Genomic DNA, 144,179 nt, shown 5'->3' with positions numbered 1-144,179 from the left:
ACATATAGTTTATAGATGAGCTGCTGAAAGTGAGAGAGATTAAGAGGAAATAGTTTTCACTCTAACAAAATCTCTGTGGGATTTGAATCCAGGTCTGACTCACCCTAAATCTTTTCTCCTTTCACTCTCTTCATGCCTGTGCTAGGATTAGTGGGTAGAACATTCAAATGGCTTGATATGAGTCACTATGAAAAGACAGCTTTAGGAGAAAAAAAAAGAACTATGAGATTTTAAATTCCAAAGACAAGCCAGGTAAAAACCATACAAAGTTTCAACAATGTACTGCTAATTAGCTCTAATGCTTAGATCTAATGTGGGGTTTCTGAGGGTGGTGACATTCATAGATGACTAATTAACCTGGGCAGCAAATCTATTTCATTTGCTGCCATGACACAGCCAATCAAGACTGGCTTACTGTTTGCTCATTTGGAAAATGATTAGAATTCCCATTTAGACTTAATTACAGTACAAAGGTTGACAATTATCTTCTCTATAGAACCATCAGATGCTTCAATATCTCAGTGAACATGTGCCTGTAATTATGTATATAATTTGTCTAGCAGAAAATGTAACTCAGTCATTACCTGGATCTTATTCCTGTAATTAGGGATCATAAAAATACTGAATGGGAAAACTGGGTTGTTGGGATATTAGGACTATTACAACATAAAAATCTGTGTGGAGCTTTTAGCAGGAAGTCAGTAGCAACCAACATCTCTTGGATCGCTGCCCTCTATTAAAAGTAATTAGGAAGTGTAAGAGAAAGGTGAAAATTATGTTAAAGTGAAAGCAAAATACAACTGCTCTTATAGAACTCGAGCTGCAATTATCAAAAGTCCCGTGGGCACCTTGAATTCAACACAACTAAAACCATCTTATTAAACATCCCTTGCTTCTTCTCCCATGTTGCCTGTCTTATACAGTGACAGGACATTCAAGAATCATCTGTAATAATTGTTATCTAGCTTCTTCCCACCAGCCAAGTCTAACCAGTAAATATTCCATTCTCCTTCATAAAGTGGCAGGCCCATACTTCTGCCTTGATCATTGCTGTATGGTTTGTTTCATATGGTTTGTTTCATATGGTTTGTATTTACAAAGGGAAAATACAAATTATTTGCCTTCTCTGGCTTCTCTCCTCTGTTGCTCATCTCCCACATTTTCCACACAATGACTTTCTCTAATCACAAATTGAATTGTTTTATTCTGCCATTCAGAAGAATCCAGAATGTCCACCCTTTCCTAAACAGCACTTAAGAGAGCACATCAATTATTTTATACTTTGGATTCTGTGCTAGTGAATGCTTTCTTATCCCACTCTTCAATTTAGTACCTAAGGCAATGGCACCCCACTCCAGTACTCTTGCCTGGAAAATCCCATGGACGGAGGAGCCTGGTAGGCTGCAGTCCATGGGGTCGCTAAGAGTTGGGCACGACTGAGCGACTTCACTTTCACTTTTCCCTTTCATGCATTGGAGACGGAAATGGCAACCCACTCCAGTATTCTTGCCTGGAGAATCCCAGGGAGAGAGGAGCCTAGTGGGCTGCCGTCTATGGGGTCGTACAGAGTTGGACACGACTGAAGCGACTTAGCAGCAGCAGCTTCATCAGATGGGGCTTCTCTGATAGCTTAGTTGGTAAAGAATCCGCCTGTAACATAGGAGACCCCCGTTCAATTCCTTGGTCCAGAAGATCCCCTGGAGAAGGGATAGACTATCCACTCCAGTATTCTGGCCTGGAGAATTCCATAAACTGTATAGTCCATGAGATCACAAAGAGTCAGACACTACTGAGAGACTTTCACTTTCTTTCTTCAGATGACTTGCTGAATGTGTAAAGCAATATGCTCTTTAGTTATCTCTTGCAGCATAGCCAACTGCCCCAAAATTCAGCATCTAAAAGCAACCATTTTAATTTTGCTCATGATTTGATCATGAACATAGAAGTAGTTTGACTGTGAAGTCATTTCTGATCAACATTGCATTGGTTGAGGTGGGAGAATCTTCTTCCAAGATGGTGTCTTCACTCACATCCTGGAGTTTCAGAGCTCCTTGGTCTCTCTCATGTAGCTTCCAGTTCTTCAGGGTTTCTCTCCTTGGCTTAGCCTCTTGCAGCATGAATATTAAAGGAAGTTTCACTTTTTCCATAAGGGTTAAATTCAGAGAAACAGGCATTAACAGCTGAACAGCTAGTTTAGAACTATGACAGAAAGTGGCATGGCAACAGTTCTACTATAATTTAATGGTGAAAGTAGTCACAGAGCCCCTCAGATTTAAGAAGATGGAAAATAGATTCCACCCCTAAATGGGTAAAATGTCAAGGTCACACTGCATAAGAGAACATCGGATATATTTTTGTGCCCGTCTTTAGAAAATAAAATCCTCCACACTCATACTATCTCTTCCTTCTGAAATACCCATCACTCCAGTTTTATTCAACTCTTCCTTGCTTTTTAAGACTAATTACAGTGCTAGTTGCTCAACTTTGCTGTACATATTTATCTCTCCTGCCAGAGTATAAGTCTGAGGTCTTGTCTTGTCTACTTCACAATCTCTTGGATATAGCACAGAGCTTGGTACCTGGTAGACATTGAATATCTGTTCTATTGATCATGAAGCTAAGTGAAGAAATATATAAATGTTTCTATTAATAGATGAGTCCTTTATGCTTCATGTATCCCCTAGAACAAGTTTAGTACCTGTAGTTACCATGTTCCAAGATGGCCCCAGAGACCTCCACTTCCTGGCATTCAGGCAGTCTATATGACCATTAGAATATGGCAGAAAAGATGATAGAACACTCTGATAATGGGTTATACAAGACCCTGAAGTTTCTCTCTCTTTCTCTCTCTCTTTCTCTCTGTGTGTCTTTCTGTTTCTCTGCTCACCTTAGTAGAAACCAGCTCACGTTTTGAGTAGCTATATGAGGAAGGCCACATGGGAAGGACCCGGAGCTTCCCACTGACAACCCCAGGCAACAGCTTGACTGAAACTTCACAAGAGACCCAGAGACACAGTCAGAACCACTATCCAAGCTGCTTCCAGATTCCTGACCCTCAGAAACAGTATGAGATAATAATGTTTGCTGTTTCAGGTGGCTGTGTGGGGGGGCAATTTTTATGGAGCAATAGATAACTATTTACTAATAAGTACTGGCGAATGTCATTAAAAGTATCAAGAATGAGGCAGTTCCCTTTCTTTTCTTGGATTCTTGGCTAAGACATTTTGTTGTTATTAATATAGACATCTGGATGGTAATTCCTGCTGCTGCTGCTAAGTCACTTCAGTCATGTCCGACTTTGAAACCAAATGCCTGGGCTTTTTCTCAATCATGAAGAACCTCTCAGGTACAACCAAGAGAAAGCAATGATTTCACTTGCTGGAGTGAGTGTTTGTGCTAATTAGCGGCATGTTGAAGAATAGCAGGTCAAGTAGTAAATTTTGTGTACTTACTCTTCCAGCACATTTTCTTATAGAATGAACGTGATACCTTGAAAGGCAGCCTTATTTTCCTAATGCTGTATTTCAATCTCTAATTGCTAAACTGATAAAACTTCTGATTATTTTGATTGAAAATAAGATTATTTATTTTGTCTCAGTCCAGTTCAGTTCAGTTCAGTCGCTCAGTTGTGTCCGACTCTTTGCAACCCCATGAATCGCAGCACGCCAGGCCTCCCTGTCCATCACCAACCCCGGAGTTCACTCAGACTCATGTCCATCAAGTCAGTGATGCCATCCAGCCATCTCATCCTCTGTCGTCCCCTTCTCCTCCTGCCCCCAATCCCTCCCAGCATCAGAGGCTTTTCCAATGAGTCAACTCTTCACATGAGGTGGCCAAAGTACTGGAGTTTCAGCTTCAGCATCATTCCTTCCAAAGAAATCCCAGGGCTGATCTCCTTTAGAATGGACTGGTTGGATCTCCTTGCAGTCCAAGGGACTCTCAAGAGTCTTCTCCAACACCACAGTTCAAAAGCATCAATTCTTTGGCACTCAGCCTTCTTCACAGTCCAACTCTCACATCCATACATGACCACAGGAAAAACCATAGCCTTGACTAGACGAACCTTTGTTGGCAAAGTAATGTCTCTGCTTTTGAATATGCTATCTAGGTTGGTCATAACTTTCCTTCCAAGGAGTAAGCGTCTTTTAATTTCATGGCTACAGTCACCATCTGCAGTGATTTTGGAGCCCAAAAAAATAAAGTCTGACACTGTTTCCACTGTTCCCCCAACTATTTCCCATGAAGCGATGGGACCGGATGCCTTGATCTTTGTTTTCTGAATGTTGAGCTTTAAGCCAACTTTTTCACTCTCCACTTTCACTTTCATCAAGAGGCTTTTGAGTTCCTCTTCACTTTCTGCCATAAGGGTGGTATCATCTGCATATCTGAGGTTATTGATATTTCTCCTGGCAATCTTGATTCCAGCTTGTGTTTCTTCCAGCCCAGCGTTTCTCATGATGTACTCTGCATATAAGTTAAATAAGCAGGGTGACAATATACAGCCTTGACGTACTCCTTTTCCTATTTGGAATCAGTCTGTTGTTCCATGTCCAGTTCTAACTGTTGCTTCCTGACCTGCATATGGATTTCTCAAGAGGCAGGTCAGGTGATCTGGTATTCCCATCTCTTGAAGAATTTTCCACAGTTTATTGTGATCCACACAGTCAAAGGCTTTGTCATAGTCAATAAAACAGAAATAGATGTTTCTCTGGAACTCTCTTGCTTTTTCATCTCAATAATATTCAAATATGAATTAAAAATATATGATAATATCTGGAAAAGCTCTTATTTATATATACTTCTAAGAAATTCAACAGAGGATTTTTAAAATGCAGAATCATTTATGATTCCATATTTTTATATTCAAATATACCCCATGAAATGTTTATATTTAGAATAATTAAGCAAACCATAAATTAGAAACGTAACAAACATCATATGCACTAATTTAGTAATCCTGTTTAAACGAACCTGTTCATCTGTATTGAGCTATTCACTGTTAACTATAATTAGAAAACAAATACTCCATCAGTTTTGAAGTTTATAAATGATATCTTAATGAATTCTTGGTACCCTGAAAATATATAGTGCATAGTCACAGGTTATCTAGAAAATTGTGAAAATTTATACAGCATGTGGGAGACAAGTAGAGCTCAGAGAAAACTCATATGCCTCACTGTATTTATCACTAAACACAAAAGTCTAAACATCTGAAGTGAGAAGTTAGAAAAAAACAACAAAACGAACTGAAGGAAGGCAGAGGGAACAATAAAAACAATTAAGAAATTAAAACATTAGAAGTCAGTCTTAAGAAATAAAACTAGCAATGCTTAAATTGACTTCAATAGATTATTCACTAACCCATCAAGACAAAAATAAATACACAAAATAAAAAAATAGGGGGTAATAAGAGGAGAAGTCAAAAGAATCATAAAAATAGTACTACTCAACCTTAGCAAACAGATTTTAAAACAGTCATAAAATGGAAAATGTTTAGTGAAATTACTAAATCTTTCTACAGAAGGGCTATAAAACATAAGTCCAATTTCTAAAATAGATACAGATAAAAGGAGTCAAAAATTTCCCTGGGGAAAAATCAGGAGGATTATACCAACCTTTAAATAGTAAATAATAATAACAGTATTTAAATTATTCTACAGCCATAGATGAAGAAAAGATTCCAAATACTTCTTATTAAACTGGCATTTCATTTTTACTAAAGCCTGATGAAGGGTACACACACAAAGAAAAATATAGAAACATTTTAAAATAAATATTATAAAAATAAGTAAATAAAATAAATATTATAAATATCATACTATAAAATAGAATATCATGAAATATGTGATATTTGTATTTTTGTTAATATAAGTATTAACAGATTGCAGCAGTACATTTAAAAACAATACATAATGGCCAAGTAGAGATTATTACAGCAATGTAAGCAGAGTGAAACATGCAAAATCAAGAGTTCCCATCTGGTCTACATTTCTTTACTAAAACATGTGGCTGTGAGCTAACATTCCTTTTGCAAAGACAATAAGCCAAGAATTGTTCTAAATATTTTGCACCTATTAGCTTGTTTTATCCCCTAAAACATTTCTTTCCTCATTTTATAGATGTAGTACAATTGGTAAAGAATCCTCCTGCCAATTCAAGAAACGCAGGTTTGATCCTTGGATCAGGAAGATTCCCTGGAGAAGGAAATGGCAGCTCACTCCAGTATTCTTGCCTGGAAAATTCCATGGACAGAGGAGCTGGCAGGTTACAGTACATGGGGTCACAGAGTTGGACATGACTGAGTAGGAATAAGGATAAGAAAAAGGGTAAATGTGGCAAAACTGGCACAGAGTAGCTAAGTCATCTGCCCAAGGTCACACAGCTAGTCTGCTAGACCTGGAATATGATCCCAAGGAGTCTGACTCCAGAGACCATAATCTCACTCATTTTACACTTCTCTTCTCCATGGCCTAAATAAAGATATTTTTCCAATTTCCTAATGTTTATGTTACACACTGCACACGTGCTAGAAATGATTTGTAATTACATCATTGAATAAGGGAGGCTGATTATGTTTCTGCTGTATCTCAAGGGCCACGTGTGGTCCCACTGGTGCTGGTCCATGCAAAGCCCCTAGCACACGCATGGCCATGGCAAATCCTCAGTCAGTTTTGGCTGCCATCATGATTGTCATGCAAAGTTTGTTCCGTATTTACTTTTTAGTGCATCATGCATAGTATCATGAGTTCATTTTACATTGGGCCTAAGATGTATATTTCCCTATATTAAATGTGATAGGCTTCATCACTCCTCAAGAAAACCCAGTCAATGTGTTTGGAAAACATTGTTGTTTGTTATTCAGTCACTAAGTCATGTCTGACTCTTTGTGACCCTGTGGACTTCAGACGCCAGGCTTCCCTGGCTTCCCTGTTCTTTACTATCTCCCAGCATTTACTCAAATTTATGTCCATTGAGTTGGTGATTCTATCTAACCATTTCATCCTCTGCCACCCCCTTGTCCTTTTGCCTTCAATTTTTCCTAGCACCAGGGTCTTTTCCAATGAGTCTATGCTTTGCATCAGGTGGCCAAACTCTTGGAGCCTCACCATCAGTCTTTCCAATGAATATTCAGAATTGATTTCCTTTAGGATGGACTGGTTGGATCTCCTTGCAGTCCAAGGGACTCTCAAAAGTCTTCTCCAACACCACAGTTCAAAAGCATCAGTTCTTCAGCGCTCAGCTTTCTTTATGGTCCAACTCTTCCATCTGTACATGTCTACCGGAAAAACCATAGCTTTGGTTATATGGACCTTTGTCTGCAAAGTGATGTCTCTGCTTTTTAATATGCTGTCTAGGTTTGTCATAGCTTTCCTTTCAAGGAGGAAGCATCTTTTAATTACACGGCTGTAGTCACTGTCTGCAGTGATTTTGAAACTAAGAAAAGAAATCTGTCACTGCTTCTACTTTTTCCCCTTCTGTTAACCATGAAGTGATGGGACCGGATGCCATGATCCTAGTTTTTTGAATGTTGAATTTTAAGCCACTTTTTTACTCTCCTTTTCCATCCTCATCAAGAGGGTCTTTAGTTCCTCTTTGCTTTCTGCCATAAGGGTGGTGACATCTGCATATCTGAGTTTATTGATATTTCTCCCGGCAATCTTGATTCCAGCCTGTGGTTCATCATGTACTTCTCATGATGTACTCTGCATAGAAGTTAAATAAGCAGGTACTCCTTTCCCAATTTTGAACCAGTCTGTTGTCTCATGTCCTGTGCTAACTGTTGCTTCTTGACATGTTGGAAAAATTAAGAATAAAGAAAATGTAATACACACACACACAAACACACTGGAATATTATTTAGCCTAAAAGAAGGTTCTAATGTATTTTGTGACAAATGAATGAACCTGGAAGACATGCTAAGTGAAATAGTCTAAAATAGAAAGAAAAATACTGCCTGATTTTATTTATGTGAGAAATCTAAAATAGTCAAGAAGGCACGGCAACCCACTCCCCACTCCAGTATTTCCTGGAGAATCCCATGGACCGAGGATCCTCAGCTCAGTTCAGTTCAATTCAGTCACTCAGTCGTGTCCGACTCTTTGTAATCCCATGTATTGCAGCACGCCAGGCCTCCCTGCCCATCACCAACTCCTGGAGTTCACTCAAACTCACGTCCATCGAGTTGGTGATGCCATCCAGCCATCTCATCCTCTGTTGTCCCCTTTCCCTCCTGCCCTCAATCCCTCCCAGCATCAGTCTTTTCCAATGAGTCAACTCTTCACATGAGGTGGCCAAAGTACTGGAGTTTTAGCCTTAGTATCATTCCTTCCAAAGAACACCCAGGACTGATCTCCTTTAGGATGGACTGGTTGGATCTCCTTGCAGTCCAAGGGACTCTCAAGAGTCTTCTCCAACACCACAGTTCAAAAGCATCAATTCTTCAGCACTCAGCTTTCTTCACAGTCCAACTCTCATATCCATACATCACTACTGGAAAAACCATAGCCTTGACTAGACGGACCTTTGTTGTCAAAGTAATGTCTCTGCTTCAGTGGACTACAATCCATAGGGTCAAAAATTCAGACAGGACTGAAGCAACTTAGCAGTAGAAGTAGAATATAGAACGGTGGTTGTCAAGGCCTGGAGGGTAGAGGAAATGAGAGAATATTGCTCAGGGGGCACAAAGTTTTAATTATGCAAGATGGATAAGTCTGGAGATTTTATGGACAGTAACATGACTATAGTTAATACTGTACCGTACCCTTAAAATTTCTAGGGGAGTAGATCCCAAGAGTTCTCACCACAAAAAAAAAGCAAGTAAGTCAGATGATGGATTTGTTAATTAGCTTGGTTGTGCTAATCATTTAACAATGTACACATATATTAAAACATTAGATACTGCACCTTAAATATATACAATCCTTATTTGTCAATTATATCTTAAAGATGAAGAAAAAAGAATTATCCCATTAGATAGATGATAACTCCCCAATAAATGTGTTTTATGCATTCAGAAATGCATGCGTTTTTAACCTTCAGGATAAACCCATGCAATTTGAAAAGGCCAAAAGGCTCAGAATTATTAGAAACAATAACAACAACAACAAAACCCAGCCAACAAACAGAGCAGTTTAGGGCACTGATTGTAACCTGAACTTCCAGGTCTTTCTAAAGGGAAGGTGTTTTGCTCTCTACTGACCACCCTCCAGGGCATCATTCAATTCCAAGTCTCATTTTTCTGCAGGTGAATGTTAGCGTGAAGAGTGATGGAACAAGATTCCTGAAAGAGAAGCGCTTGATCCTTTGTTTTCATGTGATTACACGAGCTCTTACTGATATCAAGAGCTATCAACTGCACCCGATCATTTGTATTTGTGTCAGCTTTATCACATGACTTAGTGCTAATAGATCAGGATTTCAGGGCATTCTGCATTGGCAATATTCCTGGAAGGCGAGGGGGGATGGGCAGGCATCTACATACCTGTGGAAAGGAGCTAATTCATACCTCCTGCCTCCTAGCAAAGAATAAGCTCTGTCAAGTGTCTCTGATTACACCACATCATGTGACTCCTTAGTAAATAGCAATCAGTGTTGACGATGAAGGCTAACTCCATATTAAAATCAATTCAGAAGACCTGCCAGGATGCAGGAAATTGAAACTCCTTCTTAGTGTGAGACAGAATGCTGAGTAGTTAAACAACCACACAGGTTCCAGAGACGTCCCTAAATCTTCGCTAAGACTCCACACTCCCAAAGCAAGGGGTCCAGGTTCAATCCCTGATTGGGGAACTAGATCCTACATGCCACAATTAAGACCCAGGATAGCCAAATAAACAAACAATAAAAAAGAAACAGGGTAAATAGAAAGATTGAAAGACTTTTTAAGAAATCACACAGATTCCAAAGTATTACTTATCCAGGAAGTAAAAAGCAAAGTACCACATACACATTTTCAATATTCTAAATAAAGGCATGCATGCAGGAGGGGATATATATATATGTATGCAAATATGAGCATATGTTAATTAGTTTGATTGTATTAATCATGTGTTATATATGTGTGTGTGTATGTATATATGTGTGTGGGTGTATATATATATAACATACATAAGCACATGTCTTCAAACTTTGGCAAATGAATAATAAAACTTAAAAATCAAAGGAATTCCTTTAGTTTTTAGTTTTAAATCTGCCAACCAGAAACTATTCTCCTTCAAACAGCTGGAGAAGGTAGCACAGGAAATCGGTTCACAGTGTGGCATTAAGAGTCAGGCTGACTTCGTTTCACCTCCTACAAGCTGTGAGAGATTGGACAGTTATTTAACTTGAATAAACCTCAGTTGTCTCACCTGTGCAATGGGGATAATCATAAGCTCTCTGCCCATAAGGTTGTTGAAAAATCAAATGATACAGTACTGACAGAGAAGGGCGTTCCCGAGTGTAATCCACAGCCTGATGGTTAGCAGTTCACGATGACATGAGTAGAGAAGCTGAGAGTGCTCAGAAACTTTTATGGCAATTTGACAAAGTGATTTTATGTTTGTTGAATCAGATCATTTTTTAAATGAACGTGCATTTTGAATGCCCACTTTTTATTTCAGTTAATCTTTAGGAATTACTCTTAATTGTATTTTACAAAAGAATTGGTGGGAAATAGCAGTAGACTTGGTCCTTGACCACAGTTTGAGAAGCACTGATGCGTAGGACATAATGCAGTTGCTGGTCCATGGTAAAATGGTCAATAACACTGATTGTTATCCTGTAGAAGCTGTATCATCATACTAGTTCTAAGTTTTCCAGGAACAGTGTCAGATATGTCCTTCATACCTAGTCATCATTTTCAGCCCCGGTTGCAGCCATTGCTCTTGTGATCAGCATTTCAGGTACCCCAGCTTGCTTCCCACATGCTCAAGCTGACTTCAGCTAGGATGGTGCCCGTCTTGTTCCTCCAGCCTTCTCTGCTAGGGCTCCTCTTTTGACACCATGGCTTGTGATATCAGTTCAAATGCATCCAGAACTCTAAACTGCAAGGACACAGTGCTCTAACAGGTCAAGTTCTGCTTACGAGAGGGTAGCAGCTAGGTGACAAAATTTCCCCCTCTCTTTCCCCAGATACACTGTCCAAGCCTTGGTTGAATGGCTTCTCAGAGTCACAGGATGGAGCACTTGGTAGCTTCCAGTTCAGTCCCCCATCTTCAGTGCGCCCCCACTCCTTGCTGCCCCGAGGCATCATCCCTCACTCCCTCCAGCTAATGAGGAGATCCCAGGGAAACCCTGACCGCAGGCTCCTCGGGGAATGCAGGCCAAGTCAACCACACTCCACTTGGGGCAATGTCTAGGACTCTTTTTTTGTTTTATAGAATTATGCACATCTCAAGATCCTCAGATTCATTCAATCTAATCCCCTTATTGTACAGAAACTAAAATCTATTTAATTGGGCTCAGATGCCAGGCTTGTGCATAGAAGCTGCTGGATCTACTAGAGACAAGAATCCTGGGGCTATGCCCAGGGTTATGGTCCTCTTTCCACTACATTAGCAAAACTCCCATGAGCTGCAGAGTGACAAAGGGTCTTTAAAGCTATTTTCAATTTCAAATACATTGAAATGGCCACTGTTAGTAAACATCCGCAGACTAAGATAAACCTGACCTTACGTTCAGTGCTCATGTTAGTTTCCTAGGGCTGTCATAAAGAACGCATCATAAACTAGGTGGCTTAAACAACACACATTTATTCTGTCAGTTCAGAGATGAAAAGTCTAAAATCAAGGTGTCAGTAGCATCATACTTCCTAAGACCCTGTGTCGGATCTTTCCTTGCCTCTTCCTAGTTTCTAGTGGTGACCACATTTTCCCCTTGCTCTTTTTGTCTCCTAACAACACAGGTGCCTATCCACGTAGGGCATCCTGTGTCTCCTACTGCTGTGGAACATCTTTATCATGGTCATTTCCATGTTTGCATATCTCGCCAAAGCTGATTGGAGCAGCTCCTGGGTACACCCCCCCACCTGTGTACCTATCTGAGTCTCTTCACTGCTTCCTATAAAGCACAGTAGTCTTACTGGATGAACACTCACCCTAATTCACTACAATCTCATCTTAGCTTAATTAAATCTATGATAACCTCATTTCCAAGTAAGGTCATAGTCACAGGTACCAAGTGTTGGGACTTTATCTTTGTGAGGAACATAATTCAACCCATAAAAATACTCTGTAGCCAATATTGAGAATATTTACTCCTGTGATTTCTGATCCTGATAAGATGTGCACCAGGAGTGAGCAAACTGGTGAATTATTTTCTTTAGGATTAGATAGTTTATGCCCCAGGGTTAACAAGAAGGGTGTTCCTCCCTTAGGAGGGAGAAAACAGACTTAATCAGAGTCAATTCTAACACCTTTGGAAAAGGTAATAAATTCTTTTTAAATAGACCCATCATTAATGAGATGAGAAGTACCAAAATAAACACAGCACAACAAAGAGCTGCCTCTCTTTTGGGGAGGGTGCCAGGAAAGATTCAATAAAACAGATGCCATCGCCTCTACAGTGCTGTGCAGTGGGCCTGATCATCTTTCCAGGCTCCTGTAAACAGGTGTGGCCAGCCCTCCATGACATCAGTGCACTGCCTCCTTTGTCCTGGATCTTCATCACTCTGTCTTCACTAAGAGAAGAGATAATGCCTGTTCTTGCAGCTATTCATGAAACTGGGCTTGGCAGAGCAGCTCCCTGGAGAACCTGATAATTACCACAGTTGCTTACTTGGTATGATAATGCTTATGTCTGCTTTGAATGACAATCACTATAATTAATTTGTGAACTTCACCTGAGGTCAGCTTTCTAGGTATTTGCTCCCTCTATCAGGATGGGGGGCGGGGGGTGGGTCCTTCCCTGGCAGTTCAGCTGGTAAAGAATCTGCCTGCAAAGCAGGATGTCCCGGTTCAATTCCTGGGTTAAGAAATTGCCCTGAAGAATGGATAGGTTACCCATTCCAGTCTTCTTGGGCTTCCCTGGCGGCTCAGATGGTAAAGAATCCACTGGCAATGTGGAAAATGTGCATTCAATTGCTGGGTCAAAAGATCCCCTGGAGAAGGGAACTGCTACCCACTCCAGTATCCTTGCCTGGAGAATTCCATGGACAGAGGAGCCCGGAACGCCACAGTCCATGGGGTCACAAAGAGTTGGACACGAGTGAGCAACTTTTACTTTCACTTTTATCAGGATTAGAGGGTCACTGCTTATTTCTAACACATTTTAAAGGCCTTAGATGAGTTGGAACAACAGGAATTTTGGAGTCAGGAAATTTGTCTTTTATTATATTTTGGGCACATTGCATGAAGGGGTAGAACCTTAGTTCTCTAACCAGGGATAGAACCTGTGCCCCCTGCAATGGGAGCACAGAGTTTTAACCACTGGACTACCATGGAAGTCCCAGTTAAGTTCAGGTCAGTCATTCAGTCATGTCCAACTCTTCGGGACCAAATTGACTGCAGCATGCCAGGCTTCCCTGTCCATCACCAACTCCAGAGCTTCCTCAAAATCATGTTCATTGACTCGGTAATGCCATGCAACCATCTCATCCTCTGTTGTCCCCTTCTCCTCCTGCCTTCAATCTTTCCAAGCATCAGGGTCTTTGAAATGAGTCAGTTCTTCACATCAGTGGCCAAAGTATTGGAGTATCAGCTTCAGCATCAGTCCTTCCAATGAATATTCAGGACTGTTTCTTTTAGAATAGACTGATTGGATCTCCTTGCAGTCCAAGGGACTCTCAAGAGTCTTGTCCAACACCACAGTTCAAAAACAAATTTTTCAGCGCTCAGCTTTCTTTATAGTCCAACTCTCACATTCATACACGACTACTGGAAAAACCATAGCTTTGACTGGATGGACCTTTGTTGACAAGGTAATGTCTCTGTTTTTAAATATGCTGTCAAGGTTTCTCATAGCTTTTCTTTCAAGGAGTAAGTGTCTTTTAAATTTAAGGCTGCAGTCACCATCTGCAGTGATTTTGGAGCCCAAGAAAATAAAGTCTGTCACTGTTTCCATTGTTTTCCCATCTATTTGCCATGAAGTGATGGGACCGGATGCCATGATCTTACTTTTCTGAATGTTGAGTTTTAAGCCAGCTTTTTCACTCTCCACTTTCACTTTCATCAAGAGGCTCTTTAGTTCCTCTTCACTTTCTGCCATAACGGTGGTGTCATCTGTGTATCTGAAGTTATAGATATTTCTTCCGGCAATCTTTCTTGTGCTTCATTCAGCCTGGCATTTCACATGAACTTACTCTGCATATATTAAATAAGCAGGGTGACAATATACAGCCTTGATGTACTCATTTACCTATTTGGAACCAGTCTGTTGTTCCATGTCCAGTTCTAACTGTTGCTTCCTGACCTGCATACAGATTTCTCAAGAGGCAGGTAAGGTGATCTGGCTTTCCCATCTCCTGAAGAATTTTCCACAGTTTGTTGTGATCTACACAGTCAAAGGCTTTGGCATAGTTAATAAAGCAGAAATAGATGTTTTTCTGGAATTCTCTTGCTTTTTCGATGATCCAGTGGATGTTGGCAATTTGATCTCTGGTTCCTCTGCCTTTTCTAAAACCAGCTTGAACATCAGGAAGTTCACTGTTCATGTACTGTTGAAGCCTGGCTTGGAGAATTTTGAGCATTACTTTGCTAGCGTGTGAGATGAGTGCAATTGTGTGGTAGTTTGAACTTTCTTTGGTATTGTCCTTCTTTGGGATTGGAATGAAAACTGACCTTTTCCAGTTCTGTGGCCACTGCTGAGTTTTCCAAATTTGCTGGCGTGTTGAGTACAACACTTTCACAGCATCATCTTTTAGGATTTGAAATAGCTCAACTGGAATTCCATCACCTCCACAAGCTTTGTTCATAGTGATTCTTCCTAAGGCCCACTTGACTTCACATTCCAGGATGTCTGGCTCTAGGTGAGTGATCACACCATTGTGGTTATCTGGGTTGTGAAGATCTTTTTCGTATAGTTCTTCTGTGTATTCCTGGCACCTCTAATTAATATCTTTTGCTTCTTTTAATTCCATACTGTTTCTGTCATTTATTGTGCTCATCTATGCGTGTAATTTTCCCTTGGTACCTCTAATTTTCTGGAAGAGATCTCTAGTCTTTCCCATAGTATTGTTTTCCTCTATTTCTTTGCATTGATCACTGAGGAAGGCTTTCTTATCTCTCCTTGCTATTCTTTGGAACTCTGCATTCAAATGGCCATATCTTTCCTCTTCTCCTTTGCCTTTAGCTTCTCTTCTCTTCTCAGCTATTTGTAAGCCTCCTCAGACAACCACTTTGCCTTTTTGCATTTCTTTTTCTTGGGGATGGTTTTGATCCCTGCCCCCTGTACAAAGTCACGAACCTCTGTCCATAGTTCTTCAGGCACTCTGTCTATCAGAGCTAATCCTTTGAATATTTGCCACTTTCACTGTATAATTGTAAGGGATTTGATTTAGGTCATACCTGAATGGCCTAGTGGTTTTCCCTACTTTCTTCAATTTAAGTCTGAATTTGGCAATAAGGAGTTCATGGTCTGAACCACAGTCAGCTCCTGGTCTTGTTTTTGCTGACTCTATAGAGCTTCTCCATCCTTGGCTGCAAAAAATATAATCAGTCTGATTTTGATATTGACCATCTGGTGATGTCCACATGTAGAGTCTTCTCTTGTGTTGTTGGAAGAGGGTGTTTGCTACGACCAGTGAATTCTCATGGAAAAACTCTGTTAACCTTTGCCCTGCTTCATTTTGTACTTCAAGGCCAAATTTGCCTGCTACTCCAGGTATCTCTTGATTTCCTACTTTGCATTCCAGTCCCCTGTAATGAAAAGGATATCTTTTTTAGGAGTTAGTTCTAGAAGGTCTTGTAGGTCTTCATAGAACCATTCAACTTCAGCTTCTTCAGCATTACTCTCTGGGGCATAGATTTGGAATAATGTGATATTGAATGGTTTGCTTTGGAAATGAATAGAGATTATTTTGTCATTTTTGAGATTGCATCCAAGTACTTCATTGTGAACTCTTCTGTTGACTATGATGGCTACTTCATTTATTCTAAGCGATTCTTGCCCATAGTAGAAGATACAATGGACATCTGAATTAAATTTGCCCATTTCAGTCCATTTTAGTTCAGTTCAGTTCCATTGCTCAGTCGTGTCCAACTCTCTGAAACCCCATGAATCGCAGCACGCCAGGCCTCCCTGTCCATCACCAACTCCTGGAGTTTACTCACACTCATGTCCATTGAGTTGGTGACGCCATCCAGCCATCTAATCCTCTGTCGTCCCCTTCTTCTTCTGCCACCAATCCCTCCCAGCATCAGGGTCTTTTCCAATGAGTCAACTCTTCTCATGAGGTGGCCAAAGTTTTGGAGTTTCAGCTTTAACATCAGTCCTTCCAATGAACACCCAGGACTGATATCCTTTAGGATGGACTGCTTGGACCTCCTTGCAGTCCAAAGGACTCTCAAGAGTCTTCTCCAACACCACAGTTCAAAAGCATCAATTCTTCGGCACTCAGCTTTCTTCACAGTCCAACTCTCACATCCATACATGACTACTGGAAAAACCATAGCTTTGACTAGATGGACCTTTGTTGGCAAAGTAATGTCTCTGCTTTTTAACATGCTATCTAGGTTGGTCATAACTTTCCTTCCAAGGAGTAAGTGTCTTTTAATTTCATGGCTGCAATCACCATCTGCAGTGATTTTGGAGCCCCCAAGAATAAAATCACCCACTGTTTCCACTGTTTCCCCATCTATTTGCCATGAAGTGATGGGCCCAGATGCCATGATCTTAGTTTTCTGAATGTTGAGCTTTAAGCCAACTTTTTCACTCTCCACTTTCACTTTCATCAAGAGGCTCTTTAGTTCCTCTTCACTTTCTGCCGTAAGGGTGGCGTCATCTGCATATCTGAGGCCATTAATATTTCTCCCGGCAATCTTGATTCCAGCTTGTGCTTCTTCCAGCCCAGCGTTTCTCATGATGTACTCTGCATATAAGTTAAATAAGCAGGGTGACAATATACAGCCTTGACGATCTCCTTTTCCTATTTGGAACCAGTCTGCTGTTCCATTTCAGTTCTAACTATTGCTTCCTGACCTGCATATAGGTTTCTCAAGAGGCAAGTCAGGTGGTCTGGTATTCCCATCTCTTGAAGAATCTTCCACAGTTTATTGTGATCCACACAGTCAAAGGCTTTGGCATAGTCAATAAAGCAGAAATAGATGTTTTTCTGGAATTCTCTTGCTTTTTCGATGATCCAGCGGATGTTGGCAATTGATCTCTGGTTCCTCTGCCTTTTCTAAAACCAGCTTGAACATCTGGAAGTTCACAGTTCACATAGTGCTGAAGCCTGGCTTGGAGAATTTTGAGCATTACTTTACTAGCGTGTGAGATGAGTGCAATTATGTGGTAGTTTGAGCATTCTTTGGCATTGCCTTTCTTTGGGATTGGAATGAAAACTGACCTTTTTCCAGTCCTGTGCTGCAGGGTCGGGGGCACTGACTTAGGCCTGCACAGTACGTTTTGAAGGAGGTCCCTATTATTTTCATTACCTCCATCATAATTTGGTCTAGGATCAAACAACAGGGAGGGAACACAGCCCCATCCATCAGCAGAAAGTTGGATTAAAGATTTACTGAGCATGGCCCTACGCATCAGAACAAGATCCAGTTTCCCCGTCAGTTAGTCTCTCCCATCAGAGAGCTTCCATAAGCCTCTTATCCTTATCCATCAGAGGGCAGACAGAATGAAAATCAAAGCACAGAAAACTAACCAAACTGATCACATGGACCACAGCCTTGTCTAACTGAATGAAACTGTGAGCCACCCACCCAAGACAGACGGGTCATGGTGGAGAGTTCTGACAAAATGTGGTCCACTGGAGAAGGGAATGGCAAGCAACTTCAGAATTCTTGCCTTGAGAATACCATGAACAGTATGAAAAGGCAAAAAGATATGACACTGAAAGATGAACTCTGCAAGTTGGTAGGTGCCCAGTGCGCACCATTTCTTTCTCCAGGGGATCTTCCCAACCCAGAGGATCGAATCCAGGTCTCCTGAATTGCAGACATATTCCACTAGGGAAACCCCTCCATTTTAGTTCACTGTTTCCTAAAACATCTATGTTCACTCTTGCCATATTCTGTTTGACCACTTCTAGTTTACTTTCATTCACAGACCTAACATTCCAGGTTCCTATGCCATATTGCTCTTTACAGCATCAGACTTTACTTCCATCACCAGTCACATCCACAACTGAGTGTTGTTTTCACTTTGGCTCCATGTGTTCATTTTTTCTGGAGTTACTTCTCCACTGTTCTCCAGTAGCACATTGGGCACCTACCAACTTGCAGAGTTCATCTTTCAGTGTCATATCTTTTTGCCTTTTCATACTGTTCATGGTATTCTCAAGGCAAGAATCCTGAAGTCGTTTGCCATTCCCTTCTCCAGTGGACCACATTTTGTCAGAACTCTCCACCATGACCCGTCTGTCTTGGGTGGCCCTGCATGGTGTGGCTCACAGTTTCATTCAGTTAGACAAGGCTGTGGTCCATGTGATCAGTTTGGTTAGTTTTCTGTGCTTTGATTTTCATTCTGTCTGCCCTCTGATGGATAAGGATAAGAGGCTTATGGAAGCTCTCTGATGGGAGAGACTAACTGACAGGGAAACTGAATCTTGTTCTGATGGGTAGAGCCATGCTCAGTAAATCTTTAATCCAACTTTCTGCTGATGGATGGGGCTGTGTTCCCTCCCTGTTGTTTGACCCTAAACCAAATTATGGTGGAGGCCTTACCCATCAGAACAAGATCCAGTTTCCCCATCAGTCAGTCTCTCCCATCAGAGAGATTCTATGAAGCTGTCTATGAAGATAATAGGGACCTCCTTTAAAAGGTACCATGCAGGCCTAAGTCAGTGCCCCCAACCCTGCAGCAGGCCCCCACCAACCCACACCTCTGCCAGAGACTTCGGGACACTCATAAGCAAGTCTGGGTCAGTCTCTTGTGGGTTCACTTCTCTGTTCTCCTGGGTTCTGGTGCACATAAGGTTTTGTTTGTACCCTCTAAGAGCCTGTTTTCCCAGTCCTGTGCAAGTTCTGTAATCAAATCCCACTGGCCTCCAAAGTCAGATTCCCTGGGGGTTCTCAGTCCCTTTTTCAGCTCCCCAGGTTGGGAAATATGTTGTGGGTCCTGGAACTTTCTTAACAATGTGACAATTTCTTTGGTATAATTGTTCTGCAATTTGTGGGTTGTCTGTTCAGCGGCTGTATGGTGAGGTTAAAGGCGACCTCCTCTAAGAGAGCTTATGCCACAGGTCTGTTGCACCCAGAGCCCCTGCCCCTGTGGCAGGCTACTGCTGACCCAAACCTCTGCAGGAGACTCAAACACAGGTCTTGATTTCTGCCATACATCAACATGAATTAGCCATAGGTGAACATATATCCCTTCCTCTTGAACTTCTCTCTCACTTCCCACCCTTTCTTACCCTCTACATTGTTACAGAGCCTTAGTTTGAGTTCCCTGAGTCTCAGCAACTTTCAAATGTGCCATATAGTATTATTGACTATAGTTTTCATTCTGTACAGTATAACCATAACATTTTTTTTTCCCCAAGCTTTAAACTTTTTGTTTTGTATTGGGGTATAGCTGATGAACAATCTTCTGGTAGTTTCAAGTGAACAGTGAAGGGACTCAGCCATACATATGCACCACATTTCTTTTTAACTAGGAGTTTGTACCTTTTTACTTCCTTCACCCAATCCACCCTCCTCCCACACCCCAGCTGTTGGCAACCACCAATCTGTTTCCTAATGAGCTTGTTTTGTTTTGGTTTGATTTTGCATTATACGTATAAGTGAGATGGATTTCTCAGGTGCCTCAGTGGTAAAGAATTAGCCTGCCAATGCAGGAGACAAGGGTTCTATCCCTGGATCAGGAAGATCTCCTGGAGAAGGAAATGATAACCGACTCCAGTATTCTTGCTGGGAAGATTCCATGGCTGGAGGAGTCCATGGGGTTGCAAAAGAACTGGGCACAACTTAGTGACTAAACAACAACAAATAAGTGTGATAATACAGTATTTGTCTTTCTGTCTGATGTACTTCACCAAACATAATATTCTCCAGGCCCATCCATCTTGTTGCAAATGGCAAGATTTCATTTTCTTTTATGGCTGAGTAATATTCATGTGTGTCTTGTGTGTGTGTGTGTGACATTTTCTTTATTCATCTGTCAGATACTCAGGTTGTTTCTGTATCTTGACTATTGCAAATAATGCCTCCATTAATATGGGGTGCTTATGACATTTTTAGCTAGTGTTTTTACCATCTTTGGATAAAAACTCAGAAGTAGAATTTCTGGATCATATAAAAGCTCTATTTTTAATTTTTGAGGAAACCACATATTGTTTTTCATGGTGGCTGCACCGATTTACATTCCTACTAACAGTGTACAAGGTTTTCTTTTTCTCCACGTCCTCATCAACACTTATTTTTGTCTTTTTATAGTAGTCAGTCATGTCCGACTCTTTGCGACCCCATGGACTGTAACCCACCAGGCTTCTCTGTCCAGGCAAGAACACTGGAGTGCATTGCCATTTCCTTCTCCAGGGGGTCTCCTCGACCCAGGGATGGAAACTGAGACTCCTATGGCTCCTGCATTGCAGGCAGATTCTTTACCACTAGCACCGCCTGCGAAGCCCTAACACATTCTAACAGAGGTGAGGTGCTAGCTCATTGTGGTTTTGATTTGCATTTGCCTGATGATTAGTGATGCTGAGCGTTTTTTTCATGGACCTGTTGTCCATCTGTATGTCTTCTTCAGAAAAAGAAGTATTCAGATCCTTTGCCCATTTCTAAGCAAGTTGCCGTTTTTTGGTTATTGGGTTGTTAAAATATTTTGGCTATTATCTTCCTATTAGACATATGATTAGCAAATATTTTCTCCCATTCAGCAGATCACCTTTTGATTTTGTTAATGATTTCCTTTGCTGTGCAGAAGCTTTTAGTTGGAGGTAGCCCTACTGTTCATTTTTGCTTTTGTTGCCTTTGCTTCTGGCATCAAAGCGAAAAAAAAAAAAATTGCCAAGACCAATGTCAAAGAGCTTATTGCCTAAGTTTTTTCTCTAGAAGTTTTATGGTTTCAGGTCATTACCTCTAATCTTATATGAAACTTTCAGTGCTGATATTATTCCCACTTGTTAAATGAGAAACTTCAGAATCCTGAGATTAAATAACTTTCTGCCAAGTAAAAAACAGAGCTCAAACTATGATTGCTTGGCTCTAAAGTTCATTGTCTTTGCAACAAAGAATTCTGCTACTCCTGGATGAAGGCCCAAGATCCAGGTTTGGCGCACTGATTTAGAAGCTAAGAAAACTATTTTACCAGTTTACCCAGCATCTGTTAGACTCAGAACTCGTTGCTATGAAACTAATCACAATGGTTATGCATAAATCAAGAGTATACAATAACTTACACTGGAGGATGTAAGTATTAAGGCAACTGGTCTGAATCATTTGCTCAAGAAATCATTTCTCCTAGTAAGTCAACCCAGGAAGTAAAATAACACATCAGATATTTCTTTGTTGCACCAAGATCTAGATAAAAGGGAAGAGGACATTCTGAAAGAATATAATCGTAGCTAAGAACCCTGAATAATAATCGCATAGTATCTGGTTCTGAGTAGGTGGGAATGGCCCCCTAAGTCTGAGCATTTTCTCCCTTGGCCTGGACCTTCAGAACAGTGTCTGTGACAGTGCTCCATTTTAAATGCCCTCTCCCCCACCCCACCCCATCCAGGGCAGCAGTTTATTGTGAAATTAACATTACTGGGTTGATTTTTTGCTTGAAATTCTCTCCCTAAGGATTCCTGAAAGGCAATCTTTGTCTCTTTTGAAAACACAATAACTTCACATTGAGAGTCATTGGGATGGAAACATTGGTTCTGATCACTTTATAAAAATTGAATGACCACCAAGAACAGAAGAGAAAGATGCTTTAAAGTCCCATATGACCTTACCCATTAGAGGTCCCTGGGGCTGACTGATTAATTACACCAAGAGAGAGATTGCTTCTTTTTCTTCATCTTACACATTCTTCAACTAGGGGAAGAGAGGCACAAACATGTACAAGCCAAAGAAACATTTGGAAATGAGTTGCAACTTGATAGATGAAAAAAGAATAATTACTTGCATTGAGAATATTTGCCTTTCTGGCATATTAAACACCCATTAGAGCAACTCAGAGAATGCAAACCTCTCTAGAAAGGCTTTCTGATATTAGAGGGAAAAGGGGAGCTTGCTTTGTAATGCATTTTAATTTCACACAAAATTTCCATCAACAACCTGAATATCTAAAAGGAATTTGGGGTCATGCATTTGGGGAACAGGATTATTAATACAAATCTTGTGTTATCACTGACGGAACACAGACCCAAGGCTTTGTAAATCTAGCAGGAAAGGAGTCCATTCTGGGGCCTCTGTTGGGTGGTAGAGAAAGGGGCACAACTGGCTTTGAGAAAGGCAGAAAAGGTCCACTGTTCTCTAATCCTCTTCCACTTCCTTCAGATGGTTTCAATTTGCAAAGCAGCCCTCAGACTCTTGTGATTTTGCATTAGAGTTCAAGGAGCAAGTTCTCCTTCCTCTACCCTCATCCCCTCTTCTGATTCCAACATAACACATAAAACCTGCATTTTGACAACTCCTCATTTAATATTTTAAAAAACTTGTTTTACTCCTGGTTCTATCATTATGAATTGCATCCTTGTAGTCATGGACAAAAGCACCCTTCTTAGCCTCAAGTATCTTGTGATTAAAATAAAAATAACATTTCCCATGCCTAATCCACTGTATTTATTGCAAAGTTTAATGAATTACTGTAGGTGACATTTCATTTTACTTCCATGGAACTTTATTCATAACACATGGAATGATCATTACTGGCTTTTATATCTATTTATATCTATTTGATAGATAGGTATCTATCTATATCTATTTATATCTCTCTCCACATCTATTCATCCTTTTGTAAGTTAATTATTTCATGAACTTGCTATCTAACAGCTATGTCTGTGTCAGGAATTTTTATAGGCACTGAAGTCTTTTCTGATGTCTCCTCACGATCAATACATGAGATCCCCTGGGGTGATCCATACACTTTGATTACATGTTAGTTGCTCACCAAGTTGTGTTTCCAGTGGAGTTTCTCTCCTGATTGTGGCCCAGCTGCTATCTAGGCATATCTTCTTGACTGTCCTTCAAACTTATCCTGCCTAAAGATGAATAAGAAATGGCATAATTTTTAACCCATTTGCAAACTCTAAAAAGCAAACCAAAACTGACCTGAGATTTAGTCTAGACTTAGTCCTGCCTCTTACACAAATTTCCAGAATAAATCCAATGGCTATCATCTCTATCTCTTAAATATTTCTTGAATCTATCCCCTTCCATTTATTTTTATTATTACCACATTGATGCCAACCATTATAATTTGTTCCCAGTTATACTTGTATCCCTGCTCCAGCCTTTCCCATTGTAAACTCCCCACAGTAACCAAAGGGAATTTTCTAGTTTGATGGTGAGGGAGTGGGAAGGAGGATCGGAGTTGCAGCATGCAGTTCTGTGAGCAAAGCCATTACCTGGCAGAGTACCTGATGCTTGGCAGGTTCTCTACTCTGGTTTGTTGCTTTATCTGAAATGTAGAAAGGCATTTTGAAAACCACAGACTTCTGCAAAATTAAGCTCAGTATAACACATTTTAGCTTAAAGGTAATGACCTTTACTTCACTGAAGTATTTTCCCTTCCTTCCTGGATTAAGGCTGTGAACCATTGCCTTGTTTATATAGTCTCCTCAAAGGAACATCTAAATGTCAGGGAGAAATGAGATCTCAGCATATGGATGGAAATGTCAGCTCACAAATTCATTGAAATTGTTATTTCATTGGAAATTGGATGAATCTTATAAAGTATAAAGAAGTGCTAAAGTGTTTGGGAAATGATCATCTGACCAAGAGAAATCAAATTGAAAGTTCATCCTTGTAAGTTTTTATTGATGTAGGAAAACTCCAGCAAAATTATGGCCATGGTACTATGACTATAAGTTGACTTTTGAGACCTGCAAAGACATGGACACTGAAATATCTTATACAGCCCTCCGGAGACACAGTTCCCTGTATTCTAAATCTATTTCCTTATATTCTAAGTGTATTCCTTATTTAGATTATTTATTTACTTTGCTTGTTGCAGGTTCATGGAAATTCTTGAATTGTCAGATGAAACAAATTTAAAACCACACACAAGTTGAATCCAAGTCTCTACTGGAATTTACATGTCCAGCTTTGTGACATTGGTTTTCCTGCATCTAAAATGAAAACATTATCATATTTAAATAATTAGCACAATGAAGAATAAATGTTTTCTATGGATTGACCTAGAGAAACATCATGTTTGTCTTTAAGAACACAGATCTTAGAGGTCTTGGCCCATAAGGAATGCTCACTCATTATTTGAAGCATGAACCTACTTTTCTTTCAGCTCCTTAGGATTTCTGAGAAAGGATAAGAAATGTCTGTGCATACTATTTAATCCATGCTCCTTCATGTACACATTTGGAAATGAACTTCTTATTGTTTGGCTAGTCACTGGAAAACTGGTTGACTACTGCAATGTAAAAAAATAAAATTCAGAAGAAATTGAGGAATTGGGGGAGTGACAGAGTAGGATGGGTGTTTCTGGATAACTTTGGGTATCTGAAAGTGAAGAAGTTCACAACCTGAATAGTTATTTCAAAGTATAGGCCAAATCTCATGAATTCTCAGACGATGTTACTAAACTCCTATAACTCACGTAGCGTCAGCTTTGAGATCATCAAAAATGCATTCTGAGATTGAGCCTTTTAGCTGTTGAATTACAACATTTACTGAAATAAAAACCAGGTCTAATCTTTTATGTGAACATTATTATTATAACTGATAAAGAGTAAGATGGGCTCTCAGTGATAAATTCGGAAAGTCTGGGAGTATTCAGAGTTTTAGTGGCATGCTAAATCTTCAAACACCTCTGAAACGTCCACACATCCACACACTTGAGTCTTCATTGGTCAAAGAAGCAAGTCCTCTGAACTCATTAGAGAAACACTTTCCTCCTCACTCCTTCCTTCCTTCATTTATAGAAAAGTTTCCTTTCAGGTAACCCAGGCCAGTAAATCATCTTTTCATATGCTACCATAAACGGAGGTAGTAAAAAGAGAAAATGGCAAATTACAGGCTGACTGTTAAAGCTTCTGCACAGAAGCGACCACTATTCACGCTTTGACCGAAAACATCAACTATGTATGTAAAAAATACAATCCACAAGCCCCTTGCATCTGGCATGCAGCTTCTGATCGGACAAATGCTTTTGTACGTCTCCATTCTTACAGTTAGAAGGCGCTAGAAGTTTACTTTCATCTGACAAGAACATTAGTGTGTTCACCCTCTTCATTTACAGATGAGTTGTCTCTAAAACGGGATGCTATGAGACACTATCTCACAGTCCGTTACACTTTTACGCTAAATTGGTGAAATCATGCTGATAGTATATAGGAAATTATAGCAGGGATATTAGGAACCTTGTTGAAACATTTTTGCATTGCAAGCAGACAGGGGAGAAAAGGAAGAAGGACCAACAGCTACCACCCCTCATGATAACCAAGACCTAGAAGCAACCTGGGCTTCCCTGGTGGTTCAGACCACAATGGGAGAGACCTGAGATTGATCCCTGGGTAAGGAAGATCCCCTGGAGAAGGGAATGGCAACCCACTCCAGTATTCTTGCCTGGAGAATTCCATGGACAGAGCAGCCTGGTGAGCTATAGCCCATGGGGTCGCAAAGAGTCAGACATGACTGAGTGGCTAACACATGCACACACAGAAGCAACCTAAGTGTCTATCAGCAGATAAGTGGAAAAAGAAAATGTGGTACAAGGAGCTGTTTTCAATATCAATAAGTTTATAGTGATAAACTATAATGGAAAAGAATATGAAAAAGTATGTGTGTGTGTGTGTGTGTGTGTGTGTGTGTAACTGAATTACATTGCCATAAAGAAGAAATTAACACCTTGAAAATCAACTATACTTCAATGAAATAAATTGTAAAAAAAAAGGATGTGGTGTATATATATACACACAAAATGGATTATTATTCAGTCATAATAATAATGAAATAATGCCTTTTTCAACAACATAGATGGACCTAGAGGTTATCACACCAAGTGAGATAAATCAAAGACAAATATCATATGATATCACTTATATGTGGGATCTAAAAAAAATATACAAATGAATTTATTTACCAAACAAAAACAGACTCACAAACATAGAAAGCAAACTTATAATCACCAAGGGGAAATGAGGGGAGGAATAAATTAGGAGTTTGAGATTAACTGATACACACATTCCTCTCTAAAATTAGATAACCATCAAAGACCTACTGTATAGCACAGTGAACTATGTTTAGTATCTTGTAATAACCTATAATGGAAAAAATCTGAAAAAGAATATATATATATATAACTGAATCACTTTGCTGTACACCTGAAAGTAATACCAAGTTATAAATCAACTATATACTCCAATAAAAGAAATTTTAAAAAGCATCTACCACCTCTGCACAAAGTGTGAGGGTCCTGGAAATTTGGTGTGCTGTCTGACAATGGCAAGTGTCTGGAAAACCTCCTAGTTTTGAGTGGAATCTAAGAAAGAAAAGTCTCTCTGGATGGTCTAGGGCTTCAGTTCTAGTGACAGCACTAGCTGGCCATTTAGAGCTAAGTAGAGGCAGTGACAAGTGGGATTCTGAGCCTGATTCAGGATGCTCTGTGAAGCCTGTACTATTGGGTGAATCATGGAAGAAACATCCAGGGTTTGGGAGCAACGCTCTGTCATCACGGGGTAACTGTTTTGTGTGACACACTTTTTGTCTTCTGGACTCTGCCGGATTCTAAATTATTGAACATGATCCTCCATAAAGTAGGTTTTGTGTTACTCTACCTGACAATGAATTCTGGCCATTTGAGAAGCTGGCTGAATACCAGTGAGCATAGAGTGAGCAGAAGGAGGAATCAACCGTAGAAACAAGGAATGTAGTCTCTACACAAATTTCTTTCTTGATTTTTAAGTTGTAATATTTATTTTAATTAATCTATCTCCTCTTTCCCTATATTTCTGCTACTATTATATATCAATAGTGTTTGTGATGACAAAGTTAGCATTATTCTGGAGTTGTACAATATTTAAATGGAATACCAACAAAGCATGAGAGGGAATATCAAGCCGTAAAGTTCAGATGTTTTGCCAGATCTAAAACTCGATGAGATATTAGTCTGTCTCTACTTTTAGAATTAAATATTTTTAATTATCCATTTTTATTAGACATTTTAAATAGACATTTTAATGAACATTTCTAGATTTTCCTTAAGGAAGAGTTACCAAATTATTCTCCACTAACACTCTGGGCATTTCTTCTCATTTTTACCCTAACTTGATGTTAGCACAATTTAAGTGTTTTTTTTTTTTTTTTTAGCATATCATTATATCAACCTCTCCTTGTATTTGAGTCATGCTTTCCCATTAATAAGAGTTTATAGTTTAATGAAAAATGAGCACTGCTCTTAGATGAATCTATCTATAGAGATAATATAATTGACATTTAGTAATAAGTCACCATCTACCTATTCAAGATTACATTAGATGGATAGTCTCCTAAATTAACATGCTAAGTCACCTTGTCATACCCTTTTGCAAAATGTTTGATTTTATCCACTCAGTATTATTAGCATTTAATTAATAGGAGAGGAAATAATAAAGTCTTTGAAGGGAAGTATTTTCCCCTTTTGCAGTTGGTAGGATAGGATATTGTGGTTTATAAAGTTTGCTCTACCAACTATATTTAAAATGAATGTATTCCTCTTCAATTATGGTTTTACATATGATAGAAAGCTCTTGTAAGTGACCTTTACTTGACCATCTCCCAGAATGACAGGCAGATACTTCAAAGAAGGTTAGAGAACACTTCATGCCAATACATTGCTTTTCACACCAAGAGATAGTTTGGGAGTTTTGATTTTTCTCTTCCAAGGTTGTTTGTGGAGAGTTATTTGTTATTCTAATAACTTGATTTTAAAAAGTATTCAAAGTGATAAAAGTTGAATGTGGAAGGAAATTTGTTTTCATGAGACTAAGTTCAATGCTTTGGGAAAAAACCTGCCAGAGGCAGTTCATTAAAGAAAATCTTATTAAGTGTGAATGAATGAGGAAAAATTTAAAATCTAGAATACTTCTACTCCCAGATAGCTTTCCTCCTGTCTTTAAATTCCAAATATCTTTTAAAGAAATTGAAACTGAAGATCTTAATATTGAATAAGATCTTAATAATGAATGTTGGCTATAATTTACACAAAAAACCCTGACATCCAAAGGAAGCAACATGTATGCATGCACACACCCACACACGTCTGTCAAGCGGGTTCTAGTCCCGATATCAACTGTTGTGAAGATATGTACGCTGCTATATATTAATTTAAAGCACATTTTCCAAGTCATGAGCTTGTCATGTTTAAGCGATTTCTCACTTTATTCCAATTTTAAAATGAAACGACCAAACGCCCACCTGATCCAGTAATCTTGCCTGGGAAATCCCCTGGACAGAGGTTCCCTGGAGGGCTATAGTCTATAGTGTCACAGGAGTTAGACATGACTTAGCTAAACCACCACCAACCAAACCAAGTACTGCCCCAGTTTGATTATAAAGAAGTTTTCTACAGAATGGAGAAAAATCAAGGAGTGAATGCAGAATTCCAGTGCAGTGTATGACTTCTCAGCAATTCCACTTATATTCATTATTTCATGGATGTACCAAACTGCACAAATGCGTGCTCTAAAAATTATCTGCTCATTTTATTCTACCTTTACTAACACAAATGCAAGATAACTCAAAATAACATTTGGAGCGTTATTTTTTCACTTTATAAAAATTCACAGAAATCCTCCCAAATGTTTTCCACCTTCTCCATCCTTCATGCTCCACGTTCCCTTGTGTTGTTTTTCACAGAGATGAAAAATAGGTACTGAAGTCAAAGTACACATTAATCTGCATGGTGATTAACAACAGATGAGAATTCACACTGTCAAAAAGTCCTAGAGCCCATTAAAAAATTAATCCCAGAGAGACAGCTCTATATGTAGAGCAAAGCCCGTCTGTCTGGAGTATGTCTAGTTTTCCACAGAGAGAGTCCAGCTTCCTAGAAGCTTTCTTCCTTCCAGTACATTCACAAGGAAAACTGAACCCAAACCCTTCTAAAGTGCTAGTGTAGACAGAAAACTGCTCTTAGCATCTTGGCATTTCTCAAGATGGTCTCGACAAATGTCTCTCATCATTTAAACACTTACATGGTAAAAATACTTACTTAAAATGTTTAATGAGTGGCACTAGAGAAGGTACGGAGAAGGCAATGGCACCCCACTCCAGTACTCTTGCCTGGAAAATCCCATGGACAGAGGAGCCTGGTAGGCTGCAGTCCATGGGGTCGCTAAGAGTCAGACACGACTGAGCGACTTCACTTTCACTTTCCACTTTCATGCATTGGAGAAGGAAATGGCAACCCACTCCAGTGTTCTTGCCTGGAGAATCCCAGGGATGGGGGAGTCTGGTGGGCTGCCGTCTATGGGGTCTCACAGAGTTGGACACGACTGAAGTGACTTAGCAGAGAAGGTAATGTCAGCCCACTCCAGTATTCTTGCCTGGAGAATCCCATGGACAGAGGAGCCTGGTGGGTTAGTCTATGGGGTTGCAAAGAGTCAGACACCAGTGAGAGACTAAACAACAGCAACAACAAAAATAAGTAGCCACACATAAAGTGATCAAGAACCTTTTGGGATCATTTCTCTGAAGCATGTAGTCTCTGCACTCTTCTGATTCTTTTTCACTCTATGTAATTTTTACTTTCACATTTTCATCAATATTATTATTATTAAATATTTATTTATTTATTTGCCTCTGCTGGGTCTTAGTTGCAGCTTGCAGACTCTTAGTTGTGGGATATACTTCCCTGACCAGGGATGGAACCCAGGACCACTGCTTTAACAGCATGGAAGCCTTAGCCACAAAGCTACCAGGAAAGTCCCTTCATCAATATTATTATTATTGTAAACAAATATATGGCTCTTGAGTCCTAAATATAACAGCACTTATAACCTCATTTAAATTTAGAATTTAAAATATAAACTAAATGAGTAGTTTTTATTTATCAGTTCAGTTGCTCAGTCATGTCTGACTCTTTGTGACCCCATGGACTGCAGCATGCCAGGCTTCCTTGTCCATCACCATGTCCTGGAATTTGCTCAAACTCATGTCCATTGAGTGGGTGATGCCATCCAACCATCTCATCCTCTGTCATCCCCTTCTCCTCCTGCCTTCAATCTTTCCCAGCATCAAGGTCTTTTCTAATGAGTCAGTTCTTTGCATCAGGTGGCCAAAGCATTGGAGTTTCAGCTTCAGCATCAGTCCTTCCAATGAATATTCAGGACTGATATCCTTTAGGATGGACTGATTGTATCTCCTTGCAGTCCAAGGGACTCGCAAGAGTCTTCTCCAACACCAGAGTTCACAAGCATCAATTCTTCAGCGCTCAGCTTTCTTTATAGTTCAACTCTCACATCCATACATGACTACTGGAAAAACCATAGTTTTGACTAGACGGACCTTTGTTGGCAAAGTAATGTCTCTGCTTTTTATACTTTATAAATATATTTGTTGATTATTCTTATATTTACTTTAAATATTTACAATAGGTAGTTACTAGATATTTAATCACTTCAAGATCTGAAGAATCTTCACACAATATTTCAGGAATATTTCTGCTCTGCTGCTGGGGTCTTAGGTCCCATCTTAGCATTTGACCATCTCCCTCCTTACCAGACAGTAAAGAATCTGCCTGCAATGAGGAGACCCATGGACCCTGGTCTGGAAGATCCCCTGGAGGAGAAAATAGCAACCCACTCCAGTATTCTTGCCTGGAGAGTCCCATGGACAGAGGAGCCTGGCAGGCTGTGGTCCATGGGATTACAAAGAGTCAGACGTGACTGAAGCAACTTAGCACACACTCCTCACCAGACATGGGACTGGGATCATTTATCTCTTTTGAGTATGCTGGAGTGAGGGAGGAGGTAATAAATTAAAGATCCCAAACTAGCTGCCATTTTAACAAAGGAAAGAATCTTCCTTTTAACTAAAGGAATTCTTCAATTGTCAGCACAGATGGGTCCCAGATTGTTGTAGCGTCAAGAGAGCTGCTTAAATAACTCCTCTTCAAGCTACTGGCTCTTTAGTTACTGCTAGATCTCCTATCTGACCTGCAGAGTGCACATAAAAAGTGAGTTCAAGGGCCAGTCCTTGCTGGAGAGTTACACACAGGTTTATCATTGCTGAGTCTAATAATTCCAACAGTTTGTTTCTTCAGATCAGACCAACTATTGCTGTAGAACTAGGATTCTGTCACTCAAAAGGACCTCCAGCCACTAACTCATGGGACAGTGTAGGCATATAATGAAACTGCATCTTCAGAAGCTAGAAAGGCAGTGTGAACAGGCAAGGATGGTCAAGTTACCTATAATCACCCAGCAGCAGCAGCAGCACAAAATACCTTTGATTTTTATATTTTGACCAAGGCATTTTCACAGCACCTCTCTGAGCTGAGAACAAATGATATTTCCACAGTGATAAAGGTTTTGGAAACATCAAGACGAGCACATGCCAAGCTCTTCCATGGGAAAGCATGTGTGTTTGAAACAAATGGTCTCCTACCAGTAATTGGCGCATAGCAGGTGTTCAAAACTCTTTGTGTATGAGATTAAATGAAGAAAACTGGAGGCATGACAGAACCAAGCATTTTCCCAAATGTTTCAAGAACATTGGAATGGTAGAATTATTAACATAAAATCATTTTATAGTGTTGTTTAAAGATGTCGGTATATTTAGAAATTTTGAAAAAAGAACGAAAAGAAAGAAAGTCTTGTCAAAACAGTGAAGACATCTACAAATGTGGTTACATAATGTGGACAAACACAGAGAGAAACATGGATGGAAATGAGCAGTTGAAAAGAAACCAATAGTACATATTTCCTCTTCCTGTTAGAACACAAAGGAAAAAAGTAGATGTGACATCAGAATGGGCTGTTTTCATGTCAACTGAAAGCAAAGAGATAAAGACTTCCTTTGATATAATAAATATAAAAGGGCTTCTGCGGTGGTCCAGCAGCTGAGAATCCACCCACCAATGCAGGGAACATGGGTTTGATCCCTGATCAGGGAAGACCCCAGCTGCCAAGAAGCAGCTAAGCCCACGCACCACACCTACTGAGGCCCTAGCGCCCTAAAGCTCATGCTTCCCAACAAGAGAAGCCATCGCAATGAGAAGCCCGCACACTGCAGCTAGAGAGCAGCCCCTGCTCGCTGCAACTAGAGAAAGCCCTCATGCACCAGCGAAGACCCTGTGCACCCATAAATAGATAGATATTTTAAAATAATAATGAATACAAAAGTCTACAATAAGCCTGCATACATCAGATTTTTGCATCAGGCTGCCTGTCTCTTGAGGTTACTATAATACAATACCATAAGCTGGATGGCTTATAAACAACAAAAATTTATTTCTCACAGCTCTAGAGACTAGGAAGTTGAAAACCAAGACCCCTGCAGCTCTGGTGTCTGGTGAGAAGCCGCTTTCCAGTTCAGAGCCCTCTGTCTTCTTGCTCTGGCCTCACACATGGGGAGGCTGAGGGAACATTCTGGGGTCTCTTTTATAAGGACACTAATCCCATTCTTGAGGGGTCTCCCTTCAGGACCCGTCAAAGGTCCCACCTCCTAATGCCGTCACACCAGGAGTTCACAAATAATCAGTCTCTACTACCTTCCTAAAGAACTAAGAATTCTGAAGTTTAAGTCCTGGCTTTACTACAAGAGTTTTGGGACTGTAAGCCAATTGATTAAGGTTGTTTAGAAAGCAGAAACCTATTAAAATTTAAAATGAAACTTGGGTTAAGTCATATAATAATTTTGAAGGTGTGTATATATGATGTGTTTTCTATTAAAATATCTATATTCCTTTATATCTTGATCTATATGGTTAGTCAATCACTTACATAGACTAATTACAAATATGTTAGTAATTTTATGGGCTTCCCAGGTGGCACAGTGGTAAAGAATCTACCTGCCAATACAGGAGATGCAGTCGACACAGGTTTGATCCCTGGGTTGGGAAGATCCCCTGGAAGATGAAATGGCAACCCATTCTGGTATTCTTTCTTGGAGAATCCCATGCATAGAGGAGCCTGGTGGGCTACAGTCCATGGGGCTACAAAGAGTCAGACACAACTGAGTGACTAAACATGGTGTTGATATACCTCATTTTTTATAATCAACACAGAATTAGTAGAAGGCCAGGTTGAAATTGTATATAATTGAAGAAAATGGTATCAGTTCTCCTTTTCACTCTGATTAGTCAGGAGGCAAAGCTCTGATTTGACATTTAATGATATTTAAATTCTTAAATGAAGTTTGTATATGTTTAAAAAATGTTTATATGAATTTTCTTCCTCTTGTTAATTTCTACTGCATTTTATAACTACATGAGCCAATTTTTGTGTGTGTGTGCAAAAATACAACCACCCCAAATCTACAGAACAGTGTTAAACTTAACCATCATACTATGCCAAGAGCTCTTCCAACTTATTTTTTAACTTAAATTTTATTTTGAAACTACTGTGTGTAATTCAAATTTTTGTGGGATGACAGATAATGACAGTTCCTGTGTGTGAGGATTGCACTCTATTTGGGGTGACAGAATACAAAACTATGATATGGACTTTTGCACACTCCAGTGATTGATGTGGGTTCAAAGGGTTAGAGAAATTCTTACCCAATAAGGGTGATTAAATCAGGCCTAGTGGAATTAGACAAGGGTTGGGGTGGAAAGGAAGAGAAATTCTTGTTTGGAGAGAGTAGAAGAATGGGGATCAGTTTAAGTCTCTGCTGTGAACATGAGGAAAGCATTTTGGAGAATGAGAAACAATAAAATTTTGGGTGACCTTGAGATCTCAGGGAAGGTTTATACAAGATTTGCAAGTGAGGGCTTCCCCAGAGGTCCAGTGGCTAGGACTCCACGCTTCCACTACATGTTCCATTCCTGGTAGGGGATCTAAGACCCCACATGTCACACTGCGCAGCCAAAAAAAAAAAAAAAGGTTTGCAAGTGAGTTGGCTTTTTGGAGAAGCATCGTCTAGGATAGCTCCAGAAGAGCAAGGAGGCTCCTGGAAGCGGTGGAAATAGTAGCTGCCATCCCAGGAGTGTGTGTTTATTCTTAGGGTGATAGATATAACTGTCTTTTCTCTGGGAAGAGTTCATTGTTTAAAAAAGTCCTGCGAATTGTCAGAATACAATATACTACACAGAAGTCCTGTCATAACCACAGGGAATTAGTACATACACAGTCAGAAGAGTGAATAAGCAGTGTTTAGACTCATTCAAAATAAACAATCAGAAGTATTTTCCTTTATATAGAAGTATTCTTCAGTAATTGTAGTGATTATGTGCAAAATGGGACTCATTGACTTCTCAATTTTTTACATTTTTTTTCCTTTGTAAAGCTACTAAACAAGGAAGGGAAAAAATTGGGTTTGGAATAAGATGAACAAAACTTGAATTATTCTGCAATTAACTAACCAGTGAACCAAATCAAGTCACTTACCCTCTCCACATAGAATGACAACCTTCTTCACAGGATGCTCTTAATCATAGACTATTAGTAGTAGTAATAAAACTGGTTAACATTTATTGAATATTTAATAAATACCAGCTCATGTGAGGGCTTTTTGTGAAAATTAAATGAAATAATCTTTGTAAAATACTTAAGCTTTCTCAATAGATCACTTTTCAGGCATTAAATAAAACAACCACGTTGAGAAAAAAACTTGTGATTTTTAATATCATCTAGCAGCTTAAGTCCTTTTTATTATAGGGGACTGGAATGCAAAAGTAGGAAGTCAAGAAACACCTGGAATAACAGGCAAATTTGGCCTTGGAATATGGAATGAAGCAGGGCAAAGACTAATAGAGTTTTGCCAAGAAAATGCACTGGTCATAACAAACACCCTCTTCCAACAACACAAGACAAGACTCTATACATGGACATCACCAGGTTGTCAATACTGAAATCAGATTGATTATATTCTTTGCAGCCAAAGATGGAGAAGCTCTACACAGTCAGCAAAAACAAGACCAGGAGCTGACTGTGGCTCAGATCATGAATTCCTATTGCCAAATTCAGACTTAAATTGAAGAAAGTAGGGAAAACCACTAGACCATTCAGGTATGACCTAAATCAAATCCCTTATGATTATACACTGGAAGCGAGAAATAGATTTAAGGGCCTAGATCTGATAGATAGAGTGCCTGATGAACTATGGAATGAGGTTCGTGACATTGTACAGGAGACAGGGATCAAGACAATTCCCATGGAAAAGAAATGCAAAAAAGTAAAATGGCTGACTGGGGAGGCCTTACAAATAGCTGTGAAAAGAAGAGAAGTGAAAAGCAAAGGAGAAAAGGAAAGATATAAACATCTGAATGCAGAGTTCCAAAGAATAGCAAGAAGAGATAAGAAAGCCTTCTTCAGCAATCAGTGCAAAGAAATAGAGGAAAACAACAGAATGGGAAAGACTAGGGATCTCTTCAAGAAAATCAGAGATACCAAAGGAACATTTCATGCAAAGATGGGCTCGATAAAGGACAGAAATGGTATGGACCTAACAGAAGCAGAAGATATTAAGAAGAGATGGCAAGAATACACAGAAGAACTGTACAAAAAGATCTTCATGACCCAGATAATCATGAAGGTGTGATCACTGACCTAGAGCCAGACATCCTGGAATGTGAAGTCAAGTGGGCCTTAGAAAGCATCACTACGAACAAAGCTAGTGGAAGTGATGGAATTCCAGTTGAGTTATTTCAAATCCTTAAAGATGATGCTGTGAAAGTGCTGCACTGAATATGACAGCAAATTTGGAAAACTCAGCAGTGGCTAGAGGACTGGAAAAGGTCAGTTTTCATTCCAATCCCAAAGAAAGGCAATGCCAAAGAATGCTCAAACTACCACACAATTGCACTCATCTCACAAGCTAGTAAAGTAATGTTCAAAATTCTCCAAGCCAGGCTTCAGCAATATGTGAACCGTGAACTTCCTGATGTTCAAGCTGGTTTTAGAAAAGGCAGAGGAACCAGAGATCAAATTGCCAACATCCACTGGATCATCGAAAAAGCAAGAGAATTCCAGAAAAGCATCTATTTCTGCTTTATTGACTACGCCAAAGCCTTTGACTGTGTGGATCACAAGAAACTGTGGAAAATTCTGAAAGAGATGGGAATATCAGACCACCTGATCTGCCTCTTGAGAAATTTGTATGCAGGTCAGGAAGCAACAGTTAGAACTGGACATGGAACAACAGACTGGTTCCAAATAGGAAAAGGAGTTCGTCAAGGCTGTATATTGTCACCCTGTTTATTTAACTTCTATGCAGAGTACATCATGAGAAATGCTGGACTGGAAGAAACACAAGCTGGAATCAAGATTGCTGGGAGAAATATCAGTAACCTCAGGTATGCAGATGACACCACCCTTATGGCAGAAAGTGAAGAGGAACTAAGAAGCCTCTTGATGAAAGTGAAAGAGGAGAGTGAAAAAGTTGGCTTAAAGCTCAACATTCAGAAAATGAAGATCATGGCATCCGGTCCCATTTCATGGGAAATAGATGGGGAAATAGTGTCAGACTTTATTTTTCTGGGCTCCAAAATCACTGCAGATGGTGACTGCAGCTATGAGATTCAAAGTCTTACTCCTTGGAAGGAAAGTTATGACCAACCTAGATAGCATAATCAAAAGCAGAAACATTACTTTGCCAACAAAGGTTCATCTAGTCAAGGCTATGGTTTTTCCTGTGGTCATGTATGGATGTGAGAGTTGGACTGTGAAGAAGGCTGAGCACTGAAGAATTGATGCCTTTGAACTGTGGTGTTGGAGAAGACTCTTGAGAGTCCCTTGGACTGCAAGGAGATCCAACCAGTCCATTCTGAAGGAGATCAGCCCTGGGATTTCTTTGGAAGGAATGATGCTAAAGCTGAAACTCCAGTACTTTGGCCACCTCATGTGAAGAGTTGACTCATTGGAAAAGCCTCTGATGCTGGGAGGGATTGGGGGCAGGAGGAGAAGGGGACAACAGAGGATGAGATGGCTGGATGGCATCACTGACTCGATGGACGTGAGTCTGAGTGAACTCCGGGAGTTGGTGATGGACAGGGAGGCCTGGCGTGCCGCGATTCATGGGGTCGCAAAGAGTTGGACACAACTGAGCAACTGATCTGATCTGAGCAGCTTAAGAAAGGCATTCCAACTGCTCTATTTTTTTGCAGGCCACTAATTTCTTGAATTTGCAATCCATTCTACTTGAGGTTATTTTAAATTTGGCAATAGAGTTCAATTCATATAAAAATCATGAGATAGCAAGTCCAGGACTTGGTTTTCTCTGGTGCTTTATGAAGACCTAAAGATTTATTTATTTTTTTGTTACTTAATATGCATCTCTTTGATGACATTGTTATAAAAAAAATGATTGAAAGAGCCATAAATCTATCAGCAAAATAGGTTAAAACTTTGGCAAAAGAAAACTATGAACAAAATAGAGTGGAAATAAAGGGTTTACAAACGCGTGCCTGACCAATACAATTAAGAAAGCAAGCGTGGCAATAGTAATATTAGATGCACATTACATGAAGGAGACTCCCTAAGGGACAAAGCAGGAAACATAAAAGTACAAGAGCTTCTTATGAAAGAAAATGTCTCAGGTAGACACAAACTTTTACCATGTTTATGTATTAAACAGAAAGAAAATTTTTCTATAAAGTTAAGCAAATTTTTATATTATGAATTAAATGAGAAGTTTATATTTTGTTGCTATTGTTGAACATTCAGTCATGTTCAGCCCTGTGACTCCATGGATTGTAGCTCACCAGTTTCCTCTCTCCATGGGATTTCCCAGGCAAGAATACTGGAATGGGTTGCCACTTCTTTCTCCAGGGGATCTTCCTGGCCTAGGGATAAAACCTGCATCTCCTGCATTGGCATGGGGATTCTTTTCCACTGAGCTATCTGGGAAGCCCTTGTATTATATAGTCAACAATGTACAGTCTTTGACTAATATTCTGATAGTATTGGGCTTCCCAGTTGGCACTAGTGGTAAAGAACCCGCCTGCCAATGCAGGAGACGCAAGAGATGTGAGTTCAGTTCCTGGGTCGGGAAGATCCTCTGCAGTAGGAAGTGGCAACCCACTCCAGTATTCTGGTTTGGAAAATTCCATGGACAGAGGAGCCTAGCAGGCTACAGTACATGGTGCCACAAAGATTCAGGCGCGACTGAGCGCACACTGATAGTATTATTCAATTGATGATATTGATGTCATCCTATTTATACACACAAAAAAGCATACAATTGGTTTTCCAGAGACATGTGCAAAAGTTATTCATAGAACTGTCCACAAATAAAACCTTAATAATGCACAAGAGGAAAGACCAAAAAAAGTCACAGTTTTTCCTTAATACAATAAAACTAAAGAATCAAGAGAGTATATACATGGAAAATCTGAAACACTTCCCCCCAATAAGTCCAGGTTCAATAATGGATATAAATCATTTAAAGTAACAAATAGAAAAGCACCCCATACTGAAAGATTTGGGACACAGGTAAAATGTACCCAGAAAAAAAATGTTTTAACAATTTTTATTAAAATATTACTGAAGGCTTCTGACCACAGGAATGGTGGAGTAAGGAGCTTAAGAATCCACTTCTTCAGAAAAGCAATGAGAATATTGTCCAAAACTGTCAAAATCACCTTTTTGCAGAATTCTGGAAGTGAAAGAAAGTCTTGTTACAATCTGAAGAAAAATGGCTAGATTTTGGTAAGAACGATGAGTTGTGTGGCATTACATCTTGACCTAATACCATACTCAGGATAGATTTGAAAACCAACATCCTAAAAGCCATTGTAGGTACCTGAATGGGTTTGGCGTGCCCCAGACAGTCCATACCCAGGTAATCGATAATCATCACTATTTGACCTGTTGGGCAGCTTGTTGAAAAACTTCATTTTCAGAATTTATCTTTAATTGGCCTGATTTAGCTGCTCTGTCTGAATAGCCTTATTTGTAGTTCATTGATTGGAGGAAAAAAAAAAAAAGTGGCAATTGTCCATTGCAGCTGCCTGAGACAGAATTTCCAGTTGGAACTGACAAAGGCTGACCAAAATCTTAAAAGGAAAAAAGAGGAATAAGATGTCTATAGGGGACTTTGAAACGCTCTCATAAATTCCTGGAAATGTAATAGGTCACTGTACTAGTCAGGGCCCTCAGAGAAACAGAACCAATAGGAGATATATAGAGAGAGACAGATTTATTGTAAAGCATTGGCTCAGGGGATGATGGGGGCTTGGAAGTCCCATTACCTGCTGACTGTAAGTTGGAGACCCAGGAAAGCAGGTGGTGTGGTTGGAAAGCCTGAGACCCAGAGTGCAAATATTGTAGATTTCAGTTCAAGTCAGAAGGTCTGAGAAGCCAGAATTGCCCAGGGAAGATCAATATTCCAGCAGAGGAACATTTAAGTCATGTGTATAAATGTTAGGTAAGAAAGATTTTCTTAAGGAAGACAGGAAGCCTAGACTCACAAAGGAAGCTATAAATATACTTGATTGCATAAACAGTAAAACATATATACTGACATTAGCAGAACATAGATGAGCAAATCAAATGGATCTTCCGCCTTCCATCAAGCACACTCTCAGCCTACGAGAACAGCACCCAAATATATTGCATTCTTATTTTTGGTACTCTGGTGGCTCAGATGGTAAAGAATCTGCCTGCAATGTGGGCAACCTGTTTGATCCCTTTGTTGGGAAGATCTTCTGGAGAAGGGAACTGCTCCCCATTGCAGCATTTTTGCCTGGAAAATACCCATGGACAGAGGAGCCTGGCGGGCTACAGTCCATGGGGTCACAAAGAGTCAGACACAACTGAGTGACTATCACTTTCAGAAAGGTTACGAGTTAGTAATGTTTAGATGTACACTGGGCTTCTCTGGTGGCTCAGACAGTAAAGAGTCCACCTGCAATGCAGGAGACCTGGGTCCGATCACTGGGTGAGAAAGATCTGCTAGAGCAGGGAATAGCAACCCACTCCAGTATTCTTGCCTGGAGAATCCCATGGACAGAGGAGCCTAGTGGGCTACAGTCCGTGATGTCATAAAGAGTCAGACAGGATTGAGGGACTAACACTTTCACTTTCAGATATATAACAACGTGGCAAATATTTTCCATAGTCTGATTCTTGACATTGTACATTGTATTTTTTGCCCTATATGAAATTTTAATTTGACAGGGATTGCTTATCCAAAAAAATAGTAACAAATTATATTCTAATCAGTAAAACATCCGAGTCCTGAATGGACCTACATCCTCAATATCAGACTCTTCTTCAAAATCAAGTTAATTTGATATGTAAATTCTTATCTACCCCAGTTTTGATCTGCATTTTTTCAAATGTGAGCGAAGCAGTTTTTCATACCATTTTTGGCCATTTCAAGTCCCATCACTCATTCATTCAAAAATATTTACTGAGCATGTAGTAGCAGATAAAACAGTGGCTCAGAAATTGAAATGCCTCCTCTTGAATCCTGTCTCCTCTATTCTCTAATATATGACTCTGGCAAGTGATATCAGCACTGCATCTGTGCCTGAATGTCTTCTGTAAAATGAGGCTAATAAGACTATCTATTGCATAGACTGATATTTCGATGTCACCATATTTATACACAAAAAATATACAATTGTTTTTCCAGAGATATGTGCAGCAAGTTATTTATTCATCGAAGTGTTCACAGGGAAAACTTCAATAAACACACGAAAGGAAAGACTAAGTCACAGTTTTTCCTTAATACAATAACACTAAAATAAAGATATCAAGACAGCATATACATGGAGAATCTGAAGCACTTCTCCCTAAAAAGCCCATGTTCAATAATGAATATAAATTATTTAAAGTAACAAATAGAAAAGCACCCCATACTGAAATTTTTGGAACACAGCTGTATTCTGAAAAAAATATCTTAACAATTTTTATTAAAATATTACTGAAGGCTTCTGACCACAGTTTTGGTGGAGTAAGGAGCTTAAGAATCCACTTCTTCAGAAAAGCTATGAGAATATTGTCAAAAGCTGTCAAAATCACCTTTTTTCAGAATTCTGGAAATGAAAGAAAGTCTTGTTATGACCTGAAGAATAATGGCTAAATTTTGTTAAGAGTGATGAGCTGTGTGGTAGTACAACTTGACCTAATCCCATACTCAAGATAGATTCGAAAACTAACATTCTAAAAGCCACTGAAGGTGACTAAATGGATTTGGATGCCCCGGATACCCCATACTCAGATAACCAATTATCACTGTTTGACTTGCTTGGGCAGCTCCTCCAGAAACTTCATTTTCAAGGATTTATTTTTTATGGTTTTTTCCTTTTCTTTCTTTCTTTCTTTTTTTTTTTTTTTTTGCAGCCTAAATATGCTCATTTTCACTTGTCAATTGTACTTCAGTAAAGCTGGAGAAAAACACAGAAAAATCTTCCCGACCACCAGGGAAGCCTCATTAAGCACAAAGCTGGAGAAAAACATAGCATTCAAACGTTTGTATTTTTAAAGGCATACGTATTATGTACATGCACATACATACATAAATGTGTCTATAAATAAAATGAAGGGGACTTCCCTGGTTGTTCAGTGATTGAGCCTTCCCCTTCCTACACAGGGCGTGCAGGTTCGATCCTTGGTAGAGGAGCTGAGATTCCACATGCTTAGTGGGCAAACAACCAAAACATGAAGCAGAAGCACAACTGTAACAAAGTCAATAGAGAATTTAGAAATGGTCCACATAAAAAGAAATCTTTAACAAAAATAAAATGAAGGCTGTAACAAATCCAATTATCAGTTATTTAAATTAAAGGACGTTTATTATTCTTAACTTGAGGGCAACAAATTTCTTGAGTGATACTACATGTATCAAATTGTAAGCCTTAGCAAACCTTCATCGTTTGACCCCAGGGAGCCAATTTCTTTGGTATTGGGAGTAAAGTTATTGACAGCTCAACAGCTATTGACAGTTATATATATATATATATATATATATAGATAGATAGATAGATAGATATAGATATAGATATAGATAAGTATGTGTGCTTAGTCACTATGGTTGTCTGGCTCTTTGTGACCCCCATGGATTAGACCTACCAGTCTCCTCTGTCTATGGAATTTTCCAGGCAAGAATACTGGAGTGGGTTGACATTTCCTCCACCACAGTATCAAATTGAACCCACATCTCCTGCATCTCCTATATTACAGGCAGATTCTTTACCTCTGAGCCACCAGGGAATCCCATATACATATATGTGTGTGTGTGTATGTGTATGTATATCAGCTGCAAAGTTATTGAAAGCTCAACAGCTATTTTTGGAGAGAGAGAGAGAGAGGGACTTCCTATCTTTTAGAGGCTGAGATTCTTATTTTATTTTGGAAGGGATGGAAAGTTTCTATATCAATTTTCTATTTCTTCCAGTTTCTACAGAACTGGAAATCAAGGATTTATTTATTTTTAATTGCTGTGATTCAGAAGACAAGGAATAAAGAAACTAAAGGAGATTATTTATTTTCATCTCTTTGGATTGTCTCACTCATTACAATGAACACACACTAATTTTTAATTTCAAAGATATTTTATCATAACATATTTTAAAGAGAAAAATAAATATCACGTAGATATTTTATTGACATGGAAAAATATTAGTGATTACAAAAAGGTATATCTATATTTACCACCACCCCCACCCCCCCCCCACACACACACACGTATTTTCTTAAATGGGGCATAAGTTCAGCTCAGTCACTCGGCACGCCAGGCCTCCCTGTCCACCACCAACTCCCGGAGCGTGCTGAAATGCATGTCCATCGAGTCAGTGATGCCATCCAACCATCTCATCCTCTGTCGTCCCCTTCTTCTCCCGCCTTCAATCTTTCCCAGCATCAGGGTCTTTTCAAATGAGTCAGTTCTTCACATCAGGTGGCCAAAGTATTGGAGCTTCAGCTTCAGCATTAGTCCTTCCAATGAATATTCAGGACTGTTTCTTTTAGGATGGACTGGTTGTATCTCCTTGCAGTCCAAGGGCCTCTCAAGAGTCTTCTCTAACACCACAGTTCAAAAGCATCAATTCTTCAGTGCTCAGCTTTCTTTATGGTCCAACTCTCACAGCCATGGAAAAACCATAACTTTGACTAGATGGACCTTTGTCGGTAAAGTAATGTCTCTGCTTTTGAATATGCTGTCTAGGTTTGTCAAAGCTTTTCTTCCAAGGAGTGAGCGTCTTTTAATTTCATGGCTGTTGTCACCATCTGCAGTGATTTTGAAGCCCAAAAAGATAAAGTCTGTCACTGTTTCCATTGTTTCCCCATCTATTTGCCATGAAGTGATGGGATTGGATGCCATGATCTTCGTTTTTTGAATGCTGAGTTTTAAGACATTTTTTCACTTTCCTCTTTGACTGTCAGCAAGAGGCTCTGTAGCTCCTCTTCACTTTCTGACGTAAGGGTGGTGTCATCTGCATATCTGAGGTTATTGATATTTCTCCCGGCAATCTTGATTCCAGCTTATGCTTCATTCAGCCCAGCGTTTCTCATGATGTACTCTGCATAGAAGTTAAATAAGCAGGGTGACAATATACAGCCTTGACATATTCCTTTCCCACTTTGGAACCAGTCCATTGTTTCATGCCCAGTTCTAACTGTTGCCTCTTGACCTGCATACAGATTTTTCTGGAGGCAGGTAAGGTGGTCTGGCTTTCCCATCTCTTGAAGAATTGCCCACAGTTTGTTGTGATCCACACAGTCATAGCCTTTGGCATAGTCAATAAGGCAGAAGTAGATGTTGTTCTGGAACTCTCTTGCTTTTTCTATGATCCAGTGGATGTTGGCAATTTGGTCTCTGGTTCCTCTGCCTTTTCTAAATCCAGCTTGAACTTCTAAATCTGGAAGTTCTTGGTTCACGTACTGTGGAAGCCTTACTTGGAGAATTTTGAGCATTACTTTGCTAGCGTGTGAGATGAGTGCAATTGTGTGGTAGTTTGAACATTCTTTGGCACTGCCTTTCCTTGAGATTGGAGTGAAAACTGACCTTTTCCAGTCCTGTGGCCACTGCTGAGTTTTCCAAATTTGCTGGCATATTGAGTGCAGCACTTTAACAGCATTATCTTTTAGTATTTGAGATAGCTCAGTGGGAATTCCATCACCTCCACCAGCATACCAAATTGTTAACAATTGTCATCTATGGTGGCAGTAGTATTTTTATTATTTCTTTAGAGTTTTATATGTTTTCAAATTTCCATAATGAGTCTTTATTTTTTTATAATCATAAGAAAGTCAATGAAGCTATTTAAGGTTTAGAAACAAAAAAGTTTCATTGTAGAGACAGAAGAATAATGAGGCAGAAGACTCAGGAATTTTGACCGGATCACAAGGCAATTTAAGAGACTGGGAATGAAAGTCAAACCTCAGACACCCAGGAGAGACTCTATTCAGGTCAAGAGGATGGTCTTAGAGGTCTTTACCATTTCATCCATGCTGCTGCTGCTGCTGCTGCTAAGTCGCTTCAGTCGTGTCTGACTCTGTGCAACCCCAGAGACAGCAGCCCACCAGGCTCCCCCGACCCTGGGATTCTCCAGACAAGAACACTGGAGTGGGTTGCCATTTCCTTCTCCAATGCATGAAAGTGAAAAGTGAAAGTGAAGTCGCTCAGTCATGTCCGACTCTTAGCGACCCCATGGACTGCAGCCTACCAGGCTCCTCTGTCCATGGGATTTTCCAGGCAAGAGTACTGGAGTGGGGTGCCATTGCCTTCCCCCATGCTATAGGATCCTGATAGATGTTCTTCGCCTTAAAATATTGTGGTTAAAATGTCTAATTCATTTGATTTCGTTAACATTATTAAAGATAACCACATTGTTACTTTTTGTTGCTGATTTTTTTCAAAATGCTGACACTAATGCTATGCTGACAATTATGCAGAAGACATTCCAAGGGATGTTGTCTCCTGCAAGTCACCACCAGAGCAGTCCATCAAAGCCACTTTCCAGTGTCCTTCCAGCCTCAAGGAGGGCTGTCAAGGACACGGGATTTCTCCACCAATGGACATTGTGGTTGCTTTCGTGTCCTGGCTATTGTAAACTGGGAATCATACTTTAGAGCCTTCCATTAGGAACTGGGGACCCAAGGTCCTGCCTTCACAGCTCTTTCAAAATGAAGCAAAGAGTGTAAATCACCTGATGGGCTGCCTGCTAGAGCAAGGCACAATAAAAACAGAGCTATCTGGTCCTTTCCATTTCAAGTCAAAGTTGGAGAGAAATTGTGGTAGCTATTGAGAAGTTGAATTATAATCCTAGGGACAAGATGTCTTATTGGTTAGATATTTTAGATGAAGCTATGAGCAAAAATTTCTATCAACATATAAAATTGGTAAAGATAAATTTTTTCTTCAGTGGAGTAGAAAAATTTTTGACTAGACTTATCTTCTCAGGAACTATACTTAATATTTTGTAATAACCTATAAGGGAAAATAATCTGAAAAAGAATATATATATATTTGAATCACTTTGTTGAACACTTGAAACTGACACAGCATTGTAAATCAACTATGTCAAAGTGAAAGTCTCTCAGTTGTGTCCGATTCTTTGCGACCCCATGGACTGTAGAGTCCATGGAATTCTCCAGGCCAAGAATACTGGAGTGGGTAGCCTCTCCCTTCTCCAGGAGATCTTCCCAACTCAGGGACCGAACCCAGGTCTCCCGCATTGCAGGCAGATTCTTTACCATCTGAGCCACCTCCAACCAATAAACAATGAAAAGAAGAATATCTGCTCTTGGAAAAAATATGGTGAAAGAGGATTATACTTCACAAGGTGGAAAATGGCCAGGTTGAGAGGGCAGTCACTTAAAATGATGCCGTCCGTGAAGAGGTGCAGGCAAGCGGCAGATGCGAATGACATCTCTGTGAAGCCTCCCTGGAGCATGAGAGGCAGCACAGAGCCACTGCTGTGGTGTGAGGCTGTGGGGAAGGAGACATCTGAAGAAAGAAACATTTCTGTAAACGCAAGCAGTTTTGTGGTGTCCTATATGTGATGTGCTCTCTTTCATTGCTTTCTTAAGAATCCAGGAAAAGACTAATATTACTTGAGTGTTTCTTTAGGATGCTGACCTTCAAAACTTCTTTGCAATGTGTTCTCGACAATGAAGACTTCTGATTTATGGTGTTTCTAATTGGATTTAATCAAAACAGAGAACAAGTTGATCACAGAATTCTGGAGATGGAAGAAATGGTGGACCAACTTCTTACGGCAGTAAGTTCATCTCTGACATTCAAGTTCATGATAATGTGATTTCCACTGACTTTCCAGCCATGACCCTTGCCCCCTAGCTCTTCCTCCTGCACCAGGTAAGGGCTGCTCTTGCAGGGCTGTGTTGTGAGTATGTTCTTGCTTCCACTGCCTTGCCTTCCTCTTTCTTCCATAGGGATTGCTTGTGTGTCTCTCTCTCTTCAGATTGTAACATGCTACGTATGCCTTTCCCCAGATGCCTGCGCGCTTTGCTCCCTCACGTCTCCCTGTTTCTGTTCAAATGCCACTTACCCTCCACGTTTTCTGCTCTCCTGGTGTTTCTCTCTAGAGCCAGTCACGACCTGACATTACAGTATATCTTTGTTTAGCATTTATCTTCTGTCTGGCCAATCAGCATGTTAACTCCACATAACTGGGATGTCTTCCTTTTTTTCCTTGTTATATCTCTAGCATCTGGAACAATTTGTCTTCAGTAAGGAGTATTTTGGGACTCACCCACAAAGAAATGAGGCAGTTCAAGCTGAAGTCTTCTTTAACTTTTATATTTTCCCAATAGCTAGTACAAGATCTAGCATAGTAGAAACTTAAAGATTATTTATTGAATGAATGCTAGCCTCCCAAAATATTAGAATAGGAGGGCAATTATTGCATGGTAAGATGTATCTTTCTTTGAGAGTTCCCTGGTGGTCCAGTGGTTAAGACTCCATACTTCCAGTGCCTGGGGCACAAGTTGGATCCCTAGTTGGAGAACTAAGATCCTACATGCCAGAGGTATATGTATCATATATATATGATATATATGTCATATATATATATATATCTCATATGTACCAAAAGAATGCTTCCTCATCTGGATTAAAGTACATTGTTTTTTTAAAGTCACTATTAAATTCATTATTTTTGAATGGTAAGTCTCTGGATGGCTTTTTTCATTAATGCTTTTTTGAGTTTTCCACTTTTCTGTTAAATCAGGCCGTGCTTCTATAATCAGCACAAATACAAGTGCTATAAAAATTGACTATTTACTAGTTTAAAAAATACAAAAGGAAATTAAATGTATTTTAGATTTCACTCTGCCCCAACCTGACTACTGTGGTGCTGTCATCCAGGTGAACTCCTAAAAGAATTTGCAGCATCTGGGTGTAACTAATGCCCAGCCTGTATCCCAGATCCACCCAGTCAGAGCTAGTAAATTTAGTCACGAGGTGCTTTGGCATTGGGAACTGACTTGCTCATTGTATTGTGCAATCATGTTGCTTTTTCTACACAGGAAACTCAATCTCTGTCCAAATTCAACTACTTGATCAAACTCATTTAAATAGTAGTAGTTTACTTTTGAAAAGTTGGATTTTTCTTCTTTTTTTTTTCTTTTCTGCAGCTGTCTTGGCAATATCCGATTCCAGGCTGGGCAGGAAGTATCCTAGTCAGAAATGAGGTGAAGTAGTTTTTCTGATGGGGTTCCCAATCCTCCCACAAGGACTGCCTCCCCTGGAGCGGTCTGCCTCCTTCAACAAATAGTCTGTAGAGAGCAGGAGGTTGTATGTAATAGGATTCAATCAAAGACCTTCTCTAGCCCATTCTCGACTATATTTGAAAAAAAATGACAGTCATTGGCATAGGTCCTGTCTTCTTTAACATTCTCAGTAAATTAGCAATTCCCAGAAAACTACTTTTGTAGGAATGGGAAGAAATAGACCCAGAAATAGACCAAGAAGCAGGGAGATGTGTGCTGTACCTATGACAGCACATAATTTTGTAAGATATGCCTAGACAAGTCCAGAACTACCCTCCCTGCCCACCTTAAAAAATATTTTTTTTTTTAAAGGAAAATGCTGGATTCTGAAGACAAATTTTGGTTCACTACTCTAAATAATAAAGTTAATCTTTTTCCTCCTTTTTTTTTTTCCTTTTCCTTTCTCTTTTTGTTGGGTGGGGGCAGTTGGGAATGTAGCTTATCTGTAATAATCACATGGTTACTCAGCTTTTCTCTTCTCTGCAAAGAAAATGTATTTCCTGTTTCTAAACAAAGATGAGTTAAATGTGACTGGTTTGAAGTGGACTTACCACGAGATGGTCTATTAGAAGTCATGAAGCAACTCAATAGACTGATTGGACTGTGATTGGGTTTATCCAGGATACAGTGATACTTTCCTGGTATGAAGAATAATAAAGTGGTGAAAATAACATGTGAAAAGACCTGAATTGAATTAGCAAAACTGCAAATAATTCAGTGCAAGTAAAGAGAATCATAGATGTGATTAAAGTGTCAGGAAGCCAGACAGGAGATTTGATAAGATACTGAAGCTCTAAAGATTGTGTGGTTTGGACTTTACCTTGAAGACAGCATCTGCCAATGAAGCAATATTAGCAAAATGATATTTGAGTTTTAGAAGGATTTCCATGGACAATGAAACTGAATGTTGGGGGAGGCTGAAGGTCAAAAAGATCAAGTAAGAAAATGAAGCAATAATCCAGGTGACCTGAATCTCAGCTTGTTAATTTAAATTCCTACTCATTTCTCTTTCACACTAGGATGATTTAATTTTAATTTTGAGGCAATGAAAGTAAAAATGTTAGTCGCTCAGTTGTGTTTGATTCTTTGCAACCCCCTGGGCTGTAGCTCATCAGGCTCCTCTGTCCATGGAATTCTCTAGGCAAAAATACTGGAGTGGGTAGCCATTCCTTTCTCCAGGATGTCTTCCCAAACTAGGGATTGAACTTGTGTCTCCGGCATCACGGGCAGATTCTTTACTGTTTGAATGATGAAGTAGAAGAAAATTCCTTGGGAAAGGAGAAATAATTGTGAAAAATATTGAGTTTCAATAGCATTCAGACCATAGCTATGAAAGTTTTCATGGAGAATGGAATCACAGAGGTCTTAGAGGAGGAGGTGAAGAAAAATGCATAATTTTATCTCTGAATGATCCCACATACACACCATGCAATGCCATTTCCATGCATGTGAGCAGCTCTCCACCTACTGTCAGAGGTGTATGGGGCTCCAGGTCCAACTCTGCATGTAGGGTATTTTACCTGAACCTTCGTGGTGTGAACATTCCTATGACATAAGATCAAAATGGGCAAGGATGCAGTAGCATTTCTCAAGCACCTCAAGCATTCCAGTACTAAGCCGTCTAACAACATCTTACCTCAGTGATTCATCTCCAAAGTGTGTACACCATAATGAAGAAACTGGGGCTCAAAGATGATGCCATTTGCCTGAGAAAACAAAGCCAACCTATGTGAATCTTGCATTCCTCTTGTAGACTGAACTGGTCCCAACACACAGCTCCACACAGATGTCTCAGGGCCCACACCTGAGCTCACACTACCCCTGGAGTCAGAAGAAGCAACAAACAATTCACTTTCTTTCTAGATTAGCATAGCAATTTTAAGTACAAGTTCTGGACTTAGGTAAACTTGGGTTCAAACCTAAGGTTTGAGACTTGCTATCTGACTGATAATAGGCAAAATATTTAATCTCTTTAAGCCTTGGTTTCCTCACCTACAAACTGGAATGATCATAGAGAGTATCTCACGGGAATATTCTGAGAGTTAATGTGTGATGGACTTAAAACACTAGTGGAATATCTGGGACATGGTAACTGCTCATAGATGTGACCTGATACCTGTTACCTTCTCAATGACTTTCCACTCTACTGTTTCTATCATAAAAGAATCAACTCATGTGTGATGTGAATTTAAATCAAGAATTAATGGGATTTTCCACAGTTAGCTGAAAATTTTATTTCTGCAAGAAAAATCACTTGGAAGCAACAAACTTTTACTTCCAATGTCTTTTCTCTCCTTTCCAATTGCTCTTATTTCTGTAGTGAGGAACTGATGGGCTTTTTGCTGCTCAATTTATTCAAACTCCACAATCCTTCTTTATCGCCTTGCTTTGCTCAATAAACCTGAGGGATTTTGTTCACATCTCTACTACAGCATGTATGTTGCTGTGATGACAGAAAGTAAGACTGGGTTATAATGCAATAGGGCCATAACTGTTGAGACATCCTTTAATCATCCCAAGCTTCAATTTCCTCTTCGGTTAAATGAAATCTGTCCTACATATCTCACCACTATTATGAGGATCAGATACAGCAGTGGTTGCGCACGTTATAAAACTTAAAGTTCAGTAAAAATAAAAGCTCTTTGCATTATTTTATCGCTGTTATATGATAAGGGAGAAGCCATAGGTTAAAATGATCACCCACCTGTTCTAAATGCTAGCTCCTATGGTAGGGAATTACTGAAAGAGCATGTTTAGACTGGAAATGACATTCCTTTAAAAAGAGCAAAGGAATGGCTTATTTAAAAAGCCATTGTTAAACTTCTGCTTTGTTAAACTTCATTAGAAAGAGAAAGAAGCAGAGGGTTGACCATGACAGATCTTGGGGAAATAAATGAGAAAAGACTCACATACGCCTGATTCGGCTTGAAAGTGAAGGTGGAAGTCGCTCAGTTGTGTCCGACTCTTCGCGACCCTATGGACTGTGTGAGTGAGTGAGTGAAGTTGCTCGGTTGTGTCCGACTTTGCAACCCCATGGACTGTAGCCTACCAGGCTCCTCGGTCCATGGAATTCTCCAGGCAAGAATACTGAAGTGGGTTGCCATTTCCTTCTCATTGCAGGCAGAGTCTCTACCACTGAGTCACCAGGGAAGCCCAGTATAGTATATAGTATAAGCTATTGTTTATAGTATTTGCTGACTTTCGTGGTGTAATATTCCCTTTGTGGTCTATTTCAAGCAACAAGATGACCTCACCAAATGTGGAAAAGATTCACATTATCACAGAAATCTATAATCTTTGCATCATGAAATTACAATAGTTATATATGTTCTTTAAATATTAATAAAATGTAGTAAGATAGCAATTAATGAGTCTTGAGTATTGACTTATTCACTATGATTTCTTTAAAAGTAAGCTAATTAAAAAATAATAATAATGGCTATATTTAACAATTGACTTGCAAAATCCCTGAAGATTAAAAACCCACTCTCGTGAGCTACTGAAACTTGACTCCTACTAGCGACTGGTCCTCAGTAGTCCTTTCCACGTAAAGAGGATGCTCATATATAAGATTTTGAGAATGCATGCAAAGTACTTGGTAAACAGTGTCTAGTTTTTAAATGCCATTAAGAAAAAATTCAGGGCTCTGTGCTCTGGTCCATGTTGCATCTTGACTGAGAACCATCAACAGACCCCTAGTGAACTTCCTTCCCTACAGCATAACACTTTCTTGCATCTGAAAGCCACATACAGGGACTTCCCTGGTGGTCCAGGGGTTAAGACTTCGTCTTCTAGAGCAGGGAGTGTGGGTTCAATGCCTGGTCAGGGAACGAAGATCCCACATGCCTGTGGCCAAAAAACCAAAACATATACCAGGAGCAATGTGGTTTTTCCTGTGGTCATGTATGGATGTGAGAGTTGGACTGTGAAGAAGGCTGAGCACTGAAGATTTGATGCTTTTGAACTGTGGTGTTGGAGAAGACTCTAGAGAGTCCCTTGGACTGCAAGGAGATCCAACCAGTCCATTCTAAAGAAGATCAGCCCTGGGATTTCTTTGGAAGGAATGATGCTAAAGCTGAAACTCCAGTACTTTGGCCACCTCATGCGAAGAGCTGACTCATTGGAAAAGACTCTGATTCTGGGAGGGATTGGGGGCAAGAGGAGAAGGGGATTACAGAGGATGAGATGGATGGATGGCATCACTGACTCAATGGACATGAGTCTGAATGAACTCTGGGAGTTGGTGATGGACAGGGAGGCCTGGCGTGCTGCGATTCATGGGGTCGCAAAGAGTAGGACACAACTGAGCGACTGATCTGATCTGATCTGAATATTGTAATAAATTCAAGGAAGACTTTTAAAATGGCCCACATCAAAAAAAAATCTCAGAAAAAAACTTAAAAAATAAAAAATGTAACATAATGAAATTATTTCTGGTATGATAGAATATGAATCTCAGATATCACATTAGTGTTTGATGCTGATAGAAAAGGATAGATTATTACACAATTAATAAATCCACTTCTCTTGTCTCTGGAATACACATTTCTATAGTCATTAGAAGTCTCTTTAAAGATCAGTCTCAAAAACAAGCTTTTTATCCCCACTTGCCTCATTTCACTTTTCCCATTAGTAGCAGTTTAAAAATTCTTCTAAACTGCAGTTCTCATTATGCTTTTCTTCCTTTCTGCAGACTAGGGTCTTTATTCTCCTTATTCTAAAGCTTTAATATTTGAAATTAGTCTCATAAATTTAAAAAGGACACCCACATGGTTGATTATTTTAAAATTCAATCAAATGGATTTTTTTTTAACCCTTTCTTGAAGGCAGTGGGGGAGTAATGGATAAATGTATAATCAACTGCATAAAATTTGACAGACAGATATTTTATAATATTGCCATGTGGGAGTTCAAATACCAGATGCTTTTTATCATGACAATCCAGTTCAATTCCCCAGCCAAGAGAAAAGAGTACAGCACATTTGAGGACCAGCTGCAGGGACCTAACTCTGTCTCGCTGCCAACAGCAAAGCCGAAATACAGAATCCCAGCCTGAAATAGAGACAAGGGGCTTTGTGAGCTCACACAGACAGAGATTTTAATGACAGGCTATTAGGACATCTTCTGTTTGTCTCCCATATGCTCAGTTGAAGAACTGGAAAATAAGTCTGCAGCAATTTGAAGTGCCAAGCAGCTAAAATCACTGGGCCACCTGTGTACTTTGATGGCCCCTGCTTTAAGGCAGTTTCTGGCTAACAGGACTTGGAAGTCAGAGCTGTCTGCTCCTTTTCAATGAGACATTTGCCAGTGGGGGTCAAGAGACCCAGACAGAGGTAACTGTCCTTAGATTTAGTGCCTTTCCAAATTGGAACCCACCAGGTTTAGGGCAGTTGATCCCCAACCTCAGGAATGGGAGTCTGATCTTCTGTTCACCAGGGTCTACCTGAAGCTGACATTCAGAAGTAGAGACACGACTTTGCAGGTCTGTGTAGCATAAGGCGTAGATCTGGAAGCAATATACTAAATCCAGAGGAAGCTATGGGCAAAATCTTGATGAGAATGCCACCTATAATGTGGGGTGACAAGAAACCAATGGAGTGAGGAGACAGAGAAGAATGGAATCCTACTGATTTCAGTAGAATTTCTCCTCCTTTAAAAATGATGGGAATTTTCCAGTTTGAACATTGAACCACAGGACCACACTTGTGAGTAGGAATCAGGAAACCATTGTTGAGTGAGGTACAATGGGGCAGTCCTGCTTCCATTTCCCAACTACAGTGTACAGTTCGGAGCTCACCGAGTTGCTCCAGGTACCCAGCTGGCTACTTGGACAGGACCACAGCCTTGCAAAGAAGGCTGGCTATTTCAGAGGCCAGGTTCAGGGTCTATAACACAGGACCCAGCCCACAGAGGCTCAGGATTTTCCACAAGATGCCACTGCAGTCAATGACTGCCTAAGAAATTCTTTCCCAGTCTCTGTTCCGTTTCCCAGGGAGGGCTGGTTCCCCTCTTTTCCCATCACTCTGTTGCCTCTCACCATGGACGGTAAGTTAAGTAAAGTAAGTAAAGTGCTCATATACTCAGTCGTGGGTGACTCTTTGCAACCCCATGGACAGTAGCCCACCAGGCTCCTCTGTGCATGGGATTCTCCAGGCAAGAATACTGGAGGGGGTTGCCATTTCCTCCTCCAGGGCATCTTCTCAACCCAGAGATTAAACCTGCATCTCTTACATCTCCTGCATTGGCAGGAGGGTTCTTTACCACTAGCATCACCTGGGGAGCTACCACAGACCATAGTGAAGCCGCTCAGTCATGTTCAACTCTTTGCGACTCCATGGACTGTAGCCCACCAGGCTTCTCTGTCCATGGGATTTTCCAGGCAAGAATACTGGAGTGGGGTGCCATTTCCTTCTCCAGGGGATCTTCCCAACCCAGGGATAGAACCCAGGTCTCCCACACTGCAGGCAGACACTTTACCCTCTGAGCCACCGGGGAAGAATACCACAGACCATACATCACCTCTAATTTTCTATGGAGCTTCCTGCGACTCCAAGCATCTCTGGTCCTGTTTCTTGCACCTTCACTAGGGTTTGATGAGGCATCCAAGCCCTCAAAGCACCTAAATTTCATGAACATCCCTTCCTATTCATGTTGCTTCCAGGCTAACAAAGGCAGTTTGAAAGTTGTCCTCTACTCCACCCTCTTGGCAGTGTGTCTTACAACAGTCATTCCCAGATAAAGAAATTGTTGCTGGGAGAAATGTTAGCCAGGCTGAGGGACAGGCCTGGAGTCACGCGAAAGAGGAAAGAGAGCAGCCTAAGGGTCAGCTCTTAAGGAGCCAACTGTGTAACCTTATGGGACCTCGATTTCCTCCCCTTAGATGGTAAGAGGCAATGATGCAATAGAGTTCAATTTTTTTTCTACCTTCAGACACGTTTATTAAATTGGAATATCATTCAGTATTTAAGTCTGTTTTTTCAGAGATCACATGGAACAGATTGATTTAAAGCCCTGGCAGCCCACTGGGTCTCCCCCTCATCTTCCTGGGTCTTCCAAAGCACCTCTGCATAACCTAGGAACTTCTCAGAATCCCATGTAAAACCCACAGAGCTGGGTGCTCTATAAATTTGTTACATCATGACCATGTTAATGTGGAGATCACATTAACAGGAGCTGAGACTCCAACCAAGTCTTTGTATTGCACCTTCTATCCCAGCACCTCTTCTTTATCCCAGACTGTTTCCATCCCTGGGCCCACTCCACTGAGCTTGGAGCAGTAGGGTCAGGAAAAGTCAAGTTTACACTTTCAGGAGACATATGACAGAATCACACAGCCTTGCCCTGGGTTTGGGGGCAACAACTAAGCTTTGGGTTCCCAGTTCAGATTTACAAGCGGGAGCTCAGAAGCACCTAATTGCAGAAGACTCTCGAGAGTCCGTTGTACTGCAAGGAGACCAAACAAGTCAATCCTAAAGGAAATTAACCCTGAATATTCACTGGAAAGACTGATGTTGAAGCTGAAGCCTCAATACTTTGGCCACCTGATGCGAAAACCCAACTCACTGGAAAAGACCCTGATGCTGGGAAAGATTGAAGGCAGCAGAGGAAGAGATGGTTGGATGGCACCACTGAGTCCATGGACACAAGTTTGAGCAAACTTCAGAAGACAGTGAAGGACAGGGAAGTCTGGCTTGTTGCAGTCCATGGGGTTGCAAAGAGTCAGACATGACTTAATGACTGAACAACAATAACAACTCTAAAGCACCGATGGCCTTGGAATAGTTCTCCATGCAGTCATCTGGAAAGCTTTGCCCACCCTCTATCTTTCACCTCAGGCCCTCACATTCACAATGTTCCAGACACTATGGCCTTCCTTCACTTCCTAAAGCTAAAACACCTTTGGATGACAAAGCTGTTGCATATCTTATCCCTTCTGCACGGAGCACATTTCCCTCTTCTGGCTTTTTGCCAAATTAACTTCTACTCCATCATTGCCGTGGCAGCTCAATTGTCCCTTCTCCCGGGAAAGACCTCTCTGACTGTTAAGTCCACATGGAAGCCATCTGTTGTTCATGCTGACCATCAAATGCAGCTCTCATCCATGGCCCTTGGCCAAATGTGGTTTTACAGTCTGCAAACCTACCTTTGCAAATAATCTGCCTGATTATTTGATAAGTATGCAGCTTTCCCCCTAGACCAGGGGTTGGAAAACTACAGCTCGAGGTCCAAATCCAGTCCCTCGCCTGTTTCTGCAAAGCTTTGCTGGAACACAGACATGCTTCCTACTGTGAGTATCACCCACTGCCACCCTTGCACTACAACAGCAGAGCTCAGCAGTTAGGATGGAAGCTGTATTGTCTCCAGAGTCCCAAATTCCTGACCCTTTACAGGAAAAGTTTGTCAATTGTTTACTTTAGACCATAAGAATTATTTTAAAAGTATGTTTATTCTGTCCATCATTTTATCCTCCTGGACCTAACACAATTCCTGGCATATATTTCTGGCATAATTAATATATGTTCAATGAATGATTCAGTGGGGGAATCCATAAGAATCATTAGTTATATGGGTATAATGTAGACAGAATCACAAACAAACAAACAAAAAAATTGTATCAATTAGTTGTATGGGTATAATGTAGTCAGAATCACAAACAAACAAACAAACGAAATTGTATCAAAGAACGAAAGCCCTGTTTTTGTTCTTTGTTTTTTAGGGTTTTCTTCCAGTTGTGCATAATTAATATATGTTCAATGAATGATTCAGTGGGGAACTCCACAAGCATCATTAGTTGTATGGGTATAATGTAGTCAGAATCGCAAATAAAGAAACAAACAAATTTTATCAGTAGCTTAAGAAAGAAAGCCCTGTTTTTGTTCTTTGTTTTTTAGGGTTTTCTTCCAGTTGTATTAAGATATAATTGACAGAGAGCACTGCATAAGTTTAATGAGTACAGCTTACTGGCTTGACCTACACACATCGTGCAGTGATTATGACAGTGAAGTGATTATTCACAAGTTAAGTGAACATTCATTGTCTCATACAGACACAGTAATAAAGAAATAAACAAACTTTTTTGTCTGATGAAAACCATAGGATTTACCCTCTTAATAATATTCATGTATAACAGAGAGTAATGTTAATCATTTTTATCACATTATACATTGCATCCTTAGGACTTATAACTGGAATTTTGTATATTTTTGACTGTGAACAAAAGCCCTGTCTTTGAAAGGCATTTTTATTTGTTAAATTCTTTATCATTATCAAAACAAGCAAAAACTAGAAAATATATGAGTGAATGATTGTGTTATTCAAGTTATTAGAGTTGGATTAGAGTTGATATTAGAGTTGGATTGATCGAAATTAAAAACCGATCTGGTATAGGGCTAAAACATAAAATCCTAATCAACCAGCCAAAGCAAATTGTTCCACACAGGACATAATGCCCTTAATTTGCCAGCCAGTGATTCAGCCTTTTTAAATGAGACGTGTAACTCACAGATGTTAGTTTTTAATACTATTATGAAACATGATTTGTTCCCAGTTGGTTTTAAAATATTTTATTTTTCTGTTACATAAATGGTCTAAGTTATGAATAAAATAATCACATTGCCAATTCTCCCATTCCATGGCTAGGCATGCATAGGTATCAATTTTCCCTCAAAGGACAAATTACAGTATGTTTGAAGACAGTCTGGATTTCAATTATTATTTTTATTCCATCACCAAGTTGTGTCCAACTCTTTGTGACCCCCTGGACTGCAGCACACCATGCTCCCCTGTCCACTATCTCCCAGAGTTTGCTTAAATTCACATTCATTGAGTCAGTGATACTATCTAACCATCTTATCCTCCATCTACCCCTTCTCCTTTTGCCTTCAATCTTTTCCAGCATTAGGGTCTTTTCCAATGAGTCAGCTCTTTGCATCAGGTGGCCAAAGTATTGGAGTTTCAACTTCAGCATCAATCTTCCAATGAATATTCAGAGCTGATTTCCTTTAGGACTGACTGGTTTGATCTCCTTGCAGTCCAAGAGTCTTCTCCAGCATCGTGATTCAAAAGCATCAAATGAGCATATTAAACACACATACCTACATTTGGTAAGTAGCATTATGCTTCCTTTAAAAAAATTTTTGCTTAAACTTTTTTTTCCTGCTATTATAGAAAATAACCAATGTACAGACTGGGGCTAGGAAGGGATGGAAACCTTTTGACCATATTGATAGATTCCTGCTTGGCGCCATCCTCTACTTTCCACAGCACACCACAAGCAATTTATGACAGCAATAAATAGCCAAGTATTTTCTGTATTCAAGGTAGCTGCCTGGATCCAGAAGACACATAGCTCTGCTTTCAAATTTGATCCACGTAATAGATGTGGAAGCCAGGCCTAAGAAAGGGAGGTCATTAGATCAGGAAGCAGCTGTCTGGCTCTCCTTATTTCTATTCAGCAGCCGTTCCCGAGGCGTGACTGTCACTGCTAAACAATTTCCCAAGGCCTCATTCATTTGGCAATTTAGGAAGAGCCAGCCAGTGCCTGCTTGGTGTGTCTCAAAAGGCAGGTCTGCACTGCAGTAGATTAGAGCACAGGCTCATCTCAGTGTAAAACCTGCTTCTGTCACGGAGTAACTGCCTGGGGCAGGTGACTGGGCTGCTCTTTGCCTCAATCCCTTTCTCTAAGAAGGTGGGTAAAGTGATGACACCATAAATAAATCGGTAAGGGCTTCCCGGGTGGTGCTAGTGGTCAAGACCCTGCCAGGCAATGCAAGAGACATAAGAGATGTGGGTTCGATCCCTGGGTTGGGTTCGATCCCTGGGTTGGGAAGATCCCCTGGAGAAGGAAATGGCAGCCCACCCCAGTATTCTTGACTTGAAGATTTCATGCACAGAGGAACCTGGCAGGCTACAGTCCATAGGCTTGCAAAGAATCGTACACAACTAAAGCCACTTAGCGCAAGCACAGCAGCATGTATAAAGTGCTCAATAAATTTGAGCTCTCGTTACAGTTTTGAGGTGTTCTACATCTTTTCCCCACAAAGTTTGGCTTTCAGTTCCTATTTATGCTTATTCATGTTCTCAGTCATATGCTCAATCGAATTGTTCAAGGCAACTGAAAGATTCCCAAGCTTTACTTATTCTAACAAACTCCATGCTGAGTTCTTTGGTTCTAAAACTTTTCAGCTTTTATTCTAAAATGCTTTGGCCACTTCACAAAAATAAAGAAGAGTTAGCATTTATTGACTACTTAGCTATATGCCAGACATTGAGTAAAGTGACTGTGCTTTGCTGATTTGATTCATGTAGTCCTTTAGTGAAAGTGTTAGTCGCTCAGTAATGCCCAGCTCTTGATGACCCCATGGACTGTAGCCCATCAGGCTTCTCTGTTCGTAGAATTCTCCAGGCAAGAATACTGGAGTGAGTAACCGTTCCCTTCTCTAGGGGATCTTCCCGACCCAGGGATCGAACCCAGGTCTCCTGTATTTCAGGCAGATTCTTTACCATCTGAGCCACAAAAGAAGCCCATGTATTCCTTACGATAATCTTAAAAGCAGGCTTTATGATCTCCATTTGACAGGTTGATAAGCTGAGTCTTAGAAAGGTAAGACATTTTTCTAAGGACTGTAACAAGAACAGAATTAAGACCCCAGTCTATCCTGCCCAGACTAGTCATGTGACCTGGTATACAAGTGGTTTTTGGTGGATGTTGTATGATGCAAACATCTTACAAGCAGGGACTTAACAAGTTTAGTTTGTCTAATAATTTATTTATCATCTCCCACCGGCTTGGCAAATTCTGTGTCTTATTCAGTTCTTAGGCAAGAGATAGACATGCAGGTCACTTCAAGTAGCAAATGTGGTTTCTATTCTGAAATTGATCTGTCAGAACTTAATTTCACAAAATGGTCCAGCCACCTTCAAAGACAGTGTGGTGATTTTTTATAAAACTAAGCACATTCTTATCATACAATCCAGCAAGTTTTTCCCTTGGTTTTTACACAAAGGAATTGAAAACTTATATCTATGCAAAAATCTGCCCAGGAAAGTTTCTATCAGCTTTATTCATAATTATCAACAATTGAAAGCAACAACTCATCCTTCAGTAGGTGAATGAGTAAATAAACTGTGGTCCATCCGCAAAATGGAATATTATTCAAAGCTAAAAATATTAATAAATGGGCTATCAAGCTACAGAAAGACGTGGAGGAATCTTAACTGCATAGGGCTAAGTGAAAGAAGCCAGTCTGAAAAGGCTACATATTGAATTTATTCCAACTGTATGGCATTCTGGAAAAAGCAGAACTAAGACAGCAAAAAGATCAGTAGTGGCCAGGGGTGGGGGAGAATAGATGGAGCGGGGAGAATAGATGGAGCACAGAGAATAGTTTGGTCAGTGAATGTACTCTGTATAATGCTATAATGGGGGAGACATGACATATATAATGATAGGTTTGTCCAAACCCATTGAATGTAAGAAATCAAGATACAAAAAGACCAAAAATAAAACAAACAAACAAACCCCACTGCTATTTCTGAAAAACCTGGAGGGGAAACACGGTGTTGGGAGCAAAAACAGGGAGTTGGGGGCAAAAGCAGGGAGTTGGGAGCAAAAGCAGGGTACTGTGCGTGTCCTCTGCACTCACTGCCACAAGAGGGTTGGGCAAACCACCTAAAGCCAGCCCTCCAGCCCAACCTCCCGGATACACCCCTACCCTCGCCCCATATAAGGAGCAAGCTCGATGTCCTTCGGTAAGTGAGGAGGGAACTTGTAGTTTCTTCTCACTCCCCACCTGCTGTGGCAGGGGCCGCTGTAAAGCCTTGCCTGAAAAAAAAAGTTCACCATAAGTTTGTTCTTGAGGTCCATGAGTCTGCTTCTGTTTTGTACATAAGTTCATTTGTATCAATTTTTGTTAGACTCTACACACAAGCAATATCATTCATACACCTGAAACTAACACATTGTTAGTTTACTATACTTCAATATGAAATTTGAAAAGAATTATATTCTTATTAAAAATAATTTTAAAAAATCAAAATTTAAAACTATGTGAGCTAGAGGCCTTGGGTGGCGATGATGTGTAGCTTCATCAGTTGCAAAAAATGTACCCCTTGGTGGGGGATATTGATGATGAGAGAGCATAATGTGTGGGGGCAGGGTTTACATGGGATATTTCTGTGCCTTGCCCTCAAATTTCCTATGAACCTAAGACCACTCTAAAAAATCAGTCTTAAAAATATAATGTGAAATCTTCTCTCTTTTTATACCTACTTCTGTCTCTTCCATTTTTCTCTTCTTCCTCGCCGCTTGCTCTACCAGCAGTCAGAGCACATATCGCTCTCCAAAGGGTCTGCTGAATTTCCTACCATTAGAGTTTAGAGCCAACAAAGGTCCATATAGTCAAAGCTATGGTTTCGCCAGTAGTCACGTGCAAATGTGAGAGTTGGACAACAAAAAAGGCTGAGGGCCAAAGAATTGATTATTTCAAACTGTGATGCTGGAAAAGACTCTTGAGAGTCCGTTGGGCAGCAAGGAGATCAAACCAGACAATCCTAAAGGAAATCAACCCTGAATATTCATTGGAAAGACTGAGGCTGAAGCTCCAACACTTTGGCCACCTGATGTGAAGAGCTGACTCATTGGAAAAGTCCCTAATGCTGGGAAAGATTGAGGGCAGGAGGAGAAGGGGACGACAGAGGATGAGATGATTGGATGGCATCACCAACTCAGTGGACATGCGTCTAAGCAAACCCCGAGAAATGGTGAAGGACGGGGAAGCCTGGGTGCTGCAGTCCATTGGGTCACAAAGAGTCTGACATGACTTAACAACTGAAAAACAATGAAAAGAGTTTAGAGAGGGGGTGGTGCCCTCCAACCCACTCTTGATTTGGCCTGAGGATGGGGCAGGAAGAGGTGTTGACAAGATTCCACAGCTTTCTCCAAAACTCATCACCAAGTTTTTATTTCTGTAACTTCTTCAATGTGTTCATTGCCTTGGACTAGATATGAGGACTCTGAAGGGCCCAAGAGTTGTTCAGGGAACTCTAGCTTACTTATTTTGAAAATTCACATTTTTACCCTGGAACCTCACATGGGTGTGCTGTGACTACTGTGCCTGACTAATGCATCAATTTTAACATCTTTGAATAAGTACAACAGACAGGAACAGTTTTGTCAACTGCTTGACCCTGGGACTTGGAGGCCCAGAATCTGCCCAAGTTCTATTTCTGCTGAGATATACAGGTTTCCTTTATTGAGCTCAGAAGCTCTAGGGCAGCCCAGCAAGCATTTCCATGCTTGACGGGCCGGCATACAGAGCATAGTGCAGAAATCCTGTGTGCAAATAATAGAGATACCAGGGCCCTGAAGGAAAATGTGTAAGTCAGACTGATTTCTAGCTCTGGTCCTTATAAATTTATGTACATGGTCAGTGGGTAGGCAGCACTATTTGCAATAGCTAGGACATGGAAGCAGTCTAGATGTCTATTGATAAATGAATGGATAAAGAAGTTGTGATACATACATACAATGCAATATTACTCAGCCATAAAAAAGGAATGCATTTGAGTCAGTTCGAATGAGGTGGATGAAGCTAGAGCCTACTATATAGAGTGAAGTACGTCAGAAAGGGAAAAACAAATCTCATATATTAACACATATATGTGTAATCTAGAAAAAATCGTACAGATGAACCTATCTGTAGGGCAGGACCAGAGACACGGACATAGAGCACAGACTTGTGGACACAGCAGGGGAAAGAGAGTGGAACAAATTGAGAGAGTAGCATTGAGACGCACACACTACCACATGTAAAATAGCTAGCCAGTGGGAAGTTATGGTAGAGCACAGGAAGCGCAGCCTGGTGCTCTATGACAACCCAGAGGGCTGGAGGTGGGAGGGAGGTTCAGAGGGAGGGGATATATGTATACTTATGGCTGATTCACGTTGTTGTGTGGCAGAAACCAAAACAACATTGCAAAACAATTATCCTCCAATTAAAAATAAATGAAAAAAAAGAATACATGACACGTACACAAAAGAGGAGCATCACTAACATCCGAATAAAGGACGAGGTGTGTGACTTTCTTTGTTTCTGTTAGATGATGCACCACGTCTCCTGCACTGCCCCAAATCCACAGTCAGATGACAAAGGGTCAGAGAAGCACAAAAAGTCAGAATTCCTCAAATATCCGATGGGGGAGCTGCAGCAGGAACAGAGGGTAGTGTCTTAACCCATGAGCAGACAAGTCTGCATATGGACTGCAACCCAGGGAGCCCCATGAGGATGGTGACAACATCAGGAGAAGGGAAATGGTTGCTGGGAAAGTTGACTTCCCATTGAACACATGAGAGATCTGCTGGGCTCCCTGAACAAGCTGGGATGGACTAGAGTGGATCCAGGATTCACCCTATGATGCACGTGGGGCCTGATCTAGGATACTAAGTGGGACCCCACTACACCCAGGGAACCCAGGAGCAGATCTAGCCCATCCTTGCCTTCTCACGTCCAGTTTACCCCTGCCTCTCAGGAAGGTCATCTTCACGGCAGAAACCAGGGAACAGCAGCCCCTAGGAATGTTTGGAGCACCTGCTCCTTTAGCCCTTGCATCCCTAGGAACCTGGAGGACAGCCCCTTCCACGTCTTCTGGTCATTCTCAGGGGAGCCTGGCTGATGGTCAGAATGGTTTTTCTGACCTCCAAGAACCCCAGGGGAGATCTGCAGTGGTCAGGGCCAGGCTTAGAAGCACCCAGATGAAGCAAAAAATGACTAACCACAATGCCATGCCCTGGGGTTTGTTTAGTCCTGGATAGATGGGGCTTCCAGGCTGACCTGCTGAGGTGTGAGGTCATGACAGTTCCTGTTTCAGCACAGCCCCAAGTCACGCGCCACGTTTTCTTCTGGTTTGGGACTAGTCTATTGTTTGGCGTAAGCCAGTCCATTGAGCAAATTCCATAGGAAGAGCTTAACGTATCCATAAGCTGGAACCCCAGGGCTGAGGTGGAACCTGATGCTGCAGTCGGGCCCTGAAGATAGCACCCACCTTTCTGATGGCTCAGGACTTGAATCATAGGGGCTTCTAGAAGGAAAGGCCTATTTTTACCCTTGGGTAGCTTTGAAACTGCCTAGTTCACATCTTTATATGTTGTTGTTGTTCAGTCACTCAGTCATTTCTGACTGTTTGTGACCCCAGGAACTGCAGCACGCCAGGATTCCCTGTCTTTCACCATCTGCTGGAGTTGGCTCAAACTCATGTCCATTGAGTTGGTGATGTTATCCAACCATCTCATCCTCTGCTGCCCTCTTCTCCTCCTGCCCTCAATATTTCCCAGCATCAAGGTCTTTTCCAATGAGTTAGCTCTTCTCATCAAGTGGCCAAAGTATTGGAGTTTCAGCTTCATCATCAGTCCTTCCAATGAACATTCAGGACTGATTTCCTTTAGGATGGACTGGTTGGATCTCCTTGCAGTCCAAGGGACTCTCAAGAGTCTTCTCCAACACCACAGTTCAAAAGCATCAGTTCTTCAGAGCTCAGCCTTCCATGGTCCAACTCTCACATCCGTACATGACTACTGGGAAAACCATAGCTTTGACTATCTGACATATGAGGGGAAAAACTCTAGAGGGATAAACTGGCTCATCCATTATAGCAGAGAAGATTAGGGATGCTCCCATGACTCCAACACCCTGGGTAGCTGTGGTCCTCCTCACCACTTAGACTCTGGGGAGGATGCCCTTCAGGGAAGTCTGAGGTTCCTAAACAGGGTTCTATGTGAACCATGGATTTTCTGAATGAGTTTCTGGCAGTTCATTTAAAGAAAGAAAGAAAAACACAGGCAAAAACAACTTCTAAATCAAGCGTACCCATTCCAAGTCTCCAGGCCCCAGTGCTGAGGCAGTTCTTGAGGTTTTCAACGAATCAGAGCAAAACAAAAATATTCCACAAGCGGGTCACGCAGCATTTCTCGTCTCCAACATGTAAACCTATGGGGTTTTCAGTTATTGAACACGGGCGGCTCTGAGCCTTCTCCTTGGCAGAAGAGTCCACAGCTTAATACAGGTCGGCTCAAAGGGACACTTCCGTGTTTAGCTTACATTTTTTTACTTCCCTTAATTTGTTTTATTACTCCCAGACTCATTTCTTGATACCTGATACTTTGTCCACTTATGCGCTTCCTGTCATTAGCCACAGCCTCGGAAACTTTCATCACTTTCTCCAGAGTGAAGGGGGGTTCACATCCCGCCTTTCAATTAGGGCTGCTAGCTGGCGTTGTTGTTTTCTGCCCTTTCCAGGAGCAGAACACTCTGCAAAGGATGAGACATCTGTAACAGGATGTCTGGCCCTGGGGGAAAAAATATGTCATGAGGGGCCAGAGTGAAGGGGTGGCGTGAGGGGTGGGTGAAGATAGCCTGGATGGCGGGGGGTTTCACTCTGTGCCCTGCCCCCTGATTAACGCAGGTGCTCTCCATGGACCAATGAAATGATTTAAGGGCAGCTGGAAGTAATGTTGTTGTGTTTTTTTTTGTCTCAGGTCCAGGGGATCTTCCCCAATCCAGGGATGGAACCCAGGTCTCCTGCATTGCAGGTGGATTCTTTACAGTCTGAGCCACCAGGGAAGCCCAAATTGTTACTTAACAAACTGTCTAACCGTTGGCTAACCTTTCTTTTCTGATTAAAACAACATCACACTTTACAGAACCTTATTTTCTTATGTATTTAAATTGTTTTCTTTTTCCTTCATAACAATAGGCAGAGCTCAGCTGGTCCCTGTCCCCAAAAGACTCTTGGAGCAACTGGAAAATTGTAATTTAAGAATCATCCAACTCCAAGTGCATTCATTTCACTCGGCTTAAATAAGGATCTTTCCATCATTACATGTTATAATTATGTCACCACACGCTATATAATTCCAATTCGATGATGATTGTATGCCATATATTAACATTAATTGTGTAACTAGACATAACCATATGTTTATATGTGGATTTAACTGCCATCTTTAAAAATCCTACAAAAGAAATATGTGAGAGATTTTTTTAAAAGAGGGAAAATAGCAAGGAAAAGCATGTTCAAATGCATACATAAAATAAAGTATATGGAGGAAAAGCAAATAATTGGAATAGGTTTTCAAATTTGCATTTAATTATCCAGTTTTTGTTCTTTTGTTTGTAAAAATCATATTATAATATTATGATAGCTCAAAATAATCAGATAGATCAGCCATGATTCCACTATAACATGTCTCCTTTTCAGATCCAGCTCACTTCCACGTAGATCTGTGCACATCTGTGATGTTAGCATCTCATAGAATTGTGGGTTCTGCATCACCATGTAACTTACCATGAGTGACTTTTCCTTATTTGTTGCTACGTCCGCATCATGCACCACAGTACGATGCATTGACTGGAAGCACTGACCCTGAAATAAGACTGCCTGGTTCTGAAGTCCTCTGCTACTCGCTAGTTTTGTGACGTTGGTTGAGTTGGTTACCTTGTTTATGCTTCAGCATCTCCATCTAAAAATGGGCAATCATAAACATCTACCTCATGATGGTACTGTGAAAACTAAACCAATTATTATAGGTGAAGGGCTTTGAAAATGGCACACACAAGGCGTTCAGGAATGGTTTAGCTGTATTGTTGGTGATGATGTTTCTAGACAGCTGAGAACCACAATTTACGGATTCTTTTCCTGTTTGGTGACAACATGAATGTCTCCAGTTTCTGATATCCTTAGGAATGCTTTGCTTTTATTTTTTCAGTGGAAGATAATTGCTTTACAGTATTGTGTTGGCTTCTGCTATACAACAGAATGAATCAGCCATAAGTAAGCATATATCCTCTCCTTCCTGAACCTTCCCCCAACCCTTCCTAACCATCTAGGTTGTCATAGGTTACCACGCTGAGCTCCCTGAGTTATACAGCAACTTCCCATTAGCCATCTCTATTACACATGGTAATGTATATGTTTCAATGCTACTCTCTCAATTTGTCCCACTCTCTCCTTCTCCCACTGTGTCCAAAGTCTGTTCTCTATGTCTGCATCTTTATTCCTTCCCTACAAATAGGCTCATCAGTACCATTTTTCGTAGACGAATATTTTTGTGCATATAACTTTTCTATGTCCTTGAATTTTTCAGTGCAAAATTATCAGCTAAACATTTGAAATACACCTGTGTAAAGAGCTTATTCTAAGCCCATCTCAACACAGTACCCCAGCTAGAAAAACAAAATCAGCTCAGCGTAGAAAAATAACTGAAAGAGGTATAAATGCTTGCTGCATTATTTTTAAATATTCCGGAAAGAAGCAAAACTTAATATCCTCTTTTCACAAACCCGTGTCTCCTGCCTCGTCCACACATACACTTACCACCAAGTTAAATTCCTGCTCCAATCCTCCTTCCCCTCTCACATCTAATTCCTTCTGTAGAAGCTCGTGTGTTATCATCTCCTGCCAATGACTTTCTAATCTTCCTAAATCCAGCTCTTACCTCGTTTGAATCTATTAAGAGGCCCAGGGCTGACCTGCCAAGAGTTCCCTGGAAACAGTCAGAGTGAGAAAAATTGAGTGGGGAAAAAGGTGTTCATTTGTCTTAGAACAGAGAAAAGATAGGAGCTTTCATTATCTATCTGTCCATCCACACATATATTCACATGTGACATACATAAGTATTGACCCACACAACAAATTAAGTTTCTGCCGTATGTTTACTTCTAGTTTTCTATATTTCTAAATTGCTTTCTCTGTTTTAAGAGCTTTTTACATGGACAGTTTTGAAAATCTTTATTGAATTTGTTACAATGTTGCTTCTATTTTACGTTTTGGTTTCCTGTCTGTGAGGCACGCGAGATCCTAGCTCCCCAACCAGGGCTCGAACCCATGCATCCTGGTTAGAAGATGAAGTCTTAAGGAGTTTCTCCAAATCATTTTCTTACACTCTTATGCCAAGTGTTCAAATTACTAAAAATATAAGTATGTGCAGTGCTTAGTCACTCAGTCATGTCCAACTCTTTGTGACCCCAGAGACTGTAGTCCACGGGGCTCCTCTGTCCATGGGGATTCTCCAGGCAAGAATAGTGGAGTAGGTTGCCATGCCCTCCTTCAGGGGAACTTACTGACCGAAGAATCGAGCCAGGGCCTCCCGAATTGCAGGTGGATTCTTTACTGTCCGAGCCACGAGGAAAGCCCAAGAATACTGGAGCGGGTGGCCTATCTCTTCTCCAGGGGAACTTCCCAACCCAGGAATCAAACCAGGGTCTCTTGCATTGCAGGTGGATTTTTTTTTCCAGCCAAGCTACCTGGGAAGCCCGTAAGTTAGTATAACACAGTTCATTACAGCTAAAATCAGCATCATTTAGTGGTCACTAGGCACAAGGGGCTACTTCTTTGAGCTTCTCAGAGCACAGGCATCTCATTTAGCCCTGAAGAGATGAACAGAGTTTAGAAGGAAAGCTTCAGCTCACTGGCTTTCGTAATGAGACATCCCTGAGTTACACCTATGCACCCTCATTGTGCCATTGGGAAGCCTGAGGGCGGATGTGCAGGGCATGTGAAATAAGTCAGAAAAACCCAGGGGTGAGGCACGCTGGGACTTCAGCACAGCTGACCAGCAGGAAACAGGGAAGAGCTGGACGTGAGCTAGAAGTGTGAGCACCAGGGGTTGACTTTTATGGGGAGTTAACTGCATAAAAGCTCTTAGTGAGCTCAAATATAGTTTGGGCAGTTGCTGGTAATAACAAGAAACGGAGGCCCGTTTTGGTGAAAATTTGGCCACAAAGGAGCAGTGCTCTGTCAGAGAACATGAAGGACTGTGAGCAAAGGAAGCGCCAGACGGGGCAGCAGGGGGTAGGAGGTCAGGCTCAGGTCAAGCCAGCCTGGGTGTTAGAGGAACCTCTGGCAACGTGAAGAACTGAATATTCCCAGCATGAGAACTCTGTGGTCCAGTCCTATATTGCCCAGGCTGGACCAGTAGAGCAGAAATAGGGAAAGAGGAAGACCACGTCCTCCCCTCTGCCGTCAGGCGCCACTAGCTCACCAGGTCATCTCACATGCAATTGCCTTCTTTTGCTCACTCACTGCTAAACTCTAAGGACAGGGCATCATTTTCTTTTCCTCAGAGGGATATCAGGTCCTTTGTTCAGCCTCTCTAGAGTGTTCTTCCTTCCCTGGTTCCTCTTCTAGGTAATTCAAAACTGAATTCCTAAAAAGCTTTCCAGATTAGTTTGTGAGTCCATTATTTCATTTATTCAGTAAATTCATTGTGCACTTGCTACGTGCTAGGCACTGTGGGGGAAAACGATACAGAGAGCAAAGCCACAAACAGGTAACCAACCAGAACCTGCTGTGGAGCTCAGGAACTCTACTCAGTGCTCAGTGGTGACCTAAACTGGAAGGAAATCTTAAAAAGGGGATATCACACACACACACACACATACACACACACACATATAACTGATTCACTTTGCTGTACAGCAAGACACTAACACAACATTGTAAAGTAACTATATTCCATAAAAGTTAATTTTTAAAAAGAGAACAAAGCCCTGCCTTCAATGGGTTTACATTCTAGTGGAATAGATATCTATGCTGCTGCTGCTACTAAGTCGTGTCAGTCATGTCTGACTCTGTGCGACCCCATAGACAGAAGACCAACAGGCTCCCCCGTCCCTGGGATTCTCCAGGCAATAATACTGGAGTGGGTTGCCATTGCCTTCTCCAATGCATGAAAGTGAAAAGTGAAAGTGAAAGTGAAGTCGCTCAGTCATGTCCGACTCTTAGCGACCCCATGGACTGTAGCCCACTACGCTCCTCCGTCCATGGGATTCTCCAGGCAAGAGTACTGGAGTAGGGTGCCATTGCCTTAATATAAATTAATACAAGTAAACTAGAGATTTATACACATTATGAAGAAAACACAAGCCAAGGGATTATAGCTGAGAAGTCCAATAGAATCTCCTGCAATAACATAAATGTTCTGTATCTGTGCTTCCCATACGGCAGCCAAGAGCCACAAGTAGCTATTGAACACTCTAAAAAATGTAGTTGGTGTGACAAAATTAGTTTAGTTTAGTTCATTTAAATAGCAATATTTGGCTAGTGGCCACCATATTGGACGATGCAGCTCTATAATATCATAGATTTCTGTTTGGTAGGAATTATACCGATTTATATGCTTATCTGCCTCTGTGATTCCTTGTTTAAAGCAGGAAACATTTGCATTTTGTTTGTTGATTAACTAACGCACAACATTTCACCTTGTACCTAAGAAGTGCTCGATTAAAGACATTTTAATGAACAATGAAAAGTGAAAACATAGGAGACATAAGCGATTTGTCAGTTGCTCAATATATGGAAAGGAGATTATTTCCACCTTTCTCAAGACAGTGGACTAAATTGGCTCCCAAATTCTCTATTCTTTCACAAAGGCAAAATATGACTGGGCCCATAATGGATGTTGTTGGTCACTTAGAAGGGAATTACAAAGAAGCCAAGATATGATCATTGTGGATGGATTTTGAACTAAGCATGTAATTTGGGATGGGTCTGAACAATTTATTTTCCTATACAAATCCTTAAAATGTAGGAGTGTTGAGTCCAAGTGGTACCTGCTCTGAGCTTCTAGAACTTCTTTATTCCCTCAGTCTCTTTTGTTTCAAAAATGCAAAGTGTGCCTACCTGATTAGGCCGTTCTAAGAACTATGAGATATTTTCATTTTGTTGACCATGTAGTAAATGAGCACTTAACAGCTTCTGGCTCCTGTCATTTTGATTCAGTCATCCCAATGTTTTCCTTGGCATCCATATTTTCCACGATTCTTAAGGAATACCTGGAGTTACTGCCACAGAGAATCCTTTCTGAGCTGGAAGCATCTTGCCACATGGTCATATTCACATAGTGATATAGCGCTGCCTTACTACTATACAGAATTACAATGTATGGAGCAAGCTGGAAATATTCTTGCTGATGCATCGATTTTTTGCTCAACTCTTCAATTTCTATTTTTGAAAGTGTTTTCAATCATTAAAGGAAAACACTAAATGGTGAAACTTTAAAATTTTTAACCAGAGTGATTTTTTGAGAAGCTTAGACTGCATCCAATAAATGTTCCACTATTATTTAAAATAAGAGATATTACAAAGAAATTGAAAACACTTTGCAATTGCTAACTCCCAAGCGATGAAAGTTTTTCCAGATAGGTTGGTCTTTAACTTTAGCCTTTTCACATTTCCAATCCAGATCAATTCTGCAGTTAAATTTTCCACACTATAAATTAACATACATGGATATTTCAAAGAAGTGTGTGTGCACTCAGTCGCTCAGTCAGGTCCGCTCTTTGCAACCCCATGGACTGTAGCCCAGCAGTCTCCTCTGTCCATGAGATTCCCCAGGCAAGAATACTGGAGTGAGTTGCCATTTCCTTCTCCAGGGGATCTTCCTAACCCAAGGATTGAACCTGCATCTCCTGCATTGGAAGGCAGATTGTTTAACCACTGGGACACCTTGGAAGCCCATTTCAATGAAGAGGGAGATATTACTCATTACAGTGATGCCAACACAAAGTTGATTTCATTTTTTATCAAGAGCTGTTTTATTGTTGTTTTGAATGTCCAGATTTGACACTTTAGCACCACATTCGTCTTAGTCTCTCCCTTTCTTGATTGTTGGGTCCAAGACTGAGGGTGGAGGATTGTTTATCTGCTTGTGTATGGAGGGTAATTGCTTTTGGCACTTCATTTGTACTGTTGTCAGATCTGATCACATCACAGCCGTGACTTCTTTTCTGGTCTGTATGCTGGGAAAATGTGTGGCTGTTCCCAGCTGTATCAGCTCACTGCTTTAAGGTGGCCTGCTCAGAAATCCCATAAACACATTTGGTGATACAAATTCTGTCCCCATTTTTACCCAGAACTGTATGTCTGGACCTTATAGCCCCATAACCTCTCCTAACTGAAGTGTGTATCAAGAACAGATAAGTAGGCTTGATGATGGTCTTTTAACAATCTAAAAACACACCCATAGTCCAATAGCTCAGCAGTAAAGAATCTGCCTGCTAATGCAGGAGATGCAGGTTTGAGAAGAGCCACTGGAGAAGGAAATGGCAACCCATTCCAGCATTCTTGCTTGGAGAATCCCATGGGCAGAGGAGCCTCGTGGGCTGCTCCACGGGGTCACAAAGAGTCGGACATGATTTAGTGACTAAGCAATAACAACAAAAAGTCCAACAGCCTTCTGAAAAGAGGTTTCATGGTTTCTTTTGACATGAGACTGTTGGATAGCCTTTGATGTACGAAAGATTTTGGCTGCACATGCCTAATTCCTCCTGTAATAGTTCAGAAACCAAAGGGATGCCCTACAGGCAACAGGGAAAATGCCCACAATATGCAACATTGTGGAAGGGTTAAGAAATAGACTTTGAAGCAAAAACTATACAGGATTGAATTCTGGCTGCACTAGTTAGCATATGCAAAGTTATTGGCAAGTTGTTAAACCATGCCTGACTCAGTTTTTCCATCTGTTAAATGGAAGAATAGTATTTAACCCATAGTTAAGAACATTCTAGGTGTTATTACATTGAAAGGGCTTCGACAAGTGCCTGCACACAGTAATTGTTCAATAAACATCTGGTGGAGACTTCTGGTTTCCATTTTCTATTTCCCCCACTCCAGCCCTTAACAACAATTTGTTGTTGGTGTTTGAGTCTGTTATCAAGAGTTTTCTTTTCTCATGAGTTTCCTAGGTGAGATCTCTCTGGCGTGGCCACAGCTCATTTATCCAGCAGGGGGCTCAACCCTGGGGGCCTGTAGGACTAGCTGTGGCAGCTAAGTGTCTTCCCATGTGTGCTTTTCTCCTGGACTCCTTCCCAGGACAGTTGTCTCAGATTCCAAGTGAGAAAAGAAACTTCCATAAATTCTTAAGCCCAAGGCTCAGAGGTTACATAATATCTCCTGAAACATGTTCTCTTGATCCAAGTAAGATACCAAGGTGAGCCCAAATTCATGAGATAGAAAACATCTCATTTTTGTAGGAGTGGCAAGATCACATTGCAAGGGGGCATGCACACAGAGAAGAGTGGGATTATTGCAACTATCTTTGTATACAATCTACAAAACCTCAGATAGTACCAAGCCTCCATTTTCTATCTGTGCTCGTAACTATACAGGTAGTTGAAAGCTAAAAACCAACCCATAAAGGTCCAAGCATCCCCTTTACAGCACACACGTTGCTGCCTCCTGGTTGCTCATTGTAGCCTGGCTCTTGCAGTTCTTCATGCATCACCAGTAACCTATGCAGCCCCAGCCACTTCTCAGGGTGACTGGTGACCAAAGTCACACAGAGGTGATGACTCACCTAGGGTCAGACCTCGTAATTAACAGGGCTTGAGCCAAGTCTCCTCATTGCCTGTATCTGCATCTTTTCAGCATGACATAATTATCTCCTTGGCATATGTATATTTTCCCTCTGAGGGATATTTCCCCAAATTCAGAATTAGTATTAGAGAGTAATAAATAGAAATTGTATCTGAGAGTGGGGGCAATCCCAGTGCTTTACGCACAGGGGATAGACAGGGTGGCAAGTCAATGAATGTTGGTTCAATTAAATGCACGCCTAGGCTTCAAGAATCAGGGAACCGCTTGTGCTATCCTGCTCCCTGTGTGTTCCTGCTGCGGTGCCACCATTTAGATTTGCACTGCTTGGATATTAAAGTGATTGTGAACCGTATGTGGTTTCAGAATGAGGCTGTGATTTAGCCATCATCTCAGTTTCAGTCCAGAGCAAGAGAACCATTTGAGATAATAATATTAGCATATACATAGAACTTTTGATCTTTAAACCTCTTTAAAGTCATTAGCAAATTAATTTTCCCAGAACTCTCAGGAAGCAGGTAATTATTTTTACGGTTGGAGAGAGTGAATCTGACTATATAGTTGACCTACAAATGCTACCCAATGGAGCAATGCCAGCTCGAGCCAGAGTCCTCCTCCTTGTCACTTTTGGTTCATCAGCACATCTGTCACAGGGCTCTCAAGTGTCCCCAGATAATAATGATGAGATTTCATCTCACTGGCACTTATGGGAAATATTTATTATAGACTCAGCACTCTTTAGTGTTCTAATTGAGTGAAGGGGGAATTCAATCAGTAAGATGTGGCATCTGATTTTAAATACCATAACCACCAAAAGCAACCATGCTGCTGCTGTTGCTAAGTCACTTCAGTCATGTCCAACTCTGTGCGACCCCATAGATGGCAGACCACCAGTCTCCTCTGTCCCTGGGACCATCAGTTCAGTTCAGTTCAGTTGCTCAATCGTGTCCGACTCTTTGCAACCCCATGAACCGCAGCACACCAGGCTTCCCTGTCAATCACCAACTCCCGGAATTCACTCAGACTCATGTCCATCGAGTCAGTGATGCCATCCAGCCATCTCATCCTCTGTCGTCCCCTTCTCTTCCTGCTCCCAATCCCTCCCAGAATCAGAGTCTTTTCCAATGAGTCAATTCTTTGCATGAGGTGGCCAAAGTCCTGGAGTTTCAGCTTTAGCATCAGTCCTTCCAAAGAAATCCCCAAGGCTGATCTCCTTCAGAACGGACTGGTTGGATCTCCTTGCAGTCCAAGGGACTCTCAAGAGTCTTCTTCAACCCCACAGTTCAAAAGCATCAATTCTTCGGCGCTCAGCCTTCTTCACATGGAAAAATGACTGAGTCTAGGACTGGCATAGGAAAAGTATAGTTTGATCCTGGAACATCTTGCTGTGCTGGAAAGCAGTGAGTACTTCAAAAACTAATGCAATGGAAGCAACCTAGATGTCCATCAGCAGATGAATGGATAAGAAAGCTGTGGTACATATACACAATGGAGTATTACTCAGCCATTAAAAAGAATACATTTGAATCAGTTCTAATGAGATGGATGAAACTGGAGCCTATTATACAGAGTGAAGTAAGCCAGAAAGAAAAACACCAATACAGTATACTAACGCATATATATGGAATTTAGAAAGATGGTAACAATAACCCTGTGTACGAGACAGCAAAAGAGACACTGATATATAGATCAGTCTTATGGACTCTGTTGGAGAGGGAGAGGGTGGGAAGATTTGGGAGAATGGCATTGAAACATGTATAATATCATGTATGAAACGAGTTGCCAGTCCAGGTTCGATGCACGATACTGGATGCTTGGGGCTTGTGCACTGGGATGACCCAGAGGGATGGTATGGGGAGGGAGGAGGGAGGAGGGTTCAGGATGGGGAACACATGTATACCTGTGGCGGATTCATTTCGATATTTGGCAAAACTAATACAATATTGTAAAGTTTAAAAATAAAATAAAATTAAAAAAAAAAAAAACAACTAATACAAGGACTTCCCTGGTAGTCTTGTGGTTATGAATCTGCCTGCCAATGCAGGGGACACGGGTTCAATCCCTGGTCTGGGAAGATCCCACATGCTACGGGCAACTAAGCACACACACCAGCATTCCTGAAGCCCACACACCAAAGCCCCGGCTCCACAACAAGAGGAACCACCACAGTGAGAAGCCCATGCACCAACAAAGCGTAGTCTCCAGTCCCTGCAACTAGAGAAAACCGCACACAGCAAGGAGGGCCCAGCACAGTCAAAAATAAAATAAATAACAATAAATTTAAAACAACGGATACAGACATGTACAAAGGAAAATGTGCTGACTTAAGGAGACTAACTTGGTCAAATTTAGGACAATATGAGCATAAGATAGAATCATGAGAATGAATTTTAATATCCTGAATGTGGAAGAAGAATGGTATCCATTGTGATAGGCAAAGAAAATAGACTTGAGACTGAACCTTTCTTTATGGAAGGGTGCCAGCTAATAAACTTGAAGAAGAAATTTTAAATATTACATAGCAAGCATTTTGTTGGGAACAGGGTATTCCCATATGTATCAAAACATCACCCCTAGATTACTTGTTAATTATGCAAAAGAAAAGTATCTTGCAGTGGATAAATCTAGTAGGTAGCACCTGACCAAATGAACAAATAAAAAAACAGGGAAAACCAAAATCCTGTGCCCCTGAGTGGTTGCAATGAAAAAAATCCACCATCATTTATGTTGAACATTTTAAAACTGTGAAATGTAGAACTTAAAAGTAGGAACACATGTATACCTGTGGCGGATTCATGTTGATGTATGGCAAAACCAATACAATATTGTAAAGTAATTAACCTCCAATTGAAACAAATAAATTAAAAATAAATAAATAAAAGTAGAATTTAAAAACTGTGAAATGTATCCAATTTGTGGTTCAATGATTTTTAGTAAACTTACGGAGCTATGAAGCCATTGATATGGTCCAATTTTACAGCTTTCTGTATTCCTCCAGTAGTCTCCCTAGACTGTATGCAGTCAATCTAGGGTCTCACTTGAAGCCACAGACAAAGAGTGATCTGCTTTTGTCTCTACAAATTTGCATTTTCTGGGTATTTTATATAAATGCAACATACTACACGTGATGTTTTTGTGCAAGACTTTGTACAATTGCAAACAATAGTTTTCAGGTTCACACATGTTATAGCATGCACTCCTTTTCATTTATAACTTTTTCATTTCACTCCTTTTCATTTATAAATGGTTTCTATTGCATAGATGTTGTTGATATTCACTCCATAAGTCATGTCCAACTCTTTGCAACTCCAAGGACTGTGGCACACCACACTCTTCTGTCTTCCACTTTCTCCCAGAGTTTGCTCAAAAAATGTCCATTGTCAGTGATGCCGTCCAGCCATCTCATCCTCTGTCGTTCCCTTCTCCTGACTTCAATCTTCCCCAGCATCAGGGTCTTTTCCAATGAGTCAGTTCTTCACATCAGGTGGCCAAAGGATTGGCGCTTCAGCTTCAGTATCAGTCCTTCCAATGAATAGTCAGTGTTAATTTCCTTTAGGATTTACTAGTTTGATCTCCTTGCAGTCCAAGGAACTCTCAAGAGTCTTCTCCAGTACCACAATTTGAAGCATCAATTCTTCAGCACTCAGCCTTCTTTATGGTCCAATTCTCTCATCCATACATGACTACTGGAAAAAACCAAGCATTGACTATACAGACAGTTCTAGGCAAAGTGATGTCTCTGCTTTTTAATATGTTGTCTAAGTTTGTCATAGCTTTCCTTCCTAGAAGCAATCATCTTTTAATTTCATGGCTGAAGTCATCATCTGCACTAATTTTGCAAGATGTACTCTGCATGTAAGTTAAATAAGCAGGGTGACAATATACAGACTTTACGTATTTCTTTCCCAGGTTTGAACCATTCTGTTATCCCAAGTCCACTTCTAACAGTTGCTTCTGGACCTGAATACAGATTTCTCAGGAGACAGGTAAGTTGGTCTGGTACTTTCATCTCTTTAAGAATTTTCCACAATTTGTTGTGATACACACAGTCAAAGGCTTCTGCATAGTCAATGAAGCAGAAGTAGATGTTTTTATGGAATTCTCTTGCTTTTTCTGTGATCCATCAGATATTGGCAATTTGATCTCTGGTTCCTCTGACTTTTCTAAGTACCGTTTGTACATCTTGAAGTTCTCAGTTCACATACTGTTGAAGCCTAGCTTGAAGGATTTTGAGCATTAGCTTGCTAGCATGTGAAATGAGCACAATTGTACTATAGTTTGAACATTCTTTGGCATTGCCCTTCTTTGAGATTGGAATGAAAACTGACTTTTTCCAGTCCTGTGACCACTGCTGAATTTTCCACATTTTCTGGCATATTGAGTGCATCGCTTTAACAGCATCATCATTTCGGATTTGAAATAGCTCAGCTGGAATTCCATCACCTCCACTAGCTTTGTTCGTAGTGATGCTTCCTACAGGCCACGTGACTTCACACTCCACGATGTCTGGTTCTAGGTGAGTAATCACAGTATCATGGTAATCAAGGTCATTGAGACATTTTTTGTATAGTTTTCTGTGTGTTCTTGCCACCTCTTCTCATTATCTTCTGTTCTGTTAGGTCCGTATCATTTCTTTCCTTTATTGTGCCCATCTTTGTATGAAATGTTTCCTTGATGTCTCTAATTTTCCTGGAGATCTCTAATCTTTTCCATTCTATTGCTTTCTTCTATTTCTTTACTTTGTTCACTTAAGAAGGCTTTTTTGTCTCTCCTTGTAATTCTTTGGAACTCTGCATTCAGATGGGTGTTTCTTTTCTCCTTCGCCTTTCACTTCTCTTCTTGTCTCAACTGTTTGTAAGGCCTCCTCAGACAACCATTTTGTTTTGTTGAATTTCTTTATGCTCAGAGTACATGATAAGTGTTAAAAGTTGGGTGGGAATCAAAATTCATGGGGCAGAAATGGGAATTAAGTCAAAGAATTTTATGTCCTTTTAAATGTGGGAGTTGAACCCAGAGGCCTGATGAGAAGGGAAGGGTAACATGGAAAATCAGTTGCTTTAATGTATTTTGTGGAAACACTTGCTGATAGATAATGAGATCATCAGTATATTAAAGATGATGGTATTGATAAGATTTAAATGCTGTATAGGAGAAATAGCATAAAGTTCAGTGATCTGAAAAAGGGACTGAGAAATGAGGATAGAGAATCCATACTCCTCTTTCTCTCTTTGCTTAATTTTATCAAACGAGTACTGATCCCATGAGCTTCCCAGGTGGCTCAGTGGTAAAGAATCCGTCTGCCAATGCAGGAGATGCAGGAGACACAGGGTCAATCCCTGCATCAGGAAGATCCCCTGGAGGAGGAAATGGCAATCCACTCCAGTATTCTTGCTGGGAGAGTCCCACGGACTCTCTGTCCCTCATGAATGTAATCAATTAACTCAGCTTCCTTTATGACTTGTCACTTCCTCATATGTCTCTTTCCTGTATGTGGGGATCTCACTCCGTCATGGACTCATATTACTGTTGTCATTTTCATGAACCTTTCCCATGACAAGTTAGAAAAACCTTCTCCGGGCCAAGGAAACAAAGACCACAAAATCTATGTTCTGCCAGAAGTTATTCTAAGTCCCCCAGACACAAGTTCATGGGTTGACTATAATGGGAAGCAGAAACCTATTAGATAGCTATAACATTATTTTCAAAATAGTTCTTAAAAAAATGGCTACCATATATTTTATATATACTGAATTTTATATATGCTTTATGTTTCATGCAAAGATTCTAGTATATGTCCAACCAAAAATAATAACTTGTACAATAAAATAAACTGGCACTGATAAATTATTCCTACCATCTATAACTTTTCTTTATTTAAGAAATAAAATTTAGATACTATTTAAGACTGTGCTGTCTACATACATGAATATATCACAGTCCTTATCTTTGGGGAGCTTGGGAAAAATATGTTTTCTGAAGTAAAGAAGACAGGAGAGATTATTAACAATATGTATAATTTTATTTCTTTTTTGTGTATCCGTAATTGATTCATAATATATATATAATAGAACTGAAAATAATTCAGTGATGTGGTCATAACAGTTCCTGGTTAGAACATGGACACAGTACATCCACCTTTCAGGGGACTATATTACAAGCTGGTTTCCATTCTATTTCCGGTTTATTAAGCATGTGAGAGTCATGTAAAACACAAGAGGCCAGCCACAGGCAATAGCACATCTCATATTTCATACAACCCAGTCCTCCTGCCTGACATGTTGCTTTCTGCTTCTTCAGATCCCGAAGTGTATGAGCTCTGTGTGTGCTCAGTCACTCAGTCAGGTTTGACTCTTTAGAAACCCACGGATTGTAGTCCACCAGGCTCCTCTGTTCATGGGATTTTTCCAGGCAAGAAGACTGGAGTGGGTTGCCCTTTCCTCTACCAGGGAATATTTCTGACCCAGGGATTAAACCCATGTCTCCAGCATCTCCTACATTGGCAGGCAGATTCTTTACCACTAAGCCACCTGGGAATCCCCATATGAACCCTACCTCTGCATTTTAGGTTAGATATTGACACCCTGTCTTGCTCCTCTCTTTAAGTGATCCATTCAGAATCCCCTTCTTTTTCTTTTTTAATTGGTGGAAAATTGCTTTAAAATATTGTGTTGGTTTCTGTTGTATAACAACATGAATCAGTCATAATTATATATATATATACTCATCATTATATATATCATATACATATTATAATATGATATATATAATGATGAATATATATACACACCCCTTCCCTCCTGAGTCTCCCTATCCCCACCCCACCACCCTAGATCATCACACAATGCCATCACAGTGTATTATTTAGCAACTTCCCACTAACCATTTATTTTACATATGATAGTGAATCCTCTTCTGAATTACTGACCTTAGTTTTCTACCTGATACTCTATCTTATAAAGACTCATGAAGAAAAAAAAAAAAAAAGACTCATGAAGAATTACCCATGGGTTTTAGGTAAAATTTGATCTTAGTCCTGACTCTATGGAACATCTGACAGACTGGCTGATCATCACCCTTCACTGACTCTGCCAGTCAAGGCAGAGACGTTCAGAAAATGGTAGAGACTGAAGACTATTGAAATATTGTAGTTTGTGGCAAACATGTAGAACCAATGTTTAAATGCACTAATGCACCAGTACATGGCTCCTTATATAATGATCCTTTAATCCCATGGATGGAGGAGCCTGGTAGGCTGCAGTCCATGGGGTCGCTAAGAGTTGGACAAGACTGAGCAACTTCACTTTCACTTTCATGCATTGGAGAAGGAAATGGCAACCCACTCCAGCGTTCTTGCCTGGAGAATCCCAGGGACAGAGGAGCCTGATGGGCTGCCGTCTATGGGATTGCACAGAGTCGGACACGACTGAAGCAACTTAGCAGCAGCAGCAGCAAGACTATTTATGTTCTATTCATGAAAAGGGATTCCTTTTCATCCATGGTTGATGAAACAACCATCAAACCTCATTTATAATTCAAGTTATTAAGGTTTTCCATTGTAACTAGCCAGTTTCACTTAGACTTGTAAATTTAATAGAATCCATCTGCCACACCTAGTCAATCCTGCCATATTTGCCTTCCAGAAGAAATAATAACCAATTTGCCTGCTTTAGCTGCAAGAATTTAAAGCCAATTTGTCACAGTACCCAAAAGTTAGTAAGTACTATAAAGTCAGTTAAACTGGAAAGATTAAATAAAGTTGATTCTTGTTTATGAGGCACTCTAAAACTCTTTCATGAATACACTTTGTTTTTTTTTCCTTGAAGCATAGACATTTTAATAGAGAAGTAGATGATCTGTTCTTAATTCTCCAAATTGTCTTTCCCGTTACACTTGGTGAATTGTACCCTCAAGGCACAAAAATTCATTTTAATTTTAGTATAGTCTGTGTGAGAGAGACAGTGCCCAGAGTAAGTATATGGGGATAGGAATGAGGGCTGGACATGGGGCTCATTCTCCCAAATTAGGGCCAAAGCAAGAAGTGTTAGTTATTGGTTTATTATTGAGTGCCTTGGAGAGATCTGAGAAAAGAAACTTAAGTGGCTCTTTAATTATAGAAAACATTTTCCTTTTATGATTGTCTAAGAGAAAAAAGGTACTTCAGTTCAGTTGCTCAGTCGTGTCCGACTCTTTGTGACCCCGTGGACTGCAGCACGCCAGGTTTCCCTGTCCATCACCAACTCCCGGAGTTCACTCAAACTCAGGTCCATTGAGTCGGTGATGCCATCCAACCATTTCATCCACTGTCGTCCCCTTCTCCTCCCGCCTTTAATCTTTCCCAGCATCACAGTCTTTTCCAATGAGTCAGTTATTCACATCAGGTGCCCAAAGTATTGAAGTTTCAGATTCAATGATGGTCCTTTCAATGAATATTCAGGACTGATTTCCTTTAGGATGGACTGGTTGGATCTCCTTGCAGTCCAAGGGACTCTCAAGAGTCTTCTCCAACACCACAGTTCAAAAGCATCAATTCTTCAGCACTCAGCTTTCTTCACAGTCCAACTCTCACATCCATACATGACTACCGGAAAAACCATAGCTTTGACTAGATGGACCTTTGTTGGCAAAGTAATGTCTCTGCTTTTGAATATGCTATCTAGGTTATTCATAAATTTTCTTCCAAGGATCAAGCGTTTTTTAATTTCAAAGGGTACTTTAAAACTAATAAATTGGTTGGCCAAAAACAGGTGAGATAGGAAAAAATAATATCTAATTCTTATGGAATATATATGATGAGTTGGAAAATATTTTAGATACTTGTATATGTACATATACTCATGTAATCATATAGTAACATGTGATGTAAGTATAAATATTATTCCCATTTTACAGGTCTGGGATATATTTATGAAAATATGAAACTAATCTTAATAACAACACTTACTGAGCATTTAGTAACTAGCAGCCACCATAATTGCTACATATGAATTAACTCTAGGTCTCAGGGAATATTTATTAGGTAGGTACTATGCCTACCTATTTTATCAACCAGAAAATCTAGACTCAGTGATTTTAAGTAAATTGTCCAATGGTCAGCAAGCAGTAGCTCTTATAACACTGTAGATGTCTTACACTTTATCATTTTTCTATACTGTTGAAAGAGAAAGAGAGTTTAGAGAATTCAAATGTAGGTCAAACTTAAAGGTGACAAAAATAACCTTTATATAGTGTGTGAGTTATAGAACACAAAAAGTGGTCTCTTAAAAAATGCATGTGTGTATGTGTGTGTGTGTATATATATATATATATTTACTGTCATTAAAACACTTTTTTCATATTGAACTGCTATTAGCAATTTATTTCTATGAGGTTTGTCCTCTTTTTTATTGGAAATATATTTACATTAAACTTTCAGTGGTTAAAACTTGGAATAAGATGTTTGCCAATTGAGAATGAGACCCTGGGATGATTAAACATAGGGCCAGAGGCCCTGGGAAATAAGTATGGCAAGGCCCAGGAGATAAACACAAATAAGAAAGCATGGACAATCTCTGGGTCCTCAGTAGTTTTGAGAAAATGAAGTTTCTAGTACAAAGCACAAGCCTCCTCTCCTATCTTTAGCCTGGCTGCTAAGCAGTTGGGTCCCATCTAATTACTTAGCTTATCTTCTTCTCTCCAGGCCATGTGGATTCAATTTTCCTCATATGAGTTTGCTGAGAGCAAAAGCAGAGATCCCAAAGGACTATTTCTTAAACAAAAGGAGATTTATTACTTTTCACTGAAAGGGTATTTGTTATCGTTGGAATTGTGTGTGTGTCAGCTGAATGGATGAGGGTCCTGGCTGTGGACTAGAAGACTATAGAACAGCTCCAAGCAGCTCTTTAACCTCTCACAGTTTTTCGGTTGTCATAGATGTAGCATTTGACCTTCAGAGTTCAAGCTGGAAAGGGAAGCAAGAGGTCAGGGCTCTGATGGCATGGTGACACATATACCTATAGGCCCCGACCTTGGCAGCCCCAATCAGTCCCCTCTCTGTCCCACAGCTCTGAGAGGTTAACTGTTTTCATTGGTAAGTGCCACGATGTGGACTTTTGTTCTTCCAGTCCCTGGGAAAGGAGGGGAGGGTGCGAAAGCCAACTCTTGGCTGGAGATCAGGTAGTAGGGAAAGTCTGGGATTAGATGTTCCTGCTATGAACTAAACCGTGTCCTCCCAAAATTCATACACTGAATCCCTCCCCTCAGTGTGACAGTTGTGGAAACAGGGCTTTCAGAAGGTCATGAAAGTTAAATGAGGTCATGAAGATGAGGTTCTAATATGGTTGTATTTTTTGGTCTTATTAAAAAAAAAAGAGAGAGAGAGAGAACAGAGAGATCTCTGAGTGTGTACAAACCAAGAAAAGGCCATGCAAGAAGACAGAAGTTAACTGTGTACAAGCCAGATCAGGGACCTTACCAGAACAAAGCACACTGGCAACTTGATAAAAGGTGAAATCACGAAATGAAGATGTCCACTCAGGGAACTGTAGATAGAGAAGAAATAAAGCCCAAAGGTTGCAACCCTGGATATTTTACAGATCCAAGACAAGTAACACAAGCTGAGGAAGGAAGAAATGCATGAGGAGGAGCAGACAGTGAGGTGGGAGGATCAGCAGCAGAGACGGGTAGACTGAAGAAAGAGCTGCAAGAGACTGAGAATGGTAGGCTCTCTGTCAAATGTGCTGATGCGCCAGGTGGGATAAGGATTAGGGATTTGCCAGCGTGTGCAACTGACAAGAGCCTTTTCATGGGAGGTTAGGAGGCAAAGAGCTGATTGGAGAGGGTTTAAGAGATAGTGGGAGGATGAAACTATAAATAGCAAGTGAAAATAAATGTTAGGCATCATTATACAGGGGAAGAAAGGAATGGCACTGTCATTGAAGGGAGAAATGGGGTCAAGAGCTTTTGCTTTGACTTTGTTTTTTAAATAGGGAAAGTAAATTTCTTTGTGAGTGGTAGAGAAATGTGAAAGAAATATCCTTATTTCTATGATAAGTTGGCTTTTGCTAAGAGCACAGAACCCATGCTAACTGGAAGACAAGCAGAGTCTGAGGGCTGAGGGCGCAGGTGGGTGTGTATGGTGGAGACACGTGCAGGGAGGTTACCATTTTATTATTTTTTTTCTCAGACAAATAGGAGTCCAGGTCAATACTTGAGAGTAAAGAGTGGGCAGAGGTGTTGTGGCTTGAGGAGAGAGGATAAGGTGTGGCATATTTGAGGAGAGAAGGTCTGACATAGGCACATAGGCACAGGGGAATGAATGATTTTCAGGCACTATTAATTGATCTGCTTGATGTTGGTCAGGAATTTGATGTCACCAGCGCTTTACTGGTGCTTACTTAGTCAGTTTTACTGTAGGATGATAGCAGTATAAGATGATCAATAGTTAGACAATTTTACAAAATACCATGTACAAGAGAGTATAATAACATTCTTGATAAGAAGGTGCAACACGGTTGTCACCACATGGGAGTGGACACTCTAGGAATTTGCAAGACTTGAACTTGGGGTTCAAGTAAAGCATTGAATTTCTAGATATTTTCATTTTATCAAATTCTTTAAACATTTCTAATGTTATTTTATAATACCCATGTTATATTATACAATCATACATGCTTATAATTTTAAAACAAATAGGGAACAAGCAGATTTGAACAACACTATTGACCAAATGGAGAAGGCAATGGCACCCCACTCCAGTGCTCTTGCCTGGAAAATCCCATGGACGGAGGAGCCTGGTGGGCTGCAGAACATGGGGTCGTGAAGAGTTGGACACAACTGAGCAACTTCACTTTCACTTTTCATTCTCATGCATTGGAGAAGGAAATGGCAACCCACTCCAGTGTTCTTGCCTGGAGAATCCCAGGGACAGAGGAGCCTGGTGGGCTGCCATCTCTGGGGTCGCACAGAGTCAGACACGACTGAAGCGACTTAGCAGCAGCAGCAGCACTGACCAAATAAACCTAACAGACATATATAGAACATTTTATTCAAAACCATAGGACACACATTCTTCTCAAGCACATAGAACATTGTCCAGGATAGATCACAAGCTAGGTCACAAAAGAGGTCTTAAAATTTTTAAGAAGATTGAAATCATCCCAAGTATCTTCTCCAACCTAAGAGAGTAAAACTAGAAATCTATTACAAAAGAAAAATGAGAAAATTCAAAAATATTTAGAAATTTCAAAACACACTCTTGAATAATCATTGAATCAATGAAGAAATCAAAAGGGAAATAAGGAAATATCTTGAAACAAATTAAAATAAAACCACAACATGTCACAAAAAAATTTTGTGATGCAGCAAAAATAGTACTAGTAGGGAAATTTAGGGTGATAAATGCCTATATTTAAAAAAGAAGAAAGATCTCAAATAAACAATATAACTTTATACCTCAAGGAACAAGAAAAATTAGAATAAAATAAGTATAAAAGTAGCATTAGGAAGAGAATAATGAAAATAAGAACAAAATAAATGGTTCTATAGAAAATAGAAAAAACTTTCAAAACTAAGAGTTGGTTATTTGAAAAGATAAATAAAATTGGCAAAACCTTGCCAGGACTCACTAAGAAAAAAGAGAAAACTCAAATAAATAAAACTAGAAATTGAAGAGGAAGCATTTAAACTTTAGCCAGAGAAATACAGAAGATCATACAGTTCTCTTGTAAACATTTACACTCAAATAAACTGGTCAATCTATAAGAAATAGATAAATTCCTAGAAGCATGCAGTCTACCAAGACTGAAGAAGAAATGGAAATCCTGAACATACCAATAATGAGTTTGAATCTGTAGTCAAAAACCTCCCAACACAGCACAACCCAACCAGATGCCTTCACAGTTGAACTCTACCAAGTCTTTAAAGAAGAATTAATACAAATGCTTCTTAAGCTCTTCCAAATTAGAAGAAGGGAGAATACTTCTGAGCTCATTTTATGAGTGCAACATCACCCTAGTATCAAAGTCAGACAAAGACACTACAAGAAAAGAAAATTGTGGACTAATATGCCTGGTGAACATAAACCCAATCCTTAAGACAATATTAGCAAACCAAATTCAACAGCACATTAAAGGAACATACATCATGATCAACTAGGATTTATCCCTGGGATGGAAGGATATTTGAGCATTGTTGTTGTTAGTTGCTAGGTCATGTACAATTCTTTGTGATCCCATGGACTACAGCACACCAGGCTTCCCTGTCCTTCACTAGTTGGAGCATAACACAAGTCAATCAATGTGGTATACCACATTACCAGAATAAAGAATAAAAACCATATGATTATCTCAATAGATACAAATAAATCATTGTAAAAAATCCAATGCCTTTTCATGATAAAAACTCTCAACAAACTGGGTATAGAAGGAACTTATCTCTAAACAATAAAGGCAATATATGAAACATCCACAGCTAATTTCATGCTGAATGGAGAAACACTTTCAGCTTTTCCTCTAAGTTCTGGAACGAGGCAAGGATGCTCACTTTTGCCACGTCTATTCAACATTGTTCTGGAAGTCTTAGCCAAAACAATTAGGCATGTAAAAGAAAAATAAAAGGAATCCAAATTGGAAAGGAAGAAGTAAAACTGTTTGTAGATGACATGCTTTTAAATGTTAAAAAAAAAAAAACTCTAAAAACACCACACATACAAATGCACACACACACACACACACACACACACACACACACAGAGTTAGAACTAAAAAACTCAGTAATATTACATAATACAAAATCAACACACAAAAATTAGTGGTATTGCTATACACTAACAATAAAGTATCCCTAAAGGAAATCATGAAAATAATTCTGGTCAAATTGATGTAAAGAGAATAAAGTACTTAGGAATATATTTAACAAAGGAGGTGAAAGACTTGTAAAAACTATGAAACACCGATAAAAGAAAATTTTAAAGTTACAAGTAAATATGGCATACACAGACAATGGAATATTCTGCCCTGAAAAAGAAGGAAAGGAGATCCTGCAGTTTTCAGCAACATGAGTGAACCTGGGCGACATTTCACTAATTGGAATAAATCAACACCAAAGGACAAATATATACTATATTATACCACGTGTATGAATTACCTGAAATAGTGAAACTCACAGAAGCCGAGAATAAATGGTGTGTGTCAGGAGTTAATGGGAAAAGGAAATGGGAAGTAGTCTGACCCAAACGTATAAAATTTCAGTTTTACAAAACTAGTATGTCCTGGAGATCTACTGTACAGAATAAAGTCTATGGTAAACAACACTGTGTTATATACTTAAAATTTTGCTAAAATGGTGGATTTTGTGTTGTGTTCTTATCACACATTAAATTAATAATAAAAATAATAAAGAGGTTGGGAAAAGCTTTTAGAAGGAATGGATGTGTTTATGACATAGATTTTAGTGATGGTTTCACAGGTACATGTTTACCTCCAAACTCAACAAGTTGTTTATATTAAATACATCCCTAAGAATACTACACGTGTTTTCAGTTGCCATTAGTAATCAATTATTTTAAAGATAATTTAACATCCTGGATTTAACAGAGGAAATACAAAGTAAAAGAATAATGAAATATAGGGCTCCTGATGCAAGTATCACATCTAAGAATACAGCTGTTATTTCTCTGGTCTAACATAAAAAATTAATATGTGATGAAATTTTTTTCCTTGCTAACAATTTCCTCCTCTAAAAGAGTTTTACCCCATTTCCTAGTTCTCTTTCCATATACCCTTGTAATTTTCCACTTACAAATATGTGATTGTTTAAAAATTTCTATCTCCTTTAAGAAATAAATTTAATTATATGAAGTTTTATATTAGTGTATCTGTTCATATACTGGAGAATTAGTTCATCTGTCAATCTTCTATTAGATCATCTATACAAAAGGAAGAAAATGCATTTCTGGGAATATATTGGATTTTCCAAGCAGATTTTTGTGTTCTTATCATGACCCAGTTTATCTTATTTTCATTGGTCTAAAAGGCCATGAATATCTCTTAATTTACAATGCTGAATTTCCTTTTGTTTTCCCCGGGGTCTCATTTTTCCCAAACAATCCCTTCAGCTGCACACCATTGAGCAAGAGAGACACTCTTTGATGATGAGAAGATTCACAAAGAGGCTGGCTGCCTGCCTCGTTTGAGGAAATCACACTGGACCATCCTGCTCTGCTGAAACAGATGTCCTCCACTAATCCACTTAGACAACTGTGGTCCAGAGAGCTCCTATAAGAGAATGATCTAGCGCCTGGCCCCAGATAAGGAACAAAGACTCACAAAGTAAACCCTCTGCACATGGATTTTTAAGACCCACACAACTAAAACGTTTTTAAAATCACGATTTTCCAGATATTTTAATTGGGTAATTGCCTTCTGCTCTTGATCTCAGGCATACTTGTTGTAAACCAAAAGATCCAATTTAAGATTTTCCGCGAGGTTTATATCTTCTATGCTTGTTGCTTTTTAGTCACAAAGTTTGGCCAACCCTTTTGAGGCCTCGTGGACTGTAGCCCACAAGGTTCTTCTATCCATGGGATTTTCTACGCACGTTAGAGGTGGATAAATGAAAATGGCAATCTGTAGAGGCTCTTTAGATGCAAGAGCATTAAAAATAATAATAATAGTGTCTTCCCCTTTCCCCAGTCAAAGCAAGAAGAGCAAACTGTTTTTAAAACTATTAAAGGGTTATTTTTAAGAGATGATATAAATGTGTCTCTTGTAAAAACAAATGCATGACAGAGATAGGTGAAATGTTTTGTTGCTGTTGTCCAGCCACTAAGCTGTGTTCAATTCTTTGTGACCGCATGGACTGCAGCCCGTCAGCTTCCCCTGTCCTTTGTCCCCTCCCCTAGTTTGGACTAGTTTGGGCCTTGGCTCCCATAGTTTGCTCAAATTCATGTCCATTGAGTTGCTGATACTATCCTACTGTCTCACCCACTGCCATCCCCTTCTCCCTTTGCCTTCAATCTTTCCCAGTATCAGGGTCTTTTCTCTGGTTGAAACGAAATCTCAAACAGCAAAGACACATATAGGGAATTGGGAATTCTGAAATAAATATACAAATTGATGCTAAGTTGGTCTACTAGTAGGCTAGTAGTAAGTTGCATTCCATTAGACATGATTGATTTTCAAGAATTATTTTGTAATATCGTCAGTTTTCTACAACTTAGAGAATTGTAAAATAGTTCAAAGACAATGAAAAGCTGAGATAACTTGGATGGGTGAGCATGACAGAACTCTTTTTTTGTTTGTTTGTTTTGACTCATTTCGAAGTTTTACAATTTTTTCCTTACTAACCAACCTTAATTTATTAGAATAAATACATGCATGTATATATGTACATACAGAGATATGTATATATTTATATGTAAGATTTCTATGGAAATTCCTTCTGAAAGGTTTTCTACAACTTGTTCAGTCACCAAGTCGTGTCTGACTCTTTTGTGACCCCACGGACTGTAGCCCACCAGGCTCCTCTGTCCATGGGATTTCCCAGGCAAGAATACTGGAGAGGAGTGCCATTTCCTTATCCAGGGGATCTTCCTGACCCAGGAGTTGAAACCACATCTCCTGCACTGGCAGACAGATTCTAACCACTGAGCCACCACTCTTTCATAAAAAGCAGTACCTATTATGGCAGAGTTTCAGTCATGGAGTGATGAAATTTGCTGGCATGTGAGATTTCAAGAGCATATACACATATTAATTCCTATGCAAAATAGTAGAAAGTTCCTAAGTAATGCAAGATCATTCTGTTAAAAATATGCATTTTTAATTATCTCAGTTATGAAAAAAGTACTAATTTAGGTTGTGCTTATCTGGCAGAGGGGAAGGCCAGTCTAAGACCCTCTGAACCCAGTCTAAGACCCTCTGAACCCACTCATACTGGAAAGAGACTAAGTTAAGAGGAAAGATGCAAAGGTGAAATAATATATGCTGAGCACCAAACTTCAGCTAAGTGCTTCACAGATCACATAAATTTGAATCTAAAAAAATGCACAAAGAAAGTATTATTTTCTTCATTTCATAGACTGAGAAACAGTAAGTAATTTAACCAAAGGAGAATTGGGGCTCAGATTCCAAAGCCCCATGTTTCTGTTTGCTTCCAAAGAAGGGATAGAAAGGTATCTTGACTTGGGGTCAAATAAAAGCTTCCCACAGGTTGGGATAAAATAATTAAATCATAAAATATTAGAGCAAAATACACTTCCCTTAATGGTTATATTCCTGAGAAGCAAAATAAAGACAGTAAAGGCAGAGGGGCTATGGGAGAGTGTAGATGGAGACCAGAGTTTCCTATGTTATGCTCTCTCCCTCCCTCTCAACTATTTCCTAGGAGCCTCTAAGGAACTTCAGAAAACAGTTTCAAATCCTGAGCTCATTCAATCTCAGCAAAGACATCTCTTCATTCGAACTATATTTTCTGATTCCAAATTAGTGCTCTTCCAAATAATTCATATTGTCTTTACCGAAAATAAAGAGTTGCACATGAACCAGTATTTAAATGTCTGATCCAATGCTGTAAGCAGAGAGCCCTCAGATCTGACTTAGGGGAGACCTGCTCTCTTGTGGTTCTCTGAGCCCATCCATGTAGAGTCAAGAAAGCATTTTCCAGCTTCTTTTGTGGACAATCTCCATGTCGGAGAGCATATTAGGACAGCTCTTAGGCCGCACAAAGAAAGCCAGCTTGAAGCTATTGTTCACTTTGTCACTTAGGGACAAAAGTAAGAGAAAGAAGATAGGATGAGTGAAGAGGAAGCTTAATTCAGGAACACAAAGGTGAGCGGCAAGCTAGAGGATCTCTGTTTGCCTCCTACATCAAGTCTACTGAGGCTGGGGAGTTTTCAGCTAGTCATGTACTTCACAAATCTACAACAGCCTTCCAAATACCTCCAGACATATTAGCAGTTGCAAGAGCACCAGTCAGGTTAGGCTAGGTTATGCTTCAGAAACATGTAATTCTAAAAATCCAATGGATCACACAGCAAAACTGAATTTCTGTAGGTATCCAGTACAGATCATCCGGGAGGCTTTGTTTATCATGATCCCTCAGGGACCCAAGCTGATGTGCTCAACACTGCAACATAGACATCTGCCATCTCCACAGCAATGAGAGGGAAATGTGACCCTTAAAACTTTGTTCATGTGTGATGCACATCATGTTAGTCCTTTTTTAGTCAAGGCAAAACACACGGCTGTACCCAGCTTTGCTGAGGACAGAGAAGTACTATCCCACCATGTACCCAGAATGAAAGCCAGAATAACCCAATGACCCCAGTGCCAAGACTCAAAGCACAGTAGAACTTCGAATTTGCATGGTATGCAAATGCATATCTTTCTAAGTGCATTACACTTCACGCATCCTTAATTGTCTTTTGTGGGATTCCCAGGTAGCACAGTGGTAAAGAACCCACTGCCAATGAAGGAGACTTGAATTCAATCTCTGGGTCGGGAAGCTCCCCTGGAGGAGGAAATGACAACTTACTCCAAGGAAAATCCTGTAGACAGAGGAGCCTGAAGGGCTACAGTCCATGGGTCAAAAAGAGTTGGACAAGACTTATGACTAAGCAACAACTTATTGCTTTGTTTATAATGCACAAAAAATATTTGTGCATTTATTATCTGTAGTCTCTAATGTTACTGTTTTTCTCAGGATTTCTCATTTACTACAGACTTCTTCACCTATGGCGCCAGTCCCATCTAACTCCCCAGTTAGTCCTGAAGAAGGCTGGTCATCTCTCCCTGGAATCACTCTGCAGACACTGCCAGAATGAAGGACACTGCCCAGGCTAGAAGCTTCCAACTGTTCTTCCCATCCACAAATTTGGACTCAGCTGACTACTGGCACTGAATGCATCCAGCCTGACTTTGCACAACCCTTAGTACATTGATATTTGAATGCTTCCTTCAATGCAAAAGGGAGGTCCCCACAGATCCCCAAATGTCCCAACATCCTCCATTTCATCACTCTGAATGACTCATATCCATGTACTTAGTTATAACACTTCACAGCTTTCTCCTAATTCTCAGATCTGGTAAATCATGACAGATTTATATATAAATAGCAAATACAGTTTAATTTCCCTTTGAGTTGACGCTGAACTGTTAGTGTGGGGCAAATGTCTACCTGACTAATGTCCTCAGCATCTTCTCCTCTCTTCCTTTCCCCAGTGTTTCATTCTGCTCTCCTCCAGAGCACGAGAGTCACAACAAATGGATGGAAGAACCATGAACACGAGACAGGTTTGTGATCCCCCCTGCATGCGACTACTCCATTTAAATTATATGACTGCTTCCTTTACAGTTCTCAAAATCCCTTCAGGCTTGGAAGAAAGTTTGAAGAACTAACATCCTCCCTCTTTCATTTCCTTACATTTGTACAGTGTTATTGAGTTCATTTCTCAGTGTTTATTTTAGGACTTCACTTGGAAAAGATGAGACATGAGAATTGATTGACTGCTCCATGAAAAATGTATTCTGTGTAATTCGTTCAATTTGTCCCTTTAGTGCTGATCACTTTGTCCCAATAGCCTTTGGCTCAGGGCTCATATTGGCACCTACAATGGAAGAGCAGCAGAAAAGGAGATATCCTAGTCTTCCCCTCTGAGAGAATTCTGGAATGCTGCTAAGTCACTTCAGTCGTGTCTGACTCTGTGCGACCCCATAGATGACAGCCCACCAGGCTCCCCCGTCCCTGGGATTCTCTAGGCAAGAACACTGGAGTGGGTTGCCATTTCCTTCTCCAATGCATGAAAAGTGAAAGTGAAGTCACTCAGTCATGTCCGACTCTTAGCGACCCCATGGACTGCAGCCCACCAGGCTCCTCCATCCATGGGATTTTCCAGGCAAGAGTACTGGAGTGGGGTGCCATTGCCTTCTCTGGAATTCTGGAATAGTGTGAATCTATTTGGAAGTTTGCTGGAGATAAACCCCACCCTTCCTTCAGGTTCCACTCACCATTTGCCTCTGCCTCTATAGGGGTGATTTCTCTCTGCTAGAGTTTCCTACATGAAAAACACGTATTTTTTGAAGCACCTGGGGATCTAGTCATGGTTTATTTGCTTATATTTAATGCAAAAAATTGGGCAATCTTTGAAACTCTCAGAATTTCAGTTTATGTGTACATCAAATGCCAACCATGTTCCCCACTCCCCGAGTCTTGTTCACCTTAGCAAAGAGTTTATTCTGCTAAAACTTTAGACATTAATAGCCAGGACTCAGAGAGCATCGTGCTACAGTTAGATTTCATTGAATTTTCACAGTACCGTGAAGATATGATGACTGGTCCACCTTTTAAGAGGAGGAAGCTGAGAGTCAGCATGGTCAAGTAATTTGTACAGCTACAGAGTTGGTAAGCAGTTGAACTAGTAAGAGCCATACATTCTATTCACTCTGACTCTAAATCCCAAACTCTTAATTATTAGGAAGCTCCGCTCAAATGAGCCAATGGGCTGATTCAAAATTATAGGAAAGGCTCCACAAGTATGAGAATTGCTCTTCTCTGTGGTGTACCCTCCTATCAGGAGAAGGGACCTTGGCCACCAAGTAATGGTGGGAGTTGGATGGAACTGGAAAGACGTAGCAGGACATCATAGGCACCTAACTCATTCTGAGTTCACCAAATTCTCTTTTGGGAGACTCTCCGTTAAGCTGTGATTTTTGTCATTCTGGAGGAGATGTTTAAAGTAGAGATGCTAGGCAGCCTTATGGGGGAAGTTGCTCTCAAAAGGCAATGCGAAAGGAGCAGACAGGCAGAAGGCAGCAGAGGCGAGACCAGGTGATGGAGCAAAGAAAGGGTGAAGACACATGCCGGTGGCTTCTATGTCCAGTGAAAGTGAAGTCACTCAGTCGTGTCCGACTCTTTGCGACCCTGTGGACTGTAGCCCACCAGGCTCCTCCATCCATGAGATTCTCCAGGCAAGAATACTGGAGTGGGTTGCCATTTCCTTCTCCAGGGGAATCTTCCCAACCCAGGGATCGAACCCAGGTCTCCCGCATTGCAGGCAGACGCTATATCCAGGTACAACCCCTTTTTAAGAGTCACTCTCTGCCTTTCAGGACCATAAATCAGCCTCAATTCCTCTCTATTTCTTGCTTGAGTTATTTTGAGTGGTTTTATGTTACTTTATTCAAACCTCAACATCGCCTGCTCAAATCTACCCTATTTTCACCCCCAAACTCATATTCTTAACCTCTGCTATTCACGTGTTCTCTTTGGGTAGTCATTGATCATTTGGGGTGATTACTCCAAGTCAATTGTCTTCATTTTATTGCAAAATTACATTGGTAAAGATTACTAGCTTTGGAAGCAGACAGACTCGGTATAACTCTGAATCTATTTCTGACTGGTTGTATTACTTGGAATATATTGTCAGAGCCTCTATTTATTAATGTGTTGAAAGGAAAACAATAGTAACCTCTTTGTAGGTCAATTAGGGAAAATGTAGAGTGTGCACATCATGGATGGCAGAGCATAGCATGTCTTCAATAGCTGATAGCCATTACCATCATAGTGCAATTTTTTGTTTGAAATGATCTTTCTAGATTTGAGTTCTTGAGGTGTCATTCCCCATGCCCATTTATAAGCCCTAGGTAGATGGAGACCAATGAAATTATTTCTTGGCTAATTTCCTGATGCAAAAACATTGATCAGAATTCAGTTATTTTAGGATAAAAAGCCCTCATTGCCCTTTGTTGTTAAAACCGCTATCACTATCACCCTTCCTGGCTTAAAGCCAACCTGATTTCTGCACTGAGAGAGCTGCTTTTTGCTTGTAAAAGGAAACAAACGCTGCTGGGAACTCCTCCGATGCTGTCTTCACGGTGATAGCAATAAACATCCGCGGGGAATGTGTTAATTGCTCTTGATCTTCCTCATTTTCTGCCTCATTACTGAGCCAACGCCAGGTAGACATTGTCAGCAAACAGACAACAGTGAGAGCTATCCTGATATAGTGTAATAAAGAGCTTTGGCGGTGGTGGCTTGCTGCATTCCTACTCAATCTCATTGACAGATTAAAGATTCCCCCCCACCCCTCACCGCCCCGCACATGTTTCAACTGCTAGGTTAATATATGTATGGGCATTACTTCACCGGCTTTGTTTATCACCCATCTGCTTAAGAGATAGAAGATGATTTACTGCTTTGAAGAGGTTTATTTAAAAACCACTTCCTGGAGGCAGAGAGAACTGAAACACCCCAGCCAAATCTCTAAATACAGGCTTGAACGCCTGCTTCTCCAATTTTACAGATTCTCCTCATCCCTTGCTGCAGCCAAATGCTATAAATGTAGACCATGAATTTATACATGGACAGATTATCAACTGCAGAGGACCTAATGGCTCCTTTCCTCTTGCTAATTGCATGTATGATCTGGGTGAGTGTGTGTGCTCAGAGGCTACAGTCATGTCCACCTCTTTGTGACCCCATGGACTGTAGCCCACCAGGCTCCCCTGTCCATGGGATTTCCCAGGTTAGAATACTGGAGTGGGTTGCCATGCCCTACTCCAGGGGTTCTTCCCAACCTGGGGATCAAACCCGTGTCTGCCTACATCTCCTGCATTGCAGAAGAATTATTTACCCATTGAGCTACCTCGGAAGCCCCTGTGACCTGGGACAACTTACCTAACCTTTTAGAGATTCAGCGTCTCATTCCTAAAATATGGGGATGGATTTGCTCTGCTGAGAATGCTGTTGTAAGTCATGTCTGACTCTTTTGTGATCCCATGGACTGTAGCCCACCAGGCTCCTCTGTCCATGGGATTTCCCAGGCAAGAATACTCGAGCAGGTTGCTATTTCCTCCTCCAGGGGATCTTCCCAACCCAGGGATCAAACCTGCGTCTCCTGCATTGGCAGGAAGTAAGGATTAAAGATTATACATAGATACAGATAATGACTAATGCATGGTAAAATGGTAAGTATTGATAAAAAACATCGTTGTTGGGACTTCCCTGGTGGTCCAGTGACTAAGACTTTTTCTTCTGATGCAAGGGATGTGGGTTCAATCCCTGGTCGGGGAGCTAAGATCCCCCACACCTCGTGGTCAAAAAACAAAACATAAAATACAGAAGCAATATTGTAACAAATTAAAAAAAAGAACTTTATAAATGGTCCACATCAAAAAAATTTTAAAAAAAATTGTCATGATGGTGAAATGACAGCCATGCTGGTAATGTCAAGGGGCTCAAAGTCCTCTTATGCTCAAAGTCCTTGGTGAGACATTCAGAAGACATCTCACCCTTTTGGACCGTGAGTAGCAGCACATCAGCTTTTGAGCTCCTTTCACCCTCTTGCCCGTAGTCTCCTGCCCAGAGACTGTGAACCTGATGTTTGCTAATTCTCCAAACAGGAGTTCTTCCAACTGAAGTTACACCCATGAGTTGGGTCATATGAACAGATGTGACCTTGAATCACAGGCTTATTTTGTTCTTTATTTTTAAACACTGTTGACCCTTAGATTCTAGCAAAATAAAACACCCTACATGAACCATGGTCTTCCAAAGCCACTCATATAGGCCTATGCCAGAGCTGGTAAAGAGCTTGGCTTGGAACAGCTCGTAGAAAATTGTTGATGACTCTCCAGGGAACCCTGGAGGAAATCCAGCTTGGATCCCTGAGTCGAGACGATCTCCTGGAGAAGAGAATGGCTACCCACTCTAGTATTCTTGCCTGGAGAATCCCATAGACAGAAGAACCTGGTGGGTTACAGTCCATGGGGTCATAAAGAGTCCGACACAACTGAGCTACTAACCATGATGGTAGGACTCCAGGGAACATGGCAACCTGTATTCACTCAGCCCTATAGTTAGCTCAGAGAGGTACCTTGAGGATTCCCTTCTTTTTCTGGAAAGCTATCATTGAACGCATCTTCTTCACCCATCTGGAGGAGAACACAGTGAATGCTCCTCGGAGGAGAATTGAAGGAGAATTGAAGCAGAAACAGTGGCCTTGCCCTTTCAGGAAGCATTTGAGTTACTACTATATGGTAACAACCTACATTTGAAATGCTCAAGTTTCAAACTATAAATACCTTATTTTTAGTCGTGAAGGACAGGGAAGCCTGGTGTGATGCAGTCCATAGGGTCGAAAAGAGTCGGACACGACTGAGTGACTGAACAGCAACAATCATTTTGGAAATCCAGACAAAACAATATTTAGCAAATCATTTTCAGAGGCCAACGAGGAAGTCTAAGATATGGCAGCTACACCCATGATTTTTACTTCTCTATACGTTGAAAACAGGATCTCCCTCTTCGACTTCAGATAATTATGAATAATTTTATATGTCCAGGAACATACTGCCAACCTCAGCCTTTCTTGCTTCAGCTCATTATTTGCTAATGATTTTCTTGGCCATGAAACTCAGAAAATTCCCTTGAGTTACTCAAAAAACAAAACAAAACAAAAAAAACCTCACAGGACATGGGTCCCATTTGTTCAGCATCTGTGCCGGACATCTGGAACCTGAGGAAATTCCACTGCTCAGGGTATGACGCGTAAATGAAATTACTTTTTCATGCACTTTAGAAAAGAGTCAAGAGCATCTTTCTGACCAAACAAGCCCATTTGTTCTCTTCCTGCAAGTGTTTCTCATTAAAAATGTCATATCCCTAATAAATTGCCTTAATGCCCCCACAGCTGGGTCTATGGTTTTCATGGTTTTGTGCACTCTCTGATTCTCACAGGGAACAGAAAGTGAGAGAAGAATGGGATTTTTTCCCCCATTCTGTCTGCATGAATTGCTTTTCATTCACTCTCTGTATTGGAGTGAGAACTTGGCTTTCATAGGAGACCTCTAAGAGCTCAATAGTCCCTGCTTTTGGCACACTGTCCTCAAACACATCCTGTCAGATTTGCCTTTCCGATCCAGATATTGGATGGTGGCAGTTTGCTGTTAGTGATTGCTGGCTGAAAGGTGGCATTATTAAAAATTATTTCTTAGTGATTTATGTTTTGCAAGAAACTGACCAATATAGCAAGTCTTTAGTCTGCTATAAGAATATGGACTTCAAGGCTTACCCTGGTGGCTTAGTGGCAAAAAGGCCACCTGCCAGTGCCGGAGACACAGGTTCGATCCCTAAGCCGGGAAGATCCCACATGCCAAGGAGCAAGTAAGCCCGCACACCATAACCAGTGAGCCTATGCTCTAAAGCCCGGGAGCCGTGACTCCTGAGCCCATGTCCCGCAACTACTGAAGCCCGAATTCCCTAGAGCCCATGCTCCGGAACGAAAGAAGCCGGTGCAATGAGGAGCCCGAGAACTGCAACTAAAGAGTAGACCCCACCCGCCGCAACTAGAGTAAAGCCCACACAGCAACGAAGACTCAGCACAGCCGAAAAGAAACACAATTATAGACCCCAGTTTCAGTGAGCGCAAGATCAAAGAAATTAACTGAAGACAAGAATAGAGGGTGGCAGGGTATGTGTGTGTGTGATCAGGCATGCCTTTAGAAGCCACACAGAAGTGTCACAACAATCTTAGAGGCAATCATCCAAATTGTGTCCAAAGAGTTGAGATGTGACAAAATACCTGTTTTTCGTATCTCTGGCCAGATGCAGCCTTGAATGTGACAGCTTCAACTTGTATCCATTTCTTCTCCCTATAGCTGTCATTCCCCTCACAACTGACTTTTTCCACCAGGTCACTGGGCTTTGTACACCCGTTTTTCCAGTCATTCACTTCACTTTCTACATATGACATAAAAAATAAAATAAATGCTTACTGATCTGGTGGCTAAGATGCCACACTCCCAATGCAAGGGGCCCGGGTTTGACCCCATGTTGGGGAATTAGATCCCACATGCCGCAACTATGAGTTCACATGACACAGCTAAAAATCCTGCAGCCACGGAAAAGACCCAGTGGGGCCAAATAAATAAGCAAACATATAAAAATTACAAAAAATAAAATGGAAATAAAAAGAATGGTTTAACTCGAAAGGACAAAAGTTACTTTTGGCACACAAACTTCTTTTCATTGGAAATTATTTTTGAACCTCTAAACTCCCTCTGAATTTTTCAGCACCTGTAAGTGGTGAGTATGGGAGGCTAGTAAACCGAACTGGTAGGTTTGTCATGAGCTGGCCAAGTGGCCTGAGTTTTCATTCAAGCTCCCAGAACTTTGTTCACTAGACTTGGATGCAGGTCCTCATTTACCTCTGACTTTTGTGATCCTTTCGCGACAGAGCTGTAGATTCTGGAGGCCAATGTCCATTAGCAATGTGGGCAGCTGGGTTTGCCTTGTGCCCTGGGGCACTCAGTTTCTAACTGAGAAGGTTCTAGACTGGCAAGTCCCTGACCGCATTAATCAGCAAGCCATTAAAAGACCCCTGGGGGCACACAGTTCAATCCAAAAACTGTCTACCAAGAGTCTTGCAAACGCCTATGAAAATCTACACTGGCCTCGTCAAAGTCCCACCTCTGTCCCGGGGGTCTTAAAGTCTACACTGGGACAAGTTTTTAAATATTTACACATTATGATAATTATAAGCCCAAGTTACAAAGACAGGAGAAGCAAAGAGTTTCACCTTCCTGGGAAGGGAGTTTGGGGGAGAGTGGATACATGTATGTATGGCTGAGTCCCTTTGCTGTCCACCCGGAACTATCACAGCATTGTTAATCAGCCATGTGTGTGCTTGACTTCAGTCGTAGCCAACTCTTTGTGACCCCATGGGCTGTAGCCCACCAGGCCCCTCTGTCCACGGGATTTTCCAGGCAAGAACAGTGGAGTGAGTTGTCATGCCTTCCAGGGGATTTTCCCAGCCCAGGGATCAAACCTGCATCTCCTGTCTCCTGCATTGCCAGGTAAGTTCATTACCACTAGCACCATCTGGGAAGTCCAGTCATTTATACCTCAATATAAAATGAAAAGTTAAAATGGTTAAAAAAAAAAAAAAGAGTTTCCCCTTAACTTGAAAATCAAGGGAGGCTTTACGGTGGAGTTAGTGATAGAGATAGATTTCAATGAATAAATCAAAGTTTCCAGGGAAGACAGGTGGGGAAAGGCTTGTGTACCAAAGAGACGAGCCTCTGAAAGCACAGAGGTGTGAAAGATCCCTTTATTTGTTCCTTCGCTTATTCTTTGTTCTTTTCTTCCACAAATAGTTAGCACATACTATTAGGCGGGGAACCATTTTAGATGCAAGCAATACAGTGATGTGTGCACGCGTGCTAAGTCACATCAGTTGTGTTCGATACTTTGTGACCCCACTGACTGTTGCCCCCCAGGCTCCTCTGTCCATGGGATTCTCCAGGCAAGAGTGTTGGATGCCCTCCTCCAGAGGATCTTCCTGACCCAGGGATAGAAACTGCATCTCCTACGTCTCCTGCATTGGCAGGTGGGTCGTTCACCACTAGCACCAGTGAGAAGCTAATACAGTGATGAGCATGACGAATAGTCCGCCCGATGTTCTTCTTTGTAGGGGATACAGATTAGGAACAAATATGCAAGTCAATATGTAACATACAATACTATAGAGAAAAATAAATCAGTATAAGGGGGATGAGAAAACGGTTAGGAAAAGGAGAGCTTATCATGGTGGTCTAGAATGATGTCTCTAAGGATGGGACATTTCTTATGAGACATGAATTTGAACAGACAAAATGTGATGTGTCCAGAGACCATAAGTACTTGATCTTTGATGGAGCATAAAGTAACAGGACAGTTAAAGGCCATGAAGCTCCTGAAGGCATATTGGCCTAATTAATGAGGGACATTTTCGTACACACTTAGCAACATCATGTAAGTAGCATAGACAAGAACAGCAGTACAGTCATTAAGGCATGGTATCCAGGTGGTAGAGTACAGGTGAAGATAAGGCAAGTGTCTTAGAAATATGACTAAAGTGTCGATACGTACAGGGTTTCCCTGGTGGCTCAGTGTAAAGAATCCACCTGCCAAGCAGGAGACACTGGTTCGATCCCTGAATCTGGAAGATCCCCTGGAGAAGAAAATGGCAACCCACTCCAGTATTCTTGCATGAGAAATTCCATGCAGAGAGAAGCCTGGTGGGCTACAGTCCATGGGATTGCAAACACAACTTGGTGACTAAACAACAGCCATCAACATGTACAATGCTTTAGAGTAAGAAGGCTCTGGGGCTACAAACTTTGGTTTATGAGACAGTGTTCTTGTTGCAGACATCATAATCAACAGCAGCAGTTAAATTCATTAAATTCCTCCTACATATAAGGGACCCTCTTAAATGTGTTACTACAATTAACTCTGGCAATTCCTCAACAGTACTATGAGCCACAAAGTTTGAGGACCTCGCTCAAGGTGTCACAGCCCCTCCAGGATGTCTGGTGGGTTCTGAGCCAGCGCTGAGCCACTTTGCTGTACTACCAGACTCAGTGAGAGACCATGGGAGCCAGAAAGGAAGGCTTTTTTCTGTGAGACTAGACAGGAGTTGAAAGTTTTAAGGGACAGTAGTTGGCAGGACTTGCTTAATTGATTAAGGCATGGCGGTGATGGAGAGGAAGGAGTGGAAGATGCTTCCAGGGGATCTAGCTTGCTAAGCCTTGTGGATCAGGATGCCACCAACAGAGATGTGTCCTGGTTACCTAAGGTCCAGGCAGACTGCCCTATGGGTTACACAGGACACAGCTGGGCCTTTCTTACAAATGAGTTATTTGAGAGTCACGCAACATGATCAACATTTGCTTGATTAGGGAGCAGATTCCTACAGTGTATGACAGAACAAGCCATGTCTCTGCACTGCTCAGATTTTTTTTTGATAATTTCATAGTGCCTTCCAGATAGAGTACATGCTTCTCTTCCTGGTATTAAATTTCAAAACTCTACATTATAGTTCAAATAACTTTGTTCATCCCATTTCCTTCTGTTTTCCTACTAAAAGTTCCAGTGTCCAATCAACTGGGCCCAGAAGAGTGTCTGGTTCCTGGTGGGTATTCTGAGATTTAGACTCTGCAGGGTCTATGAGAAACGGCAGGAGTTTTCATATTGGAAAGACTGGGCTACTGTACCTAGTAAACATTGGTGAGTCATTTAATTTCCCTTTCAATTTCCTGGCCAATCCTGGGATGATCTCCACCACCTAATGGAGATGACCAAATAATAATCATAATCATAACATTTGTTGTGCCCTTTCAAGTGCCTCAAATTCTTCTAAGGTCTCCAAATGTAGTTTTTAAGCTGTATTTTATTTTTTGGCTGTACCATGCAGCGTGCGGGATCTTAATTCCCTGATCAGAGATTGAAGCCATGCCCCCTGTAGTGGGAGCCCAGAGTCTTAACCATTGGACCACCAGGGAACCCTGAATGCAGTTTCTTGTCTGAGCTTCCAAAGACCCTCTGCACAGGGTTCTGGTGGAAATTACTGAGACACAGGGCAATTAAATAACTTGCCCAAGGTCACATTTGACAAGTTAGCACCAGGCATAAATTAAGCCCCAGGTGGTCTGACGTGATCTTCTTAATACAGCATGAGGCTGACAAAGTGAGAATGCCTATCATAAAACATCAGGCACACAAGGGCCCCTCCACAAATGCCCTTCCCCTCTGCTCTCTTCAACTCCTGTTATCAGCTTCCAGTTCAACTGCACTATAATCTTAAACTGATTTTGCCACCAAATATGCTGGGTATGCTGGAACTGAGCCAATGAACAACTTGCCATGTTGATCACACTGTGCAAGAAAACATCTGTCTCTCTTGGTAAAACACCACTCCCATAATTAGAGAAACCCACTCTTGAGAGTCCCTTGGACTGCAAGGAGATCCAACCAGTCCATTCTAAAGGAGATCAGTCCTGGGATTTCTTTGGAAGGAATGATGCTAAAGCTGAAACTCCAGTACGCTGGTCACCTCATGCGTAGAGTTGACTCATTGGAAAAGACTGACGCTGGGAGGGATTGGGGGCAGGAGGAGAAAGGGACGACAGAGTATGAGATGGCTGGATGGCATCACCGACTCGATGGACATGAGTTTGAGTGAACTCCAGGAGTTGGTGATGGACAGGGAGGCCTGGCATGCTGCAATTCATGGGGTTGCAAAGAGTCAGACACGACTGAACGACTGAACTGAACTGAACTGAACTGACATGCACCAAAATGCCTCCATCACTTTAGGACAACATCATCATTGTTGTAAAACCATGTGGATTTTTAAGTGCTTCTGGATAGCAAATCTGTTTCTTTTGACTTTTTTATGTTGGAGTATAGCCGATCAACAATGTGACAGATTCAGGTGGACAGTCAAAGGACTCAGCCATACATATACATGTATCCATTCTCCCCAAACTCCTCTCCCATCCAGGCTGCCACACAACACTGAGCAGGCTTCCCTGTGCTAGACAGTAGGGCCTTGCTGGTTATCCATTTTAAATACAGCAGTGTGTACGTGTCGATCCCAAACTCCCTAACTATCCCTTCCCTCCATCCTTCCCCACTGGTAACCGAAGATCATTGTCTGAGTCTGTGAGTCTGTTTCTGTTTCATAAATAAGTTCATTTGTATCATTCTTTTTAGATTCCACATATGAGGGATGTCATATGGTATTTGTCCTCTCTGTCTGACTTACTTCACTCAGTATGACAATCTCTAAATCCATGCATGTGGCAGCAAAAGGTATTATTTCATTTCTTTTTAATGGCTGGGTAATATTCCATCTTCTTTAACTGGGCAGTAAATCTTATCCAGGGGTACTGGTTGTACATTTTTGGGTTCTTCTCAAATATTGTGTGTCATTACATGAAGGTGATCAATTATCACAATCATCAGTAATTGAGTATATTGGTGAGAAGGAATCTGTATGCTGAATTAGTGAGTGGATCCACCGGATGTAATTATGGGCAAACGATTCTCAGTAGAATGGCAAATGAAATACACAATAAATGATTAGCTAGTCGTTTGATAATTTCTATTGGTAAATAACACAAACCATGTGTTTCCGATTTGACCTTGATTTAAACATGGACAATTGAAAAAACCCTTTCAAACCAGGAAAGTAAATATTATTATTTATATAATAATATATAATATAATATTATTATTCTTATATAAGAATACAGGTCAGTATTACGGATAATATTTTCTCCAGGCAAGAATACTGGTGTGGACTGCCATTCCTCTTCCAAGGGATCTTCCCAACCCAGGGATCAAACCCACATCTTCTGCATCTCCTGCATTGCAGGCAGATCCCTGAGCCTCCAGGGAAGCCCAATGTTCACCCAGATTCAGCTGCAACACGTAACCCACATGAAAGCAAAGAGAAAGTGAAGACACGCCCACGTGTCCAATTCTTTGCGACCCTCTGGGCTGTACCTTCCAGACTCCTCCATCCATGGGATTCTCCAGGCAAGAATTCTGGAGTGAGTTGCCATTCCCTTCTCTAGGGGATCTTCCCAACCCAGGGATCGAACCCGGGTCTCTTGCATTGCAGGCAGACACTTTATCATCTGAGCCACAAGGGGGGCTTCATGTAGCCCATGTAGGACTGTTTTTTCTTTTCTAAGCTTTCACTGAGTTAAACACCTCCAAAGAAGTACACTGGAGAAGTATGGTGGCTTTGAGATATGTCAGTTTGATGAGGTTTCTCTTTCAAGAATTCTCTTCTCTGTATATTTCCTGTTACAATAGGTCACAGGAGAAGTTATTGGGCAAGAGTTGGAAGGAGGAAGTGAGGTGGCAGCCACTGTTTAACTTCCCTCTGATCAGTGGCTACACGTCTCAATGACATGAGGGCGGAGAGCTGGGCCTGCACCTGCCCCGCCTTCCACTGACTCCTCCTTCAGCTTCTCTGACTCCTGGGCTGGGTTTTTCTGCTCAACTCCAGGATGAAGGGCCCAGCCTCTGAAGGACACCCTCACCAAGGTCAGAGACAACAAGAACTGACACAGCTTTCAATTCATTCTCAGGAGCTCCAGCCTATGCCTGTGGGTTCCAATCAGCCCTTCCTCCCCGACTTTACCATCATCCTCTCCTTTTAACAGCCTGCCCCGTGAATTTGTGCGTGCTAAGTCACTTCAGTCATGTCCAATTCTTTGCAACCCCGTGGACCATGGCCCACCAGGGTCCTCTGTCCACAGGATTGGGCTGCCATGCCCTCCTCCAGGGGATCTTCCTGACCCAGGGATTGAACCCGCATCTCTTATGTCTCCTGCATTGGCATGTGGCTTCTTTACCACTAATGCCACCTGGAAAGCCTCTGTGAGTGTGAAGTTCCAGCATTAAACACAGGGCTCCCCAGGTGGCACTAGTCGTAAAGAACCCACCTGCCAACGCAGGGGGTGTGAGAGATGTAGGTTCGATCCCTGGGTCAGGAGGAGGTCATGGCAACCCACTCCAGTATTCTTGCCTGGAGAATCCCACGGACAGAAGAGCCTGGTGGACCATAGGGTCACACAGAGTCAGACATGACTAAAGTGACTTAGCATAGCAACCAATAAGTAACTTTTTAGGGAAATAGACCCTAAACCTAGCGCTCTGTAGAGAACATTTTGGAAACACTGGATTAGAAAAGTCATCTCTGGTTCCAGATGAATAGGCTATTTTTGTCCTTCATGGCACAACTTAGCATAGGACTGGCCAAAACATTTGTTTGGGTTTTTCTGTAACATCTTAATGGAGAAACCCAAAGGCATGCTTTGGCTAGCCCAGTATAATAGGAGGCATGAGTGTGACACTTAGCCTGATTTGGGATAAAATCTCACCTTCATCAGTCTCCTTTGTTGTACTTGGGCACATTATGTCATAGCAGAAGGACTCAGCTACTTCATCTACAAAAAGAGGGTAACAATTTCAGAAGCATCACTTCATTGCTGAGGATTGACCAAAATGGAAAGGACTGAGGACTGCTTAGCACAGTCCTCCGTAGGCATTAGGCATCCTGTCAAGGATAATTCCGTTTCTTTTTTACTACAACAACTCGGTTTGAGGTCTTGCTCCCACCCGTGGACTCCTGAGGGCCATTTCTAAAGACGATAAAGTGATTCATTTATACATACATACATATATACACATATATTCAAAGTGACTCATTTATACATACATACATATATACACATATATTCATTCTTTTTCAGACTCTTACCTTATATAAGTTATCACAGAATTTTGAGTAGAGTTCCCTGTGCTACACAATAGGTCCCTGTTGGCTAGCTGTCTTACATACATCATAAATCAACTCTACTTCAATAAACATTTTAATCTATCTAAAGGAAATTACTAGAGAGTTACAAAATGATGCAAATCCCAGGCTGTTATTTGCAGTGTTAGTTATAATAAAAAAGAAAGAAAACTTAAAATCACCTGATCACTCAACCATATGAAATGATTGTAGAGACCTCCCTGGTGGTCCGGTGGTTAAGAATACACTTTCCAATGCAGGAGATGCAAGTTCGATCCTTGGACACGGAGCTATGATCCCACATGTCTTGAGGCCATAAAACAGAAACATAAAAAAAACAGAAGCAATATTGTAACAAATTCAATACAGACTCTAAAATGGTCCACATCAAAAAAAAATCTTTTAAAAATTGCTGTAATAAGAAGCATGTCCTCAATATGTAAAAATATTGTTTCACCACATATTAATTTATACCTTTAATAAAATTCTGATAAAACAAAAAAAAATTGGTGTAATAAAGGATAGCACAAGTGAAAAAAATAAAGATGACACTTATCAATGGCCCTCATCCAAGGGAGCATCTCACAAACATGATCTGCAGAGCACAGGATGTAATAATTCCTGTCTAATATGAAAATGTCGGGGTTCATTTTGCCCCTGTTCCACACCGCCATGGCATAATTTTACTTCCTTTTGCTCATATGGGAAATTTTTCACTCTGCAACCTCTGACCTCTCCATGCTGCCTCTTTTATTCTTTCAACTGCTTTCCTAGCCTATTTGGCCACATGCTATGACCCTTCACTCCCAAACCTGAAATCGGATGAAGTAAGAGTGTGAAATAACCCTTATTTCATCATTACGCATTTTGTGAGCCACTGGTTTCAACAGTGTATAGTCGTAGAACTATAATCATTCTTTTCCTGTGGGAATATCTAATGGGCCTTCTGTGGACCAGCTTTCTCCTTCTCTCAAACTCTACCTTAGTATCGTTAAAGGACTTTCAGTGCTTTGTCAAACTTCAGCCATGATGGACTACTTCAAGACTTCAGCTCCGTAAGCAAGGTCGAGAGACCTATTTTCTCAAAACACTTTTTTGCCAGTTAGATCATGTGCTTACTTTACTAAAATGTGAAATTCAGTCATTTTTCTACCAACAATTTTTTTTTTTCTGGTGGGAAACAGGATGGAGACGTAGGAAAGGAAGCAAGAAAAGGAAAGTGTCTGAAAACCTGTGCACACACACACACACACTCACATACACTCATACATACATACTCATACACACAAATACTTTCTAATTCTGGGCCAGAAGAAAATAGGAAGTATCACCTGACCTTGATCTTTCTTCTTCAGCCAGTCAGGGAACTGAGCACCTTCTTAAGCAAAGTCAAGGTCAATGTATTTGGCAACTGTCTGACTCAGGGGCCAAATGGTAGATGAATAAGCCATTATTTTATTAGTCCAGGTGGAAATGAAACTTCTGATCTGTTATCTGACTTCATTGGAGGTCATCAGGATCTGCCATTATGTGAGAATAATGTGACTCTGTACAGATATTTCAAGTAGGTAACAGCTTAAGTTACCCTTGGACAGCAGGAGATCAAACCAGTCCATCCTAAAGGAAATCAGTCCTGAATATTCACTGGAAGGACTGATGCTGAAGCTGAGGCTCCAATACTTTAGCCATCTGATGCTAAGAGCTGACTCATTGGAAAAGACCCTGATGCTGGGAAAGATTGAAGGTGGGAGGAGAAGGGGGCGACAGAGCATGAACTGGTGATGGACAGGAAGCCTGGCATACTGCAGTCCGTGGGGTCCCAGAGTCAGACACAACTGAGCAACTGAACTGAGCTGAGAGACTAGGAAGTTAAAAATCAAGACCCCCCTGCAGAGTTGGACATGACTGAATGACTGAGCTGAACTGAACAGCCTGAGTGCCTTCCCAAAGTAAGAAGAAAGAAGCCAAGAAAGGGAAACAAACATATATGGGGGGCCAACAACCCTTCTGTGGTGCTGGGTACTCTTCAAGGCATTTCAAAGAGAGGGTTTGATCTAGTTAAATCCTCACCACAGCCCTGTGAAACAAATATTAACTTACAGGTGAGGAAGAGGAGGCACAGAAAGGTTATGTAATTTTGCCAGGTCACACAGCAAGTAATTAACAGGAAGAGGCTGAAAATCTAGTTCTGTCTGTTTAGGTTTCAGGACTCTGCGTACTACACGACTCTGCTCCCTGCTCACTTTATATCAGATCTTACGGTCCATTTTCCCCCTGGATATCTCTCATTCATCACCTTTTTTTTTTTTAATGAGAAATCTTTTTTTTTTTTTTTTACTGCATTTCCAAGCACCTGCGTAATCCCCTGAGATCGTTTTCACAAGGCCATGAAGAAGTTGCAAGACCCGATCTTCTTGGAATGCCAGCTATAAATGGCAATAGGACAGCTTATTTCCAAGAACTATTTTCTCCTGTGTCCGTCTCTGTCTTTCTCTCTTTCTTACACACACACACACACACACACACACACACACACACACACACTCCTACTCTGAAATTCACATGCACATATGGCTGACTTGTCCTACAGTTTAGTAGGTTAGTAACTTTTACATTAGTTAATTCATTTTGCAAAAGAGAGAGAGAGGGAGAGACCTCTGTTACCTGCTGGTGATTAGCATGGCTACAAATGCATATGAGGCAGAAGGGATGGCAAATTCTCCTGGCCTAGAATGCAACTTAAATCATAATTCCTAAGATAGATCTCTTCTCTTAATGTTAATGAGAACCAGATGCCCCTTGTTAATAATAACGTATGCTCAGGGGGGATTTAAAAAAAGAGAGACTTAAAAGTTTTCCAAAAATATCAGTTCTGTCTAGCTGGGGGCATTGTGCAATTCCAAAATATATTTATTTTGAAAGTCTACTATTACTCATGTAAGATCACCTGCATCATTTATTTCCCTGCAAGAAGGTAACATGGAATACGAAAGATATTTTTATATTTTTATGTATTTTATTCATTGTTTATTGCCTTGACTCCCTCTCTCCAAGATATGTGACCAGCACTAATATTAGCGTTATATATTCTTTTCCCATTTTAAATGATACTGTTTCAATCTTAATTTAATTTAAATGGTGATACTGAAGATGAGAAAGTTTATTGTTACTACACAAATCATTTAATTACAGTAAAAATCATATATTTCAATCTCATCATTATTTCTGTATCAAAACATTATCCATTATAATAAAATTCATGCAATTAATAGCTCATTAGTTGAAAAGTTATACATTTAAAAGAAGACTATTTTAAATAATATACACAATGAGTTTTAATTAAGCCTATTTATATGCAGTGTAGGTCAATCATATCCAACTCTTTGCCACCCCATGTACTATAGCCCGCCAGGCTCCTCTATCCATGGAATTCTCCAGGCAATTATACTGGAGTGGGTAGCCTTTCCCTTCTCCAGGGGATCTTCCCAACCCAGAGATCAAACCCAGGTCTCCTGCATTGCAGGCAGATTGTTTACTGTCTCAGCCACCAGGGAAGCCTATTTATATGCAACACGATACCAAATAAGACCTATTCTAAAGTAGTTCTGTATCCTGGACATATATCTGGACAAAACTCTAATTCAGAAAGATACTTACACTCTAGGATTCATAGCAGCACTATTTACAGTAGCCAAGACTTGAAGACAACTTAAATGTCCATCAATAGGTAAATGGATAAAGAAGATGGCATATATATAAATGCATATATATATAATAGAATATTACTCAGCCATCAAAAGAATGAAATAATGCCATTTACAGCTACAAAGTGGAGAATAAAGTGGCAACCCACTCCAATATTCTTGCCTGGGAAATCCCATGGACAGAGGAGCCTGGCAGGCTACAGTCCATGGGGTCTCAAAGAGTTGGACATGATTGAGCAACTAACACACACAGCTCTAAAGACGGACCTGAAGATTATCATACTAAGTGAAGTGAGATAAAGACAAATATCAGGATATCACTTCTATGTGAAATTAAGAAATGATACAAATGAACTTATTTACAAAACATAAACAGAGTGGTCACAGACTTCAAAAACAAATATGATTACCAAAGAGAGGGTGTGAATTAAGAATTTGGGATTAAAATAAACACACTAATAAACATAAAATACATAACCAACAAGGATCTATTGGGAACTATAATCAACATCTTGTAATCACATATAATGGAAAAAATCTTAAAAAGAATAGATTGATGTATATGTATGTATAACTAACACATACACACACATGTATAACTATGTATACTAAATCACTTATACACTTTATGTATAACTAAATCACTTTGCTGTACATCTGATGCTAAAACAACATTGAAATCAATTATATTTCAATAAAATAAAAAAAAATATATGGTTCTCTCTTTTGGAAATTTGAGAATAACTTATTGGCCATTGAACAATCTTTCTCTTACCATTTTTCCATTGCCATTTGCAGTTGTTTACTTCTTTTCAAGCCAAACTAAGTATTGCATGCTATATCCATGTATTTGTCAGAATTATACATTTTGATTCAAATATATAATAAGATTTAGGAATAAAGCACATCAGTCAAATAGGCCAATTATTCAAGGACCCCAGTACTCCAAACTACCTAAGTGCCCATCATCAGATGAATGTATAAATAAACTGTGGTGAATGCAGCAATGGAATATTACCCAACTAAAGGAGAAGGAAATGCTGCCATGCCAACAATATGCATGAAAAGTGAGTGCAAAGGTTTAAAGTCAGAGAAGGAAAAATACGATATAGTCTCACTTATACATAGAATCTTTAAAGAAAAATGCATACAGAAATAGAGAGTAGATTGGTGATGGCTAGGATCATGAGTGGGGGTGGAGGAAGGCAGTCACAAGGTACAAATTTCCAGTTATAACATGAATAAATTCCAGGGATATAATGTACATCATGATGACTATAGCTAACAATATTGAATTGTATATTTGAAAGTTGTTGAGATTAGAACTTAAAAGTTCTCAACACACACACAAATTCTAACTATGTAAGATTCAAGATACACTCAGTTCAGTTCAGTCGCTCAGTCATATCCGACTCTTTGTGGACATGACTCTTTGCACGCCAGGCCTCCCTGTCTATCACCATCTCTCGGAGTTCACACAAACTCATGTCCATTGAGTCGCTGATGCCATCCAGCCATCTCATCCTCTGTCATCGCCTTCTCCTCCTGCCCCCCCTCCCAGCATCAGGGTATTTTCCAATGAGTCAGCTCTTCACATGAGGTGGCCAAAGTACTGGAGTTTCAGCTTTAGCATCATTCCTTCCAAAGAAATCCCAGGGCTGATCTCCTTCAGAATGGACTGGTTGGATCTCCTTGCAGTCCAAGGGACTCTCAAGAGTCTTCTCCAACACCACAGTTCAAAAGCATGAATTCTTTAGCGCTCAGCCTTCTTCACAGTCCAACTCTCACATCCATACATGACCACAGGAAAAACCATAGCCTTGACTAGACGGACCTTTGTTGGCAAAGTAATGTCTCTGCTTTTGAATATGCTATCTAGGTTGGACACAACTTTCCTTCCAAGGAGTAAGTGTCTTTTAATTTCATGGCTGCAATCACCATCTGCAGTGATCTTGGAGCCCCCAAAAATAAAGTCTGACACTGTTTCCACTGTTTCCCCATCTATCTGCCATGAAGTGATGGGACCAGATGCCATGATCTTAGTTTTCTGAATGTTGAGCTTTAAGCCAACTTTTCACTCTCCTCTTTCACTTTCATCAAGAGGCTTTTTAATTCCTCTTCACTTTCTGCCATAAGGGTGGTATTATCTGCATATCTGAGGTTATTGCTATTTCTCCCGGCAATCTTGATTCCAGCTGTGCTTCTTCCAGCCCAGCATTTCTCATGATGTATTCTGCATAGAAGTTAAATAAGCAGGGTGACAATATACAGCCTTGACGAACTCCTTTTCCTATTTGGAACCCATCTGTTGTTCCATGTCCAGTTCTAACTGTTGCTTTCTGACCTGCATACAGGTTTCCCAAGCGGCAGGTCAGGTGGTCTGGTATTCCCATCTCTTTCAGAATTTTCCACAGTTTCTTGTGATCCACACAGTCAAAGGCTTTGGCATAGTCAATAAAGCAGAAATAGATGTTTTTCTGGAACTCTCTTGCTTTTTCCATGATCCAGCGGATGTTGGCAATTTGATCTCTGGTTCCTCTGCCTTTTCTAAAACCAGCTTGAACATCTGGAAGTTCATGGTTCACATACTGCTGAAGCCTGGCTTGCAGAATTTTGAGCATTACTTTACTAGCGTGTGAGATGTGTGCAATTGTGCAGTAATTTGAGATTTTAACCAACATTATTGTGATAATCATTTCATAGTATAAACATGTATCAAGTCAAAGCACTGTATACCTTAAACTTATACAGTGTTATTTGTCAAGTATATCTCAGTAGAACTATAAAAAAGTAAAATGAAGGAAAACACCACTGCGTGACCTTAGGTAAGTCTCTTGACATGACTATGACTCAGTCTCTTCATCTGTAAACTGGAGACTACTACTATCTCACACAGTTTTTGTACAGGTTAGATGAGATAATTTGTCTAATATCTTTAACAGCTTTTGATGTACAGTAAGATTGATACGCAGGGCTACAATATTAACTATGATTATTATTTCTTCCTGGTAGCTGTGGTTGTTCTCTAGGTCACATCTGAATGCTGTAAAATTACAGTAGGTGGGATGAAACAAGAACATGCAACTCCTAGTAACCTTTTGGACATCACTAGAGGGAGCCAGAGGCAACTGAGCAACCATCTTTCCAAACTTAACTTCATCTTGCATGATCAATATTTGCCAAACACTGATAACATATCTCTAGTGAATGCATGGTTATATAAAGTTGTTAGTCAACTCCAGTGATGTGTGTAATACAATTTCGGGTCTCAAGAAACTTATACTTTAGTTGAAGAAACAAATAACATGCATTAAAAACCCATTAAATGATAATGCTTGACAATGATATATAGCAAAGCAATAGCAAATTGAATGCCTCATGGATAGGCATATTCTGTGCTAAAGAATGTCTGGAAAGGGAATAAGGTATCCTGGAAACGTTTCATGCACTTAATATGGAACTTGAAGGATGAGGAGGATTTAGAGTTTTGGGTTCAGCATTCCAGAAAAGTGAAACAAAGGAGTCCAAGAAAACGAAGTGTCACTGTGTCCATCTCTGTCTAATGGAAGGCTTATATTTACCACTTTATGCTTAATTAATCTTCCCAATTCATGATTCTGACTCAGTTATTCCACCTATCAAATGTTGGAAATGATTCTCACTGCTTATTAGATTAAACAAAATGTTTAACCTGGCTTTGCATACCTGGATTCTTTTACACAGAAGCAAGGATGGGAAGATAAACTGGAGCTTGTCTTTAAAAAGATTAGCAGGTCAGGCAAGAGCTATATATTATGAACAGTGGGAACCACTGGAGGTTTTTGAGCAGCTGAGTGTCATGCCTTAGTATCAATATTAAAATTATATCACAGACACAAAGTCAAATTATCCAAGGTTGCTCATTCTTATTAAATTCACTGCCTTAAAAAAAAATGGATCAATACAACTTCAGCGATGGGTAAGGACTGAAATTACCAGTAAAGACTAGCTTTTATTTTTTATTTTTTTAAATTTATTATTATTATTATTTTTTTTTACTTTACAATATTGTATTGGTTTTGCCATACATCAACATGCATCTGCCATGGGTCTCTAAAATTTGAGGAGAAAACATGGAAGAAAACTAAATAAAAAATAATAAAGTTTTAGCTGCTTTATCACCCTTTCCTTTTGCAGGCTGGGAGCTTGGGAAGAAGCATGATTAGTAGTGGAAGTTACTTTTCCTCTGAGACCTATCCAAAATGGGGAATGCCTGTTACAAAAGGCAAGGTTTTACAAGCTTCCAAAAAGTGAGACCTCGAGAAAGAAATTAATAAAGCTTTAAAAGGAAGTTACTTTTTCTCTTGTTTTGGGGGAAAAAAAATCAAATCTCAGGTAAGATCAGTTACACTAGCTACATGGAGGAGAGGGCAGTTTTGAACAGCTTTGTCAATCATGGCAGACATAATTGAGTAAAGCTGCATCATGATGCTGACCTTTGAAACACAGCCACTTCAAACAAAAAGTTTCCATTACATAGTTAATCTATCGTATGGGAAATCCATTATCACTTCCTAGATTATGAAATGTGTGTGTGTGCATACTCAATCGTTCAGTTGTGTCCAATTCTTTGCGACCCCATGGACTGTAGCCCACCAGTCTCCACTGTCCAGGGGATTTCCCAGGCAAGAATACTGGAGTGGGTTGCCATTTCCTCTTCTAGGGGATCTTCCTGATCCAGGGAGCATATCAGCATCTCCCACATCTCCTGCATTGGCAGGAGGATTCTTTACCACTGAGCCATCTGGGAAACCCAGATTATGAGATACCTAAGGGCAAAATATGTCAAGTAACTTGGAGTATCTGATGTGACTTTAGTTTCACAAACTGTTAAGGAACATCATTTCGACCTCTTTTCGTAATATCAAAGCATGTCCACTAGCATTTCTTATCTTCATAGTACCCAACAGCTATTTTAGAGCAAATGGTCCATTTGAGGCCCTGGGTAACTTCAGGAGATCCAAGAAGAGTTAGTCGTAGTCTCTGCTCACAAAACCTGAGCAGACTGACCACAGGAATAGGATAAGAAAGCAAACAACTATCCATGCCCAGAGTACATCAGTTCAGTTCAGTTCAGTTCAGTTGCTCAGTCGTGTCTGACTCTTTGCAACCCCATGAATCACAGCACGCCAGGCCTCCCTGTCCATCACCAACTCCCAGAGTTCATTCAAACTCATGTCCATCGAGTCAGTGATGCCATCCAGCCATCTCATCCTCTGTCATCCCCTTCTCCTCCTGCCCCCAGTCCCTCCCAGCGTCAGGGTATTTTTCAATGAGTCAGCTCTTCGCATGAGGTGGCCAAAGTACTGGAGTTTCAGCTTAGCATCATTCCTTCCAAAGAAATCCCAGGGCTGATCTCTTTTAGAATGGACTGGTTGGATCTCCTTGCAGTCCAAGGGACTCTCAAGAGTCTTCTCCAACACCACCGTTCAAAAGCGGGGTGGAAATTCACCAACAGAAGTTCTCTTGTCTCTTTTAAGCTGAAACCCTAAATACCAAAGGTATAGTATATAGCAAAGACATGGAGTAGGAAATGGGAAGGGGAAGAATCCAAGACAATGAATAACATGAGCAAACCTTTCAAATGAAAAAGACGTAGATCACATTTCAAGCAGTATGACACAATAATAATCCAATTTAGCTAGACTGGAGAATGAGGAAAAGAGATAGGAGATAATATGGCAACATCACTGGACAGCTGAATTGGATGTTCTCTGTATGTAGCCATGCAAGGCCAGGTTATGATCATTGGGTTTAATCTTAAGCAGTCAGGAGTTATTTATATCATTGATATGGGGGGTAGCTGAGTCAGAGTCAAACTTATGAAAACTAATTATTCATAAAATGGCAAGTGAATGTGAAATGGGAAAAATGCAGGAGGCAAGGAGACAGCAATTGTCTATTCTTCAGAAAAGCATATTTCATTTGGTAAGAAAGAAAAGCAGAGATATTAAACAGAGTTGACAATGATGTTGATGCACTAAAGATAACTCAGATTTGTTGATCCTGGAAAATAGATTTGATGGTATATGCATAACAGAAGTAACAGAGTTGGGAAGTGAATCTGTTGAAAATAAATGTTGTATCTCTGATATAAAAGTTACATGAAATAAACATTATTTTCTATTTCTGTGAGCATATTCTCTACAAATATATTATGAGTCCTCTGTCTGATTTAAGTCCCTGTTCATTTAGTATTCATTTCTTTCATTTCATTAAGGATTCCAGGTCCTTGACAATGTTAACAATTCTTTTTTCTGTCCAAAGCAATGGTCAGAATAATGATAATGACCACTGTTAATCTGTTTGAATAGTGATTGACCAATGGCAACTAATTTTAAAAATCTTTATAATGCCTTCGAAGATTTACCCTGATGATACTACTCAACTGCAGTCAAAACTTTAGCTAACTCATCTGTAAGAAGCGTACATTTTGTGCAACATTTCTGAAGCAAAATGTGGATACATATCAAAAACTGTAAAAAGAGCCCATATCATTTTACACTGCAAATGCACTTCTAAGAATGTATCCCAGACAATGAAGCACTAATGTATTCATGTCAGCAATGTTAATAATAAGAGAAAACTGGGGATTATATAAAATATCCATTTCTTGAGATAAGTAAATTATGGCATATTAATGTCACTGGCTACTCTATAATCATTAGCAAAGATGAAATGCATGCATATTTACCAAAAACGACAATCCAATTCATTTGTGGCAAATGAAAAATTAGTGTATAAAACTACACATACAGTATGTTGTTTGCGTTTTAGTTGCTAAGTTGTGTCCAACTTTTTTGCAACCCCATGGGCTATAGCCCACCAGCCTCCTCTGTCAATGGAATTCTCCAGGCAAGAATACTGGAATGGGTTGCAATTTCCTTCTCTACCTACATAATACAATCACTAATATATTATGTTAGAATACAAACTTAGAGTGTTTTAGAACATATCTATCCATATTTTTATATCTATACACATGATAGAGAAACATTTGCAAAGATCTGGAAGTTCATATATTAAATATTAGGCACAATTATCTTTGGAATATGGGATTTGGGATCTTCTTTTCTCATATTGACATTTTCTACAGTTAAAATGTATTAAGTGTATTTTTTTAAATCCAGAGATTTTTAAATATTTAAATTGATCAAAGTTATTGTTATACCATGGAGAAGGCAATGGCAACCCACTCCAGTACTCTTGCCTGGAAAATCCCATGGAAGGAGGAGCCTGGTAGGCTGCAGTCCATGGGGTCACTAAGAGTCGGAGACGACTGAGCAACTTCCCTTTCACTTTTCACTTTCATGCATTGGAGAAGGAAATGGCAACCCACTCCAGTGTTTTTGCCTGGAGAATCCCAGGGACGGGGGAGCCGGTGGGCTGCCGTCTATGGGGTCGCACAGAGTTGGGCACGACTGAAGCGACTTAGCAGCAGCAGCAGCATTGTTATACCATGGAAGTTTGACTTATGAAGAATATAGGTGAGTGGTACAGGTCAGATTATGAACTGAAGGGTGGCTTCCAATTTAGGGCCAAGCTGACCCCTTATGCTGGTAGATTATAGAAGAGGGCAGGCCAAGTCACAAGTGCCTGGGCTGAGAGAGTAAGTCATAAGTGGATGGATGGGCTACAGTGTGGAGCTGAGCACATGCCCAGAGGTGCAGAGATATAGTAGAAAGGGGGTGGTGTTGGTGGTGGTGGTTTTAGTCATTATGTCCAACTCTTGCAAGCCCATGGACTGTAGCCTGCCAGGCACCTCTGTCCATGGAGTTTCCCAGGAATACTGGAGTGGGCTGCCATTTCCTTCTCCAGGGGATCTTCCTGACCCAGGGATCAAACCCTTGTCTCCTGCATTGCAGATGGATTTTTTTTACTGACTGAGCCACAAGGGGAGCCCTACAGTAGAAAGATTATGGAGAAACCATGTCAAAGATGATCACTGCTAATACTGGGCTGGCCAAAAAAAAAAGTTCATTTTAGTTTTTCTCTACCAGCTTATGGAAAAATACTGAATGAACTTTTTGGCCAACCCAATACAATGTCAAGAACAAAGCTCTGTTGTATGTACTCTGTTCTTCTGAAAAACCTCCATTTCAACTTCCTTAGTAATCAAACCACCTGTCTCAACATGGCTACACTTTCAAATCGTCTGATAGCTGACAAAATGCTCTATCTGTGAAAAGACTAATAAAAGATGGAAGTGGACAATAAGCAATCTAATAAGGTAGTATAGCAAATAGTTAGGGGGGCGGGGATGATGTCCCAGATAAAATTAAGAACATTTCGACATGAACCTGCTTATAATTCAGAGTAAAGCCTTGCGAGGATTTTTTTTTTTAAGTGAATAATTCTCTATTCACTAAAGGAAATGTCCTTAGAAGAGCAGTGCTCAGAACAGCAAGATTTTGATGATGGGGATTGACCCAAGGTCAGCCCAAAAATGCACTCTCTGGCTTTAGGAGAAAAAAATCCTAGTCAGTATTAGCATTTTCCTGCTTGCTATCAACTTTGGGGGGCTTTTATATCATCATCATCATTATTAAAAACACATGTCAGAAAAAAAAATGAATACACATCATCAGCCAGTGTTCTTTAACAGGAAAGGCTGTATTTGAATTGCTCAGATGTTTCTTTTAATTGTCAAAAAGTACATCTGGCTATTTTACCTCACCTATTGCCTCCTATTTTTTTCCCTCTTACTCCAAATGGAAATTGATTATTTGGACAATATGTTAAGGGACCATGCAGTGTTTGGGCAAGAAATCCACAATAGAAGAGGCATGTTGGAAGTAGAGAACATTACCCGTGTCTTCTCTCCTAAAGTGATGGAGAGCTGGCCAGAGACCAGCACAGGCCTAGGAAGAGAAATACACACAGAAGATAAGGCCAAATATTTACTCTTCCTTATGGTCTGAGTTACTGATGTACTTCCCAAACCCCAATATTACATCTTGCTGACCGTCAGTTAAGATGGTTCACCTTGTAAGAGAAAAAAATTAGTTTAAACTAGCTCAAACAGGATTGACTTCCCAGGTCGATGTAGTGGTAAAGAATCCATCTGCCAATGCAAGAGACGCAAGACATGCAGGTTCGATCTCTGTGTTGGGAAGATCGTCTGGAAAGGAAATGGCAACCGACTCCAGTATTCTTGCCTGAAAAATTCAATGGACAGAGGAGCCTGGCAGGCTACAGTCCATGGGGTTGCAAAGAATTGCACATGACTGAGCAGCTGAGCACACACACATACACACAGATTATCAGACTAAGTAAAGTTGGACAAAGAAAAGCAAATATCATGCCGTATCATTTATATGTGGAATCTAATTTTTTAGAAAATGATACAGGTGAATTTATTTACAAATCAGAAACAAGTCTTACAAATATCAAAAGCAAACTTATGGTTACCCAAGGGGAAACATGAGAGGATGTTAAATCAGGAGCTTGGGATAAATATGTACACACTACTATATATAAGATAGATAACCAACAAGAATCTTCTGTATAGCACAGAGAACTCTACTCAATATTCTATGATAACATCTATCTAAAAAGAATGAATATCTGTATATGCGTAACTGAATCACTTTGCTGTACACCTGAAAAACAACACTGTAAATCAACTATAACAATTTTTTTAATAAAATAAAAAAAAAAAAGCTAGCCCATATATTACAGAGAATTTACTAGCTTAAGCAACTATAAAGTCAACAGATTGGGTAAACATCAGGCACATTTTTATCAGGGTTCTAACTCCCCTTCTCTCTGTGTCTCTCAGCTCTTCCCATATCAGAGTTTCAGCTTCATCCATGTATCACATTTTCTATGAAAGAGCAGACACTACAGCTGTCCCAAAATTCTCAGCAATGTTTCTGAGCATTTAATGGACTCATTCATCTTCTCCTTAGTCAAATATTGCTCTAGACTTTATTTCCTGAACCAGACAGTTGGTTGGGCCAGATGGCGTTGCTTTGATTGGTTTAGAAAATTCAGGAAGTCTACTCAGACCATCTGTCTACTCCCCAACATGAAAAAGGAGGAATGAATGTTGGTGAGTCACCTGATGTCCTCTCCAGTGAACAGATGGACTCTTTTTTTCCCTAGCTAGTGACATATCTAAGTAGCTTTAAAGAGCAAAAAACGAGCTGAGGAATTTCTTAGTTTTCTTTTCTCCAGTTCACACCCATTCCTCTAAGGATGCATTTGGTTAAACCCTCAGTATGTTCATGGCACTACAGACATGTCAGCTGAGTTCAAGGGCATTCATAAGTCAAGACAAAGCAGATCAGAGATAAATTAGCCTTTTCATTATGGAAAAGTACCCAAATTTCAGGAAAGATACCCAAAGGCCTATTTTAGAGTAACCTTGAGTAAGGAGAAAAGAGGGAGAACGCCAAAGAATTTAAACCAGAGGTGGGTCAATTAATGTCCTAGCCATCGACCATCCGTTTCAGTCATTTTTATTCTGAAGAGGTGGGGTGGGCGAGAAGTCCAAATCCTCCATGAAAAAGTCATAGATTTTACAGGCCACCATCTTTAGAACTCTGTAAAGAAAGTGAAGTCGCTCAGTCTTGTCCGACTCTGCAACCCTATGGACTATAGCCCACCAAGCTTCTCCATGGGATTTTCCAGGCAAGAGTACTGGAGTGGGTTGCCATTTCCTTCTCCAGGTGATCTTCCCAACTCAGGGACCAAACCCATTGAGTCAATGATGCCATCTAACCATCTCATCCTCTGTCGTCCCCTTCTCCTCCTGCCTTCAATCTTTCCCAGAATTAGGGTTTTTTCCAATGAGTTTGTTCTTTGCATCAGGTAGTCAAAGTATTGGCGTTTCAGCTTCAGCATCAGTCCTTCCAATGAATATTCAGGATTGATTTCATTTAGGATTGATTGGTTTGATCTCCTTGCAGTCCAAGGGACTCTCAAGATTGTCTTCTCCAGCTGCCGCTGCTAAGTCACTTCAGTTGTGTCCAACTCTGTGCAACCCCAGAGATGGCAGCCCACCAGGCTCCACTGTCCCTGGGATTCTCCAGGCAAGAACACTGGAGTGGGTGTCTTCTCCAGCACCACAGTTCAAAAGCATCAATTCTTCGGCACTCAACCTTCTTTATAGTCCAATTCTCACATCTGTATATGACTACTGGAGAAACCATAGCTTTGACTATATGGGCCTTTGTCAGCAAACTAATGTCTCTGCTTTTTAATATGCTGTCTAGGTTCATCATAACTTTCCTTCCAAGGAGCAAGTGTCTTTTAACTTCATGGCTGCAGTCACTGTCTGCTGTGGTTTTGGAGCCCAAGAAAATAAAGTCTGCCACTGTTTCCATTGTTTCCCCATCTATTTGCCATGAAATGATGTGACTGGATGCCATGATCTTAGTTTTTTGAATGCTGAGTTTTAAAACAGCTTTTTCACTCTCTTCTTCCATCCTCATCAAAAAGCTCTTTAGTTCCTCTTTGCTTTCTCCCATAAGGATGCTGTCATCTGCATATCTGAGGTTATTGATATTTCTCCTGGCAATCTTGAATCCAGCTTGAACTTCATCCAGTCCAGAATTTCACATGATGTACTCTGCAGATAAGTTCAATTAGCAGGGTGACAATACACAGCCTTGACATACTTCTTTCCTGATTTTGAACCAATCCATTTTTCCATGTCTGGTTCTAACTGTTGCTTCTTTACCAGCATACAAGTTTCTCAGAAGGCAGGTAAGGTGGCCTGGTATTCCCATCTCTTTAAGAGTTTTCTGCAGTTTGTTGTGATCCACATAAAGGCTTTAACATAATCAAGGAAACAGAAGTAGAATTTTTTCTGGAATTTCCTTGCTCTTTCTATGATCCAACAGATGTTGGCAATTTGATCTCTGGTGCCTCTGTCTTTTCTAAATCCAGCTTGTACATCTGGAAGTTCTTGGTTCACATGCTGTTGAAGCCAAGCATGAAGAGATAGATAAACAGATAGATTCATGCATGCATGCTAACTTGCTTCAGTCATGTGTGATTCTTTGTAACCCTATAGCTTGTGGCCTGCTGGGCTCCTCTGTCCATGGGATTCTTCAGGCAAGAATACTGAAGTGGGTTGCCATGCCCTCCTCCAGGGGATGAGAGTTTTTATTCAAAATCTGTTCCTGGGACTTCCCTGGTGGTCCAAGGGTTAAGAAGTTGCCTTCCAATGCAGGAAATACGGGTTCTATATCTGGCCAGGGAAGATTCCGCATGCCGTGAGCAACTAAGCTCATAGGCCACAACCACTGGAGCCTGCGTGCCCTAGGGCCCATACTCCACAACCAGAGAAACTGCCACAACGAGAAGCCCACACACTGCACCTGGAGGGCAGCCCTCACTCGCAGCAACTGGAGAAAACCTGCGTGCTGGAACGAAGACCCAGCACAGTCATAAATAAATACACATTAAAAAAAATAAAAATAAAAAGCTGTTCTTGAATAGCATTACTATTCCTGTTTGCCTCTGTATGGATCCCAGACCCCTTTGAACGTTGTCATAGATACCATCAAGAACAACGGCCCAGAATGGACATACATGGTGAGCCAAGCCATCAGAGACTGGGAATCCAATAAAGCTCACTCCTGTCTGGACATGCTGTGCATTACACCTGAACCATGAGTTATGGCAGTGAATCTGAACCACTTCACCTAAAATTAGTTTAAGCAAGAAAATCTTGCATCCCTGTTTCTGTAAACAAGTGTGTGTGACAGAGGCTAATTATGGACTGACGATTGGACGCAGATCCTTGATTGAATCAGAGAAGGAAGACAGTAGTTTCTTCATGAGCTAACTCCTCCAGAATTTCTTTTTTCTGAGAGAAGCCGATTATTGAGAGTGGGTGACAGCTGGGCTGTCTGCTTCTCTAAACCTCAAAACATGAGGGTCACGTTGAAGATTTGGGTGAATGACAGCTCTGAGAAAGGGAAGACCTGTGTGCTAGAACCTTGGGTTTCTGGAGTGTGGGGGCAGCTTGGAGAGGCATCTAAGCCCCATGTGAGACTTTCCAGGACCCAGCCTGAGACCCAATGCCTTCATCTTCAGACATGACGATGTGTGTGTTCAGTCATGTCCGAATGTTTGTGACCCCACGGACTGTAACCCACCAGGCTCCTCTGTCCCTGTAATTCTCCAGGCAAGAATACTGGAGTGTGTTGCCATTTCCTCCTCCAGAGGATCTTCCAACCCAGGGATCAAACCCACATCTCTTGAGTCTCCTGCATTGGCAGGCATATTCTTTACCACTGTGCCACCTGGGAAGCCCTCTGTCTTCAGAATCTGGATCCTAATCCTGAAGAATGTGTGCTGATCAGGACCTGGGGAATATTCTCTGTACTGTTTACATGTAAGCAACAGTGCTTTGAGTGTTCAGTTCATCCCCAAAAGGTGCGAGTGAACACATGTGGTAGAGAGAGAGAGAGAGAGATTTCCTCTTATTATCTCTATTGCATATAACATTTGCAAGTTTATAAGCCACAAACACAGCTTACATGTATTTCTTAGTCTATTAGATTACAATTCAGCTCTCCTCCCATAAAGATACAGTGAGAAAAAAACAAAGTTAAACAAATACAGGCATTTCTCCTAAATTCTCATGGGTTGTAGAATCCACCAGTTTTCATTACAGTATTGCCATTATATACACAGAGGCTCCTGCATTTGGCTTATTGAGGAAACGACCTGCTGCCCAGGAGGTAAAGGCAAAGATAATCGTGGTTTTAGGTTCTAGTCCTACAGCCATGGGCTTCCCCAGTGACTCAGCAGGTAAGAATCCACCTGCAATGCAGGAGACCCAACAGACGCAGGTTCGATCCTTGGATCAGGAAGATGTGCTGGAATAGGAAATGGGAACCCACTCCAGTATTCTTGCTCGGAAAATTCCATGAACAGGGGAGCCTGGCTGGCTACAGTCCATGGGGTCACAAAGAGTCAGGCAAGACCCAGCACACAGCTCTCTTACAGTCTTATCCAATAGCCTCTTACCTGTTGGAGTCTATCCAGTGATGTTCTGGTAAAGGTTTAATAACCAGTTCTCTTAAAAAATATAGACATATATGTATGCACATAAGTTTATTATGAATTTTACCTATATGAATGATATATAACAACATATGTATAATATATAACATACAAAATTGTTGTTGTTCAGTTGCTCAGTTGTGTCTGACTCTTTCCAACTCCATGGATTGCAGCACAGTTGCAAAATACTCTGTTACAAATTTCATATTGCCAATTGATTCTCATAGAATACTTTTGTTGATATTTTCCTGAATCTAACATATCCATAACCAGCCTGTAACTGCAGTAGAGATGATTGAATGTAGTTTCAACATGAATGCTGGTAGATGCTTTCTTTTCTTTTAGCAGGAAATATGAAGGTGAAATAACCAAGATATGTATGGAAATTCCACTTACTCCTTCTCTTCCTGAATCAGACAATAGTCTTCAAATAGTAGAAAGAATATTGTCTTAATTACTTGTGCAATTCACAAGGTAACAGATAAAGAAAAATTTAACACATTTTAAATTTAATCTGCACTGGTTCCAAATAGGAAAAGGAGTTTGTCAAGGCTGTATATTGTCACCCTGTTTATTTAACTTATATGCAGAGTACATCATGAGAAACGCTGGACTGGAAGAAGCACAAGCCGGAATCAAGATTGCCGGGAGAAATATCAATAACCTCAGATATGCAGATGACACCATCTTTATGGCAGAAAGTGAAGAGGAACTCAAAAGCCTCTTGATGAAAGTGAAAGTGGAGAGTGAAAAAGTTGACTTAACATTCAGAAAACGAAGATCATGGCATCCGGTCCCACCACTTCATGGGAAATAGATGGGGAAACAGTGGAAACAATGTCAGACTTTATTTTTCTGGGCTCCAAAATCACTGCAGATGGTGATTGCAGCCATGAAATTAAAATACGCTTACTCCTTGGAAGGAAAGTTATGACCAACCTAGATAGCATAATCAAAAGCAGAGACATTACTTTGCCAACTAAGGTTCGTCTAGTCAAGGCTATGGTTTTTCCTGTGGTCATGTATGGATGTGAGAGTTGGACTGTGAAGAAGGCTGAGTGCTGAAGAATTGATGCTTTTGAACTGTGGTGTTGGAGAAGACTCTTGAGAGTGCCTTGGACTGCAAGGAGATCCAACCAGTCCATTCTGAAGGAGATCAGCCCTGGGATTTCTTTGGAAGGAATGATGCTAAAGCTGAAACTCCAGTACTTTGGCCACCTCATGTGAAGAGTTGACTCATTGGAAAAGACTCTGATGCTGGGAGGGATTGGGGGCAGGAGGAGAAGGGGACAGCAAAGGATGAGATGGCTGGATGGCATCACTGACTCGATGGACATGGGTCAGGGTGAACTCCGGGAGCTGGTGATGGACAGGGAGGCCTGACGTGCTGCGATTCATGGGGTCACAAAGAGTTGGACACAACTGAATGACTGATCTGATCTGATAAATACTTTTCCCACTGTGTATCACTTTCTGTTTTTTTTTTAATGATTAATTGATTTATTTAAACAATAGTACATATAGACATCATTGTCAGACTTAATAAGAGATGTTAAATGTTTGATCCAATTTTCCTTCCTGGATAAGTTTTTCTTTCCTATCTCTGTCAGTTTTGAAAACATAACACCAGAAGATGAGGGGCCCAATTCCAAACAGAGCCCCTAAGAGGGAGATCTTGGTATTGGGTCTGAAATTGGGATAGATATTTGCTGATCTTGCGTAGGTCCAACGAACCAAGGCAGGATCTTCGATAACCCCTCGGCAACTAGGGTCGTAGTGCTGAAGCTGGTATTCCCGTTTAAGCCGGGATCTTATGGCCAATCGCTTGGCTTGTGCTTTCCGGGTTTCAGAAGATATGTCGTATTCAGCTGGGTCGAGGGTAGTAGGTAGGCTGGCCAAGCGCGATGCCTTATACTTGGGGAACGACATCTTGACGACCTGGCGCAAAACCGCGCTTGCCACAATCACTTTCTTAAGTCTAGAAAACTAGCAAAATAATAAACGAGTCAGCTCGGTGTGCCATGACGACCTGGAGAGGCGGGATGGGAGAGGGAGAGGGAGGCTCAAAGAGGGAGGGGATATATGCATCCATATAGCCAATTCATGTTGCTGTATGGAAGAAACTAATACAACATTGTAAGGTAATTGTAGCCCAATTTAAAAACTTTTCATAAAAGATAAGAAGTCAAGTTCATGAAAGACACGCCTGCCTGGCCCCAGTGTATCTAATTCCATGTACTTTGTGTATTTTTAGCTTTTCCTGATGTCAGTGGTGTACATGTTCCCACTACAGCTGATTTCAAACCACGAATCTGAAATCTTCAAAACTAGAATTGGGAAGAGAGGCAAAGGAGCTCACCATTCATTCCAGAAAAGACAGACACAAATGATTTTCACGGTATAAAAGTAGTAAACATCACATAGAAATTAGCAAATGAGCTTTCAATATTTATTACCTTTAAGATAATTCATTTGATTGCAATTTATATATTTTCTTGTTTAATCATGACTGTGTTTAACAACGAGCACACAAAATTCCTGAAAATGAGGTCTCTCCCTGTCTGCCACTTTCCTCTAAAATGTTAGCCCTTTGATGACAGTTTTTGGGTTTTTTGTGTGTGTATGTCTTTATTTTATTTTTTTTTTCAGTTCCTCTGTCTCTTCTTTCCTCATCAAGGGTCATTTCAGTCGACTGTTTTTGTTGTTATTGTCGCTCTGGGCTTATTTTTTAATTCTTTCACCCTTCACTTGAAACAGTTGGGATTTTAGCCATCTTTTCTCTTGTCCTTTTTTATTTTGAGCATTCCCTTGAAGTGAGAAGAGCAAGTCGCTTGATAGTATGTGACTCTTTGGGACCCCATGGATTGTAGCCCACCAAGCTCCTCTGTCCATGGAATTCTCTGGGCAAGATCCCCCAAGGGATCTTCCCGACCCAGGGATTCAATCCGGGTCTCCTGTATGGCAGGCAGATTCTTTACCATCTGAGCTTCCAGGGACGCCCTCATTACTCCCTTGGCCTCCTCCAATAATAACTAAACATGATGAGGGTCTGGGGGTTGGGAATTATTATTGGATATGGTTTGGCTGAAAATTAAACCTATGAAGCTTCTTATATTGATGAGGAAAGAGTGTCAGAAAGATCAGAGTAACAGCGAAGTCCCAGGCGACTTGTGTGGTCCCTCACCTCCCCTCGTCTGGAAAACCAAGTAGATCTAAGCTTCCTGAAGTCTCAATTTAAGGCTCACACCCACCCGTCGCCTCCTGCACGCCACCTGGCACAGTGCTGGGCCCATCTTTCACTTTTAACACGTGTGGTTGGTTACCTTCTGCTCCAGGAGGGCAATTTTCAGCCTTTCCTATCTAAACCCCCCTGCTGGTTTTGACTGGCTCAGCTTGATCCTTCCTCACTTCCACAGATGTGTTTTGGGACCTATTTGAATGGCCTGTCAGACTCTTCCTGCCAGATTTCAACTGCCTAAGCTGGAAGGGACGGTTCCAGACCTCCTGTTTATGATTCCCAACTCTGCTGACTTTGGCCGCAGATGGTGGAATCTGCGCTCGGCTGGAAAGTCGATTGGACGGACCGCCTCTCCCGTCCTGTCAACTTTGACCTCGAGGAGTGTGTGTCCTGGCACGACAGATGAAGTTCCATTTTAAAACTCCAATTCAGGACACCCTGCAGTTTCTACTGGAGAATTTAGGGAGTTTACAGGCTAAGATCAGGTATTCCAGGACGGTACCTTGTAAATCCAGGAAATAAAAAGTAGCCCGGAGTGCTGCATGCTGAACCGTAGTTAAGAGCTGACACAATGTTCTCTGATCCGGGGAGAGGAGGGGTCAGTCCTTCCCACGTGCTGTTGAAATGATCCTGACAGGCTTTGTGAGCATGTCCTGTCACCCTCGCTGATAACACCAGGACACAGGTCACAGACTTGAAGAGATTTAGTGTTGCTGTGTAAATATCATTGGGCTACCCTGAGATACAATCAGACTGTAATACTAGAGAATAATGTTGAAGACCCTGGATTCTCTTTGACAGACAGCAAAGGAGATAAAGAAAGAGAACCAGTGACCAGGGGCATGTGGCATGTATGTTCCTTTTATATATATTTATATAATTTTATTTATTTTTGGCTGTGCTGGATCTTTGCTGCTGCACAGGCTTTTTCTCTAGTTGCAGAGAGTGGGGACAGCTCTCTAGCTGTGGTGCATGGACTTCGCATTGCGGAGGTCTGTCTCGTGGCAGAGCGCAGGATCTAGGGCGCAGGGGCTTCGTTAGTTGCAGTCCTCGGGCTCAGTAGGTGTGCCTCCCGGGCTCGAGAGCACAGGCTCAATAGTTGTGGCATGTGGGATCATCCCAGATCAGGGATCGAACCTGTGTCTCCTTCCTGGGAAGGAGGATTCTTTACCACGGAGCCACCAGGGAAACCCTGTGTGTTCCTTTGTAAAGGATCTAGTTTAGTCATCAAGTCAGATATAAAAATGTAAGTCCTTCTTGGGGAAAAAAATACTATATAATATTTATTGTTTGTTCTTTAGTTGCTGAGCCATGTCCAACTCGTTTTGCAAGCCCTTGGAGTGAAGCCTGTCAGGCTCTTCTGTCCATGAGATTCTCCAGGCAAGAATACTGGAGTAGGTTGCCATTTCCTTCTCTAGGGGATCTTCCTGACCCAGGGATCAAATCCTGTCTCCTGCATTGACCGGCAGATTCTTCATCGTTGAGCCGCAGGGAAGCCCACTATATAATATATATGATATGATATGATGTAATATGACATGATATAATATAATATATACACACATACACACAACACACACACCTACATTACATACCGACAAACACACATACAGACACATACAGGCAAATTGTATATACAAGTCAAATTATTTAGTATTTCCTCCCAAATAATGGTCCCTGGTGGTTCAGATGGTAAATAGAAACTAGCACTGATGTAAATTTATATAATACTCATCGAACAGAGAGAGCTTGTTTTGCCAGCAAACACTGTAATAATTAATTTGTAAATACTAAAATGCAAATGCTACTTGACCTAACATAAACGTTTTAACCAGCCTCTGGATACTATCATGCATGGATGTTACAAATGTTAGAGAGCAACCTATACAAAATTATGGACTTCATTATCAGAACTCCATGAAAAACAAACAAACAAAACAAACACTGTTTGGAAGACAAATTTCTTAAGACCTGGGCCACCATAGCAATGAGTGTGTGTGCTCAGTCTCTCATGATGTACTCATGATGTACTCTGCATATAAGTTAAATAAGCAGGGTGACAGTATACAGCCTTGACGTACTCCTTTTCCTATTTGGAACCAGTCTGTTGTTCCATGTCCAGTTCTAACTGTTGCTTCCTGACCTGCATATAGGTTTCTCAAAGTCTTAGAAACCGGCTGAAACTCTTCATGGAAGCTGAGAGTCCGTATAGTATATGAAAGTGAAAGTGAAATCGCTCAGTTGTGTCGGACTCTTTGTAACCCTGTGGACTGTAGCCCACCAGGCTCCTCTGTCCATGGGATTTTCCAGGCAAGAATACTGGGATGGGTTGCCATTTCCTTCTTCAGGGGATCTTCCCAACTCAGGGATCAAATTCCAGTCTCTCACATTGCAGGCAGACTCTTTACCATCTGAGCTACCAGGGAATCCCTGGAAGCTGAGTGTCCATATAGCATATAACACATGAGAATGATGTGGATTAGGACTGCGATAAAGAAAAATATACAAACACAACTACAGAAATAAGCCAGAAAGGAGGAGCTGATCTGCAGTTTATTCAGATGGAGCTTCTCCTAGAAAAACAGACAGGAAAAATTAAATGGATGGCAAGAAGGGAAGCTCTGTCCCAAAGAATTTGGCAGTGATCTAACAGATTTAGGTATCTTCTCTATCGCGATTACTGTAAGAAAGTCAAGGTCGGGCTCATTGGAGAAACTAAAAATACCTATCTTTCCAAGAAAAGTTCTGCATCACAACTCTTTTTCTCCAATTAATGTGGCTGTGTGTGTGTGTTAGTCTCTCAGTCGTGTCCAGCTCTTGGCGACCCCATGGACTGTAGCCCGCCGGGTCCTCTGTCCAGAATTAATGTGGCTAATTGTTCTCAATTGTGTAACTAAAATTGCATCTTATGTCAAGAAGAGGGTATTTCTACCATCATCACTGTTGCTTGATCTTCCCCCAACTTTCAACATCTCAGAAGGAATAACACCACCCATTTTGTTTGACCTTGGTTTCAAAAAGTATCTGTTTTTATGGAATAAACTGGAGCTCACAAGAATTTGGAGAAGGAAATGGCAACCCACTCCAGTATTCATGCTTGGAGAATCCCATGGACAGAGGAGCCTGGCGGACTGTAATCCAGGGGGGTCACAAAGAGTCGGACATGACTGAAGCCACTTGGCATGCACAAAATCAGAAATTACCAACACAATCAACAAAATATTGAACTATGGAAGAAAAGGCAGTTATGTTACAGATGATAAAAGCTGTGTTTTGAGATGGTAAACAAGATCTTACAAAGCAATTAACAGACACAATATCAAAAAATCAAGATTGATTGATTGATAATCATCATTATAAATTTATCTAACCCCAGGTATTTTTCTAGCTTGATGAAAAGGATGCTTTCTGTTTTGGTCAAAGTTTTGGGAAACTAGTGTAACTTATATGATGTAGGTTTTATAATTTGCATAGTGGATTTTACATCCCTTTATAAATTCTATAAGATTTCTTAAGTCACCCTGTTTACCCATTTTGAAAACTGAGTGGGCTTGGACCTCTCCTCATCCAAGTTTTGTTTTGTTTTTTAACTTCAAGTATTTCTTCATTGAATGGAATTGAAGAAGATACTGTGTATATAATATCCAGACAACTAAATACATAGTAATTAGGAAATGAAATGACCTAAGATATCTGTTTTAAATGCCATTTTTGTTTCAACAAATTCATTAGTAATCTGCATTTAAGATGAGAATGTTTAAGGTTGCATTGGCTTTACTGTGCTTCACAGATGTTGCACATTTTTACAAAATGAAAGTTTGTGGCAACCCTGCTTGGAGCAAGTCTTCCGGTGCCATGTTCCCAAAAGCCTTAGCTCATTTCCTGTCACTGGGTCACATTTGGGTAATTCTCAAGACTACTTCAAGCTTTTTCATTATTGTTACATTTGGTTTTTGTTTTGTTTGTTTTAAATTTTTAATTGAAGGATGATTGCTTTGTGTTGGTTGTGTTGGTTTCTGATATACAACAGAGTCACCTATAAGTATACATATATCCCTTCCCTCTTATATTTCCCTCCAACCCCCTCATTCCCACCCTTCAAGGTCATCACAGAGCACCAAGCTGAGCTCCCTGTGCTAAACAGCAGCTTCCCACTATCTATCTTACATATGGTGAGATGTGTGTGTGTGTGTGTGTGTGTGTGTGTATATATATATATATATATATATATATATATGTCAATTATACTCTCTCAATTTGCTCCCCCCTACTTTCCCCGCTGTTTTCTTAATGTCTGTACGAATAACAAAATCATGTCAGAAATACAACTCATTGTGGCCACCCCAGGCCCTTTCTAGGAATAGAGTAAAACTGCCAGGAGCAATGCATTCATTCATTCAAATATTTGCACTTTTTAATAATTATATGTGCTGTGTTTACCTGATAATGTATAAAAGTCCACCTTAGGGAATCTTTAAATTCTGAAAATTACCTTTGGTATTTAAAAATTATTTCTAATAACATATTGACATTTACATGTGGACACTGTTTTCTTTCTGTCACTCTTTTTTCATGATGATTCAGGATTATCCTACATATACATTTCTGTATCCTGTCTTTTTCTATAACGTTTTAGCATAACCTTGTCCAGTGTTATCGAATAATATTTTAAAGCAAGCATTCTGATGTTGATGTGGTGTTTCATTATTTGAAGACGTCACAATTTTTGTAATCGCTCTTCATTTTTGAAGTGGGTGCTTTCCTCCCATTTTATTAATGAATAAAAATTGTCGTGGACATTTTAAAGCATAGTGCTTGTGTCTGTTACTTCTTCCAGCAGTTTCATCATTAAAGGGAGAAGTATCAGGTCAAAAACTGCAAACTGTTTCAAGACTCTTGATGTATATTTCTAAATATACATACTAAATATACTTTCTAGAAAAAAACATACCAGTTTATGGTCTCACTAACTGTGTGTGGCACATATTTACCATTGCATCATTACAAGAATTAAGCATCTTTAATCTCTGCTAATCTGTTAACTAGCTAATCTGCTAGTTAACTTTTAACTAGCATTTCTTTGATAAAAACTGAGTTGGGCTTTTGTCTATATAGTCACTATTTGTGTTTCCACTTTTGTGAATTAGTCATGAGTTTAGTCACATTTGGGCTTCCCAGATGGTTCAAGTGGTAAAGACTCTGTCTGCCAACGCAGGAGACTGTCGTTCAATTCCTGGGTTGGAAAGATCTCCGGAGAAGGAAATGGCAAACCCACTCCAATATTCTTGCCTGGAGAATCCCATGGACAGAGGAGCCTGGTGGGCTACAGTTCGGGGGGATCACAAAAGAGTTGAATACGACTTAGTGACTGAGCACTTTACTCACATTTATTTTTTATCACCGATTTTCATATTTTTCAATGTTTTTTCAATGTGCATTTGTCCTTTAATCTTAAGACGTTAGCTGTTTTATTGAGAAGTTTTCCCTCTTAGAGCCTCAAGCCCAGCAATCATTTTATTTGTATCCTTCGTTGGGGTTATGTTTAGAAAGACTCTTTCACCCTCCAATCAGATATACCCTCACATATATTTTCTTTCACTTCTTGCATGGTTTTACTTTTTTTCCATTTAGCTATTCAGTCCATCAGATGCATGTAATCATTCCTCTTTTCTCAATGTGTGTATTTTAGCAATATCCAATATGTATGCATCAAAAGAGCCTGTTCATATATTATCAATTCAATTTTCTTTTTTCTTTTTTTGCTTATTAGTTCCTGTATTATTTAACTAGGGCAACTATGCATGATATTTTTATATCTGACATGATGGCAAATAAAGTTAAATTTATTATTTTTTCAAGAATATTTTTTTGGGCAATTCTCTAATATTTTTCTTCCAGATGTATTTTGGAGATTCATTATCAACCCTTTTCCATCTCACGTTTGCTTGCACATAAATAACGTCTTGATTTTTATGATATTAAACCTAAAATTAATTTTGGAAAATAAACATCTGGGTAGTATTCCTATGCAGTAACAGCCACATTATCTCTCCAGCTCTTCCACGTTTCTTGGTAAAGTTATATTGTGTCTTTATTGTTGTACCTAGTTTTGGCTGCAGCTATGCCAGAGTATCGTTTTGTTATTTTTGCTATAAAGAAAGAGATCGTTTTTTCAATATGCATAATTTTTAGTTGTTCTCGTGTTATATCAAGAGGGCTGGTGAGTCATTTGTAAGAATGATAGATTATTATCATGCTTTCCAATGTTCATAACCTCATATCTACTCATGGCATACTGCATTGGCTGGATCTTCCAGAACAAAGTTAATTCATAGCATAGTATTGACAATGAACATTCTTGGCAAGAGAGAAACGAGTCACAAATCATGTTAATGGGGAGAGGAAGGGGGTTAATTCTTATATTGAACATTAAATAGCTTCTTGGGATATCTACAAAACAGAAACAGACTCACAGATATGGAGAACAAGCTTGTGTTGCCAGGGGTAGGAGGAGGGAAGGACTGGGAGTTTGGGATTACCAGATGCAAACTGGTATATATAGGATGGATAAACAAGGTCCTATTGTATAGCACAGGGAATTAGTCAGTATCCTGTGATAAATCATAAAAGAAATAATAAAATCAGAAAAGAATAAAAAAAAACTATACGTATGTATAACTGAATCACTTTGCTGTGCCGCAGAAATTAACACAACATTGTAAATCAACTAGACTCCAACACTAATTTTTAAATGTTAAAATAAGTAAATAGCTTCTTAGAAACTCACATTCATGTTAGAACATAAAAGCTTTTGAGGAGATCTGCAAATAAGAAATCTGGTTGTAACTGTTGCTGTTTCTGGCCTGTTATTTACAGGTTTTTTTTTTTTTACTTTTTTTAAAAAATTTAAATTTATTTATTTTAATTGGAGGCTAATTACTTTACAATATTGTATTGGTTTTGCCATACATCAACATGAATCCGCCCCGGGTATACACGTGTTCCCCATCCTGAACCCCGCTCCCACCTCCCTCCCTGTAGCATCCCTCTGGGTCATCCCAGTGCACCAGCCCCGAGCATCCTGTATCCTGCATCGGACCTGGACTGGCGATTCGTTTCTTATACGATATTATGCATGTTTCAATGCCATTCTCCCAAATCATCCCACCCTCTCCCTCTCCCACAGAGTCCAAAGACTGTTCTATACATCTGTGTCTCTTTTGCTGTCTCGCATACAGGGTTATTGTTACCATGTTTCTAAATTCCATATATATGCGTTAGTATACTGTATTGGTGTTTTTCTTTCTGGCTTACTTCACTCTGTATAATAGGCTCCAGTTTCATCCACCTCATTAGAACTGACTCAAATGTATTCTGTTTTAAACAGTATTCTCAAGCCTCATTTTTCATAGAACCCTTCCTTTTTTGATGCTCATTAATGTGTTTTACTGTGTTTTTTTTTAACCCCAAATACTGTGTTTTTTTATCATGTTAAAATACTCATCTATTTCTACTTTAAAATATGTTTTTTAAAAAACAAGAATGGGAATGAATTTGTTCAAATGTCTATTCTCACTTGACTTACTAATTCAATATATTATTAGTAATGAGCATCTTCAAAAATACATGAACTCATGGAATAGATCAGTTACCCATAAGAGAGTCTTTAATATTTTGCTAAATTTGACACATTGGACTTACATTGAATATTTTTGCATTTATGTTCACAAGTAAAATTACCCTTCATACTTAATTACTGGGACTCAGGTGTTGGTAGCAGAATTTTGCAATGTTTATTAACTAACTGGGAAACTTTTTGTTGCTTTTATATAATGAAACAGATTGCATGCGTCATAATTAACATGTGTGTATATGAATGCATATGGGAACACACACAGAGTCCCCAGATAGTTCATCTGTTTAATGGATCCACAATGTTCTTCCTGTGTTTTCACAGGCACTCTCTGCTTAAGCTGGAAGACATTTTAATAGACATTCTCTTTTAACTTTCAATTGACTAGCAGATATCTATCTGGTATTTTTTTTAATGATGGATAGAATAAGAATCACCAGATACTACTGCTCAAGCCTCTTCCTATAACAAGAATATTTATTCCTGAATACATTTTTTTAATGCAATCTGTTGTCTTTCTGTGGAAGAGGTATACAGGAGAATGCCAACACCTAAAACAAATTTTACAAGACCTCTTCTGCCAGTCCCCACCATTTTTTTTTTATTACTTTACATACAAGGATGTCATTTCTAACTTCTTCCTGCTCTAACATTTACAAAAGGGGATTCACGGATAACCTGATGTGCCTGACTTACTGGGAATGTGTTTTACATATCTGTCAGTGTTTGGAAGAAGAATTGCTAAGAGACACATAGCAAGCTGAGCAAACAAAAAATTCAAAACTCCAGGAAAAGCACAATTGTGTACAAGAAAGGAAACATAATCATGGCATACTACAGGAGTTTGTGAACATTAGCTAAATTATGCTATCATAATAATGTAAACTCAGGGACTTCCTTGGCTGTCCAGTGGCTAAGAGTCTGTGCTTCCGCAGTAGGTATGGATTTGCTCCCTATCGGTAGAACTAAGATCCTGCTGTTGTGCTGCATGGCCAGAAAAACCAAGCATTAAAAAAAAAAAAAAAAGGTAAATGTGTGCATGTGTGCTAAATCACTAAGCTGTGTCTGACTCTTTGAGACTCCATGGACTAAAGCCCACCACTAAATCCCTGTCCACGGGATTTCCCAGGCAAGAATACTGGAGCGGCTTACTATTTCCTTCTCTAGGGGATCTTCCCCACCCAGGGACAGAAACCACGTCTCCTGCATTGGCAGGCACGTTCCTTACCACTGAGCCACCAGAGAAGCCCAGTGTAAACACACAACTCTGATATTGGGAGAATGGAAATGGTGGAGAAAGGAGACAAATCTAGACTGGGGGTATAAGGACGCTGAAATCCTCATCTTCTTTGGTGGAAAGCAATTAATGATCTCTAAAAAGGAAAACATAAAATGCATATATACAATTGGTTATATACCAGTAGTATGTGGTTGTTCCTGGGAGACATGAATTTGGGTTCTTAGATGAGTGAAATAAATACTACACTTTTAAGTAGAATTATTTGACATTTTGAAAGATGAATGTATTATTTTATGTATTAACTTAAAAAAAAATCAAATGAATCCAGGCAATTTCTAGTCATTGGAAGCTAGACAATGGCTTCCCTGCTTAGACCACCCTGTTACATCAACTTGGCAAATATTAGAGAAAACCTTGCTGTCGAGTGAGATCCTAGTCAGTATTCTCAGCTTCAGTTGCCGTTTCTGCGCTTCCTCAGGTACAATCATGCATATGTTAATATGGTAATAAGAGAGGGCAAGTCCAAGGCCATGAGCTGCTAACCACCACTACCCAGAACTGCAAACTTTACCTTTCCTACAGTCCTCTCTGAGCCGGAGCAACTTTGAAATGCACATATTGAACTAGATTGTCCTAAGTGACATAATGTCAACCACGAGGCCTGCCAGGAACTCCTTGTCAACAGCCCCTTAGACACAGGCTGAAACAGGATCCGGGGAGCAGGGTGTGGGGTCTCAAGGATCACCTGGTAGATCTAAATGATGATTTCCAGAGATAGAAAATGTTAGCCATTCAGTCATGTCCAACTCTTTGTGACCCCATGGACTGTAACCTGCCAGGCTCCTCTGTCCATGGGACTCTCCAGGCAAGAATACTGGAGTGGGTTGCCACTTCCTTCTGCACGGGATCTTCCCTACCCAGGGATTGAACCGGGTCTCCTGTGTTGCAGGCAGATTCTTGACTGAGCCACTAGAGAATAGAGTCACCTTGATATTTACCAAGGAGCACTGATCTTGGGGATCCAAAGGGCAGAGAAATAGAAGGGATTCCTCCAAAGTCATTTGGGTTTAAGCAGGACTCAGTGCTGCTGTAGCATGAGGAATTCCTTGGAGCAGAATTATACACAGAGGCTGGTAACTCAAGGCATTGGTTCAAAGCCAGAAAAAGGAAGCCAGGATCACTGTGAGACAGAAATGGCTGAAGCTGGGCCCTTTGTTTAGGGCTCTTTACTACTATAAGCAAGAAAACTAACATTCTGATCTGCAGTTGAAGAGGAATTCAACTGTAGAAAGTTAGGAACCAAAGTGAGGATGGCAGGGGATGCAGAGGGGAAGGACTCATGGAAATACCAACTGGGCCATGTTTCAGAGAGTTAATGGGAGAGAATATGGCCCACTGGGGACCAGAAATCAGAACAGACTGTGAGTGGTGGACTTGTGGACTATGACCACATTGCTTTCTTCACTGTTCCTTGAACCCATCAAGTGCGCATCATTCCCAGGGCCTTTCTCCTGAAATCCGCAAAATTCTCCTGAACTGGAATTCTCCAGGTCTCAACTCAAATGTCTCCTTATCCAACATGATTTCCATGAGGGCACTTTCCAGGAGCTATTTCCTGTGCACAGAAGACTCCTTCCCTTTCGTCTCACTGAACTGACTCCCACAATCCTCCAGATCCTCCTAGAAGCTCCCTGGATTTCTTTGACATTCCCAAAGATTAAGACGCCCCATCTGTATACCCCTACCGTCGTCTATGCTCATCCCTCTGAGAGCACTTGATCCATTGTTCCTAACGGGCTTCCCAGGTAGGCAGGTTGATACTGGAGCAGGTGTAAAGAATCCGCCTGCTGGGGCAGGAGATGCAGGAGACTCCAGTTCAATCCCTGGGTCAGGAAGATCTAGAGAAGGAAATGGAAATCCACTGCAATATTCTTGCCTAGAATATCCTGTGGCCAGAGGAGCCTGGCAGGCTACAGTCCATGGCGTCGCAAAGGGTTAGATGTGACTGAGCACACACCACACAGCCTTTTTAACTGCCTGCTTCCTTGTCTAAACCATCCATGAAATTAAAGTGCTTGGAGAGAACAGTTCATTGTTTTATTCTCAGCACTCGGCACACAGCAATCTGTCAAAAATATCTGTTAAACAAAGGCAGTAAAATGCGAATGTGTGTTTATTCTTAGACAATGTATGCCCTTGTATTTATGGATCCCCGCATTCCCAAGTCATTGGGTAGAGCCGTGTGATTCCCACATGTCACTGCAGTGCTCAGCTTGGGATATAGACTCCAAGAATCTGATGCCATATGAGATATTCTTAGATTTCATCTAATTTTAAAATAGACAATAAAACAAAACTGCAGTCCTCAATCCCTTAAGCTCAACCTTTTTACAACCCTATTCTTTGCCCCTTCCTTATAACCTCAAATATTTCTTTTGTTGTTGTTTTTAATATTTATTCATTTTATTTGGCTGCTCTAGGTCTTAGTTGCTGCACGTGGGATCTTCAGTTACACCAGGTGAACTCTTAGTTGAGGCATATGGGGTCTCGTTCCCTCTCCAGGGATCAAACCCCACCCCAACCCCAACCCCCGCCACGCACTGAGAGCTTGGAGTCTTAGCCACTGGATCACCAGGTGCCTGTGGGCTAAGTTGCTTCAGTCATGTCCAACTCTGCAATGCTAGGGACTGTAGCCCACCAAGCTCCTCTGTCCAAGGGATTCTCCAGGCAAGAATACTGGAGTGGGTTGCCATTTCCTCCTGCAGGGGATCTTCCCAACCCAGGGATCTAAACTGCATCTCTTACATCACCTGCATTGTCAGGTGGGTTATTTACCACTAGCACCACCCAGGAAGCCAGGATCACCAGGGAGGTCCCCCAAATATTTTAAAGGAGGGTCCACACAGACTTCCTGCACTTCCCCACAACCTTCTCCGCTGCATCCCCCACAGGGCTGTCTGGAAACTTTGTACCTTGAAGCTATCCAGTGGGCATATCACCAAATTCGATGGCCTTATTTTTTATTAGACATTCCCCACATCCAGCCTTGGTTATTTCATAGGAGGTGAAGAAAACTCTTGAGACCTTTCCCCACATCAGAGAGCTGGAGGCTTTAAGACTACCCCGCCAGTGCTTCTGCAAAATCACACCCACAACGCCCCGTGAACTGTGCAGTTGGCATAGACACTTTGAAACTAGACAGACCTTCTACAGTGTTTAGTTTTTGGCAGAATTTATGTTTTTGGCTGGCTGCCACTGTGAAATGTGTTTAGCTTTAACTGACAAGCTTGGTCAACACCACAGGTCATAGGTAAACCTGGCCAGTCTGAACTAGGCGAAGCCAAATTCAAAGGTAGACTGTCTTCCATTCCTGATTTTCTTTTGTTCTCCTTACTGCTTCGGGAGGGGTTGCTACTGGCAAAGCATTTTGTGCTTGTACCTGATTCACTTCGACAAATACTTCCTGCTTCGTGATGACACTCTTCCTTAGAAACCAGGTATCCAGGGAGAGGGTGAGATTTTCAGAGAGTAGAAGGTTAGCTCGAACACTGGGAAATAAGACTCTGTGGCATAGTCTGGGGAAGACAGTTATTGTAAGCAATCCTGAGAGGTGTAATACAGCATTTTTCCTCCTGAAACCTGGACCTGGGCAGCGTCCAGGAGCAATTCACAGGATGCTGAAGAGCCAGTGACAGGAGCCCTGCCAACTGGACATGAGACTTTGATGTTTGCACACCAGTGTCCCTGGGACACTGGGAGTTTTTGCTTTACTTTTCCCCTAAGAGGAATTTGCAATGATCCATCTTGGGACTGCTTATTTTATTCAGTTCAGTGAAATGACTGCGCTTTTTCCTACTATCTCAACCAGAATCTGTACATGCGCCAGGCTAAGAGAGCATATACTCCCAGCATGAAAAGTGTGATCCAACCATTATGAGCTCCAGAGAGGCTTTGTGGGTCAGGGAATGGGTCAGTGAATTGTAGGATGGCACCTGATGATGGGAAAGATAGAAAGCAGGAGGAGAAGGGGGCAACAGAGGATGAGATGGTTGGATGGCATCACCGACTCGATGGACAGGAGTTTGAGCAAATTCCCGGAGATCGTGAAGGACAGGGAAGCCTGGTGTGCTGCAGTCCATGGGGCTGCAAAGAATCAGACAAGAATGAGAAACCGAATAATAACATCAATGTGAGGCTCAATAATGGCTGCTGGGTGACAGGAGAAAGACACCCAGAAAAGTGTCAAGGTCCAGGGTAACTCACAGGGTCCAAACATTGATGATTTCAAAGCTAAGAGAAGCCATGATAATATCACAATGAGATAGCAATAATCATTTCAGCTAGCAACAAGAATCACTGAATCTTCAGTATTCAGTGTCTTCATTTTCATTATTTTGAAAGAAAATAAGTAAAAGGTAATTAATATTGTGAAAATATATGTTCCATGAAGTAAGGAGCTTAGTCTACATAATTTTATCATTCACTACTAAATGGTAAATTTAGCCTGACACATAGTAGATACTCAGTAAATATGCCTCAAAAAATGAACAAATACATTAATGAAAAGAATATTTTTAGATGCCACTTCAAATGGGAAAAATTAGCATTCATCATATGTCTAATAAAATTTGAATTGAACTCTACCAAGTAAAACATTCGCTAATATGAGAAATTTTACCACATGAGTAATATTATTTTATTTCTGGGTGTATAATTTAAACATTTGTATTGTTTTCAAGTGCGATACAAAGAATCAGACTGGATTTAACTGTATGAATTCAACCTGAAGTTTTATGTGTAAATATACAAAGAGGAATATACATATGTACATACGACACTTGTGCTGCGTTTTCTCTCTATACATAACGAAGGAGAAAGAAATACTACTAAGGGACAATAGTAGGCACAAAAATCGCTAAGACTATCAAACACAGACAAGCAGGTGAAACAGAGCCTTGGATGCAAAAGGCTTGGCTGTGGATTTCAGGGGCAAATGAGGCTTCATCATAAAAAAGGGACTGTACCTGCATTCATTTCTCCCTTCTGCTGGCCCTTGCTGGATTCTGGCCATGACTTCTGCTAACGTGGGCTCAGCTAAGGAAGTTGTTGATCATGAGATACATGCCCAGAGGATGAGGAGTTTGCATCCTATACTTCAATCATCCTTTGGTTTCTGAAGGAGTCGGGAAGAAATGGAATTCAGCAGTCTTTTCATAACAGACCTGCGGTTCAGGCATTGCTTGGAAAGGGTCCGGCACTGGCAGGCACTCCGGTAGAATTTTCCAGCAACAGTGTGGCTCCATTTGCCTCCTTCAACAGGTCTTCAGTTGGCTCTCTTAGTTCATCGACTTCAGACTTTGAATTGGCACATATGCATTGTACAGATGGGGCAGTCACATCAGCCAGCCTGGAACTAATTAAAAGCTGGAATATGTTAGATCAGGAGGAGGAAATGTGGCCAGATTTGGAGGGACAGAGCAAGTGAGCTGAAAGAGCAAACTGACCCAGCCCTTTGAGAAAAACTGCTGCTGCCTGACCTGAGGTGGCCCCAATGGGGCTTGGACACGTCCTAATGGGAGACAGCCCCTGCTAACCCGACAGGCTCTGAACCATTTCAACAGGTTAGGAAATACTCTTATTAAAAAAAAAAAAAAATCTTCTTATGGCACATTGTTTTGTTAGGAAGAACAAATTTGCCAAGCTTGTTAGCTTCAGGGAAAGACATGTTTAAGTGAGTGAAGGCCTATGAAAAGCATTTGTAATGAGGGAACTTACTGCTTACTTGGGTGTCAGGAGCTGCGTTCAGTGGACTGGACTTTAGATGGGCTGAAGGCACACCCAGCAGCCTCCTGCCACAGTGGGAAACCTGTCACAAGACGCCCCTCTATGTCTATCAGCAGAGGAATGGATAAAGACGACGTGGTACATATTTACAGGGGAATATGACTCAGCCAAAGAAAGGAACAAAACTGTCCCATTTGCAGAGATGTGGATGGACCTAGAGATTGTCATACAGAATGAAGTGAGTCAGAAGGAGAAAAACAGATAGTGAATATTAACTCATATATGTGGAATCTAGAAAAATGGTCCAGATGAATTTATCTGCAAAGCAGAAATAGAGACTCACAGGTAGAGAACAAACATATGGACACCAAGAGGGAAGAGGGAGATGTGGGGTGAATTGGGAGATTGGAATTGACATATATCCACTATTATATATAAAATAGACTAACTAGTGAGAACTTACTGTGCAGCACAGGGAACTCTATTCAGTGTTCTCTGGTGACCTAAATGGAAAGGAAATCCAAAAAAGAGTGGATATTATGGATATGTACAACTGATCCACTTTGCTGTACAGCAGAAACTAACACAGCATTGTAAAGCAATTATACTCCAATAAAAATTAATTTAAGAAAAAAAAAAAACTTCCCTCTGGCCTTTCTTCCCAGGACTGTCTGGACTCATGTTTCCCCTCTTTGCTGCCTCCTGTTGGCTCCACTCTGGACTCATTCTAGGTCTCTAAGAGATCAACCCTCACCTTGGCACAGTCGTTCTTGTCTTGTCTTGTCTGTCTTGTCTTGTCTTGCAGCCTTGGCCTATCTCTAACCGCTGTTCCAGTCTGTTTTTTGAGGAACGACTGTGGCCTGTTTTCAGCCTTAACAATCTGAGCTCAGAGCTAACTGTTGTGAATTCACACAAACTTCACTGCTGGCTGTTGTTGATGTTTTGTGTTTGAAATTTTTTTAACCACAGTTTATTTGATTTATACTTAGGTGCCCCACACCAGAGTATATCATAAAAGACATTATTCCATGTAATCCTCTCAATGAAAAAAACAGTAAAGACATTGATATTTATTCTGGTTTTTTAATATTTTTAATTGTGGCAAAATACACATAACACAGGACTTCCCAGGTGGTACTAGTGGTAAAGAATCCACCTGCCAATGCAGGAGACATAAGAGATCTAGCTTTAGTCCCTGGGTCAGGAAGATCCCGTGGAGAAGTAAATGGTAACCCGCTCCAGTATTCTTGCCTGGGAAATCTCATGGATAGAGGAGCCAGGCGGGCCATCATCCATAGGGTCGGACAAAGAGTTGGACATGACTAAAGTGCCTTAGCATGCATGCTCAACAAGCGCGCGTGCGCACACACACACACACCAAAACTTACCATCCTAACCATTTTTAAGTGTAAGGTTCAGCCCCAGTAAATATATTCATACTGTTGAGCAACTGTCAACATTGTCCATCTTCCAGAACACTTTCCATCTGGCAAAACAGAAAGTCTATACCATTAAACAACTTCCCATTCTTCCCTCCCTCCAGCCTTTGGTAACCACCATTCTACTTTTTGTCTCTATGAATCTGGCTACTCTGAGTACCTCCTATAATTAAAATCATACAATATTTGTCTTTTTGTGACTGACTGATTTCACTCAGGCTAATATGTTCAAAATTCATCCATGTTGTAACATGTGACAGGATTTCCTTCTTTTAAGGCTGGCTAATATGCTATTTTGTGCATGGACCACATTTTGTTTATCCATTCATATGATGTTGGACACTTGGGTTGATTTTATCTTTTAACTATTGTGAATAATACTGCTATGGGCATGGGTTCTTTGAGATGCTATTCTAGTTCATAGGTGAGGAATCCAAGCCTCAGCATGGAGAAGGTAAATAATTTAGACTCAAGTGTTCTCACTCCAGAACATGCCCTTTTTATTTCTGTCCTCCCCAACCTGT

General features: G+C 40.6%; 1 protein-coding gene and 1 long non-coding RNA gene across 2 annotated transcripts; both read right to left on the bottom strand.

Moving 5' to 3' along the window:
* Positions 1 to 42,658: 42,658 nt before the first annotated feature.
* LOC133234117 (uncharacterized) lies at positions 42,659 to 108,603 on the bottom strand. Its single transcript, XR_009732024.1, has 5 exons — positions 106,736 to 108,603; positions 106,138 to 106,203; positions 104,750 to 105,052; positions 49,716 to 49,785; positions 42,659 to 49,624 (listed from the first exon to the last, which is right to left on the bottom strand). It is a non-coding gene; the product is annotated as an uncharacterized LOC133234117 (long non-coding RNA).
* A 17,208-nt stretch (positions 108,604 to 125,811) lies between these two features.
* LOC133233969 (NADH dehydrogenase [ubiquinone] 1 beta subcomplex subunit 4-like) lies at positions 125,812 to 126,274 on the bottom strand. The gene has a single exon (XM_061394150.1). It carries the CDS (start codon positions 126,248 to 126,250, stop codon positions 125,861 to 125,863), a length of 390 nt encoding a protein of 129 aa, XP_061250134.1. The 5' UTR covers positions 126,251 to 126,274; the 3' UTR covers positions 125,812 to 125,860.
* Positions 126,275 to 144,179: the final 17,905 nt, after the last annotated feature.

The sequence above is a fragment of the Bos javanicus genome, chromosome 21 (genome assembly GCF_032452875.1).
Source record: "Bos javanicus breed banteng chromosome 21, ARS-OSU_banteng_1.0, whole genome shotgun sequence".
Lineage (NCBI taxonomy): Eukaryota > Metazoa > Chordata > Mammalia > Artiodactyla > Bovidae > Bos > Bos javanicus.
The sequence above is the reverse complement of the archived record's forward strand: the minus strand, read 5'-3'. Positions and strand labels throughout refer to the sequence as shown.

Coding starts and splice junctions, on each gene's coding strand:
- LOC133233969 (XM_061394150.1), bottom strand. CDS start 126,250: ATGTCGTTCCCCAAGTATAAGGCATCGCGCTTGGCCAGCCTACCTACT.